We start from the raw sequence: 143,699 nt of genomic DNA on the forward strand, positions 1-143,699 counted from the left end.
TGCGTTTAGACTTTACAGAGATGAAGTCATGCCCTCAAAGCCCCTCTGTTAAAAGCACTCTTCTGTCCCAGCTAACGCTCCCAGTCCTGTACCTGCTGAGGACTCAGCTGGTCTGGAGTCTAAAGGGAGCAACAGTCCAGTTCTGGAGCTCTGGCTCAAGGCTGCGCGTGAGAACTGCATGCTGGACTTGGCATAGAACTGGGTGACAGCATGCCCTGTGCACGTGGCGTGAACTGTGACTGTTGGCTCTGGAAACAGAATAAAGGCTCCTGGGTTCACCAAGAAAACCTTTCGGCTTCTAACGGAGGGTCTGCAGCTAGTCAGACTTCGCTGTGAAACATAGGTGTGAAGACATTGATTTCTAAATATCCTGGTCCATGTGGATTTTTTTTTTTTTTTTGGATAAGGTCTCTAACATTAGTTGGCCTTGAACTTGAACTTTTTTCTTTGTGTGTGTGTGTGTGTGTGTGTGTGATTTTTGTGTTTTAAAGACAAGATTTCTCTATGTAACCTTGGCTGTTCTGAAACTCACTCTATAGACCAGGCTGGCCTCAGAACTCAGGGAGATCCTCCTGCCTCTGCCTCTGCCTCTGCCTCTTGAGTGCTGGGATTAAAGTCATGAGCCAACACCACCTGGCTGGCCATACATCCTTTCTTCATAGCCAAGGATAACTTTGAACTTCTGATCCTTCTGCCTCTACCTCCCAAGTGCCGGAACTATGGGGGTAAGACAACATGCCCAGTTTACATTATGCTGGAAATAAAATCTAGGGCTTCATGCATACTAATAAGAACTCTACAACAGCTGGGCGTGGTGGAGCACACCTTTAATCCCAGCACTCGGGAGGCAGAGGCAGGCAGATTTCTGAGTTCGAGGCCAGCCTGGTCTACAAAGTGAGTTCCAGGACAGCCAGGGCTATACAGAGAAACCCTGTCTCGAAAAACAAAAAAAAAAAAAAAAAAAAAAGAACTCTACAACAGACCTGCATCCCAGGGATGATTTTTAAGATTCTGCTATTCCAGGTGGTTGTGAACACACACACACACACACACACACACACACACACACACACACACCAGAAAGAGAAAGAGTGGACTTCAAGAAAAGCAAATAAAATAAAATAAAAAACAAGCACACACTTTTAATCACAGAGATTGGGAGGCAGAGGCAGGCAGATTCCTGTAAGTTTGCGGCCAGCCTGGTCTACACAGTATGTTCCAGGACAATCAGGGCTATAGAGAGAGACTCAGTCTCAAAAGTCTGGGAAAAAAACAAAAAATAAACCAAAACAAAAGATAAAACAAGGCCACAAGTCACTGTTGACTCTCCTGGCAGATCACCCAGCAAGACAAAGGGGGAATGTGTCTATGAACCAGGAAACACTGAAGGAACTCTGGTGCAAAGAGCAACTGACTCCAGCTTCCCAGACACAGCAGTGGGGGAGCCCCTGAAAAGTTCATTGCTCGGCTTGGATTCCCCATGATAGAGCAGGGCAAACAGGTGTTTTGTCTACAACTCAGTGTCCCAGGGCCAGGAAAGCCAGAGCCACAGGAAAACGCATGTAAACTGGATGCCAATAGCTGTTTGACCCAGAGCTCCCAGCATTCCTGAGCGCCACTTCCTCATTCATAAAACAGAGAGCCTGCTCCATACCTGCCGGGCAAAGATGGACTGGGATATGGGCCCAGGTCTCCAGCTCTACATTTATAGTAACAGCAGTTAATGCTGTGTTATTTTTTACTCCCTACACAGACTGACATCAGACCCAGTGCAGTGTCCTGTCCAAGTGTCTGTTTACACAAGAGGGTCATCTGTAAACATTGCTCATATTTTTGGAGCTCCTCACCCAGCTTTGTCCCCACCATAGTCCCCAGTGGGACTGAGCACCTCATTTTTTAGGGGGAATTGTACATTGTATAAGTATTGGGGAGAAAGAGCCTCTCCTCCCACACTGAGAGCTAGGTCTAGCCAATATGATGCTCCTGCCAGAATCAGGACCTCTTGGGTGCCATGGAGATCCAGGGACAGGTAAGACACTCTCTTGAGTGGGTCTCCTGCTATTGTTGCTCAGTTGTCCTCGGTCATTGGCGGTCTTCTGGTTAATTCTGTGAGCCACCAGATCTCCTGGAAACATCTTCCTTGTGGAGATGAGGCTGGCAGAGCTGGTTGCTATGCTTCCGACTGTGGCGGTTCTTCTGTGAAGTTAAGCTAACCTCTCATCATGCTGGGATGCCTGTGTCGGGAAGAGGAACGAGAGCCAAGAAAGCGGTGATGTGCAGAGCTACGAGTTCTCTAGGGGATCAGCACCACGCATGAGGGGGAGAAATCTGCTGCAGGTTCCCCGGGGTTCAAGAAGGTTCCCCTGCCCTTTGATGTGGCAGCAAACCCTCTAACAAGTCTTACACAACCTCAAACAGAGCAACTCAGGAAACAGGATAAAGCAGGAGGTCAGGAGGGCAAGTTCCTGGTTCAAAGTCATAAACACGTGCTATAAAACTGGAACCAAGATTTCCCTTGATAAACACAAAATCAAAGGTAAGAAAATGTGGACAGTGCTTGCTTTTTCCTATCTATCACTGCACCGAGGAGGATTAACTTAGACTCTGCTTTTTCTTCTTACACAAACATGAGCCAAGAGAATAGGCGAGGTGGGTCAGGTAGAGACCCGGAATGACAAACTTCCGTCCCAGAGCTGCCTGGCATGGCTGTGAGCCAAACTTCCTTTTTCCTTCCCTCTTCCACTGGCAAACGATGCTGGTAATGACCAATCCTGATGCTGAGTTGCATGACCCCAGCCAAGCGTCACCTCCTCAGTGGACTCTTTCTCAAGACCCCTAAGCAGGAGTCTTTGCTGTCTGCTTCACCTGACACCTCTATGGTTTAACTGTTTACTGCTCCCCCCAGGTCTGGGTATTTGAACACTCGCTCCAGTGTAGGGAATGTTGGGGAACTTGGGAATGGAGTCAGCTCGCTGGAGGAAGTGGGTCACCAGGACACCTCGGGAGGTTTTATAGCCCACTCTAACTTTCTGTTCTCTCTCTGATTCCTGGCTGGGAATGAATTGAGACCTACCACTTCCTGCTCCGGCCATCAGACCTTCTGGCCAGCACAGGATGTACCTCTGTGAACTTTGATGGAGAGCAAAGTCTTCCTCTCTGACATTGCTTTCGGCAGGCATTTTTAACACAGCAATAAGAAAGAAGCGATGAAGCCACACCAGGGACCAGGGGGTCATTCAGGTGTCTATCCTGTTAGAAAACACTCTGAAGGACAACAGACAGTCCTGGTAGTACCAGGCTTAGAAACGGTACCAGTGCTTGTCGAGTGAACATACCCCCGTGAGAAGGGCATCATTCTCTGAGTTCACAGTTGGTAACAACATCGCTTTGACCTCGAAGATGCTAAGATCAGTGTATGGGCACCCACTAGCATGTATCACAGGGAATATGGCGGGATTGGGGGTGGGGGAGTGTGGAAGACCTTGCAGACAGAGTTTCAGGCACCAAGGAGAAGTGAATGAATTGAATAATTGAACTATTTAACCGGCAAGCAGCTCTCAAGGGCCATGCGTGATAGTGAATGGGAGGGGCAGAAGTCATAGGTCATAACAGAAAACGTCAGCAACAGCATTGCTAGCAAGCTCTCTGCCCTGGCAGCAGCTACTCTGAAGAGACCAGTGGCTCTCCTCATCCCTCAAGGGGGAACATACTTTTGAGGGAAAAATTATAAATATATTTATATATAATAAATTTATTAGCATTATTACTGTTGTATTATTATTATTATTGAGCCTGGCTTGGAGGAACTCAACATGTAGACCAGAATAGCTTTGAAGTCAGAGATTCATTGGCTGCTACCTCCCAAGTACTGGGATTGAAGGCACACAACCATCATGGCTAGCTGGGAGCACATTTTTTATTATTTTATCATTATTATTTTTTTGAGACAGGGTCTCATTATATAGGTCTGGTTGTCCTAGAATTCACTATGTAGACCAGGCTGTCTCAAACTGACAAGAGAGCTACCCACGTCTGCTTCTCTTTATTTATTTATTTTTTTAAAGATTTATTTATTTATTATATGTAAGTACACTGTAGCTGTCTTCAGACACTCCAGAAGAGGACTCCAGATCTTTTTTTTTTTTTTTTTTTTTTTTTGGTTTTTCGAGGCAGGGTTTCTCTGTGTAGCCTTGGCTGTCCTGGAACTCACTTTGTAGACCAGGCTGGCCTCGGATGTGCCACCACGCCCGGCTAGGACTCCAGATCTTGTTACGGATGGTTGTGAGCCACCATGTGGTTGCTGGGATTTGAACTCTGGACCTTCGGAAGAGCAGTCGGGTGCTCTTACCCACTGAGCCATCTCACCAGCCCCCCACGTCTGCTTCTCATGTGCTGGCATTAAAGGTGTGCTCCAGAACACTCTGCTAAGACATTTTTTTTTTAAATTATTGTATGTGTCTGGGTGTTTTGCCTGCATGGATGTTTGTGCCACCTGTATGTGCCTGGAGCTCATGAAGGCCAGAAAAGGACATCAAATCCCTGGAACTCTGAGGTACCCCGTGGGTGCATGGAACTGAGCCCAGGTCCTCTGGGAAAGCAGCCAGTGCTCTGAATTGCTGAGCCATCCTTCCAGCCCTTGGAACAAACTTTCAACACAACATTTGACAATGGATTGGTTATTTACTTCAGGTCTCCACAATTGGTTTTTCACTTGGAGTTTTATTTGCTTGGATTCTTTTTCTTGGAGCACGCATATATGGTGTGCATGTGTGAGTGTGCACATACATGTGCACATACGTGTGAGGGCAGAGCCCAGAGGTCTTCAAGCATTCTCTATAGTACTTTTTAAAGGTGCATTGACTTCATCATATGTGCATGGGTCCTTTGCCTACATGATCGTATGAGCACTATATGCACGGCTATTGCCTACCAGAGTCAGAAGAGAGAACTGGATCCCCGCGCACTGGAGTTTCAGGTTGCCGAGAGCACCACGTGCGTGGTGAGAACCAAACCCGAAAGCTCTAAGCACGGAGCCATCTCCAGATTCCACTTTCCGTTTCAAAACAGAATGAACCGGGAGCTACTGATTTGCACTGCTGAACTGGCTAGCAAATCAGAGAGATCCTCCTGTCTCCACCTCTCCAGCACTAGGATTATAAACTCTCAGGTCACTTTGCAGGCCGAGCCGTCTCCCAGTCCACTGTTAGGTTTTATTTTATTTTATTTATTTATTTATTTTGGTTTTTTTCAAAACAGGGTTTCTCTGTGTAGCCCTGGCTGTCCTGGAACTCACTCTGTAGACCAGGCTGGCCTCAAACTCAGAAATCTGCCTGCCTCTGCCTCCCAAGTGCTGGGATTAAAGGCATGTACCACCACCGCCCGGCTCCAGGTTTTATTTTTTTAAACACTTTATTTATTTTTATTTTATGTTACATTAGTGTCTCGCTTGCGTGTATGTCTGTGTAAGGATGTTGGATCCCCTGGGGACAGGTGTTACAGACAGTAGTGAACTGCCACGTGGCGGCTGGGAATTGAATGTGGGTTCTCTGGAAGAACAGCAGGTGCTCTTAACCACTGAGCCATCTCTCCAGCCCTGACCGTTGTTTTTTGAGACAGGGCTTCACGATGTAGTACTGATTGGCCTGGTTCCATATTTATTCAATAAAGAAATAAAGAAAGTTACTACTCAGGGCTGGAGAGATGGTTCAGAGGTTAAGAACACTGACTGCTCTTCCAGAGGTTCTGAGTTCAATTCCCAGCAACCACATGGTGGCTCACAACCATTTGTAATGGGATCTGGCGCCCTCTTCAGGTAGCTACAGTGTACTCATATATATAAAATAAAGAAAGGAAAACTAGTACTTAAGATGAAGTGAGTGTACTGGGATAAAGCAAAGGTATACATTTTAGAAGGTGCTGTCAGCTCTACCATGGGGCCAGCGGGGTGGAATTTAGAGTGAAGTCATATGAAAAAGGGAGTGGTGGCGCACGCCTTTGATCCCAGCACTCCGGAGGCAGAGGCAGGCGGATTTCTGGGTTCGAGGCCAGCCTGGTCTACAGAGTGAGTTCCAGGACATCCAGGGGCTACACAGAGAACCACTGTCTTGAAACCCCCCCCCCAAAAAAAAAGAAAAAGAAAAGGGATAGTGTGTAGTTTAATGAAATATAACAGAGCTATAAATGTATATTTAAATTAATAGGCACATTTGAAAAAGTGAAGAGCCTAGTAGCGCAAGCACATGCCTTTAATCCCAGCACTTGAGAGTCAGAGGCAGGCATATCTCTATGAATTCAAGGCCTACAGAGTAGTTCCAGGTCAGCCAGGGATTCATAAGGAAAATCTGTCTCAACTACTCCCCCCCCCAAAAAAAAACCAGTAAAGAGCTGGAGATGTAGTTCAATGTTTGTCTATTGTATACAAGATCTTGGGTTTAGTTCATAGCAACAACACACTCATAAAAGAGGTAAAATTAATTTTATTATACCAGGAGCTAGAGCTATATCTCAGTTGGTAGAGTGTCGGATTAGCATGTCCTGTGTCCGATCCCCAGCATCACATAAAACTGGACATGATGGTGCATGCTAATAAGCCAGCACTTAAGAGACAGAGGCAGGAGCATCTCAAGTTCAAGGCCATCCTCAGCTTTGTAGAGAGTTTGAGGCCATATAGGAAATGTATCAACACGGTGTTAGCTTATTCTCACTGTTGGGATCAAATTCATGACAGAGTGCTGGAGAGACGCTCAACAGTTGGAAACAGAGCCTACTCTCCCGGAGAACCCAGACCCATTTCCTAGCATCCACACCTGTCAGCTCACTCACTGCCTGTAATCCCGCTCCATCCCTTCCCACTCTCTCTCCCTGCTTCTGTCCGGGAAGGCCTGCACTTCGACTTTGCAAACCAGGGCAGGGTTGCACAAACTGCCAGCACTGCCATGGGCTGTGTTTGCTCTGTGTTCATGACCTCTTGACCCAGCACCTGTGAAATATTCATAACGGCTGAAGCGAGGCTGAATACTCGCACGCACGTAGTACACATACAGGCAAGTGTCTCACCCATACGTACGTGTAAACAAAAATAAATAATAGTTTTAAATGGGCAGGACAAGGAGTTAAAAAGGGAAAAGGAAACAATAACTGTAAGACAAGGTCTTAATAAGTCAGCCAGGCAAGACATCCTCCTGACTCTGTCCTTGGGATTTAGAGGCTTGGGTGCTCTGAGTACTTTACATGTAAAAGTTCATTTAATCCTCGTGCAACCCCATGACACGGACATTAGCACCATCCCATCTAAGGGAAGGTAAAAGAATTCCAGAGAGGTTAATTCATTTGTTTCAAGTTCCAGCCAGGATGCCCAAAACTGGTGTGTTTAGCTCGACTCCTTCCTGGGACGCGTCCTCCTGCTGAGCTCATCCTGAGACAGAGAGCAAGCCTCACTCTGCTGGAATCCTTTTTGCTGATAACGTGGAGTCACGGGCGCTTCAGGCTCAGGAAATGCTCAACGTGCATTCCGTCAAACTGTAGGACACCGTCATCTTTGCCTCATCCAGCCCTTGACACATATTTCCCAGGCACAGGTCAAGGGCAGGGACACAGTGTAAACTCACGGTGCTGATGGGTCATGCAGTCCTGCACAGACTTCGCTGGAGTGTGCGGTCGGGAGGGACCTGGGCAGCATCCTTCCCTCTGACCCACCAGCTGTTAAACCTGCTTCTCGTTTTTGTTTATCTCTCTTTTCCACTTTTCATTTGTGTGTGCTTGTGTTCTTGCGTGTGTGCATGTGTGTGGGGGGGGGTTGGTTGGTTTTTTACATGTGTGTGGACACATGTGTCAAAGTGTATGAGATCTGGTGCATGTGCAGGCCTTAGGTTGATGTTAAGATCCACTCTCAGTCTCTCCTCACCTTATTCATTAAGGCAGGGTCCGTCCATTAAAACCAGAGCTTAAGTATTTGGCTAGTCTTACTAGCCAGCCAGCTTGCTCTGGGGTCCCTGGTCTCTCTGCCTTCTAAGGCTAGCGTTATAGCTGAGCTCCTGCTCACTCGGGATTTCATGTAGATTTCTGGGCATCCAAGCTCTGACTTCAACCTTGTAGGGCAAGCACTTTGACTACAGAGCCATCTCTACAGCCTATTTTATATTTTATTTTATTTTATTAAGGCAGAGTGTCTTTATTCAGCCCTGGATGTCCAGGTATTCACTATGTAAACCAGACTGGCCTTGAACTCACAGAGATTCACCAGCCACTGCCTCCCTAGTGCTGGAATTAACGCTGTGTGCCTCCACACTAGCAGGAGGACAACTTTTGGGAGTGAGCTCTCTTCTTCCTTTCTGTGCTTTCTAGGAACCCAATGCAGGCAAACACTTTTACCCACTGAGCCATCTTGCTGGCCCATAAATATAGTTTTCCCTGTTCTCACAGCATCTGTAAGAACATCATCTCACAGGTACTATTCACACTTTCAAGTCGGTTTTGCTTTTTTTTTCCCAAGGGGAGGGGTTTGGTTTTTTTCCCCAAGATATGGTTTCTCGGTGTGGCCCTGGTTGTCTTGGAACTGGCTCTGTAGACCAGGGTAACCTCAAATTCAGAGATCCACCTGTCTCTGCCTCCCAAGTGCTGGGATTAAAGGCAAGCACTGTCATATCTAGCTCAAGTTTTTATTTTTAAATTTTTAATTTTAATGGTTGAAAATCATATATATATATTTGTGGGTTAGTATTTGATTGCTTTTACGTTTATGTATTTGTGTGTGTTTGTGTGCCATGGCACATATGTGGCTATCATAGGGACCCAAGTGTGTCACTTCTGTCCTACTGCATGGGTTCTAGAGATTGAACTTAAGTTTTTGGGTTTGGTGGCAGGCTCTTTGACCCACTGAGCTACTTTGTCAGTCCTGCTAGTGGTGTTTTAATACATGAATGAACTGAATTGTATCCAAATCAGGTTAAACTTATGTCATCTTTTTATTTTTATTTTTTATTTTATTTTTATTTTTTTAAATATTTATTTATTTTCATTTTTTAAATATTTATTTATTTTATGTATGTGAGTATACTGTAGTTGGACAGATGGTTGTGAGCCTTCGTGTGGTTGTTGGGAACTGAATTTTAGGACCTCTGCTTGCTCCTGTCAGCCCCACACGCTCAGTCCCAGCTCGATCTGGCCCAAAGATGTATTTATTAGTATACATAAGGACACTGTAGCTGTCTTCAGATGCACCAGAAGAGGGCATCAGATCTCATTACGGTTGTGAGCCACTATGTGGTTGCTCAGGACCTTTGGAAGAGCAGTCAGTGCTCTAAACCACTGAACTGTCTCTCCAGCCCTAGGCTACCCATCTTTTTGAGACAGGGCCTATCACTGGTCAGGGACTCACCAAGGAGGCTGCCAGAGTCCACAGGTCTCCCAAATGAATACCACTATACTTGACATTTTTTTTAAAAGTATGCGTTCTGGGGATTAGACTCATGGTCTCTCTCTTTCTCTTCTTTTTCCTTTCTTTCTTTTTTTCTTTCCTTCCTCTCTCTTTTCCTTTCTCTCTCTCTTTCTCTCTTTCTTCCTTCCTTTCTTTGTTCTGGAACTCACTCTATAGATCAGGCTGGCTTTGAACGCAGAGATCTGCCTGCCTCTCCCTCCCGAGTGCTGGGATTAGGAGTGGTGCTTTAGTAGCCGAGTGTTCTCCCTGTCCCCTGCTTTCTGTGCAGGATGTTCTCGGAGGAACTGCACCAAGGATTCTGCGGGGACCTCTGCTTTATTTGCTTTCTGAGATGGAGTCTCAGAGGTCTGTCTACCTCTGCCTCCATAGCACTGGGATCCAAGGCATGCACTGTCAAGTTCGCTCTGTGTTCTCTCTCGCAATTACCAACAAACATGCATTGTCTTAAAGTTTAGGTTTTAGAAAGTCAAATCCAAGATGAGATCTGTTAGTCTTCTTTCTGCGCATGCAGGATCATCCTGAAGTGCATTCCTCGGCTGAAGGGACTTAGGGTGACAAAGGAAGGTGACATGGTTTTATTGGAGCTGAGGACATTGGAATCTGTTCTTCGTCTGTCAATAAACATTTATTTGGTGAGCTCATTATTTTTGAGAGAGCCAAGATGCCAGCCAGGCACAGGCTGTAAAGGACTGGTAACACTTCCTGTCACAGTGCTGGAAATGGAGACACCAGTACCAAAGGGTTTTATAAGCAGCTATGCAGTTAACAAAGCCCTCATTCTTAAAGCAACAGAGCATTAAACCCTCATGTCTATTTTATTCAATTGTTTTTACAAAAATTGCATTGAGTAAGACAAAAAAATTGCTATGCGAGGTCATTCATAAAAACCTTGCTCTTTTAGTGGCTGAAGAGATGGTTCAGTGGATAAGAGCACCTGCTGCTCTTCCATATGACCTGAGTTCAATTCCCAGCACCCATGTGGTGGCTTACAACCATTTGTATGTAACCCTAGGTTCCTACACCCTCTTCTGACCTCTGCAGGCATTCGACACACTTGGTGCAAAGGCATCCATGCAGGTCAAACTCCTGTAGCACAGAAATTTTAAATCTTGCTCTTCTGATAGACACTGAAATAGTCCTGGTCTTAACAAGCCAAGGTTCTTGCCAAAAACTGATGAATGCATTAATCCCTCTTCTTTAAAAGTATTTATTTTTATTTATGCATATGTTTGTACCTCTGTGTGGGATTGGCACATATCTGTGGGTGTCTTCAGAGGCCAGAAGACATTGGATCCCCCAGAGCTGGAGTAACAGGCAGTTGTAAGCCACCTAATACGATGCTATGAAGTCCTCTAAAAGAGTAGTCAGTGCCCCAACTGCTGAGCCATCTCTCCAGCCCCCCCCCCCATCTATCTATCTATCTATCTATCTATCTATCTATCTATCTATCTATCTATCTATCTAATGTATATGAGTACACTGTAGCTGTCTTCAGACACACCAGAAGAGGGCATAGGATCGCATTATAGATGGTTGTGAGTTACCGTGTGGTTGCTGGGAACTGAACTCAGGACCTCTGGAAGAGCAGTCAGTGCTCTTAACTACCGAGCTAACTCTCTAGCTCTCCTATTCCCTTTTTAAAATATCAGGTCTCTTATATTCCCAGTCCAGCCCTGACACCACCATGTAGTCAAAGATGACCATGTACTCCTGATCTTTTGCTTCCACCTCCCAAATGCTGAGATTACAGGTGTGGACCATCACATGTAGTTTATGTGGTGTAGACGACAGACCCCAAGGCCTTGTACACGCTGGGTCAGAATGCTGTCATCCTCTGTGGCTACAGTTTAGCTTTCTTCAGTTTCAATAACCTCTGGTCAGTAAGGTAGGGAAGTTGGCATCAATTAAAGGTTGGGAACACAACTGCAGTCCCAGGGGACACAGGGCAAGAGACCACTGAAAGGTAGAGGCCAGCCTGAGCTACATAGTGATTTCCAGGGGAGGCTAAACTTTAGAGTAAGACTGATCTCAAAATACAAACAAACAAACAAACAAACAAACAAAAACAGAAAACAAAGCAAAAAACAAACCCAGGAGTTGAGAAGATGGCCCAACTCCTGATTTGATTTGTAAGCTTGAGAAGCGTAAACACCCCCGCCTGTGTGGCACGTGCACAAACGCACACACGCATGCCTATGATCCCAGAGCTGGAGCAAGGGTGAAAACGGGGGATCCCTGGAGCTCCTGGGCAGCCAGTCCAGCTGAATCCGAAGCTCCAGGCTCAGTGGGAGACTTTGTCCCTACTTCAGATGGACTGAAGACAGCCAGCATAGGCCTCTGGCCTCCACACCTGCACCCACAAAACCCCCAAACAGAACATTAGTGTGAGCTTCTCCCTCCTTACAACTTCATAGATGGAAGAACTCTTTTCACCACAGGTCTTAGCAACCTCAGGGTGTGATTCTTTTCTTTCCTTACATCAAGAGCATCCCCTCTTACTCCATAGTTCTGCTAGGACCTGCCTACACTCCCAGCCTTTCCTACCTTTTGGAACTGTGACTAAGTAAGCATTCCCTATGTATAAGCAAGGGACAGCCACAGTTAACTGAGCTGGCACCTGAGACAGATGGACAGACAGACAGAGGGATTCACGTAGCGATTACAAATATAGTTATAATTCTATTTTTAAAACATTCTTTTGAGATTTATTTATATCTATATCTATATCATCTATATCTATATCTATATCTATATGTTTTGTCTGCATATATATTCATGTACCACATGTCCAGAATAGGGCACTGGATCCCCCGGAACTAGAATTACAGATGGTTTGAGATGCCATGTGGGTTCTGGGAATAGAACCTGGGTTCTCTGAAGAACAGTCAGGGCTCTTATCTGCTGAGTCATCTCTCCAGCCCAGTAATTATCCTGATTTACTACAAATTACTGCTCATCTCTTACCATGCCACTGTGCCTCATTTGCTTTTGTTTGTTTGTTTATTGTTTTGAGACAGGGTTTCTCTATGTAGCATTGGCTGTCCTAGAACTCACTCTGTAGACCACGCTGGCCTAGAACTCATACATATCTTCCTGTCTCTTCCTGAGAGTGCTGGGATTAAAGCATGTGCCACCATTGCCCAGCTATTGTGCCTCATTTGAATTGAATGTTAAATTCAGTTTTACCTGTCTGGAGACATGGCTCAGTCGTTAATGGTGCACACTACTCCAGGAAACCCAATAGCCTCTTCTGATCTCTCTTGGCACCTGCACTCATGTGCACATGCCCACACATGGGCACACACATACACATAAAAATAAGATAGATTTTAAAATGCATTAACATCACTGAGCCAGTGAGAAGGCTTAGGGGTTAAAGGTGCTCATTACAATACCCGATGGCTTGCGTTCAGTCCACAGAGCCCTCATGGTGGAAGGCGAGAACAGACTCCAGGAAGTCCAGCAAATTTCCTCTAAGGCCTACATGTGTACATGTAAGGCCTACATGTGTACATGTAAGGCCTACATGTGGAGGAGGCATATCTCTCTTCCACAAATAAATGTTAAGATAACTAAAAAACAAACAAACCTGAATACCACAAATAGGGGGAAACCACAGGTCACACTGGGTTCAGTGAGCTTCTACTGTGGGGCTCGGGACACACTTCCCAGGGCTGAGGGACAGGATCAAACTCTCAGCTGAGGAGGCTGGCCCCCAGGTGAAGAGACCCAGCTTGACTCTTCCACTCTGGTGAATGGTAAAGCAGCTATTGTCCTTAACTTCTTTCCCTTTAGCAAAACAACAACAACAACAACAAAACCGAAAACCAAAACCAGTTCCTGGGTAAAGCAGAATGTCTTGTTATCAGCTCCATTCAGCCAGTTTATATACCAAAGACACAGCTGAAGAACTGATACCTTCTAAAACAATATATAATGCTGAGTTTAAAACACAGATTATGGCCGGGCAGTGGTGGTGCATGCCTGTAATCCCAGCACTTGGGAGGCAGAGGCAGGTGGATTTCTGAGTTCGAGGCCAGCCTGGTCTACAGAGTGAGTTCCAGGACAGCCAGGGCTACACAGAGAAACCCTGTCTCGAAAAACAAATAAACAAACAAAAAACCCACCACCAACAAACAAAAAACTAAACCAAACAAACACACACAGATTATGTATCTGAAATCCTAGCATTTGGAAGGTGGAGGCAAGGGGATTAGAATTATAGGTCATTTTTGGCTATACAGTGACTTCCAGGGCAAGTCTGGGCTACATAAATCCCTGTCTCAAAAAACCCAACTAAATAAAAATATATTAATTTCACTTTGTCACTTCATATATGACTTTGCCTACAAAGTTAAAATGAAAATTGCCTACTGAAACATTTTCAGAAGCTAAGCTGCTTTTCCAAACTGGTTCCCCACTTGGGTTTGTGTAACTAAATACTCTCTCCTTTTCCCCCACAAAGAACAGCTCTGCTTTCCCTACACGCTGTCTGCACCGAGCCCTAACCGAAGAGAGGCTGCTGGCCTTCCAGCCGACACAAAACCTCCACGCAGAGATAAGAGCAGGAAACTGAAGGTAACAGCAGCTCAGTTCCCGAGCTTTGTTGGCTCTGCCTTCCGAGGCCCTCGGCACAGTGTGGTGGCCGCCTATCTCATCTGGACTAAATACCAACGCTCAAGGCGTCTATTTAAGGCAGTTGGGGCTTCCTCCTTGAATTTCAGATTTAAATCTCCACTGTCTGTTCTCATCTGCTTTCTAAAGTCGTGGCTTTTAGAAGAGTAACTGAAGTAGGGTTAGTACAGAGAGGGGAGGTAGGGGGCTGCCGTGCTCTCCCGGAATACATGAGAGACTTCGAAGTTTAAAGTTAGGAGCTGTAACAGCCCCCAAAGAATCATGCTGCCCTAGGATGTGAACAAAGCTACATTTACAAATGGATTCTAACTTTATTGTTTTGAGGCAAGGTCTTCATGAGGCAGGGTACACATATACATAAAATAAATCTTTAGTGATGATGATGAAGCTGGTTGGACAACGGTGTACATGTAGTTAATATTGGTGACCCATAAACACGCACAGTCCTATGTATTGTATCACAAAAACAGTGAAGGAAGAGGTTGTCGAGACAGCTTAGAAGGTCAAGGCAGTACCACTGAACCTGACAACCCCTCTTTTGAACACTAGGACCCACAAAGTGGAAGGAGAGAATCAATTCTTGAAAATTCCTGTTTGACCTTCACTCACACTGCGGCCTGTACGTGCCCACATGTACATATTTGCACACAATATAGTAAACTTTTTGAAATGGGATCTCATATCTCTGGCTGAGCTGGAACTCACCGGGTAACAAGGCTAGCCTCAAACACAGAGATTGGGGACTAGGGAATTAAGAGCACTAGTTAGTTCAGTTCCTAGCTTTTTTTTTTAAGATTTATTTTATGGATGTGAGTACACTGTAGCTGTACAGATGGTTGTGAGCCTTCATGTGGTTGTTGGGAATTGAATTTTAGGACCTCTGCTCACTCCTGCCAGCCACACTCACTCAGTCCCTACTTGCTCTGGCCCAAAGACACTGTAGCTGACTTCAGATGCCCCAGAAGAGGGCGTCAGATCTCATTAGATGGTTGTGAGCCACCATGTGGTTACTGGGATTTGAACTCAAGCCCTTCCAAAGAGCAGTCAGTGCTCTTACCCACTGAGCCATCTTGCCAGCCCAGTTCCTCGCTTTCAAGTGGTGTTAACTCTAGCCTAGAAAATCCATCGCTCTCTTCTCTCTGCTCTCTTGCTCAAGTATCCATCCATGTGCTACACAGACACACACACAGGCAAAACACCCTTAGAAGTAAAAATAAATAAAAATGAACCTTAAAGTGAAAAGACAGCCCATAGTGTTTGTGTGTGGGGGTGTAACCTATATTTGAATATATAAAGAATTCAACTCACGGGCTGGAGAGATGGCTCAGTGGTTAGGAGCACTGACTGCTCTCCCAGAGGTCCTGAGTTCAATTCCCAGAAACCACATGGTGGCTCACAACCATCTGTCATGGGATCCAATGCTTCTTCAGGTGTGTCTGAAGAAAGACTTCAGCTCATAAGACACAAATGATCCAATTAGAAAGCAGGTAAAGGACCTGAGCAGACATTTCTTTTTAAGAGTTTATTTTTAACCAGAGGTGTCTGTTGGATTCCTTGGACTTACAGGCTGTGGACCACCCAACATGGTTGCCAGAAGTTGAACCCAGGTCCTCTAAAAGAGCAGAAAGAGCTCTCAGCTGCTGAGTAGTCTCAGTCCCAGAGAAGATATACAAATGGCTGATGACAGCACACAGAGACACCCCAACATCATCTTTAGGAGGGTGCTAACCCAAACTGCACTGAGGCACTGTTTCACATGTTCCTGGATGACTGGAATTTTAAAAAACCTCAAAGTAAGAGGATACAGGGACAGAGGACCTTCCTACACTGTGGAGGTTGCTTGGGGGAAAGAGTGCAGTACATCCCCAGATGGCTGAAGAGACACTGTACAGCTGCGTAGCTGCTTAATCCTAGCATTGGGAATCCGAAGCAGGAAGATGATGAGGCCAGAGTGGTTTACTTGAGGTTTGGTGGCACCCACTTTTAATCCCAGTGCTGGGGAGGCAGAGGCAGGGGTATCTCCGAGTTTGAGGCCGGCCTGAGCTAAATAATGAGACCCTGTCTTCTCAAGAACAAAAGGCAAGAGATGGAAGACATAAGCCAGCGCTTCCCCTAGAGAGAGATCCAAGAGAAGTGAAGCAGACTACATTTGATTATTCACTGTGGCCAAAGTGGGGCTGGAACAATGGCCAGGGGTTAAGGGCACTGGCTGCTCCTCCAAAGGGCTCTGGCTGCTCCTCCAAAGGGCTTTGGTCCGGGCACTTGCATAGTGGATCACAATGTTCTGGGACTCCAGTTTGATGGAGCCCATGGCCCTCAGTGGGAACCAGGCACTCACATGGTGCACAGACATGCATTCAGACAAAGCACTCGCACACAGAAAATAAAACATAGTTAAAAGAAAACAAAACCCTGGGGCTGGAGAGAAAGCCCAGAGATTCAGAGCACTTGTTGCTGTTGCAGAGGTTCCCAGCTTCCACATGGTGGCTCATAACAAAATACATCTTGTTCTATGAGATTCAACAGCTTCTGAACTCCACATGCACCAAGCATGCACGCAGTGCATAGACACACATGCAGGCAAAGCACTCAGATACAGAAATAAAATGTAATTATTTTTGTTTAGGAAATCGGTACCTCTAAGTCTCTTTCCTAATGAAAACCAAAAAGCCCCTGGGTTCGAATCAGAGCAGTCACTGCTGCTTCCCTTAGAGCAGGGTTGCACCTACCGGGAAGGAAGTGCCACACAGACTGGGGAACGTGGCAAAGCGCAAGCCATCAGAGGCAAAAATAAACCACGAATAACCCAAAACGTGCTTGGTTTGCTTTCTATCAGGCTACAAGTTTTAAAGAGATACAGATGAAAGCACTTTACAATTATCACTCCAGGCCAGGTGAGAGGCTCAGAGGGCAAAGCCCTTGCTGTGCAAAGTGGTAGAACCATGTTGAAGCTCCAGGCCCCACGTGAAGTGGGAGAGGAAAAACCGAGTGTAAAGACTGCCCTCTGACCTCCACATGCACACTGTGGCACGTGCGTACCCTCCACACACACATTATAAAAAAAAAAAAAAACTTTACTGCACATGCCCGTGATCTCAACACTCGAAAGATGGAGACAGAAAGATCAGGAGTTTAAGGCAATCTAGGACTACATAGGGAGTTTGAGGTTAGCCTAAACTACATGAGATGCTACCTCAAACAACCAAAAAACAAGCAAACGACAAAACCAAAAAAAAAAAAAAAAAAAACCTACTCAAAGTAAAACCAAAGCGTAGGGCAATAAAAGTATACGTTATAGCTATGTATAAAATTCTGAAAGAACAAAACTAAGTTGTTTTTTTTTTAATTGAACATCGAGGTCTAGAGAAATGGCTCAGGGGTTAAGAGCACTGGCTGCTCATTCAGAGGACTGGGGTTCAATTCCCAGTATCCATGTAGCAGCTCACGAGTGCCTGTAACTCCAGTTACAGGGGCCGACACCCTCACACAGATACACTATTCAGGCAAAACACTAATACACATTTTAAAAAACTGAACATTGAAGCCAGGTATGGTAGAGCACACCTTTATCTTAGTGCTTGGGAGGCAGAGGCAGGCAGATTTCTGTGAGTTTGAGGCCAGCCTGGTCTACAAAGTGAGTTCCAGGACATCCAGGGCTACATTGGGAGACCCTCTCTCAAAATTTAACAAAAAGCTCTCAACATAGGTTTTCATGGAAAAACCAGAAAGCCAATTTCCCTTAAATAGATGGGACACAGGTTATACTATTTTATGTGACTCAACTGATTGCTGTGAGCTGGCCACAGGCAGAATGAACACTGTGGTCACCCAAGGCCCACTTAGTGGGCACTGTGCATCCACCCTAACTATAGTCCCACTGGCTCTCTCCCCAGCATTCAGCAACCAAGTTGACTTCCCTCTGGCTAAAGGCAAGCCAAGGCTGGCTACCAGGATGCCCCGTCCTCAGCCCATCCTATAGAAGTGGTCTTTCAATAGAACACACACAATTTATGCCATCAACAGTTTATTCTTCCGTCACATAAAACCACAGCACTCTGACGTGTTCACAGCTGCATTCTACTCGAGACTTATGCTAACAAATTTGTTCACTGAAAACCACACTCGTGGGAAGAAAGAGCTCTCCAAATGAGTTACATTTCACTTGGTTTACTGCAACGACCAGTGAGTGTGCCCTTTACACCTACGGATACTGCACTCAGTGTGCTCATCCACACACACACTTCCCCCGCTCACACAATGTGCACTGAGCAGCACGGAGAGACTGTTCACAGGAAGTTCTCTGCCCAGGCACTCTAAGACCCACAGCATCGCTCTGCCAGACAGGCTTGTTGTAGCGGCCCCCATGCTAACGACAGGTGCACCTCGTAGCTATCATATCTTCATACTCTTTGTAAGCGATGGAGCCGTCGGGTTCAATGGTCAACACACTCAGGGGGCTGTACTTGCCGGGCACACACGAAGGCCTTGGCACTGAAGGGTCCAGCTTCTCATAGATTATATTCTGGACCATGGTGTGCACAGGAGAGCCATACCGATGCCTGACCGCCCTGGGACAGTCCCCTTTACAGTACCTAGGGTTGTACCTGTGCGGGGCCACGATCCAGTTGTCCCATTTGAGCTGACTAAAACTCAGTCTGAAGTCATGGAGTTCACACTCGTTTTGAGGGAAAAGAAACTGTTTGAAGTACTCGCTGAGGTTGAAGGATGCTGTAAGAAGTGGCCCCTTCGCTTCGGAGCGGATGGCTTTCTGCCCTCGACGGCGCCGGGGAGATCTTTCCACCTCAGTAGCCTCCTCTTTCACGGGACGGGCAGCCACACTGGCCTGGCCGGGATGTTGTAAAGGCCTCCAGGTGGACTGAAGGGACTGCCAAGAGTGGTAGGCCTGGGTGCTTGTGTCGTTGAGATACAAGATGAGGGAAGGAGGCACTGAGAGAGGCATGCTAAACACTCCGTCCTCTGGCACCTGGTCTTTTGTGCATGTAAAGTTGACAGACAGGTGAATGCTCCTCTCGCTGGAGGTCACCAGGGGCTGAAGGAGGGAGGTCACATCAATCTCGATCCATCTGTGTTTCTTCAGGGTGAACGAGTACGGTGCTCTTGGGGGGGCCTTGCCAGAAGACATGGCCTCCTTTACCACAAGGTCACACATACAGGTCACAGTGGAGGAGGAAGCAGCCGAGTTGTTCAGAGTGTATAGCAAGACCGATTTGAGCAAGTGTTCCATGGCAGTCACCCGGTCCAGGTTAAACAGCAGGTCCACCATTGGCAGCGGTCCTGAAAGAGAAGAGAGCAAGCAGTAAGTCACGCTTGCAAACCAACTGGAGAAAGCAGGAAGTGAGACGGAGGAATTAGTACTTGGCCTAGGCAGTTTCCCTTCTCCTCTACTTAAGCCTCAAAAACAAAGGGAAGGAGGAAGCTAACGGAGGAGATTTAGAGGCTCTGGGGTATAACTCAGTGGCAGAGCACTGGCACTGCACAAGGGCCTAGAGTCATGCTTTAGGTTGGGCAGGGAGGTCTTGTTTTTGTAATCCCATCACTTTGGAGGCTAAGGTAGACGGACTGCCACCAGCCTCCACTACATAATGAGACTGCTTCAAACACACTGGCGCATGCACACAGCTGGGCCTGGTAACCCAACCCTATAAAGCCAGTTCTTGGGAGGAAAAGGCCAGCTTTGACTATACAGCAAGTTTGAGGTCAGCCTGAGTTGGTTACATGAGATCTACCCCCTACCTTCAAATATCACACACACACACCCCAAACCTACACAGGGTGGGTCAAGTCTTGGAAGGTAGAGGCAAGAGGACCAGGAGTTCAACGGCCCCTTTGGCTATGGATTGAGAGAATGGGCCATGGGTAGAGCTCAGTGAGTAAGGAGACAATTGCATCTAAGCTTGAGGACTTGAGTTTGAACCCTAGGGTCCCCACGGTGGAAGACGAGAACCAACTTCTGAAAACTTTTCTCTGACCTCTCCACACATGACCCTCATCCCCAATTCACACATGCAAATACATTTCATATCAAAAAAAGGGAGAACAGGTTTGCTGGGGAAGTGAAGCCAGAGACAATCATTAGACCATCTGGTTTCAGACCCAGCAGCTTGCTCCAAACACAGACAGCTGAGGAGAGGCTCTCCCTGTGGCTGCATCCTTACAGACACAGCCAGGAGACCACAGAAAGCAACACTCCTGCCGGGCGGGTGTGGTGGTGCATGCCTTTAGTCCCAGCATGTGGGAGGCAGAGGCAGGCAGATTTCTGAGTCTACGGAGTGAGTTCCAGGACAGCCAGGGCTACACAAAGAAACCCTGTCTTAAAAAAAAAAAAAAAAAGAAAGAAAGAAAGAAAGAAAGCAACAAGCCAATTGAGAACATTTGTCTGCCATGGTAATCACACACTCTGAGATTGGGGACACATGGAGGCTATAAGGCTGCTGCAGTAAAGTGGGCTGGGGGCGGGGAGAGTGGCTTTAAACAGCCACAACTGTCCTAGACAGTTACGATGGCTTGTATGAACTGGTGGCCAGCATATATGTGTGTCTGTGTTGGGGAGTTGGGGGGAGGCTGTTAATGGACACACTCTCTCAATGGAGCACAAATAGAGGTCGAAAGACAGCTTGTAGGAGCTGGCTCTTGTCAGACTCGGTGGAAGAAGCCTTCATTCACCGAGTTATCTCCAAAGCCCTGAGTGTTTTGTTTTCTTGTTTTGTTTTTTTTAAATACAACTCTTCTTACTAAACAGCCCCCCCCCCATTGTTGGCAAACGCTTGGAGGTCTGGGATTTTGTTTGCTCGTTTGTTATAGAGACAGAGACAGGGTCTTACTGTGTAGCCCTTGCTATCCTGGAACTCTGTAGACCCAGCTGGCCCTGAACTCAAAGAGCAAAGCCTGCTCCTGCCTCCTGAGGGTTGGAATTAAAGTCATGTGTCACCACAACCCCACGTGAGTTTTGTTTTGTCTTGTTGGTACTGGAGGTCAAACTCCAGGCACCTGGTATATAGAACATAAATGGTACCACGTCTCAGCCATATAGTTTTGGGTTTTTGCCTTTAAAAAAAAAAAAAAAGATGTACTGTGCAGGTGGAGACAAACTTTCTTCTTCCAGGAAAGCAAACGAGGGGAAATGTCCCGGATCACACCCAATACTAAATCAAAGGCAGGCTTTAGGCACCATGCTAGGCCAACAATGTGGTAGAATAAAAGAGATGCTAACTGCCTCCAGAAGTTTCTTTGCCCTTTCAGGACATTAGTCTCTTTTAGCCTTAACATATTGAGATGGCGATGGCATGGTGCTGTGTGCCTGGAATCCTAGCACTAGAGTGACTGAGCAGGAGAGTCACTGCAAGTTTGAGACAGTCTCAAAAAATAAAAAAAAAAAAATTTAAAAAGGAAACTCGGACAAGATAAAATCTATTAGTTTCTTAACTAAAGATGGTGTAGGAAACAAATAAAACAGTGTAATAAGTGCTATTGGCCAGGGATGTAGTAGCAGAGGGCGTAGCTAGCATATGTGAGCCCCCCCCCCGCCCCCAATTTAATCCTTAGTACCACCACACCAAAAAAAAAAAAACAAAAAAAAACCTAAACTTTTTAAAAAGTGCTAACTTTAAAAGAAAAAGGTTGTTTCAGTTGGACACTGAGAATCATGCAAGATAAAATTCACAGGATGGTGAAAACCTGTGTGATTCCAGTACTTAAGGAGCCGAGGCAGGAGGATGCAGAGTTTTGAGTACAGACTGGGTAACAGGGGTAGATCCTGCCTCAAAACAAACCAAGGGACCCAAATCAAAGTGTGGCTCCTTCTGGTAACAGATTCGGTAAAGCCCCTGTCTTTTCTCCCAGCCCAGTTGAGCAACCTCCTCTTACCCACCTGTCACCTGGTTGCTGGGAGCCTGCTCTTGCTGGGCACAGGGACTGAAGAGGCGGACGGTATTGTAGAGGTGACTTCTGCTGGGTTTGGGAACCCCCTCTTTGGTAGCATACGTCTTATAGAGCTTTTTCATGTAGTAGAGTGCTCTGGAGTCAGGCTGCAGCTTAGGGGTCTCACCTCGCCTATCAGATAGAACCTTAAAGAGGGGGGGCAAGAGGCCAGACCTGTCAGTCCCATCTACAGGCAGCAGCAAGGACCAGGGGTCTGCCTCAGACTCCAAATTTTCACTGGCTCCAGTCTGGGATTCTTCAGTAGAAGCCTGAGAGCTAAGGCTACTAAGAAAACACAGCCAGGCAAAGCAGCAAACCCCCAACAGGAAGTTGCTGGGAAGTGCCATGACTTGGGAGAACTAAGAAGGAACGCATCTCCTCGTGCCAGTCTTCTTTCTAAAGGTCGGGCAGGCTCCGGCGTGGTCCTTAAATAAAATCTAGGTGTGGAAGACTAACTTCACTTCTGTAATCAGACCTCAAGCATGCCTAGCTGTACACTGTTTCTTATCAGCTCTACAGCAGTCAGCTGACAACACGGTTTTATCCAATTTGTCCTCATTAGATACAGATTTATCTACTTATTTGGCTTTCTTTCCCTGTTTCTCCTGGACATTTACTTCAAACCCACCAAGTATCGTCACCCTAACGGACTACTTATATAGGCGAGAGCCCAACAGAAACCCAAGGAATTATAAAACAAAGCCTCTTAGGGATGGAGGTATAACTGCAGAAATATTAGGTTTACTTTTTCCTCTTGATTCATCGTCTATCACCACAGCTCCCACTTCCAGGTGGTTAGAATAATTGATGGCTTACTGCACAGTGATTCAGAGAAACAAAGTCACAATGGGTTCCGAAATTCCAGTGATGTTAGGCTGTTCAGCCTGTCCAGGTGGCTTAGTAGGGGGGTTGTAAAGTTGGCACAAGACAACAGCTACTTGCAATGTGCTTTGAAAAAGGACATCAGGGCCCAGGTGTAGAGGTTTAATCCCAGCATTCAGGAGACACAGGCAGGTGGATCTCTGTGGATTCAAGCCAGCCTGGTCTATATAGAGAGTTCTAGGACAGCCAGAGCTACATAATGTGGAGACCCCATCTCAAAATAAAAAGAGGACGTCACCTTTAACTTTGAGCAATTAAAAGATACAATATCTTGGGGCCAGAGAGATGATGACCTGGCAGTTAAGGCCACTGGTTGTTCTTCCTAGAACAACTATTTGTAGCTCCACTTCCAAGGGGATCCAATGCCTTTCTCGGGCATCCTTAGGAATGCAAAACACCCATTATAAAATGAAAATAAGCAATTAAGAAAAAAGCCACAATATCTAGCTGGAATGGCAAGATAGCAACTTGCCACCAAGCCTAATGACTAAAAGCTATCCAGTCCTAAAGGCCTGACTTCAACCCCTGTGATCCACAGGGAAAAAGGGAGAAGAGACTCCTACAGCTCTCTTCTTCTGACCTACACCCCTAGCCCTTGCATACCAAATACATATTTTGAAATGTAATGACAGTACAATATCCTGATGCCCTTGTTTTGGTCTACAATTCACTTGACCATACTTTGGTTGAAAAATTTTGAGACATCAGCAAATGCAATTAAATAGACATCTTATTTATTCTTTAACCAACCACCCAGATGGCAGAAATCACGACAGTGTTTTAGTCCTTGATTAAAGTATTTGTGTCCCGGCCTTGGAGGTGAGATCAAGCTAGATAATGTTTAAGGAAAATGGGGGCGGGGTGGAGGTGGGGGGAGAATGTGCAGGTGCACCATGAAAGTCTATCTAGCACCCCTTGGAAGGAGACTATCTCTTGGGAGAAAGTCAAAACACACTAATGACACAGGATAAAAAAAATCAGTTTGCCCAGCACCAGATAGATAAGGCTGAAGTACTCTTACAAAACTGAAGCTCAATGCCAAACCGCCCCAGTTTGATTGCCAGATTATTTATGGCCAGTTAACCCATTTACAGCCACTGAGAGGAGGAAAAAGGGCGGTGAGTCCCACAGGATAATATTAGTTAGAAGAATGAATCACTTTAGAGAAAACATAACAGCTCCTTAGAGTGGGGTCTGGGTTTGATGACACACTCAGCCCAAACCCACCACTTTCTCCTTGGCTCCCATCACCACTTTGTGCGTCTGACAGCTGCCACACTCGTTCGTGGCTGAACTGGGAGAAACGTTTATGTCACATCTTGGACAAGTCTACAGCCTGCCAGTGGCTTGCTAGGCAGTGTGTACCAAAGCTCTAGATCCGAGTCCTTAATTTTGTACTGTGGTCAGTGAAGGTCCTTTTGGTTACGGGGACCACATATACCTGGCGGAGGCTAAGGGACAGCAGAAGAACGAGGAGAACAAGTCTTTTTTTTTTTTTTTTTTTTAATTTTTGAGCAGCTGCCAGCTGTTAAGCAAAGGCCTGGTACTGAGCGGAAAGGACTGCCTCTTGGAACGCCCCTAAGCCACGCCCATCGCCCTAATCCGCGCCCCATGCACCTATAGGCCCCGCCCCATGCACCTCTCGACCAGGGACCTTACGGACGTATCCACCTCAGATCCCCAGGGTGGCTTATAAGCCCCGCCCACTTGCTTGGCACCCCTCCCCAAGCCACCATTCCTCTTCAAGCCCCGCCCCTTGGCAACATCAACCTCTCCCGTGCGTTCACTACACACCGTAAGCCCACTAGCACCTCTATAAGCCCCACCCACGTGTCGCTAGAAGCGCCTCTAAGCCCCGCCCAGCCCTCTTGGTACTGGTCCTTTCCGGCTACACGGAAGGTCAGGCCACGCCCCTCCCAGGTCAACTGCCAATTTTTTTTTTTTTTTTTTTTTGCGTCTCCCCTTTGAGATCGAAGGAAAATGGTAGTTGCCGGAAATGACTTCACGCTCTCCAGGCTTCGCTTCCGCTCCTCCCGGAAGTGACGGGCGAAAGCCGGCTCAGCGCTCTGGAGGTAGAGGTGACCGATCCCGGGGGTCGGTGTGAGGCCGTGGGAGGTTTTTCGCGAGACTGAGCCACGTGTCTATCTTCTGTCCCAGGGCCACCGTCACCATGGGCCGCGAGTTTGGGAACCTGGCGCGGATACGGCACGTGATCTCCTACAGCTTGTCGCCCTTTGAGCAGCGCGCCTTCCCAAGCTATTTCAGCAAAGGCATCCCCAACGTGCTGCGCCGCACTCGCGAGCGCATCCTGCGCGTGGCGCCGCGTGAGTGCGGGGCGGGCGGGGGTACAGCCGCGCACCTCTCCTTCCGACGCCCTCGCCGGGCAGACGTGGAGGAGTTCTTATCATATCGAAATGACTGGCCTAAGGTCACTTGGGTGACTCTGACGGCTCCCTCTGAGGTCATCGCTGGCCACTATCAGTGATGAAAGGCTGATGCAATCAGTGTCTTGTGTTAGAAGTGCGGCCGATTTTGCTGATGGTTTCATGGCATTGTGAATATCCGTGAGGGTGCACTTAAATTTGATGGAGAGGTTGAGGCCCGATCTTGCTGTAGAAGCCAGGCTAGCCTTAAACTTGAGATTTTACTGCCCTGGCCTCCGGACTGTTGGCTGGAATTGTAGGCATGCGCCAGCACAACAGTACTTTTTAAAATGGTGAAGATTATGTTAGGTAAATTCCGTGAATTTTTTTTTTTTAATTTGGTGTTAACTAGGAAAGCGAAGGCCGCATCTTCCTGGGTTGCTATCTCTGTTTTGGTTGCTTATAAAATGGTTGTGTAATATAACCATTTTGAACCTCTTATTAAAAGTAGTTTCTGGTCATAATGGTGTCTGCACTTAATCCCCAGCAATCCTGAGACAGAAGCAGGTGGATCTATGTAGTTTTGAGGGAGTTCCAGGCCAGCAAGGGCCTTATATTGTGAGCTTGAACAGAAACTTAGGGCTGGGGATGGCTCAACATCTTTCCTGCTCTTTCAGAAGATCCAGATTCCATTCCCAGCACCCATCTGGTGGCTTACAATCATCTGTGACTTAAGTCCTGAGGGATTTGCCATTCTCTTACTCCCTTAGTCACCTCGGTATGCCCTGAGCCACAGCATGCATGCACGCACGCCTTTAATCCCAGTGCTCAGGAGGCAGAGGCAGGCAGATCCCTGAGTTCATGGACAGCCAGGCTTACACAGAGAAAGAAACCCTTTCTCCAAAACCAACCAAACAGTTGAAGCTAGGGACAGTAGAAGGACAGGCAGAATTGGTTGAAAGTCAGAAAGGAGGACATGGACTGACAAAGGTGGGTGGATCTCTTGTTTGAGGCCTGTCTGTCGCAAGGAGGCCATATCAAAAAAGAAAAAAAAAAAAAGGAGCCGGAGAGCTGGGCACTGGTGGTTGTGGTACAGGTGCCTGTTCATGTAGATGACCCAGTGTGGCTCCCAGCTCCCACATGGTGGCTCACAGCCACCTATATAACTCCAGTTCCAGAGCACCTAACATCTTCTTGTCCCCAGGGAGCTACATGCATATGTACGATCAGACATGCACATAACCCCCCCCCCCCACACACACACACACACACACACTAATAATAAAATAGAATATTTTTTAAATGTCTGTACTCACGGCTTCCTCTCTTGATCCCTACAGCGTTTGTAGTGGTCTACCTGATCTACACATGGGGCAACCAGGAGTTTGAGCAGTCGAAAAGGAAGAATCCAGCCATGTATGAAAATGACAAGTAAACGGCCTGCACCTGGGTGACAGTCCCCTGCCTCTGAAAGACCCTTCTCTGGGAGAGGAGTCCACACTGTAGTCTTGAAGACAATAAACTACTTATGGACTTCCCTTTGTGACTTTGTGTGCTTAGTTTGAGACAAGGTCTCACTGTGTGTCCCTGACTGGTCTGGGTCTCCTGAGAAATCTGCCTGCCTCTGCCTGCTATGTCATGGCGGTCACCACCATGCCCAGCACAAGGTTGTTTTGGCAATATGCAAGTTCATGACAATCCCTTTCTCAGCACAAGCTGCAGGGGCTGGGGGAGCTGTGCATAGTGTGGAAGCTGGAGTGCAGGGTCCCAACCCTCTGCTCCCATCACATCCTTAAGGTCTAGGGACAACACTGTAATCAGGGTGTCAGGTGGACTTGCTAGACACAAATGAACTTTTAACTCGGCAACCTTTGAAGTAAGCATTCTAATCCCTTTACTGATGAGGAATCAGAGTTTAAGTACTTTGCCCAGAATCATATGACTGAGTTGGTAGAGCCAGGTACCAGTGTGTGATCTTAAAACCAAGCCATGCTGCCTTCCTTAGGCAGGGAAGGCCTTCCTTAGCCTAAGGGATTTCATCTCTGAAAGGAGAGCATGAGGCATTCCCTTGGCTGCTACAGCCAAGGTCAGGCAACCATGGTTGGTTATCTGTCATGGAGCCAATCCAACAGTGGCTTTTAGTCACATGTGGACCACAGAGGCTGAAAAGATCTATCACTTTGTGGAAAAGATATACCAGCTGCTCTAGATCTACATCTTTGGGTGTCTTTAGTTTCACCTCACCTAGAGATGATAGGATGGGTGTGGTTGGCAATCCTGAGCTGGCCCTGTCATTTGGTTAAGGACTGTAGCAACTTACAGTCCAGTCGGACTCTCAGACTTTTTTGCCTGATGATCGCTAGCTAGTACTAAAAGTTCTCAGAAGAGAGCAAATGACTTCCAACAATAGATGCTTAGACTGTGAGGCAGGATGGGAAATGGCTGTGTCTGACAGTCTTACACCCATACCATTAAAACACTGGTTCTCAACCTCCATAATGCAAGCCTTTTAATACAGTTCTTCATGTTGTGGTGACCCCAACCATAAAATTATTTTTGTTGCTACTTCATAACTAATTTTGCTAGTGTTATAATGTAAAAGTATTTTCCCATAGTCTTTGGTGATCCTTGTGAAAGGGTTGTTTGATCCCCAAAGTGGTTGTGACCCACAGGATGAGAACCACTGCCTTAAATTGTCATTTCTGCAGCCTTAAGTGTCTTATCTGTAAAACGTATCAACAAAAGTGCTGAGGTTGTCTGTATTGGAGATGGTGAAATGAGTGACCCCAAGAGCTGACACCATATCCAGTCCAGTGTCCCTGTTTGGCTCTGTCCAGATTTATTCTGAATGGTCTAAACAAATGAATCAGAGACTTAAGAATCTGAAATAGTTACTAGGCTTGGTGGTATATGCCTTTAATCCCAGCACTCCGGAGGCAGAGACAGGTGAGCAGGTGGAACCCTTTCTCAAGCCAAAAACAAAAGAACCATTCTGAAATAAGATGCAAAGCCCCAAGGAGGTGGAGGTATAGCTATATCCATCTTGTCTTTGGACACAACAGCTCAGAAAACTAACTTTTTGCTGGGCAGTGGTAGCGCATGCCTTTGTTTGTTTGTTTTTGTTTTTTTGAGACAGGGTTTCTCTGTGTAGCCCTGGCTGTCCTGGAACTCACTTTGTAGACCAGGCTGGCCTCGAACTCAGAAATCCGCCTGCCTCTGCCTCCCGAGTGCTGGGATTAAAGGCGTGCGCCACCATGCCCGGCATGCGCATGCCTTTAAACCCATCACTTAGGAGGCAGAGGCAAGAGGATTTCTGAGTTTGAGGCCAGCCTGGTCTACAGAGTGAGTTCCAGGATAGCCAGGGCTACACAGAAAAACCCTGTCTTGAAAAACCAAAAAAAAAAAAAAAGAAAGAAAGAAAACTAACTTCTCTTAGCCGAGAGCAGATGAGTCTCTTGGGCTGACCCTTTAAAAATATATATTACTGTATGTGTGTGCATGTGTCATGGGGTGCGTGTGGAGGTTGGAGGACAGCTTTGTGAGGTCACTTCTCTCCTTCAACCTTTATCTGAATTCCAGGGATCAGACTTGGGTGGCCAGCACCATTACTGCAGTGCCATCCCTCTGAGCATTGTGAATCTGCTCTGATGTTCAGGGTTCTGCTCATGGCTGACAGTATTAAAGCTATTTTCTGCCTGTTCCTCACAGACTCTTCCCCTCTGAGCTGTGTGAGTGTTCAGTGGCACTGACTTTATGTGACAGAGGACCTGCAGGGGTCTGAGCTGTGTGACAGTGTCCAGTGGCACTGACTTTGTGTGACAGAGGACCTGCAGGGGTCTGAGCTGTGTGACAGTGTCCAGTGGAGCTGACTTTGTGTTATAGAGGACCTGCAGGGGTCTGAGCTGTGTGACAGTGTCCAGTGGAGCTGGCTTTGTGTGACAGAGAATCTGCAGGAGTCTGAGCTGTGTGACAGTGTCCAGTGGCGCTGACTTTGTGTGACAGAGGAATTGCTGTGGTCTGAGCTGTGTGACAGTGTCCAGTGGAGCTGACTTTGTGTGACAGAGGACCTGCAGGGGTCTGAGCTGTGTGACAGTGTCCAGCGGCTTTGACTTTACGTGCTATAGGACCTGCAGGGGTCTGAGCTGTGTGACAGTGTCCAGTGGCACTGACTTTGTGTGACAGAGGAATTGCAGGGGTCTGAGCTGTGTGACAGTGTCCAGTGGAGCTGACTTTGTGTTATAGAGGACCTGCAGGGGTCTGAGCTGTGTGACAGTGTCCAGTGGCACTGACTTTGTGTGACAGAGGAATTGCAGGGGTCTGAGCTGTGTGACAGTGTCAAGTGGCACTGACTTTGTGTTATAGAGGACCTGCAGGGGTCTGAGCTGTGTGACAGTGTCCAGTGGAGCTGACTTTGTGTGACAGAGGACCTGCAGGGGTCTGAGCTGTGTGACAGTGTCCAGCGGCTTTGACTTTACGTGCTATAGGACCTGCAGGGGTCTGAGCTGTGTGACAGTGTCCAGTGGCACTGACTTTGTGTGACAGAGGAATTGCAGGGGTCTGAGCTGTGTGACAGTGTCCAGTGGCACTGACTTTGTGTGACAGAGGAATTGCAGGGGTCTGAGCTGTGTGACAGTGTCAAGTGGCACTGACTTTGTGTTATAGAGGACCTGCAGGGGTCTGAGCTGTGTGACAGTGTCCAGTGGAGCTGACTTTACGTGCTAGAGGACCTGCAGGGGTCTGAGCTGTGTGACAGTGTCCAGTGGTGCTGACTTTGTTTGACAGAGAACCTGCAGGGTCTGATCTGTGTCAAGTGTCCATGGAGCTGACTTTGTGTGACAGAGGACTTGAACTGCTTTACCTGTTTTATTTATGTAAAGGCTACATTTATTAAAAACTTCCTTATTGTTTTAGACTGTTGGTGTTTTGCATGCATGTATGTCTATATGAGGGTGTCAGAATCACTAGAACTGGAGCTACAGACAGCTGTGAGCTGCCTTGTGGGTACTGGGAATTGAACATGGGTCCTCTGGAAGAAGAGCCAGTGCTCTTAACTGCTGAGTCATCTTTCCAGCCCAATATAAATAAATCAACGTCCCCCTCCATCCCCCCCCCCCCCGGCCCCCATACACACACACAGCAAGCCCTAGGATTGCAGACATGCTGCCACTACTGGCTTGTTACATGGGTGCCAGCATGGGTGTTGGTGATCTGAACTTAGGTCCTCCTGTTTATGTGGCAAGTACTCGACCAACTAAGCCATTTCCCTATCTCCTTGAGTCAAGCCTTTTAAGGAATGAAAGGCCGCTGCTATGGTCCCATGTCTCAGATGCCTACAGCTCCCAGCCCTAAGATATGGCTCTTTCTTTTGCTGTGATGCAACCACTTGTTCCATTTAACTCTTGGCAAGGCCTATGCTCCTGTCCCCAGATGGCTCTCCGCTATGGGCTGCAATCTGGGAAAGAGAGTTCTCTCCATCCTGCCAGTACTGTAGTCAGGACATAGGCAGACCTACATAGGCAGGCCCAGACACCTGCCAGTTCCAGCCAGAAAGCAAATGCACTTTGACCCTTTGTTGAAACGTTACCTAGAAGCATTTTTCCATTTCAAAGTCTTCCACCTTTTATAGGCCCCTCTTGCTCAGGGATGACACTAAAGTGTCCCACTACTGCTGAGACTTAATGATCTCCTCCCTGGCCGGAAGGCAGCTCCCCTTTCTCCTTTTTTCCAGAACTCTTCTCTGAACAGTCCCTGGGGTTGTGTCTTGAGTGAGCAGGTCCTCACCAGCAAACCTGTTAGTCGTCTCTCTTCTTGTAACTTAATCATTTGAATCCCCAAATGTGTCCACGAAGCCTGAGGCCTATTCTCATCTCATGTCAGAGCAAAAGACTAAAGCTAAAGACAGGAAGGGCTGGCCTATGGTCAGATGGTCAGATCCACTCTGCAGCATGCAGCTCCTGCCTCCCAGTCTAGAGTTCTTGTGTTATGGCTGAAATTAGCACAGCCGAGGCCTATGAGGGAGGAGCTCATAGCTCTTCATTTAGCAACATACTTGACAGGAGAGAGCAGATGGATTGTTTAACAATTTTGGGCAGAGTGTAGCTCCACATTCCCTTTAAATTCGAGAGGCCCATTGGACACACAAACTTTATATGCCCCAGTACAGGGGAACGCCAGGGCCAAAAAGTGGGAATGGGTCGGTAGGGGAGTGGGGGGGAGGGTATGGGGGACTTTTGGGATAGCATTGGAAATGTAATTGAGGAAAATACGTAATAAAAAATATATAATAAAAACAAAACAAAAAACAAAAAAATGCAGGCTTTGTCGAGCTGTTGAATAACTTGTCCGACACCCCATTCCTTGGGCAGGAAGGCTGGCCTGCAGATGGTTTAATCTGGAGGCCTTGGGCAGTGTTGCACCCATGAGAATGAATGATCTTCGTGTGAAAAGGACACAGGGCTTCAGGCTCTTTCCCTTGACTGGGCTATGATGAATTTAAGGAACGACACCAAAGGCTGTTTTGATTTTGCTCAGGGCAAAGGAAGAGACACATAGAAGAGTGGAAGAACTCGTCTTTTGCATGAATTGCATGTCTGAGCACTGGTGAAGGAGAGAGAAGCTGGCACTGAGCCCAGGGACCTGATTCTAGGACATCACGTTGTTTACCTAATCACATCTGTGTTCTTACTCAATGCTCACTGGGTCACCACACAACCTCTCCCCAACTCTACACAAGTTCCCATTTAGTCTTCTAGTTCTGAACTGGTAGGATTTACTGGTTATGTTTGGTAGGCGGGGTCTACTCAGAGTTTTGGTTTTTATTCTTTTCTTTCTTCCTTTTTCTTTCTTTTTTTTCTTTTTTTTTTTTTTTAAAGACAGTGTTTCTCTATGTAGCCATCAGGGAACTCACTATGTAGACCAGGCTGTCCTTGAACCTGGAGATCCACCTGCCTCCGCCTCCCAAGGGCTGGGATTAAAGGTGCATTGCCACCACAACCTGGCTTTACTCAGTGACTCTTTATGCTGAGGAGTTCCTCAGATCTTTGCCATTAAATCCCACCCCATCCCAGCTCTGACATTCACCACACTTCTCCCTTGGCAATTAGTGACATTAGCTTTGCTTAGATTGGTGACCAACTGCTACCTTCAGCACTTCGGCAGTTCCTCCATTTTTGCCTTGACAAAAAAACAAAAAACAAAAGCCGGGCGTGGTGGCGCACGCCTTTAATCCCAGCACTCGGGAGGCAGAGGCAGGCGGATTTCTGAGTTCGAGGCCAGCCTGGTCTACAAAGTGCGCCAGGACAGCCAGGGCTACACAGAGAAACCCTGTCTCGAAAAACCAAAAAAAAAAAAAAAAAAAAAAGAAAGAAACAAAAAACAGATTTTTGTCCAAATGCTCAATCATGAAGATGAAAAGAGCCTTTGGAAAGATTACCTGAGATATCAGACCAGGAAGAGAGAAATATATTTGTAATTTTTTTTTGTGTGTGGTTTCTTATGGTCATACGGAGATCTAAGCTCCTTTCCACATCCTGATTTCAATCTTAGCTTTCCCTCTCAAAAAATTTAAAACTACCATGGCTGAGTATAGTGGTCCACTTCAAAGACTGCAGCAGGACTATAAAATTGGGCTAGCCTGGGCTATGTGCTAAGATGTTCCCAACATCAAAGGTCTTGCCATTTAGTACCCATAACCACTCACATTCAGTACACTTAAGTGTTGGTCTAGGAACCTACAGGGATTCTTGCCTACTGTTTGGGCTTCAGACTCAGTTTACCATCTGCTGCCCTGAGGCTGCTGAAAGTGCTTTGCCAAAGCCCGAACTACATGATTCATTTGGTGTTGTCAATACCTAAGCTGTAATGACACCAATTTAAGAGTTTCTGCAGCCGGGCGTGGTAGCACATGCCTTTAATCCCAGCACTTGGGAGATACAGACAGGTTTCTGAGTTCGAGACCAGCCTGGTCTACAGAGTGAGTTCCAGGACAGCCAGGGCTACACAGAGAAACCCTGTCTCGAAAACCAAAAAAAAAAAAAAAAAAAAAAAGAGTTTCTGCTACCTCCTCCCTCATGTGTTTTTAAAAACGAAGACCTAAGGATGGGTACAGTTTGAGCTCCTTATAGCCAGGTCTCTACTAAGATGGCAGTGCAGACTGATGGGGGAACTGGAGCACCATAGACAGTCTGTTTACGTCTCCTCCCTAAGCCTGTACACAACAGGTCAGTGGGTTTTGCCTAGAAAAGCTCAGAGGTCAACATTACTCCTGAAGACTTTATTAGAATCCGATTTTGATTATAACCATCTCACTGAGCTATTTTAAGAATTTTTTCCTTGGTTCTGGGAATTGAACCAGGGCATCACACACGTCCCCACTGTTACATTCCCAGCCTGCTGAGTTATCTTAAAAGTATGGCAAGGTTCCTGGTCTCCCTCATGGATTCACATGGCTTTCAGAGGCAAGGTAGGACAATGCTGATTTCTGATAAGATGGGTGTAAGGGTCCAGACCAGCAACACCATCAAAGTCCACGAGCAGTAAGCACAGTGTGTCTGGAGAGTAGTCCTTGAGTACATTCTCTGGGTACACATTAACTGATTACATCGATCCTGATTACAAACAAACTTTGCCCCATCTCAGCTAGCAACCATGAGAAAGGCAGATAGATGTCGGTCTATAAAAGGAAACGGGAACTGCTCCCTGGCTTTCAGGCTCCAACATCATTCTTTTGCCAAGATGCTACAGCTAAAACTCTTTGCAGTGCTCCTGACTTGTCTGCTGCTGCTGGGTCAGGTAAGGAAGGAAACATAGTAGTGGTGTGGAATTCCAAGTCAGACTCAGTCCTTAGAAATGCAGTTCAATCTCCTGCAACCTGCAAGGGGCCCTTCTTCTGAGGCTGTGCAGCAGAGGGTGGGTGCTTCCTCAGCTAAAGTGAATATGCCTTTGCTCTACAGGTCAATAGTTCGCCAGTACCAGAAGTGAGTGCAGCAAAGAGGTCCCGGAGAATGACCCCATTTTGGAGAGGGGTTTCCCTCAGGCCCATTGGTGCCTCATGCCGGGATGACTCTGAGTGTATCACAAGACTATGCAGGTATTTGATGATCCCAGGTGCAGGGTGGACCAGAGAGCACTGGGAAAGCTGGGAGAGATGAGATCAGAAAACAGAGACCCAAGAGTAAAGCTGAGATTAGTTGGGGGGGGGGAGAGGGGGGGGGATATATGAAGCTGTGAACTCCATGGAGGGGATTCCTTGACAGTGAAGAACCATTCAGATTCCTAACACTAGACAGATGAAACAAGGAATAATGGAGGCAGCAGAGGTGTCCCAGGGCTCCTTAGGTCTACATCCAATCTTAATCACTTCTTTTCTTCCCCCCAATAGAAAAAGACGCTGTTCCCTAAGTGTGGCCCAGGAGTGATGTCCATACTGGGGAAGAGTCACCTCCAACAGTGCTCCGTTCTGGGGAATATTGTTAACGACATTTTGGTTGGAGATAGATAAGTGAAGTAATCTTTGTTTTTAATATTTAAAAACAGATACTTGCTTTAAACTGGTCTCCATTTCTTATTAGAATGTTGTTGTTGATTTGTATATAGACATAACTTTGTCAGAGTTTATTTTTCTATAAATACTATTAAATGTCTCAAATCTAAGTTCTGGCAGTCTGGAATTGACACTTCACTGAGTCACTTCATCCATTATAGGGAGCAGTAGTGGCTCCCTAACCAGTGGTGCTGCTCCACCTGGGAGTGTGGTTGAGCACCCATTCCTCAAAGAATCTCATGACAGAGGCGATGCAGAAGCTAACAATAGTGAGTCTTGGCAGAGCAGAAGTCGTGGCTCTTTACAAAGAACTCTTTAGGCTGGTGTGTACCACCTGAAGATGTGTAAGTTTATCTATAACTTTATGAACATGAAATAGAACCCCCCCATGCCCCAAAGCCAGGCATGGTAGCACATGCCTTTAATCCCAGTACCAGGGAGGTGGAGGCAGAGGCAGGCCAACCTCTGTAAGTTCAAGGACAACCAGATATATACAGTGAGTTCCAGGCTAGCCAGGGCTACATAATGAAACCCTGTCTCAGAAAAACAAAACCAAAAAGAACCAAAAATTAATAGTAAAAATAAATAATAGTGTACGTTCTTTTTTTTTTTTTTCTTTAATAGTGTATGTCTTAAGAGCATCAAGAAAAGATTAAAGATGTCTGTTGGTGCAGGATAACTGAGACTCACAGACACGGACCCATGGCCATGCACCCAAAATTTTAAAAAAAAATTTACTTTATGTGCATTGGTTTTTTTGTCTGTATTCATGTCTGTGTAAGGGTGTTAGAACCCGGGCAACTGTAGTCACAGACAGCTATGAGCCACCATATGGTTGCTGAGACTTGAACCTGGGTCCTCTGGAAGAGCAGGCAGTGGCCCTTAACTTCTAAGTCATCTATTCAGTCCAGAATCCAAAATTTCTGTAACCAAAAACTGAGATCTGTGCTGGCGGGGCCAGACCTTTGCAGAGTCAGACTGGACCCTAAGACACAAAGAGCAACTACACAAAAGATCACAGCAGGAGCTGAAGAAGCGAGGGCACAGTGCATGTAAACGTAATACAGAAAAGCTAGCTGATATTTATTAAACTTAGTTTCTCCAGCTATGGTTTGGCATTATACAAAGCATTGTAATGACACAGTAGAGTTAAAAAGAGTTTTACAAATTGAAATGTGATACCCTTGTCTCCAAATATTTTAATTGCCATAAATTTGTTTAAAAATACACATTAAACGCATGTTTGACACTCTAAACTTTCTATAATCTCAATACCACAAAATACATATAATATACTATACAGATGTGGAAAATCTAGTTAGTATATAATACTTTGCTCACCATTAACAGCTTATTATGTGAAATGCACATACTGACTTAGAAATCCTAGCTCTTGAGCCCCAAAGTACCTCTGAAATTTAACATATTGCAACAAATAAAAATCACAGTATATAATTGAAATTTTGGTTGAAAGTGTCAGATGCCTAGATATTTTGGATAAAAGAAACCTAAGACAAAGATTGGATCATGTACAAGATAAAGGCCTCTCTCCATCAGCAACAGCGCCCTTCAAGGGAGTCATCAGGCCTGTACTTTATCAACCATGTTACTTCCCTCCAAAACCCTCCCCAAATATCAAACCATTATTTACCAAATGATTTTAATTTCAAATAAAAAGATCTTCAATAAATATATAAGCATTTCCATCCTCCATATATAAAATTTCTCAGAATCATTCAAAACGGAGGTTAGGTAGAAATTTCCCTAACTGTGCTTACCAACCTAGTGTCTGGCCCTCAAGTGGGGCCTTTGCAGGCCCTGCCAATTGAGCCAGGGCTGTTGGCTAGCCCCACCTCTACCCTCACCCATGTACTGTCGAACGCTCATGTCAGTGATGTGCCAGGTGTGAGCATAAAGGGGACACCTCTGGATCAGCAACAAGCTCAACTATATGGACACCATGGCACTGGTGTGAAAGGCAGCACTTCCAAATCGACATCTTCCAGAGAGGTACAGAACAGGCAGAAAACCCCAGTGACTAAAAGCTGAGAAGAAACCTAACACAGAAGCAGCACAGTCAAAACCAAGTATCATTAGGACTTCTGGGTGGGAGCTTGTCCACGCTCATCTGAGAGCTTTCTCCATGTTTAAGGATGATGATTCCTGCTGAGCTGATCAATGGCAGCAAGGAGAGAGGCACATGCAGACATTCCTGAAAATCAACTTCTTAAATATTAGCAATTTAAGCTGCTGAAACCTCTGACTAGTTGAGACTTCACCCGAACACCTTGTTCTAAATACCATTTACAAGAGAAGTGTAGCTTCTTTTCTATCCCCTGGCTCTGGGAACAGTAAGTTCTTTTTAGTTAACCATGAGGTTCATGTAATTAACAGGAGTTCTGCAGACCGGCATCCTCTTAGTCCACTTTGCTTTCTCCCAGGGTCTCTCTGTATAGAGCATGCTGGTCTCAAACTGACAGTCCAAGTGCTAGGATTAAAGCATGCACTACCACACTGTTCACCAATGGGTCTCAGCATCTCAGGCTCTCTATCTAGTAAAGGATGACCTTTGCCTCAGGGTATGCACCCGCACTCCTGGCCTTCTCTAACCTTAAACACGTGTTCCTCGCTGGCTTGGTTTTAGGGTCTGAAAAGTCGCAGCTGAATGCCTCCACTGGAAGGCATGGGAAAGGTACATTTACGAATGTGACAGCTGGCCTAGTCAGTGCGTCTTCCCAGACCTTCTCAGTATTTTTTCTACTGATTTTACTCATAGCAACACTAGGTGTACAATATTACTGGAAAAGAAGTCTGCCTCTCTAATTGAAATGTGAAGCTGGATGGGATTTGTGTTCCACATCCTAGAGGAATGAGTTACAGGAGTCTGGATTTGAACTAGGTGATCTGGCTTTCCAAGTCACTAAGGTATAGTCTAAACACCATTCCACCCACCTAAAACAGTCATCCTCATTAGATGTCCTTGGGACCCAGACACCTCACAGACTCCTATAAATCAAAATATACAATGAAGCCATTTTGTTCAATTAGCTATTGGAAAATTAAAATCTTTCCCACCCTGTAAGAGCCCTATTATACTACAGAAGGGCTCAAATATATTTCAAAAGTTAATTTACTACAAATCATAGTAATTAAGCTTTAACAATCTAAAGGAATACACATTGCATCCTTGAATGTTAATTATCAAGGTGCCAAGAACAAAGTGTCTTAGATCAATTTAATAAATAATGTGGAAATAGTTGCACTAAGCTAAAATACTAAACACACACATTTTTGACAAACTAATTCCATGTTTTCATACATACATACGTACATATATATAAAGTGTGTATGTGTACATAATTTTAAGATCCAAAGTCACATACCCTCATACCTAGAAGAGTGTACAGCATCCCCCTTCTCAACTGAGCTAGGCATCACCCCACGGAGCTATTCCTGGTTGCACTAGAAGCTCCTCTGAGCACCAGCTCCAGGCAGTGCTTGTATTCCTGACAAGAGCCTCTGTAGGCCCTGGCTACACAATGCAAGCTCACTTGATAACCGTCAACGTACCAAAGTTTCAGCTGTTAAATACAAATGATGCTTTCTAATCTAGCTGATTAAACCATTAATGAAAAGAAACGAAGAACAATTTTAAAACAAAATAACAACAGCTACTCTGAAGTCACAAGTGTGTCATTCAAAGTGCAGCCCAGATGCCTATAAATCCCTAGTGTAAGAGCTTCCCAGAAAAACCAGCAACTGTGGACGCATGCACACATTACTCTGAATTGCTTTGACAGTGGAGAATTAAATCAGTAGTGGTCAACCTTCTCCCTTCAGCAGCTCTGTGACTTTATTTGAAGCACTTACTGATAATAAAGTGACTTCATAACTTCTTGCCCAGAAAAAGGTGTCACTGAGCAAGGAAAGGGCTGGGTGTTCTCCAGCCAGAATGGGACATGGGCTAGGCTGTGTAATTTTGAATGCATGGAGGGGAGTGCTCCCACAGCCCAGCCTCTCCCAGGCAGGACTACTGTGACAGCTGCATCACTGTGATCCTGTGACCGCCTGTCCAGAGTCCAATGGTGCATGCTGCTGCCTCCTGGCATAGAAATGTGATCTTAAGAGCAGTGAACTGAGCATTAACGATAGTTGCTATTTCTATTACTAACTATAGAGTGAATACAAGTTTCAGACTAAGTTTGTAGCCACTTGTCAAATTAGCTTTAAATGGCTAAAAAACACTGAGGGCACCTACTGAGAGGGAGGGATGGTCACTTGTAAAGGAGTCCAAGGTATGTGCTGGACATGACTGAGACAAAACATCTAGGAAGAGACACAGAGTGTATTCTCACACACTATGACATCAAAAATGCAATCGCTTAGGATCAGATTTTGATCCATTGCCCATTTCTATGTGGCGAGGAAAATCCTCCACAATGAAAGGTTTAACCATTTCATTCTCCAAGAACTGACAGTTTTAAAGGGAAAACATCTTAAAGCAGCACCATAAACATGTAGGAAACTCTGCTTTAGCATGACGTCAAAGGCGCTCTAGAATGTGCTGTACACAGCCCAGAACTGGAAAGCAAAGCCCCGAACTGCAGCGGCGGGGCTAGAAGCACAGGGAGAGAGTGCTTGCTCTACTTCTAAGGCCTCCCTGAAATGGAGGAGCCAGAGTGAGAGAGAAGAGGCAAGGACAGGACACACAGCTGTTAGACCATGGAGGTTACTAGCACAAGAGAGGAACCGATGGCCTCTGAAGAAGTATTCCGTAAATACACTACGATTAAAGTAGAAAGGTACAGAGGCAATTTCTCCAAGGGAAAAGTGTTCAATTCAGCATAAGCTATAGGTATCAACCCTCAACACTATGTAAAAGTAATGAGACACAAAGCAGTTAAGCTCTGTAGATAAGAGACTGCAGGACAAAGTTCACTATCTTCAGAAACAGGTGGCGAAGGAGTCAGAGGATTTGCGACACCGCTGCGTGAAGATTTCTATCCCTCTTCCCCCTTTCCATTCAAGTCTCAACAATCATCTGCTAACAGGGGATTTTTCTCTCTAATTGGATGGATTTTTGGAATGAGAAGGAAAAGCCATTTTTTGAAGCAGCATTATACCCAATTGATTACACTAAATCAGGTACCAAAGTACTAGCTTTTCTGAAGGAATCTATCTTAATGTGACTCTAAAAGAAGATTTAAAATCAAAGAGGATTTGAAATTATTATTGTAGAGGACCAACCATGCATGGCTAATCTGGTCCCAGCATAAAACTTTATCTGTAAACAATCCATAGAGTTATCATTTAAAGTTAAGATTTAAGGCACACCAGACATGACGGGGTCACTAAAAAGAAGTATAGAGGAAGAGAGACATCCTCGCCCTTCACTGCTATACGCACCTTGCGGGAACAGTAGTTTGATAAGGAATTGTTACAGAGCTGGCTTCCTAAGCACTATCTCTATTGTTTTCCCCTTTCCAAGAAAGCTCACACTGAGCCAAGTTTGGTACTTTCCTAGTATAAATTTTCTTTCTTTAATGTGACAAGGGATTGTGTAGCTCAGGCTAGCCCCAAACTCACTGTCTAGCTTTCTGTAGCTTGAGGATGATTCTGACCTCCTGACCCTCCTGATATCCCTCCCCAGTGTTGGGATTACAGATATATACAACCATGCTCAGCTGCTACTGTGAGTTTTCTGATCCTGTCAAAAGCATACATCATTGATGAGGATCTTTGGAAAGAGAAATTCATTATCTCCACATTAGACATTGGGACACCTCCTTTCAAGCTCCAGTTCCTGAACTGTCAGATCTGAGCATCACAATCTCTCCACCATAGGGGAAATCCACAGACTTTAACCTTCAAACATTAGCAATGAATACAGGCTGCAGTCTTCAGAAACTGGATCACTGTTTTTAGGAGTAACTTACTCTGTTTCAATCAAGTGTCAAATGAGTAAAACAAAAAAGAATATAAGGTTTTAATAAACTCATAGTTTAAGATTGTCCTTTATGAAGCCATTCAGTGCTTCCCCAGCAAATCTATCTGCTTTTTTGTAATGCATTAGATGCAATGTAGTCACCTTGTGATTGCTAGTGTTACTAACACACATTCACAGTTTTGAAATAATGCATACTAACCCAGACCCACTCCATTTCTGCACCCGTGCAGAATGCCATCTCCTCAGGTTTAAATGACTTTTCACATGGGGACGAGCATCCTTAATACCAAGCATAAATCCTACAATAATAAAACTGCAGTAAGACTTGAAAGAACATAGGTGAGTAGCTGTAGAGAGAACAAGTCGTCTTGGACAAGCCAACTCTTATCTTAGAAGACATTAAGTAACACAGCTCCCAAAATATATAAATAAAATGCCTACATTAAATTTATGCTAAATATTAACAGAATAAATTTATAGGCAGAAATAATAAGCTTTAAACAAGCTCCAATCTGGGAACTTGAAAAAAAATGAAAATAAATAGAATTTTACTTGATTATTTATGAATTGCAACTGGAATTCCAATTACTAAAACCATCTTGCTGATGTACTGAAGGTTTAGAAGCATTTAAATACTTGTCACATTGGGACTCTTCAAAGGGTCAATTGATATGATAGCTTTGGGTTATAGAAACAACAACATAAACCAAAGAGGAGAAAACCATTCCTCATTCTTAGTGTCGACTAGGTGGTGTGTTATGGCAGTTTTCCTTTGTGATGTGACACAGTGTTGTGGAAAAAAATCAGAGGCAACGAGAGTATGTTCAGTTCAAGATATCAGCTTGGCATCCTGCCGAAGCCAATGCAGTCCCTGCCGGGTGTAACGAGCCAGATCTGTCATGATGCTTGCATTAAAGATGAGAGGGCCCATCACTTTGTCCAGTTCAGCAAAGAATTCTAGAAAATTAAAAACATTCATTAAGTATCACACATTCTTCACTGATTTATTGTAAAATAGCAGTCTCCCACACTAAACACCGCTACAAAGTCTCAGGTTCAGGAAGTAATACATTTTAAACAGAATGCATGATAATGAATTCCAGGTGAATACCACTGATGAAAATGGTCAACTGCTACTACACATTAAAAATGGAGTCACATTGGCACATGTGCAGCACCCCACTGGATTACTCAAAAGCACTCTCTACGTGTTATTTCTGTGCAAGAAGTAGTAAGGCTGGAGAAGGCTCAGGGGTTAAGAGCACTGGCTGCTCTTCCAGGGGACCTGGGTTCAATTCCCAGCACCCACATGGCTGCTCACAGTTGAATGTAACTAACTCCAGTACCAGGAGATATGACACCCTCAGACAAGACATGCAGGCAAAAATAAATGCACATAAAACAGAATTAAAAAATAAAGTAGTAAACAGAAAATAGTGTTTGTGTGTTCCCACACTAGCCCCAGTGTAACTCCATGAAAGTCTGTAACAAACCATTCTGCTACTATCAGATTCCCTGAACCACCAACAAATCCCTTCTGTTTAGCCAGAAGTTTAAAATCTGAAAGGAAAGAAACAAAAAGCCTCTTCCTCGGTGAGCAAGAGGCTCTACATTAGGATGGCATAAATGGGGAGAGTGAACAATGCCCTAGGATTTGACTCCAATGTAGTTTTGGGAGCAGACAGGGATGGAGTGGATATTTCTCTGAAAAGAAAGCTTTTAGACATGCAGAGAAAAAAGAACTGTTAAAGACTACCTAATAATCAAATAAGGCAAGAAATGATGAGACACTTAAGGTTAAATGTCTGTACAGAAAATCCAACTAATAAATGTAAAAGGAATGCCAGAACACAATATTGCTTCTGATTTTTTTTTTTTTTTTTGCTCACTCCGTTTCCATTATTTGCTTACTCTCCCTGAATAGGAATTCACATAGCTCAGGCTGCCCTGAACTCCCAATGATAACCTCAAACAATTCATCCTTACAGCTTCTGCTCCCAATTCCTAGAATTACAGGTAGATGAAGTGCAAGTTTCTGGTTGTGTCATGTGATGCAGATTCACATGATGTTTGGAGACTCAACAGACAATGATGGGGGAGCTTGCATACACAGTTAGCTGTGTAACTCTTTGTTGGTCTCTCATCTTTGCTGATCTTCACTTTAATTAGAGAGACATGGCAGAGAACTCCTGGTATTCCAGTGGGTCCGGGTCACTCCAGCTGACGCGTGCTGATCTGGCAAAGACCTGGTGGGTTCTGCTGGATCGTGCCAACACTGCTGTTTGGTGACACTTTTGAACTGGACTGTTGGTATCCTGACACTACCGAACTGACAACGAAGATTGGAATCACCCCAAAGAATCACTTCCAAACAGGCTCCCATCCCCTTGTCCTATTTACCATCCTTTCTCCCCTACCTTTAGACGGTGGGCTAGAAGAGGGATCAAAATGTTTGAGAACCCCTATTAAAGAAGGTTTTGAAAAATCTAAGCCTACAGGCAGGCACCACTGTGCCTGGCACATAATGAATTTTTTCTTTCCTAATAATGGACACAGGCAGTAGTCATAATGGATGTCAAAAGTGTAAGTTAAAGTTTAAAAGGAAATGTTATATCATGCTCATCAAAGTGACACCACATAATAACCTATTGATTTAAAAAAAATTTTTTTTTAAAGACAGGGTCTTGCATTATAGTTCAGACTGGTTTCCAACTTGCAGTCCTCTGAGACAATAGGCCTACTTCACCATGCTCAGTCTGATGATTATTTATTTGTGTATTTATTTACTTACTTACATACTTATTTACTTGGGTTTTTTGAGATAGGGTTTCTCTATGTAATGGCCTTGGCTATTCTGGAACTTGCTCTTAGACCAGGATGGCCCTGAATTCAGAGACCCACCTGCCTTTGGCCTCCCAAGTGCTGGGACTAAAGACATGTACTACCACCAACTGGCTTAGGTCTGATAAATCTTAATATCAATATTGAGTATTAATTTCAAACCTGTGGGGGTTTGAAAAAAATGGGTCCCAAAGGCTATAATGAGTGAGTTAGGAGGTGTGGCCTTGTTGGAGGAAGTTGTTTCTGTGGCCAGGCTTGGAGGTCTCAAAAGGTCAAGTCAGGCCTAGTGGCATCACTGCTTCTTTCTGTTGCCTACAGAGCCAGATGTAGAACTCTCAGCTACTTCTCCAACACCATGTCTGCTTGTGTGCCACCATGCTTCCTGTCATGATAAATGACTGAACCTCTGAATTATAAGCCAGCCCCAATCAAGTGGTCTCATTAGTAAGAGTTGCAGTGGGCATGGTGTCTGTTTACAGCAACAGAACCCTAACACAATACCTTAGGTAACTAGGTATATCTTAATAAGAAGAACCACCTAGAGCATTATGTCTAATACTAAACTTCAATCTAATCAATAGAAAGGAACTAAGAAAGATAAAATAACAAGTGTAATGGCAGCATGAAGAAGAAATGGTCATATGCAGAATGACATTATCTATGATTCAGTTTCTTCACATCAATGGCATGGCCAAATAAGGGGGAGAGCTACTTACAAAATGCAGCATTTAGACCTTGCTTGAATACTATATAAAACAAATCCAACTCATCTATTTTCTTAATGGTTCTCTCTCTCTTACATTTATCTGTCTGTGGATGTGTCACAGTGTACGTGTGTTGAGTCAGAGGAAAACTGTGGAGTTTCTTCTCACCTTCCACCAAGTAGGTCCTGGGACTTGAACTCAGGCTTCGTGGTAAGCACCTTTAACTACTGAGTCATCTTGCAGATCCAACTACTATATTGTTTAAGGTGTATTCGAGACTACAGCAGAAAGTTGATGATAGACAAGGTACTACCCCCTGAGCTACTTCCGACATGCCAGAATAGAGAGGTGTCTGTCTTATATCAAGAACTACTTCTAGTTTAGTTTGTGTCAGCATCACCACAAAAGCCGCTTGTCTGTGTCCCTTCCCCCACATCAGTTCATCTGTTCCCCATCCTTCACGTTAGGGGTCAAACCAGGGTGTTATGCATGCTGGGAAAGTAATCTAAAAGGGAGTCATGCACAGTCCAAGGGTATTTTAACCACATCTAGTCATAGTTAGTATGCAGCTAAGCAAAGTATGTTATTAGCAAATTGATTATGATTGTCTTTAAACCACAAAATAAAGTAAGTGGTCTCCACATACTTAACTAAATTACAAATCAAATGTTTCTTTTTTTTTTTTTTTTTTTGGTTTTTGTTTTTTCGAGACAGGGTTTCTCTGTATAGCCCTGGCTGTCCTGGAACTCACTCTGTAGACCAGGCTGGCCTCGAACTCAGAAATCCGCCTGCCTCTGCCTCCCGAGTGCTGGGATTAAAGGCGTGCGCCACCACGCCCGGCACAAATGTTTCTTTTAATTATTCTATTATCGAAGTTTATCCAGTGCCCAACAAACCTTTTTGTTCTTTGGAAAGCTGTTCAGCTTGGTCCCAAATTTCTGTGGCATAGAGGAAGTTAGATGTAACCTGGACATAGCTTGCTGCCATCTGGTGGATTTTCTGTGGAATGGTCACTGAAGAACCACTTGCTGAAGCACTACTTCCCCCAGAAGAGTAACTTCCAGAATTGCCTGGGGACAGTTTTGGAGAAACAGGGGAGGGCATCCCAACAGCTTTGCTACACACAAAGAGAAACAGGATACTTAAGTCACACACACATAGTGAATACTGTGAAATCAGCAAACTGTAGAATGGAAGTCACCCTGGGCCCCCTGTCTCAAAAGAACAAATTTAAAAGGACACAGCTCAGTGAGAGAGCACTTGTTACCATGCAAAAGACTCTGGGTTTTACATCAGCCCTGGGGATGTAGACAAGGGAAAATAAGATGGAATGTCAACTCACATTAAAACAAAGACTTCATAGATAGACTGAGAAAATGAAAAAGAAAATGTAATTTTGCAGGATGTTTGTTCCCCTTTCAGGTGTAGGTAGAAGGGGTTAATGTGGAATGGAAGATATATCAAAACCAAGCCAGTATATTCTAGCAATGAAAGGTCTGAATGAAGTTAAAACCATTGTAACAAACCTAAATAACATGAAAATCAACCTGAGAAGACTCAAGGTACTGTTAAAAACTTATCTGGGGGCTAGTGAGATGGCTCAGGGGTAAGGGTGCTTGCCACCAAGCCTGACAACATAAGAACATTTATGAATATGGGAGGAGAGAAAAAAAACAAACCAAAAGCCAACTCAGATGTCTGAGCTGTTGACATATCTCATTTCTAACCTTTCTTAAAATTCTTTATAATTATTATAAAATTATTAAATTGGAAAGAATACTTTAAAAAGAAAATACTTTTCTAGAGGCAAAACGTAGTAGGAAAGCGCTCCAAAGGCCCTGGATTCAATTCCAAACATCAAAAAAAATAAAGTTTAAAACACCTTCCTAGAGATTGTAATACTTTAAAATTAGCAACCATTCTGCTCCATTTCTACTCTGATCCACACATAAGCTAATGAAAAATATTTCAGAGAACAGAACTGTACCTACCTCCCCAAGCCAGGTGAAGGTGCTTGAGAATTACTGTAAGAATTCTGCATGGAAAAAAAAAATTATTTAACAGCAATATATATAACTTTTAAGGCATTCAGCATCTTCCACAGTGTTTGGGCTAGGGTTGATCTTAAGAACATTACTAAAAAACCTGGCTCCATAGTGAGTTTGAGGTCAGCTTAGACTAGATGAGATAACTATCATAGAAAAGTAACATGAAGGTAGAAATGGCTCAGTGGTTAAGAGCAACTGTTGCTCTTCCAGAGGTCCTGCCTTTAGATCCCAGCACCCAAGCTGGGCAACTCACTCTACTCCAAGTGATCTGCATCTTCCTCTGGCCTCTGAGAACACGCACACATACACACACACACACACACACAGAGAGAGAGAGAGAGAGAGAGAGAGAGAGATCTTTATATGTTTTAGTATTTTTTTATTTACAGGTATTTTGCCTACATGTATATCTGTGTATCACATGCATTCATGATGCCATCAGAGGCCAGAGGATGTCAGATCCTGTGGAACACAGAGTTGTAAGTGGCCATGTGAAAACTGGGAATTGAATCTGGGTCTTTTGGAACAGCAGTCAGTGCTCTTAAAGCACAAAGCCATTTCTGCAGACCAATAAATCTTTAAAAACAACAACAAAGAATGTATGAATGCACAACAGAAAGAAGTTACTAAGTGGAAAACTAGATTGTTCTAGAAGACTTCAAAGACGAGTAGCCGGGTTTGGTGCACATCCTTAATCCCAGCACTTAATCCCAGGCAGGTGGGTCTCTGAGCTCTGGCTAGCCCAGTCTACAAAGAGAGTTCAGGATAGCCAGGGCTTTTACACAGAGAACCCTGTCTTGAAAAACTGAGGGGGTGGGGAAGGAAAAGGGGGGAAAAAAACCCAATGAATAACAGAGATAAATGAAAGGAAGAGGAAGAAAAAAAAAGACACATGGGAACAAGTCATATTATATACAAAACCAGACAGAAAAGAGAATACCCATAACCCAGGTAGGTTGTATAAAGAGGGGTTTAGACAAGAAATAAGAGACACTTAAGGACCTTATAGGCCAGACCTTGAGCTTATAGGCAACAATGAGTTATGGAAGAGTTTTAAAGTCCTAACTACAACAGAATTTAAGGAGAATTATATGGTACTAGCTTGAAATTTAAAAAAAAAAAAAAAAAAGGAAGCTATTTAGGGCACTACACTAATCCTGTCTGGGCGTATAGTTCAGTGGTTGGGCACTTGCTTAGAATGCCCTGAGTTCTAGCTCTAGTAGTGTAAGGAACAAAACAAAACAAGGTAACAGTTTGAAGACAGGTGGTATGAAAAATACAAAGACTATTTTCTAGGATAGATATGGCTACCATTTACGGCTATAAAAATGTAATCCAATATCCGTACTCGAAGGCTTTCCCAAGAAAGTACAAACACATCTAAGAACTTCTAAGCAGTAGTTTGTTCCTCTCTTGGTATGTTGTGCCTAAATATGAGAGTATCTCTGGGACAGGGAGGGACAGGTTTGCACATTTTGTCTCATAAGCAATGGACTGTGTTATGCATACTTACCTTCAGGTGCTCAGTCAGCGTCTTGGAGTACTTCAGAGCATTCTCCTTCTTCAGTTTGAACAGCCTCAGGTACAACAATGACTGGCATCTCAGGCTAGGCAATGGAAAAGGGCAGTGTATTTAGACATGGCTACATCTACAAGCAGTCTTTCCATTGTGTAGGGCTGGCTTCATTTGAGCAACCATGGCCCAGGGTCAATGTTACCTCTCAAACAAAACCAAGACGTCAGCTTAATATGGAACACACCATAGGGAAAGAAAAGTAGCTGAGAAACTCTTAATATCCCATTATTACTGACATTCAAAAATTCAAATATCTTTTAAAAGTTAAAAACTAAAAGTTGGAAACTGAACACTGAGTGAGATGGAATACAGCAACATTCACCCAGCTCACACAGTTCAGTCCACACAATTGTTATTCCTGCTCACAACCCCAGCAAAGGCCACTTTGCTTCCTGCCATGATGATAATGGACTGAACCTCTATAAGTTTAAGCCAGCCCCAACTAAATGTCTTCCTTTATAAGAGTTGTCTTGGTCATGGTGTCTCTTCACAGCAATGGAAACAACCCTAACTAAGACAAGGGGCATGTATAAAAAGAGCTTTAAAAACTGATCACTTAATTCAATGGAGGGGTCTAGCATTGGTCCTACTCGAGCACATTCATCAAGAGGGCACTGGATTAGAGACGGGAGCTAAAACCTTTCAGTAGGGGTTTGAGCTATTTCCTGTTTGATTGTTAAGGTTTGTGAAGAGGTTGTGGAAGACTGACTCATGGGTAATACTCATAAAAGCACACACAGCACAATTCATCAAGAAACTGCCTGTTTCCCAAGCAAAGGCTAAAAGACAAAACACTTACCAAAGTACTGTGAGTCTCTTGTCTGCAGCTGTAGCATCTGGTGCCAAATAATTCTTTAGTTTCATAGTGTACCTATGAGTTGAGATAAAAAAGAGCAGAATATTTCACCTTGATCTTAGAACTTATATTCTAAAAATATCAGAATCAACCCTAAATAAAACACCCACTAAAATCTTCCCTAAGAAAAGTGGAACACTAAGTATCTTCTCAGTTTATCATATTCAGTATATCAAATAACTAAGTAACAATAATAAATGATAAAAGTCCCCACTTACTTAATGAGCTCCACCGTGTCTGAGTACATAGGGAATGGGGACTTGGATTCCTGAGCGTTCTTCTCTAATGCATTCCCACACTCAATGAAAGAGACAACAGCATCAAGGTAGTACACGGCTTTCTCAAACCTGTCAGACTAAAGGAAACCAGTGCTGATTGATGACCCACTGCAGATACACACAACACAAGGGTGCACACGTCAAAACCTGAATATAAGTTTGATGAAGCACGTCAGGAATATTTACATACCAAAGCATCTGCATTGTGTTTGAGTTTTTTTGCTTCTTGTAAATAATGGTCTGCTGAATAATTTCTGCAAAATACAATATTTTTAATAAATTTTATTTATTTATTATTTTTATTATTTATTTATTTATTTTGGTTTTTCGAGACAGGGTTTCTCTGTATTGCCCTGGCTGTCCTGGAACTCACTTTGTAGATCAGGCTGGCCTCGAACTCAGAAATCCACCTACCTCTGCCTCCCGAGTGCTGAGATTAAAGGCGTGCGTCACCACGCCCAGCTTTTATTTTTATAAATAAAAAATGGTCGAAATTTCCTAAGAAAATTACAAAGTTGTTTGAGTGTCTAGTATCTTATAACTTTCACATTCTCAGGAAGTGAATGATTTTTTAAAATATTTTACAACAATAATAAACTATTAATAAACATTTCAATTTCCCAACAAATGTGTATAGATTAAGAACATAAATTATGGGCTACTATGGCAAATCTTCTACTCAAGTACACAGATCACATTCCCTAGTGTTAAACATTAGCTTAATCAAGTTTTTTGTTTTGTTTTGTTTTGTTTAAATAACCATGAATAAATGGGATACAGATAGAAGAAGTACCTTCTGACAGAAGGCAAGAGAAAGAAACACTGCTTCTCTGAGACCACTATTCTCAGCAGTGGTACTGACAGCAGGAATAGCTCTAGGATGAACATCTTTCCTGTCACTCTGGAGAACCACTGGTTGTTAAAAGAGTAGCAAGATTAAAGATGCCTTTCATGTTAAAAATCTGAATATTCTGTAGGTCAGATACAAGTATTAATCATATAGGATCTGACATACTTAAGTGAGTTTATTATACACTGACTAGAATTTCTAAAATGCATACATGGAAGTTTATTTACCTCTTTAAAGCTGGTATGGTGGCACATGCCTTTAATCCAGACACTTAGGAGGCTAAAGCTAGTCAACCTCTAAGAGTCTGAGACCAGCCTGGTCTACACAGTGTGCTCCAGGCCACTCAAGACAACATAGAAAATTCTGTCTCAAAAAAAAAAAAAAAAAAAAAAAAAAAAAAAAAAAAAAACAACAAAAAACAAAAAACAAAACCCACAAAATTTATCTTACCTGTCATCAAAGGCAAGCTTTGTTCTCCGAGGCTTCGAAGACTCAGGAGTTGGTGTAGACGGAGGACAATTAGAGGAACTATTTGGAGCCTTCTCCTGATCAAAAGAATAGATATAACTAAGTTGAAAAACTGTCAGAAGATTAAAAATGAAGCTAATTGCACTTCTTCAGCCACTGCTAAAGCAGAAGCAAAATTCCACTATCTTCAATTTTTTTTTTTTTTTTTGGATTTTATACTACTTCTACTCAACAGAAGATTGAGTTCATTTTAAATAACCAAAAAGAACCAAAAGGGTTCATTTTATATAACCAAAGTATTTATTTTTATACTTATTAAGAGTCTACTGCGTGCAAGGCATTTAGGGTAGATACTTGTTAAAACATAAGGAACTGAGTGTCAAAATGACAGTACTGATTGGGGAGATGGCTGAGTGGGTAAGCACACGTGCTTTGAAGCAAGAGAACCTGAGTTCAAATCTCCAGTATCTGCATAAGAGCTGGACATGGCTGCATGTTCTGACAACACTAGGGTTGTGAGGATGAAACACTCAGGGAGCAGCAGTGCTGAAATAGTGAGCTTCAGGTTCAAAGAAAGACTCTGTCTCAATAAGACAAACAGCTGGAGAGGGCTCAGCAAATAAGAGCACTGGTTGCTATTGCACAGTACCTGGGTTTGGTCCCAAGCACCCATATCATGTCTCATGACCACCTGTAACTCTAGTTCAAGGGATCCAATACCCTTTTTTGACCCCTGGCACCAGGCACACAAGTGGTACATATCACACATACACACATGCAAAGCACTCACACATACAAAACACTTAAAAACTAAAAAAAAAAAAAAAAAAATGAGACAAAGTTCAATAGAAAACAATACCAAAGGCCCTCCTTAGCCTCTGCATACATGCATGGCCACACAAGTGGGGGTGGTGCTGCATCATAAGTGCCTGCACGCATGCACTCACACACACACACACACTCACACACACACACACACACACACACACACACACTCACACACACCATGCACACACAGAGAAGTGAAGGGCTGTACCACAGTACCACTCAGGAAAATAGATGCTGGGTGTGGTGGCACATGCCCTTAATTCCAACACTCAGAAGGAGTTCTTTTTTTTTTTTTTTTTTTTTTTTTTGGTTTTTCGAGACAGGGTTTCTCTGTATAGCTCTGGCTGTCCTGGAACTCACTCTGTAGACCAGGCTGGCCTCAAACTCAGAAATCGGCCTGCCTCTGCCTCCCAAGTACTGGGATTAAAGGCGTGTGCCACCACGCCTGGCTTTTTTTTTTTTTTTTTTTTTTTTTTTTTGGTCAGAAGGATTTCTGTAAGTTCAAGAACAGCCTGGCCTACACAGTAAGTTCTGGCTACATAATGAGATCCTGTTTCAAAAAACAAATGAGGGGCTGGAGAGATGGCTCAGTGGTTAAGAGCATGAACTGCTCTTCCGAAGGTACTGAGTTCAAATCCCAGCAACCACATAGTGGCTCACAACCATCCGTAATGAGACCTGATGCCCTCTTCTGGTGCATCTGAAGACAGCTACAGTGTATAGTGTACTTACGTATAATAATGAATAAACCTTTAAAAAAAAAAAAAAACAAATGAACAAACAAAACCAAAAAAAAAAAAAAAAGGCTAAATTAACTATTTAGTATGGTTGTTAATTCTTCAATTACCTTCTGAAATAAGTATTAGTATTAGATAGGTTTTGTTGTGTTGTTTTAAGGTAGTCTAAGGGACTGGAAAGATGGTTCTGTGAGTAAGAGTACTTCTTGTTCATCTAGAAGACTCGAGTTTCATCCCAGAAGCTCATAACTGCTTGTAACTGCAGCTCCAGGGGTATCTGATACCTATGGCCTCCAAGAGCACTACACTACTACATAGAACATGCAGATGCACAAAATTTAAAATGAAAAAACAAATATCTTAAAAAAGAAAACAAAAGAGTCTGAGTCCAAGTACTGTTCCTTATGATACAAAAGCAATACTGTATCCTGCAGAATTAACAGAGTTCACAGCTGTGGCAATTCAGTGTGGCTCTGGTTTTCAGCTTCTTCCTTGGTTTGAGAAGATAATGCTCAAAATGTTGGTGCTGGATTTCTAGCCTCTAGAACTAGTCAGTTTCTGTTGTTTGAGTTTACCAGTATGTGGTAATACTTAGCTAACTAATAAAATCATGAGTTCACTAGATAGCTGAGGTGACCTTCCAATATGATTTGCAAGCTCTAAAGCTTTGTTCTTTCTATATCAGTGGCTGTCTGCTTTTTCTTAACCAACATCAATGAACTACTTGTATGCTTTTATACAGCAACAGAGGCTTACTGATATCATCCCCTAAACCCGTATATACTGAGTACTTAGAGGTTACTGTGTAAAGAAAGCATCAGGCACCTGCACTGGGAAGTAAGCAAAGGGCTGAGTACACAAGGCAGCAGTTCAAGTTCTACTCCTCACTCTAGGCTTGCTTTTTTTTTTTTTTTTTTTTTTTGGTGTTTTGAGACAGGGTTTCTCTGTGTAGCCCTGGCTGTCCTGGAACTCACTCTGTAGACCAGGCTGGCCTCAAACTCAGAAATCCACCTGCCTCTGCCTCCCAAGTGCTGGGATTAAAGGCACGCGCCACCACTGCCCAGCTTGAGATCCTGTCTCAAAAAAACAAAAGCAAAAACCAAAAGAACGATTGCCAGGCAGTGGTGGTGCATACCTTAAATCCCAGCACTCAGGAGACAGAGAGAGGTGGATCTCTGTGAATTCAAGGCTGGACTGATCTACAGAGCAGGTTCCAGGCCAGCCAAGACTACACAGAGAAACTCTGTCTCAAAAAACAAACAAACAATAAAACAGACCCTTGAAAAACATTCTTAGACTCAAATTTCAGTCTATAAACACCAAGACTATTCAACTGTATCATTACTATGTTAAGGGCAATTATTTGAAGCTGGGTTTTATATTTATAGCACACACTTTTGGTCCAAACACTCAAGAGGCAGAGACAAATGGATCTCTGTGAGTTCCAGGCCAGCCAAAGCTACATTGTAAGAGTCTACCTCAAAAATAAGTAAGTAAATAAATAAAATTAAAAAAGCCAGATGTGGTGGCACACTCTCCAGCCCAAGGTCTCCTATAGAGGAAAACTGCCCAGCTAACCCAGGGTGCACAGCACAGCAACAGTAGGGAGAACCTGCCCCAACAAGATGAAAGGTAAGAACTAACTCCTGAAAGTTGTCCTATCAGACAGACAGACAGACAGACAAGGTCAGTCAGTCTCTCCCTCATATATTCAGTTTAAACACTGCAGGTTTACATTTAAGGTCTACAATCTTAGTGAGCTGTTTACAAACAGCAGTGTCTGTCGGGAAGACACAAGGGTGACTTTCCAAGGCTCCAGCCCCAGCACATACCTTGGCTTCCTTGGAGCTGCTGGGACCCTTGCCTTCAGTCTTCTTCTGCTTCGCTGTGGAGGAGCCACTCTTGCTGCTGCTGCCACTGTTCTCTTTGCTGCTGGTCCCACTGGACTTCAAGGACGACGACTGACTGACAGTCCTCTTCCGAGAGCCATGCTCTGTTTTTGAATCTTTTGAAAGAACGGGCCCAGCAGGTGAAGGTAGCAAGTCCTTTTCTTTTGTACTACTCTGCTTAGAAGACCTGCCAAGAAAAAAAAAATCCCAGGTGCTCTCATTTCTGCATAGAGTGATACAGGAGTGAAGGACTTTTTCCATCTCTTTCACCTGCTTTAAGGACAAATTTGCAAAGACATTCTCCATATGCTGATTACAAAAAAAAGACTGTAAATCCCATCATGTAGGCATCTGTTGCTTTCTCTGCCTTCCCCATTTATCTGCTTTCTCTTTTCCACAATCATGCCCAGTGCCTAGAACAATCTGCCACAAAATAAATGCTTAATAAAATATTGGTTGAATCAATTGAGTAAATAGATAAATTGTGAAAAGAGTAATGCTTACAAGTTACTAGTCTCTTTCAAGTTGCAGATAAGCTACCCAGAAAATGGTGAAGTTTTACTGTAACTCTTTTTATTTTATTTTATTTTTTTTTGGTTTTTTGAGACAGGGTTTCTCTGTGTAGCCCTGGCTGTCCTGGCACTCACTTTGTAGACCAGGCTGGCCTCGAACTCAGAAATCCGCCTGCCTCTGCCTCCTGAGTGCTGGGATTAAAGGCGTGCGCCACCACGCCCGGCACTGTAACTCTTATCTCATATTCTGTGCTGGCTAGTTTTATAACAACTTGACACAGACTAGAATCATTTGAGGGATGGGAACCTCAAGTGAAAAAATGCTCCCATAAGATTGGGCTGCAGGAAAGCCTGCAGAGCATTTTCTTAGTTAGTGGTTGATACTGGAGGACCCAGCCCATTGTGGGTGGTTCCATCCCTGGGCTGGTGGCCCTGGGTTTTATAAGAAATCAGTCTGAAAGTCTGGAGCTAATATGAAAGGATGGACTATCCAGAGATTGGGGGATCCATCCCATAATCAGCCACCAAACCCAGACAAGACACTATTGCATATGCCAGAAAGATTTTGCTGACAGGATCCTAGATAGCTGTCTTGTATGAGGCTATGCCAGTGCCTGGCAAATACAGAAGTGGATGCTCACAGTCATCTATAAGATGTATCACAGGGTCCCCAATGGAGAAGCTAGAGAAAGTACCCAAGGAGCTGAAGGGGTCTGCAACCCTATAGGTGGAACAACAATATGAACTAACCAGTACCCCCAGAGCTCGTGTCTCTAGATGCATATGTAGCAGAAGATTGCCTAGTTGGCCATCACTGGAAAGAGAGGCCCCTTGGTATTGCAAATTTATATGCCCCAGTACAGGGGAATGCCAGGGCCAAGAAGTAGGAGTAGGTGGGTAGGGGAACAGGGCGGGGGGAGGGTATAGGGAACTTTCAGGATAGCATTTGAAATGTAAATAAAGAAAATATCTAATAAAAAAAAGTTTGACAGAAAAAAAAAAAGAAAAAAGAAAAAAAAAAAAAAGAAATCCGTCTGAGCAAGCCATGAGGAGCAAGCCAATAGGCAGCACTCCTCTGTGGCCTTTGCATCAGCTTCTACCTCCAGGTTCCTGCCTTGTTTGAGTCCCTATCCTGGCTTCCTTCAATGATGAACAGTTGAAGTGATATGGAAGAACAAGTCAAATAAACCCTTTCCTCTCCAAGTTGCTTTTGGTCCTGGTGCTTCATCACAGCAATAATAACCCTAACTAGGAGATATTCTTATCTCACAAAAAAAAAAGAGTAATGGCTTCCCATCTCTACTAGCTAAATGCACAGCTCTTACTGCTATCTACCTGATGCATACAGGTGTATGACATTCAATCAACTAAAAAGAAGACTCTGAAGCAATCGAAAAGTACCAAACAGCCAATGATAAACATAGCCAATGTGGACATGCAACATGACTCGGGAACATACTCTCTGCTGCTGGATGGCTTGTGGCCTGATGAGTTCTTGTCCTCTGTTTTGGGTTTTTTGCTCTCACTGGCTCGGGTATCATCATCATTCTGCACAAAAACAGAAACAGAAGGTCTTAAGCATGACAAGGGTGTCCTACGTTAGATCCACAATGTGAAAGGATGTGGCCGTGAGCACTGTAATAGTTTTGTGTAGACATGTATTTCTATTTCTTTCTTGGATATATACCTGGGACTATAATTGGTGGATCCTAAGGCAACTGTATATTCAGCTTTTTTGAGAAACTGCCAAACTATAATCCAAAGCAACTGCATCTCACAGTTCTGCTAGCACTGCATACAAGTTCCACCTCTGTAGTTTCATCAGCTCTTGAACAAACTGCTACTTGCTAACAGGTAAGCTCATTATCTCTGAAAAACTTCTTAGCTGAATTACAAGTGGCAAACCTATCTACTGTTGATGTTACTTCCATAGGTGAAGCTAAGTTTTCCTATTGCTTCAAGTAATAAGCAATAAGAATACAAACATATTCTACTTCTAATGTAACAGAAGAGTCCATTTGCCATTAAATGATTAAAATCAGATAAATGAAAACATGAGAAAAAGTCACCTACAGACTGCTAATCTTACCAGTGACTAAGTCCAGGAATTGCCCCTGATACTTTACCAAAATTATAATTCTAGGGGAGGGCTGGAAAGATATATTAATGGTTAAAAGCCACTGGCTGTTCTTGTAGAGAGAACATCTAGGAGTTCTAAGCACACACATGGTAGCTCAAAACCATCTGTAACTCAAATTCCAGGGCATCCAATACCTTTTTGTGATCTCTTGGCACAAGATGGTGCACACACATATATGCAGACCCTGTTTAAAGCTGATCTTATATACACATATGCCAGCTCTGTATAAAGCTGATCTTATACCAAGCTGTGTCTTTATCTTGGAAGTATTTAAGATGAGAGCAGGCTATGAACCCACAGACTTTTCCTCCATGTTGGAACTGTACCCAGGGTTTCACACATGCTCAGCAAGAGATCTACTATTAAGCTACACACTTAGCCCTGGGGAATTTTCTCAGTTCTGACCTGTGTTAATGGAAAAAAGCTAGGCACACAGTAAATGTTGGATGAGTGAAATTCTTATGGATATATCTGTCACAAAATTAGTCAGTCAGCTGGGCTCACATTAGGACAGTAATAAAAAGTATGACTTGACCTGAGGCTAAGACAAAAAAAGATGTATGGTTGACATTCAAACTCTACTTTTAACCTGGCCACCATACACTCTGCTCAGAGATCCTATTTAAGAAGAAACTATCCAGCTTTATTTAAGGAGACAGAACACAGAGAAACTGTTCCATATGTAGTCTCATTGAGGCCTTGTGCTCAGTCACTATTTTCCCTTACAGCTCATAATCCAAAAACTGTATTTCCATGGCATTTCAGATGCTAGTATCTAAACATGAACAACAAAAGGGGCTGGCAAGAAGTGTCAGTGGGTAAAGACTGGCAACTTGAGCTCAGTCCCTGGGATCCACATGGCAGAAGGAAAGAATCGACTCCCACAAGTTGTTCTCTGGTTTCCAGTTATGCACTATAGTGTACAAGTGTACATACACACACAAATCAATAAAATATAATTCAAAAGCAACAGTGACTATGTAAAGTCAAAATAGCAAGTATTTGGGGATAAGATGGCTCAGTTTACTGGAGCTGCTCTCACTCTCCGAGTCAGACCCAGAGCTGCTCTCAGATCCACTGTGGCTGCTCGAGGACACTTGCTATTCTTCAAGCAGGACCAAAGTTAAGATACTAGTAACAATGTCAGGCAGCTCACAACTGGCTGGAACTGGCTCCAGGGAATTTGATACCCTCCCCTGGCCTCCATAGGAGCATACAAAAGCCTGAGTGCATACACAGACACAGATACACACAGACACAGACAGGTAAACAGACAACAGAGAGAGACAGACAGACATATAGAACATATACTCATAGACATATAAGTAAAATTATTTTAAAAATTGCTAGTATTTTAATATTAAGATGCTTAAGGATATGGAAAGTGGAAAAAAAATATTTCTAAAAAAGTAAAAAAGCCACCAGCCTGTTACAGACCTTGTGTTTCCTCTTGCCTTTGTTGGAAGCCTTTTCTGAGGCTTGCTTCTGCACCTCTCTCGAGTGTTTCTCTGGAACATTTTTCTTTTCCCCCTTAGGTGGCTCTGTTTCTTTGTAAGGCTTCCCGGGTATTCGAGTCAGAAGATTGAGGTCAATCTTCACAATGAGTGGATACCTGTCATCAGGCTCACTGAGTGGGGAAAGGAGCTCCTTCTCTTCCATAGGAGAGAACATTCGTTGCCGAAAAAAGCTATCTTCTTCCTCCACTGAGGAGGGTTTGACAGGAGTCCTGTTGCTTTCCGGGTACTTAGGAGTCTGTGAGGAGGGAGGCAGGCTCTCGCTCCCGTCAGAGTCTGAGGACGAGGTGTCTGTCTCTATGATCTCCCGAGATTTCTGTGAAGGTTTACTTGCTGACTTGTACTTCTTCTTCTCTGCTGTAGGTCGAGGAGAAGATTTTGACTCCTTTTTGATGTTGGGTTTCCTCGAGCCCTTGGTGGCTGCTTTGTGCCTGCTGGAGGGCATGCTGGCAGCCATGTCCACAGGGGTCTCACTTTCTATCTTCAGGCCTCCGCGAGGCTCTTCAGCAGCTGACTTCTCAGGTTTTTTGGGTTGTTTTTTGCCGACAGTTCTCCTCTGTGTGGTACTGTCACTCTGTGCAGGAGACTTCTGCCTCCCACGGCCACTTTCTGATCCCTTTTGGATGGTTTTAGAGTCTCGTCCTGGGGTGGCAGAGCTCGTTTCTTTTGTCCCCCCTGGATCCGTGTAGTTACTGGCAGTGCCCTGCTCCCGGCCTTCTTTCTTGTAGGCTTGAGAAGATGGGATGTTGCTGTCTACAGAGGAAGCTGGGGATACTTTATGTGGGTTCACCTTGTTCAACCAATTATCAAGTTGCCACTTGTTTGTTGGTGGTGGTTCAGGCTGAAAAGAAAAACAGATAAAATATATAGATATAGGGTTTTCTCAATAGTGAAGCTTTCCCCCTCTTTATAAAGTCAAGCAAGAGAAAAAAGAAAAAATGCTTAAGGTGACAAGCATTTGTCATGTTTATGCCAGGATCAAAACACAGACAAAATATTATTAGCTCTAGTCACTTGGCTTCCTGAGTGCTGGAGTATACAGGTAGAACCAACAAGAAGAGCTTATTACAAATGGCCTTTAAGGCCGGGCAGTAGTGGCGCACGCCTTTAATCCCAGCACTGGGGAGGCAGAGGCAGGCGGATTTCTGAGTTCGAGGCCAGCCTGGTCTACAGAGTGAGTTCCAGGACAGCCAGGGCTACACAGAAAACCCTGTCTTAAAAAACCAAAAAAAAAAACAAAAAAAAACCCAAAAAATCATTATTCCAGTTAGGAGTTCAACTTGAAAGGCACTATTGCAAATTATTTAAAGCTAGAAAGTAAACATATCATTAGGAGAGATTTTCAGCTGCACTGTATCAATCTACAATACATTACACAACAGAAGACTCACTTTAGTCACAGTGACAATATAACATAAATCTTCTATTAAGTGGCAAATCCTAATTTTAGAAAAGAGTTTTTCAAATAATAAGTAAACCCAGTCTAGGTTTTCTATAAGACACGTGGTTCGTGTCTCTTTGATGACATCCACAGTGACGGCTGGAGCGGCTGTCAGGAGAGCTTGAGTGGCAGCAGCCCCCTCTCACCTCAGGAGATGCGCTCTGCGACGGCTCATTCGCCTCACTGTCACTGGAGCTGCTCTCACTCTCCGAGTCAGACCCAGAGCTGCTCTCAGATCCACTGTGGCTGCTCGAGTCATCCCTGGAGTTGTCTGCCCCCTCACTGTTATGGTGTGAAGGTTCAGAGTTACTGAAGGAGAGAAAACAGAAATGGCAAATGTTTCCTTTATGATGGCAACAAGACCCCCACGCAAATCTGACAACCAACTTTATTAATGATGTGAGATAAGGAACCCAAAACTTCCTTACAAATGAAGTAGACATCCCCCAAAGGTCTCTGGTGCACCATTCTGATAAAAATACTCACTTTTAACATATTTTAAAATTCACCCAGTTTGAATACATAATCAATTTGTGTTAATTTCCAGAATTATACAATCACCATCACAACTGACAACAAAACCACAAAATAAAAGGATTCCCCACCTTCCTGGTGTACTCCTTGGCATTGTCTTATCACAATCCTAAAAATAAAGCATAAGAAATTATGAATGAATAATACTCTATTTACAATAATACAAATGTCTGAACTAAAAAAACAAAACAAAACAAAAAACAAAGGTTGGTCCCTTTAGCATATAAATTAATAATTACTTAATAGAGTGATTAAAAACAAAAACAAAAACAAAACAAAAACCAAAAAAACAGTACAGTATACCACAGCACTCAGAAAGCGGAGGCAGCAGGATTATGAATCTGAGGCTACCTGGGCCTTAGTGAAACTGCCCCAAAACAAAACCAATAATCAAAACACCACAAACAATAACAAGCCAGGACCCTGTTTTCACTTAAAGAAGCAGAGTTTGCCTAGTTCAATGCTCAGTAGCACTACTAACAAGAAGAAAAAAAAAAGAATTTCTAAGATAATTCTTTAAAAAAAAAATTAAGGTAGGAGAGATGGCTTATCAGTTAAGAACAGAGGCTGCTCTAACAGAGAATACCCACATAGTGCTCACAACCATCTGTAATTCCAGTTCCAGGGCCATGCATATAAAAATATGCTTGTTCTTAAAAAAAAGAAAAAAAGAAGAACAGAGGAAGGAATGGGAAGTTAGGAAGGAAGGAAGGGAGGGAGGGAGGGAGGGAGGGAGGGAGAGAGAGAGAGAGAGAGAGAGAAATGGGGCTGGAGAGTGGGCTCAGCGGTTAAGAGCACTGACTGCTCTCCCAGAGGTCCTGAGTTCAATTCCCAGCAATCACATGGTGGCTCACAACCATTGGTACTGGGATCTCATGCCCTCTTCTGGTATATCTGAAGACAGCTACAATGTATTCACATACAATAAATAAATAACTTCGCAAGTATTTCTTGTAAGTAATCTCCTGCTTCAAAAATACATTTTGATCCTCAATAAGTGTTAGTGAAACATCAATTTAAGAGAAGCAGCAGCAGCAGCAGCTCACAGACATTATAGAAGGCAACAATCATCCAGTGTCAGAAAGCTTATAAAACAGAAAAGGTTCCAGGCAGTGGTGGCGCACGCCTTTAATCCCAGCACTTGGGAGGCAGAGGCAGGCAGGTTTCTGAGTTCAAGGCCAGCCTGCTCTACAGAGTGAGTTCCAGGACAGCCAGGGCTCCACAGAGAAACCCTGTCTCGAAAAAACCAACCCCCCACTCCAAAAAAAAAAAAAAAAAGGTACTAACTAAGACACAATAAAACTGTAACGTGAAGGACTGGCATACCTGTTCCCCATCACTGTCTTCACTGCTGCTTAGTTTTAAGTCATCTTTTAACATACTAGAGGGAAAACATAGAAAGTAGCATTAATTAGTCACAGCAGGCCAGAATACTAAATATTTATCAATAATTCTAGGAATAATCATTGTGTCAGCCAAAAATTTAATTGAAACACACATACACATACTCTCTAAGTTTGGAATTGTTCACATTATACCAATACATTTTAAAGGAAATCAGCCATTTTTGTAAGCCTTAAACTTTCTATGCATTAAAAAAAAATTTTTAGGTCAACCTAGTGTACAGAACTAGTTCTAGGACAGCCAAGCCTTACACAGGATTTATTTATTTATTTATTTATTTATTTATTTATTTATTTATTTATTTATTGGTTAAGACAGGATTTCTCGGGTAGCCCCGGCTGTGCTGTAATTCTTTACACCAGGCTGTCCTCAAATCTGCCTGGCCTCTGCCTCTGCCTCTGCCGCCTAAATGCTAGGGTAAAAGGCATGTGCCATGACTGCCTAGCCTAAAAAAAAAAAATTTTTTTGTTTGTTTTTGTTTTTTGGAGACAAGGTTTCTCTGTATAGCTCTGGCTGTCCTGGAACTCACTTTTGCAGACCAGGCTGGCCTCGAACTCAGAAATCCGCCTGCCTCTGCCTCCCGAGTGCTGGGATTAAAGGCGTGCGCCACCACGCCTGGCAAATTTTTTTTTTTTGAAAAAAGTATTTTTTATTTGTTATATGAATATGAATACACCACCACTGCTATCTTCAGACACACCAGAAAAGGGCACCAGACCCCATTACAAATGGTTGTGAGCCACCATGTGGTTGCTGGGAATTAACTTAGGGCGTCTGGAAGAGCAGTCGATGCTCTTAACTGCTGAGCCATCTCTCCAGCCCAAAAAAATACTTTTAAAGAAAATAGAATTTAGTGTTCTGTAAAGATAGCAGTGGGCATGTTAGGAACAGAAGAACTGCTGGCTCCACAAGTAAAACATTCGATTTTGTTTTCTAGTTAAACTCATATACATTCCTGTTACAAAATTGTACACATATATGTTAATAGAGCTTTGGTCTACTAGATAAGACTCCAAAAGAGAAGCAAGATAAAGTCAAAGCATCAAGCAATCTCTCCTTTGTTTCCAATAATCCACAAAGAGAGAGACCTGGGTAACTTCTAGCGGTTGGATAACTTTGAAAACCACAACACAATTTCCAGAGTCAAAGTTCTGGTTTATAATTGCCTGGCTAAGGATACAAGTAGACACCAGCAGGAGAGTTTGGGGTAATAAAGGACCATGTACAAATTTTCAAACTTCAACTTCTAAGTCTCCCTTTACCAAAATTCAAATTGAATTTAAAATGTATAAATAGAGTAAGCTGACAATTTCTGCAATTTGTTTTCAAAGTAATGTCAAAGAGTGAAGTTTTTTCTAAGTCTAAAATCAGAGTAACACAAACCAGTGTGGTTTTACAAGAGTAACTCTTTAACAAGAAGTCTGGGAGAGCTGTACTAGCCAGTGCTTCCGTTCTCATCAGCAGGCGCTCGCTCGGTGACCTTTCTTTTGAAAGGGTTTTGAGCCCCGGGCAGTTGGAAGAAGTCTTCTGTCACTGCAGTAACTACTTGCACTCTCAAAGACTAGTCTACATTTCTAAATCTGGCTATCAATTCAAAACATACACAAAAATTACCTGGAAATAAAGCAGTGAGATGACTATAGAATATGAGAAGTGTTTTAAAATCAGTTCAGTAAATGAGCATTTTAGAAAGTTTCCTTTGTACAAAGGCTTAAGTGTATCTCTATAACTGATTTTCTTTTTTTTTCTTTTTTTTTTTCTTTTTTTTTTTTTTTTTTTGGTTTTTCGAGACAGGGTTTCTCTGTGTAGCCCTGGCTGTCCTGGAACTCACTTTGTCGACCAGGCTGGCCCTGAACTCAGAAATCCGTCTACTTCTGCCTCCCGAGTGCTGGGATTAAAGGCGTACGCCACCACGCCTGGCATAACTCATTTTCAGTAAGGAAAATGTACTTACTTTGAATTCTCTCAGCCCTTATGATTTAATAATGGTGGCTCAATGAACCTGTTTACATATGTGAGTATGTCAAAGCCTTTACTATACTGTTCCAGGTCCAGCATATGTTCTAGTTTCCTCAGCAACTGAAGAGGTATGTCCATGGTATACATGGTATATACAGCAGACATGTATTATTGGTTTTTGCACACAGATATGATAAAAGGAATATGTGAGTTTCTCAGAGGTAGTGTATTTTTTTCTCCGTCCTCCTTTTGTTACATGAAGAGGCTATTAGACTGAGGTTAACTCTGTGGTCTGTGGCTATGGCACAGGGAGCCACAAAGTGGCTATTCCTTTGGAACTTGCTCTAACCACTGTGTTAACCTGTGTGTGATCTTAGGAAGTCAGGTGCTCACTCTCTAGATGTAATTTATTAACATCTAATAGCCTACCCGGACTGTGATACAGATTTCTGATTCTACCTACAAAATATAATAAAAATAGGAAAACTTAAAGATAGTATAAACAATGTTGTTTAGTGTACAGCACTCAGTAACTAAATGGAAGGATTACTAAGAAGAATACTATGTTTAACACAGTTTCTTTATTAAATGTAACCTGTGAACTCAGAAGGGTGGGTGAGCCTAGGCCACTAATGTTTTTTCTTTTCCTTTTGTTTTTTTGAGATGCTTGTAGTTTTGGAAAAAGAGTATTACTATACATCGTCCAGATTGGTCTGATTTGCTTTGTATGTAGCTCTGGTTGGCTTTAAACTAATGGTAATCCTCCTGACTCAGCCTTCTGAGTGCTAGGATTAAAGACATTTATTTCCATAGTCAGTATTCTTCTGCTGTTTTGTAAAGAAAAATTATCAGACTGGAGATACTGTTCAGTAGTATGGTACTTGCCTAACATGTGCAAGATCCTGTGTTCAATCTCTATTACCACCAAAAAGGAAAGAAAACTGAGGAATAACAACATGTGCCTATATATAATCTGAACACTTGGGAGGCAGAAGCAAGAGGATCAAGTTCAACTCATCTTTGACTATATGTGGTGAGTTTGGGGACAGCCCAGACTACATGAGACTCAGTCTCAAAAGAAAAAAACAATAAAATTAGTGTTTTTAATCTATACAGCGTTTATATTAAATTATAGAAGTGAGTATTTAGGACAGAGGCCATATGGTCTTTAAAATGTATAATCTCTAGCTCTTTATAGGCAAAGTTAGCTTATGTCTATCTTGAAACATTAGTGTTTCTGCATGGGAATGTATGTAGCTCAACAGTGAAATAGGAGTTCAGCATGCACAAGGCCTCTGGTTTCACAATGAAACCAGAGTCCAAAGAGATGGCTCAGAGGGTAAGGGGTCTTGCCACTACACCCACCAACCTGAACTTAACCTCTAGTACAAGAGAACTGACTCCCACAAGTTGTCCTATGGCTTCCACATACCTCTCCACACACACACACACACACACACACACACACACACACACACACACACAAAATTCATGGTAATTTAAAATTTAAAAAACAAAAGAGTAATGTTTCTAGCATAAATATCCAGCTATTACAGATACCTCCTAGGAAAAGAAGACATCCATGAAGCAATAAACTTACGATTTTGACTGGTGTCCATTTGATGTTTTAGCAGTACTGTATCTTTCTGAAACAAAAAAATATAGAAGTGAGCAACTGAGTTGTTTATTTAGATTATAAAATATCTATACAAAATGTCAATCTTCAAATATATATAATACATTGCACAAGATGGACAAAAGACACAGGCATCCTCCGGCAATGATCTTCCACAGCCATTTTAGAAGGCAATATGCTCACATTACCCTATCAATACTGTAACTATGCTGCTATTGATCTAGTTCAATGAAAGGAATCTACCCAGATTACTGGAGAAATACATACAGACATGATATTAATAATAATATGACTTTATGCATATTTTCTGGAGACAGGGTCTTACTACACAGTCCAGGTTGGCCCAAATTCACAATGCAGAGCCTGAACTGGCCCTGAACTTGCAATCTTTCTGGCTTGGCCGCCCCAGAGTCAGGGTTACAAGTATGTGTCACCACATCCAGCATTATAATTGCACAGCTTTAGCAACAAAAGCTAGGAAATAAAATATATGTCCACTAGTAGGAGGCTAATTAACTGTAATTATTTCATGTAACATGGTTTAATATTATAAAAGAGTGAGCCAGGCAGTGGTGGCATACGCCTTTAATCCTAGCACTTGGGAGGCAGAGGCAGGTGGATTTCTGAGTTCGAGGCCAGCCTGGTCTACAGAGTGAGTTCCAGGACAGCCAGGGCTATACAGAGAAACCCTGTCTCGAAAAACCAAAAAAAAAAAAAAAGTAAACTAGAATTACATATTGATAAACACTTAGAGTAGATCCAGTGAAAAGTACCAAGTTTTAACAAATGAGAAGAAATGTATGATCCCATTTGCCATAATTAAACACTGGGGAAGTAAATGAGGTCGGGGAAAAAGTAAGAAGGAGGCAATCTTAAGAGAAAATGAAAAGGTTAGGGTTTCTAGCCAGCTATTTTGGGGCATGTAAGCATCTCAAAACTGGGTGTGGTGATGCACTCCTATAACTCTAGAGGACAGAGACAGAGACAGGAGGATCTCTTGAGTACCAAGTCAGTTTAGGCTACATATTGAGAGCCTGCTTCAAAAACCACTGTCAGACCCAGGCAGTAGTGGTGAATGCCTTTAATCTCAGCATGAAGGAAACAAGGGCAGACAGATCTCTTGTGAGTTCAAGACCATCTTGGTCTATACCATAAGTTCCAGGACAGTCAGGGCTACACAGAGAAATCCAATTTCAAAACCAAAAAACAACCAAACCTTACTGTCATGTTCCTTTTATTTATCTGTAGCTACAGCTATAAGGTAGAACTAAATAGCCATACAGATGTAAGGTTTGACTGCTGTAAGTTGTCTTGTGACCTCCACATGTATACTATAGCTTTCCTATGCCTCCTATACACATGGTAAGTAAGTAAACATAGATAAATTCTTGTTTCATCTCTTGCATTAAGAACACACACACATGCTGGTAACACTCAGACATCTGCAATGGCTGACCTCACCAGTGTTAATCTACACACTTCTTAGTGCACACATTCTCTACAGCCATCTTCCCCAAGAGACTGAGAAGTGAAGAGTGGAGGTAACAAGGAGGCTGCAGAGAACCCCAGGCTTTCTCTTTATCCAGACCAGAAGACTCAGGAAGAATAAGTAAGAGCCGGGCATGGTGGCACACGCCTTTAATCCCAGCACTCTGGAGGCAGAGGCAGGCGGATTTCTGAGTTCGAGGCCAGCCTGGTCTACAAAGTGAGTTCCAGGACAGCCAGGGCTATACAGAGAAACCCTGTCTCGAAAAACCAAAAAAAAAAAAAAAAAAAAAAAAAAGATTTCTGAGTTCGAAACCAGCCTGGTCTACAAAGTGAGTTCCAGGACAGCCAGGACTATACAGAGAAACCCTGTCTCAAAAAACAAACACAGCCGGGCGTGGTGGCGCACGCCTTTAATCCCAGCTCTCGGGAGGCAGAGGCAGGTGGATTTCTGAGTTCGAGGCCAGCCTGGTCTACAAAGTGAGCTCCAGGACAGCCAGAGCTATAAAGAGAAACCCTGTCTCGAAAAACCAAAAAAAAAAAAAACCAAAAAAAAAAAAAAAAAAAAAACACAAAAACAAAAACAAACAAAAAAGTAAGGAATACATAGAAACCCTAGCTAACACGGCCATTCCTACCTACAGTTTTATCACCACAAAACCAATACCATAAACAAAGTGGGAAGGCAAAAGAATGGTTCTTACTTCATTTGGTACCCACCAAATTGATTTTATGAAATTCTAACTGTTAATTCAAACAAATAAATTAATTTTGTTCTTGAGACAGGGTCTTTCTACACAGCCCTGGCTAGCCTGGAGATAATTGCCTACCTCTGGCTCCTAAGTACAAGGAGGGATTAAAGGCAAGCACTACTATGCCCAGCTTATTTCCATTTTTAATGACCTACAGTTCTTAAGTTTTCTTAAGACTGAGCTGAGCTTAAGGGCTGGAGAGATGGCTCAGAGGTTAAAAGCACTGACTGCTCTTCCAGAGGTCCTGAGTTCAATTCCCAGCAACCACATGATGGCTCACAACCATATTTAATGGGATTTGATGCCCTCTTCTGGTATATCTGAAGACAGCAACAGTGTATTCACAATCAATCAATCAGTATAGGAAAAAAAAAAAAAGACTGAGCTCAGATTGTTATTTACCAGATCATAAAATCAGGGTAAAACACATATAAAAATTATTAGGAAGCACTATAAGGTATGGCTATATGAATAAAATACACAATAAATAGGTTAGTTTGAAAATCAACAAGAAAAGAAATACTTACTTTGTTCTCCAGGGCCAAAGTTAGACTGTTGCGACTCCTAAGAGAAAGGAACATGAAGTTATACAAAGTGATGGTACAAGAGAAAGATCTATTCATGAGGAAAGCTCCAAGTGATAAAAATGCTTCAACATATACGAAAGAGAAAATACTGAAGGAATGTGATGATCCCATCTACATAGACTATCAGAGCTTGCGGAAATAGTACAAGGCCACCCAAAAGTCTCCATTTCTTTTCAGCAGCATCCATGATACTCATAATCTAATACAGAGATCTAGCAAGTTCATATTAATTTGAAGATTTTTGGTCTTGGGGCTAGAAAGATGTTCCAGTGTTAAGCTCTTCTTCTTGAGGATTGAGTTCAGTACTTGGGTGGCATCCATGTTGGACAGGTCGTCACAACCCACTGTAATTTCAGCTTCAAAAGATAAGACATCCTCTCATAGCCCTCTTTGGTACCTGAGTCTTCTGGCATAGACCACATACACATACATACTTACAAAACTCTATCTAATTCTTGTTTTTGAGAAAGTGCTTGGACTACAAATGTGAATAAGTAGGAGACAGCATTTGCTTACTATACTCAAGGTCCTGGGCTCAATCCCAGATTAAAGATGTAATTAAAAAAAAGAGCTAGAGAATGGAGAATTTAACTCAGTTTATACATTACTTGTCTAGCATGCATGAACCCTGGGTTCAGTCCCCAAAGCCCTATAATCTAAGTGTTGTGGCTTATAACTATAATGCCAGTACTTGGTAGGTATAGGCAGAAAAACTTGGAACTGAAGTTTACTCTGAGCCACATTGTGAATTCAAGGATAGCCTGTGCTACCTACTAGCCTGTCTCAAAAAACAAAACAAAAGAAAACAAAACAAAAAAACTAAATAAACATAACTGCGTCATCTATAATACATTAAAAATATACTACATCTCTACAAAGAAAACATAGCTCCCACATGGGTATCCCATGCCATGCCACTCTATTCCCTTCATACTTTCTGACCCTGGTTTCTTATAATCCAATAGCATTGTAAAGAACATACATACTTCTTTTTATTATTTATTTGCTTTTCAGATAGGGTCTCAATATGAAGCTTCGGTTGGTCTGAAACTCTATATAGACCAGGATACCCTCAAATTCAGAGATCATCCTGCTTCTGCCTCCCCCACGATGAGCACATCCTTTTTTTTTTTTTTGGTTTTCCGAGACAGGGTTTCTCTGTGTAGCCCTGGCTGCCCTGGAACTTACTTTGTAGACCAGGCTAGCCTCGAACTCAGAAATCAGCCTGCCTCTGCCTCCCAAATGCTGCGATTAAAGGTATGTGCCACCACCGCCCGGTGAGCACATACTTTAAAAAAAAAAAAAAAGCTCTATGATAGTACAGAACCTGGTACTAGAGAAGCTTTAGTAAAACAGAAACATAACTTCATATACAAATTGTACGCTGTAAGATAAAATGCCAAACTTATAGACAGATCCATTTAAAAAGCCTACTTAAATATATTCTTTCAGCCGGGCAGTGGTGGCGCATGACTTAATCCCAGCACTTGGAAGGCAGAGGCAGGTGGATTTCTGAGTTCAAGGCCAGCCTGGTCTACAGAGTGAGTTCTGGGACAGCCAGGGCTACACAGAGAAACTCTGTTTCAAAAAACAAAACAAAACAAAACGAAGAGCAAACAAATTCTTTTTAACGACAGAATTTTCTGGGAAAGAGCAACCAAAATAATAAGAAAACTAAATATATATTTGCTGTTAAAAAGAAGTCAACTAATTTTCAAAAAGGATGCCAGGATCATTCAACGAAGAAATAACCTTTTCAACAAATTGTATCAAGATAACCAAAGAGACACAGCCAAAAGAATAAATTTAATGTAAAGGCTAAAGAAAATAGTGTCAAATCTTAATGACTTTGCATTTAGCAGAGAATTCTTGCCTTGGTCATGGTGGCTATCCACAGCAGGAAAACCCTAACTCAGACAGAAGTTCATACCAGAAGTGGGGTGTTGCTGTGATAGGCCCGACTATGCTTTTATTTGGAAATATAAGGATTGTGGGACTTTGGATTTGGACAGCAGTGGAACGCTTTAAATTGAACTTAATGGGCTATCCTAGTAGGAATATGGAAGACTTTGTTGCTAAGAATGATTTAAACAGTGTAGACTTGGCCCAAGAGGTTTTAGTGGAGAAGAATTTTAGTATGTGGCCACGAGACTCTTTTTGTGGCATTTTTATGAAGAATGTGGCTGCTTTTTCCCCTTGTCTGAAGATCTACATGAAGCTAAGGTAAAGAGATTTATATTAATTGCATTGACAAAGTAAGTCTCAAAAAAGCTCAGCAGAGATTTTTTTCCTCTGGTTGAGTCTTGTGAAGAGTGTTTTGAACAAGCATAGCAAGCTTAGAAAGGAAAAATATAAACTGTATCTTTTGAGTATTAAAGGGGCACCAGGAAATGAAATTGAACTAAATCCTGTGTTTAAGGATATTAAATTAATTAAGGGAATGGTGACCTTGGGACAAGATCCCACCAGCTAAATTCAGGTCCTGGCATAGTAGTACAAGCCTTTAATCTTAGGAGGCAAAGGCAAGCAGATTTCTAAGTTCATGGGGAGCCTGGTACAAAGCAAGTTCCAAGTAGAGAAAAACTTAAATCCAGTCATGGTGGACCTTTATTCCCAGAGCTTAGGAGATAGACATGTAGATCTCTAAGTTCAAAGTTAGTCTACAGAGCAAGTTTCAGGATAACCAAGCTTAGGCAGAGAATAAATGCCAGAAAGCTGATGATAATATAATAGAACAAGGGGGGCATGTTGCAACCCTATGAAGCAGCAGAACTCAGCAGCTTAATGCATTTGGCTCTGGTTTTATAGTCAAAAGGAAGAGACTACTGGGACAATTGATGCTAGTTAGCTGGAGCTAAGAAATTAGCAGAAGAGACCAGTATCACTGATGTGAAATCTGGGAAGTGTTTTCTGAGAACACAAAGAACGTATGTTCCAGAGATAGCCAAGGTTGTACCTCATGCTGCAGCTGTACTTGGTAATGTGTAAGAATCACCCAGGTGGTACTGGTTTTTAAAGGCATGAAGGAGTCAGAAAGAACAGTTGAGGAGTGACACTATGAGAGGCCATGGAAGGCCATTGGTGAAGGTGCAGCCTCAGTTGTAGTTGACGACCCAGGATTGCAGGGGTCATGTAAAGAAGTTGAGGCTTGGCACCATGAAGAGAGCCTATTAGAGACAATTGGTGGAGCCTAGTTGTAGTGGAAGACCCCAGAGTATTCAAGATGCCTATACCATGGGATGATCACCAAGAACAGCAGCAGCAATGGAGTGGAGTCAACCACTGCCTAGAATACTACAGAGGGCAGAGCTGGAGATGTGACCCAAGCCCTTTGAGGAGCCCAGAAGATCATGTATAGAGTCCATATATTGGAACAGGAAGCTGTGAAATTGAAGTTGCCTTGGAGACTCAAAGATGTTAAAAGTGCCAGAACCATGGGATACTTGCCTAGGAAAGCTGCTAGCAGGGAGTGGAACTAGCCCAGAAGAAAGAACTTTATTACAGTCATCAAAGATGAAAAAGGAGTGGAGATCTGAAAACCACTTTGACATCAGAACATGAAGATGCAGAGTTGGAAGTTTGCCCAACTGATATCCTGTCTTGCTTTGGGGGATTGCAGTTAAGTGATAGGATCAATCTCAGAAGAGACTTTGAATTTTAGACTTTTAACACTGTTGAGACTGCTATAGACTATGGGGACTTTTGCAGTTAAACTAAAGGTACTTTTATTATGCTATGGCTAAGTATGGCCCCCATAGACTCATGTGTTTGAGCAAATTTATAAGAGCCAGGGAGTGGCACTATTAGGAAGTGTGGCCTTTTTGGAGTAGGTGTGTCACTGTGGGTATGGGCTTTAATACCCTCATCCTAGTTGCCTGGAAGTCAGTATTCTTGCTAGCAGCCTTCAGATGAAGATGTAGAACTCTCAGCTCCTCCTGCACCATGCCTGCCCAGACACTGCCATGCTCCCACCTTGATGATAATGGACTGAACCTCTAAACGTGTAAGCCAATCCCAATTAAATGTCTTTTATAAGAGTTGCCTTGGTCATGGTGTCTGTTCACAGCAATAAACCCTAACTAAGACAGTTGCCATGATAAAACATTGACCAAAAGCAACCAGGAAAGAAAGTTAATATTTTTGTGTTTATAAGTGTTTTGCCTGCATTATATTTATAGACCATTTGAATGCCTAGGAGCCATGGAGGCCAGAAAAGGATGTAAGATTCCCCCAGATCTAGAATTATTATAGGAAGCTGTTATCTAGTCCTCTGGGATAACAAGCCAGTGCTCTTAAACAGAGTCATCTCTCCAACCCTTTCCTTTGTATTTAAATATCTCTTTTAGTTAGAGAGAAACAGTATCTAAACCATGTAGTGTTTTGCCTACAGCACTCAGAAAACTGCCCAGAGGCTACTGCCAAAAAGCAAGTTTCTATGGCCTCTGGACTAAAATGAGAAAACCTAACATTTTATCCCAACTGCACTCAAGTATTCTGCCTCTTTCATGTGACAAAGGATGATAGTTGTGCTCAGATTCAAAGGCCACTGTCTAATTCTGACCAAATCTTATTTTTTAAAAATGTAAAACTTTCCAAGGTTGCCATCTCCTTTTCATGTATCAGTTGATTTCTCTTTTTCAACACATCATTATGCTCATCATATAAATATGACAATATTTTATCTTGTAAAATCACTCTCTATGTAACATGTTGCTTCTACCACATTTGTCTAGTACCGTTTATAGAAATGTGCTTCAAAAGGCAATCATCTTTTATATACCCACCACCTCCCAGTGGCTCTGTCATCATTTTACTATAGCTCTCTATTAAAAAGGTTTGTGGATAGGTGTGGTGTCATCTCTAATCCTAGCACTTGGGACGCAGATGCAGGTGTATTTCTTACTTAGTAAGAAGACCCTGTCTAAAACGCAAGCAAACAAACTAAAAACTTTTTGAAAAAGGTTGTCATCAACAAGAATGGCTGTCAAATTCAATGCTTGGAATAGAACTTAACTATGTTAAACAAATAAAAACAGAAATTTAGAAGTGCGAACCATATCTGAGTGTGGGGAGCGGGTGTGGCGGCAGTTCCAAAGGCGCCAGGGACTGCAGCTAAGTCGTATGACTTGCACCTGACTTCCTCATACATCTGAATATAAGCCACAAACATCATGAGAGCTGCGCAGGTGTACCAGGTTACTGGCGAAGCCATTTTGGTGGAGATATGCCCCTGCTGCCCTGATTAGCTGAAGCTGCGTACCTGGTGAGGTGATGTGGCCTGCTGTGAGTGGATGGGAACTGATAGTATATACGAGTGAGAGGCCCAGGGCTCGGGGTCTCTTGCCTACACAGTCAATGCGCAGCCCAATAAACGTGTGCAGAAGGATCCTATTGTGGTGTCTTTTTTGCTGGCGAGTCAAGCGTCCCACATCTGAGATCATATTACATTAACTGAGACCAACAACATATAAGACACTGCAGTACCTTACAGTATAGCAATAAAACAATATAAAATGGGGCAACAAAAGAAAAGACTGCATTATGTAATACCAGTCCTTGAAGCAGGAAGAAGGAAGAAAACAGAAAAGAATGAGAGCTGCAAATAACTGCAAAGGTTTTACTAACTTGGTAGAAATTATAAATCAAATTCCAAGCTCAATAAATGTCAAGTACAAGAAAAGAATAACATACATATAGATTATTCAAGCCAAAACATCTATAAGTTAAGAGTTCTATAACAGGGGGTGGGGAGGGGATGCATGGTAATACTTGAATCCCAGAGGTAGCAGAAGCAGGAGGACATTGTGGTCCAGGTCAACCTGGGCTCTGTAGTGAGGCCCTACTTAAACAAACAAAACAGCCAAGCACTGTGGTGTTTGCCAGTAGTCTCAGATAGCTTGAGAAGTTGGGGGGCAGCATGCAGTTGGGGATAACTTGATACCCCAGGAATTCTGGGGCCAGGCTAGATAACAAAGCAAGATAATATCTCCCACTACACTCACTCACTCTCACTCTCTCTCTCTCTCTCTCTCTCTCTCTCTCTCTCTCTCTCACACACACACACACACACACACACACACAAATTGTTTTAGGTATACAGCAAAAAAGTACTGAAGGAAACAGGTAACATAGAAAGAACTGGCACCAGATAGAAAGCTCAAGGAAAAGAAAGGAATGACAAGCAAATGAATGCTAACTGCATAGGAGGGGGATTTTTATCTTCTTTATTTAATACTGATTAAAGGTAATAAGCCAGGCATAGTGGGACACACAGTCTAACACCTGGATGACTGTGGCAAGAGGATCAGACATTCCTGGCTACATAGAGAGTCTGAGGCCAGTCTAGGACATAAAAGCTGAGTTGGGTAGGGTTGGGGGAAGAGGAGTACAGAGAAAACTAAAGGGACATGGGAAGGAGAAAGAGACCCCATTCCAGTTTCTCATCAGAAACAGTAATTCCAGCACCACTAACAACATTTATTGGGAGGCTGTTTACATGAGATAATACTCCTTTATATAAAGCTATTTTCAAATAAAAATGTTAAAACAGCAAAGAACCTTTTGGGAGTGGGAGACATTCTCCATGTAGCCTTGGCTGTCCTGGAACTCACTCTGTAGACCAGGATGGCCTCAAATTCAGGGACCCACCTGCCTCTGCTTCCCAAGTGCAGGGATTAAAGGCATGCATTGCTGCCACCGCTGCCACCACCACCACCACCACAACCACAGCCACCATTACCACCACCCAGCACAATGAACCAATTTTCAGAGCTGAGCATACATGACCTATAAGTATGGTCCTATTGTTTACACAGATATAAACTTGAAATTTTCTAGAAACAAATCTATAAACCTTAGTTTCTAGACTTTCTGACCCAAACTGAACTAATCCACAAATCAGTAACATGTGGAAAAAAATCTCTCAAGTACTTGAGAAATATAGAACATTAAAAAAAAAACCATGAAAACAAACAATAAAAAGGTAATTAAAGTATAAAATATTAAAATTTGTGATCTTTGTTTAAAAGAATATTAACATAAAAAAGTAAGGAAAACCACACTTTAATGATGCTACTTTCCACTTCATGAAAAAAAAGTTATTAAAATGAAGGCAGAAGAAAAAGCATAAAAAATTATGGTAGAAATGATAAAAGAAAAACTAGGGGAAAAACTGATGAGATTAGTAAAACAAACTCTAGAAAGCTATCAGAAAAGAACAAATTGTCAATATTAAAAAGAGAAATGTAAGATACTAAATAAATGAGGATATTATGAAGAACTTACATCAAATTTGTTATCATCATTGGCAATTAATATACAAATGGAAGTCCGGGAATCCAGCTCAGTTAGTAGAGAGCCTGTCTAACATTCAGGAGGTCCTAGGTTCTACACTAGCTTCACACAAACCAGGCACGGTGCTACATGCTAGTAATGACAAGACCCAGTTCTCAAAGGTTGAGGCACAAGGAGCAGGAGTTCCATGTTATTTCAGCTACATACCAAGTTGGAGACAGCCTGGGATTTCAGAAACCATATCTTAATAAAGGAGAGAAAGGGGAGGATAAAGAGAATAAAAAGAAAAAAACTGGAAAAACACTTTGAAAGATACAAACTATCAAAACTTATTAAAAAAGAAATAATGTGGTGGCATGCACCTTTAATCTCAGCACTCTAGAAGCAAAGGCAAGCAGATCTCTTTTGAGTTCCAGGCCAGCTAGTCTACATAGAAAGTTCCAGACTAGCTACAGCTGCATTGAGACCCTGCCTCAATAAATGATTGATAGATAGATAGATAGATAGATAGATAGATATAGAAAGACAAACAGATTACCTCTGACCTACATAATAAATCAAACAAAAAGCTTACTTTGTACTTGCTTTTGCAAAGCTGAAGTTGGGGCCTAGACACAGTCAATGCACAAAATGAGCAACAATAAACAGGAACCTTAGACATGGGCCTGAGGTAAAGGGAAAGCTTACACTATGGCAGTGGAAATGAGAATACAGAGAAATGAAAAGCTATAGGGTGGATACCCTGCCAGCAAGGGAAGAAATGGAAGCTTTTTAGTAAAAACAAAGGATAAATCCTCACAGTCCTTTTTAAAAATTATCTTTTTAATTTTATTTATTTATTTGTGCAGATGGACACACAAACCATGTTGCACATGTGGAGATAAGAGGATGATTTGTGGGGGCTGGAGAGATGGCTCAGTGGTTAAGAGCACTAACTGTTCAGATGAAGGTCCTGAGTTCAAATCCCAGCAACCACATGGTGGCTTACAACCATCTGTAATGAAATCTGACACCCTCTACTGGTGTCTGAAGACAGCTACAGTGTACTTACATATAAATAATAAATAAATCTTAAAAAAAAAAAGAGGATGATTTGTGAGCCAGGCAGTGGTGGCGCACACCTTTAATCCCAGTGCTTGGGAGGCAGAAGCAAGCAGATCTCTGAGTTCAAAGCCAGACTACATCATGAGATCCAGGACAGGCAGGGCTAAAAAGAGGACAACCTTTGGGAGTCAGTTTTCTTCTTCCACCATATAGGTCCCAGGAATCAAACTCAGGTTATCAAACTTGGTAGCAAACACCTTAACCTAATAAGCCATTTCGTTGGCCTCAGTCCTTGTTTTCATATTCTCATGTTTGTTAATCACATTGGTGACTTTTTTTTTCTTTTTTCTTTTTGTTTTGTTTTTATGTTTTTCTAGACAGGATTTCTCTGTGTAGCTCTCCCTGACTGTCCTGGAACTCACTCTGTAGACTAAACTGGCCTGAAACTCACAGGAATCCACCTGTCTCTGTATCCCAAGTGCTGAAATTAAAGCCATGTGCTGCCACGACCCGGCATTGGTGATTTTTTTTTTTTGCTGTGTCAAAATCTCTGACCAAAGCAACTTAAGGAAAATTACATACCTATATATGATGGATAGAGTTACCTAACCTTATATGATGTATACAGTTACCTGACCTTATATGATGGATAGTTACCTAACCTTATATGATATATATAGTTACCTAACCTTATATGATTTATACAGTTACCTAACCTTATATGATTTATACAGTTACCTGGCCTTATATGATAGATACAGTCAAAATGGCAGTAAAATAAAGATGCACAAAATTACCTTCAAGATGTATATATAAGGTCTATATAAAACATTAATCAATGTTGTGTTCATACTTCAGTTCAAGAAGCACATATCCAATATGGAAGTCTTTCAAAAATTTTAAAGCACCTTTAAAATTTAAAGTCTGAAACACTTCTGACTCCAACATATGGAATTATGTAACCCATAGAGGAATGCCCAATAAACACAAGAAAAAAGATAGTTCAATATGACCAGTCTTAAAGGAAGTATAAATTAAGATTAGAATAACATACCTCTAATATACCTGCTAAAATGAGTAAAAACAAATAGATCAACAATTCTAAGCTGGAGGCACAGACAGAACAAGTGGACTGACTACCACACACTGTTGAGTGGTAGGGAGGGGTAAAGCAAGAGTGTTACAACTACTCTAAAGAACAGTGCTTAGTATCTTCCAAGTGTAATATATATTTACCACACAATTCAGCAATTCTTTTCACCATATCACTAGCATTTACCCGTGAGAAAAATAAATAAGTCTGCAATATATACAATAATGTTTATAGATATTTAACAGCTTAAAAGTGGAGATAAGTTACATAATCATCAACAACTAAATAAAGAAAGTTTGGCATTTTCATTAAAAGCTTCCTAGGAGGAAAAAAAAAAAAACTTACTGATATACTCAAGAACAGAGAAGACAGCTTGTTTTCATGGGCCTGAATTCTGTCTCCATTGCGCGTGTGCGCGCGCGCACGCACACACACGCACACACACACACACACACAGGAGGATGGCTGTGATGACAACAGATCACTGAGGCTTGCTGCCTAGTAGCCTCTCAGAAAAAGAGTGAGCTTGAGATTCCGAGAAAGCATACATCCGGGAGTAAGTCAGAAAGCCATAGAGGAAGAAGACATTAGCTGTCTCTCTCTACTCTCTACACACATGAATGGGTGTGTATACCTACCCATAAATTTGTATACACATAAGCATACATTTAAAAAAAAGAGTTCAAGATCATCATAAGCTATACAGAGTTCATAGACAGTCTGGACTACATGAAATTCTGTGTCAAAAAGTAAACAGCAGCTGGGCAGTGATGGCACACACCCCAGCACTTGAGAGGCAGAGGCAGTTATATCTGAATTTAAGACCAGCCAGGTCTACAGAGCAAGTTCCAGGAGAGCTGAGCCTACACAGAGAAACTCAATCAGGGGGGTGTGGGGGTGGGGGGGAAGGACAATAGAGAAAGACACTGATGTAGACCCCAGTTTCCACACCCAAAAGTACAGGATGTGCACCCTTCACATACACACATATACACATGCTCAAAACTAGTTTTTGCCCCTTTTTGAAAAAAAAAAAAATGAGGGCTTGTGAGATGGCTCAATGGAAAAGGTGCTTGTTGCCAAGCCTGACAATCTAAGTTCCATCCCTGACACCAGATGGTGAAAGAAACCAGTTCATAGCACGTACCACACTTGTTTCACTCACACACACACACACTAAAAAATGTTTATAGTACTGAAAACTGATGGTAACTTACACACTAAAGAGAAATGGCTAAGTAGAGTCAGATAATTTATACTTTAGATGAATTCAAAAGGTATTAAATCCTTCTAAGGAAACACCATGGCAAGGGCTCCAAGAGCACTGCTCACAGACCACTGCTACAGAACAGTTTATCTGAATAGGAATAACATATTGCTATGGAGTGAGCACATACATGCATGCAAATGGTGTGAAAAGGTTTTCAAAGACACAGGACATTGGATGACCTCGCAAACAAGAACGGGAGGAGGAGTTGCTATTAGGAGTCCTGAACAAACTTTTACATAAGAATGTAGTTTTGTCTGGTTGTTTTGGGGAAGGGGGATTTTGAATTCTGAAAATGTAGCCAGGTTGGCTTTAAACTCCTGATTCTCATGTCTTTGCTTCCATTGTTCTGGGGATCCAAACCCAGCGTTTTATATTGTATTTTTATATTGTTTACATATTAATTCATGTTTTAAAAATTAATCAGCAAAGTTTAGATAGGCTGAAAATGGTTGTGTGAGGGCTCTTTCTCATAAGATGGAACTATGTTTGTGGCTAGGTTCTGAGGCTCCTCAGAAAACAACCTGAGCCACCTTCAGTCTAGACTACTATGAATTTGTAATAACAACAATGCCTTTTTTCTAACTTTCTCCCCATAGTGCCTTCCAAATTTTCTTAAGTAACTCTCAGTCAAAGATGCTCTCAATTCTATTATTATTTTAAAATATCTTCATAGAAATCATTACTACTTAAAATTACTCCTTTATTTGTTTGTTTATTGTGTTTCCCAGAGGGAATGGCAAGACAATTTTGAACTCATGTAATTGTAGTTGAGTCATTTAGAGTTTTTTTACATCAAAGACATATCTTATTTACTTACCTTAGTTGGAAAAGGGAATTTGGAAGGTTCTGTTTTGCATGGTGTATGAATAGCCGTTAGAGGGGGAGGCCATGAATGCGTCATCTCCTGAAATGTAATTATTACAGTTTGTTTTCAACCAGGACAAGGTTACAAATCTATACGCTAAAAACCAGATTTTACTTACAAATACTGGTTTTATGATCAATTTTCCAAAACTATGCATAGTGAGTCAGTGGATATTAATAAAGCACAAATGTGCGCAAGTGGTACGGCTGGCAATGGGGCAGGAAATAACAAATCCTCTCTGACTTTAAGGGGTCTATGGGTAGAATGATAAAAATCTGTGGACAGTTGTAGAAATCAGCCTATAATGAAATACAAGGTCTGAGAGGTTTGTTTGTTTTTTGAAACAGGGTCTTATTCTGTAGTCTTATTCTCCCTCAGCTTGCTATGTACACCAAAGAAGCCTTGAATTTGTGCTGATCCTCTTGCCTCTGCCTCCTAAGTACTAGATCAGAGGCATGAGCCACCATGCCTAACAAACCCGTATTATGCAATGCTACTCAAAACAGATCTTACTATGGAATGGAAGATGATGACAATAAGGAAAGCAGCTAATATTAATCTTTACTATTAACAGATCAGAAACTATGATAAATGTTTTGCTTGTCAATCATTTCTTCAAATCTTGAGGTAGCTTAGTAAATAATGGATAGAGAATTTCTTTATAGGAAGTCTGACCTCAGAGTTCACATGCTGATCAAAAATTTTGGTCATGTGAAGACATAAAACAGAGATTTCAAAAGTATATTAGGAAGAAAACAGGTAAGAAAGACCCTGGGTCTAGTGTTATTCAATGCCTTCTATCCATTTAATCATGTTATAAACAGCTGAGCATGGTGGCATGTGCCTCTAATCTTAACTCTTAAGAGGAAGAATTCAAGACAGCCTGCACTAATGGCACCCAGTCTAAGGGGGGGGGGGGGGGTGGCTCAAATAAATCTAGATAACAATGTGTATATCAGAGGATCAAAGTGTATATCAGAGGTATCAATTAGAATAAGGGTGTATTTTATTTCCATCATTTTCTTCAAACTTAGCCAATTAGGTAAATTAAAGGTGACTTGTGATACTTAGAAATTTATACTGTGGTATAACCACATTTATATAAAGATACATTAAGAGATTCCAAGGACTCATAGATTTAAAAAAATGTTAAAAACTTTGATATCCAACAATACAGTATTGATTAAACAAATTAGCAGACATACATAAAATGGAACACCAGACAGACATTAAAATGAGAAATTCAACTATGATATGAAATGATATCCATAGCATATTAGTGTCAAACACAAATCACAATCTACAACCTAGTAAATATTTATATATGAAAAGTCAAGCATCTGAAAGGATGTGCAACAGTGGCTACCTTTGAGCAACAGAATGACAGCAGGGGGAAGAAACAGTGTCTACTACAACCTCTTATAAGCAGCCTTTTACATGGGCAGAGAGGGAGGGAGGCACAAAGCCCCATCCCATGCTGAGGAGCTACTGATAACAGATAGCTAGTTGATGGGAGAGAGTCAGTTTTCTTTAAGGGTGTGGCCCTTGGTAAGTCAGCCAAATCCCAGTGGTTGGCCACATAGCTAAGAGTATATGAGCAGCACAAACTGGAATTGCTGGGAAAAAGAAAAAAGACCTAAAGCTGAGTGGGTAGGAAAGGGGGAGTTCGGAAGTGAGCATGATCAAAAAACATTATACAAAATATACAAAGAAATAATAAAAAAGGCAGAAAAACAAAAACCAACAACAACAATAACAATAAAGCACAAGCCACTTGCATGTAATTGCTCTCTATTCTCTTAAAATTCCTGTATTAATTCCTATACCAAACTCTAGAAACTCTCAGCTTAAATAGTATAACTAGTATCACTGCCACACTGCTAACACTTGACACATAATAGGGAATTTTCAATAAGCATATATTCTTTTTAGATAGATTTCTTCCTTATGTTCTCAACAGAGTTGCTAGAAACAGTGTGATTGCAAATTGAATGGAAACAAAACCTATGAAAGGAACATGGAACCTTCTGCACCACAGGTTTCTAGTATTGGCATTTCACAAATCAAATATCAAAATATGTGCAACTGCTAATTGTTTCAATAATCAAGCTGGTTGGGCACTAAAACACTCAAGGCCATGTGTCAAGGTCATACATAAAAATGTAGGCTAAATATTTACTAAGAACAAAGAGATGAAGAAAGTCTTCCAGGTACTAAAGTTCCATATACTACTAAACCTTCAGGGGGAATCATGTATGTTCCCTTAGAATACACACACACACACACACACACCACCCTAGCAACTAGCCAAACAAACAAACAAACAAAAAATAACAAAACACATACACATTAGCATTTCTTATGCACAAGACTGTGTGTGTGTGTGTGTGTGTGTGTGTGTGTTTGGGACTGAAGAGATGGCTCAGAGGTTAAGTGCACTGGCTGTTCTTCCAAAGTACCTAGGTAAAATTCTCAGCACTTATGTGGCAACTGTAACTCCAACTGCAGTGGACTTGACAGCTCCTTCTGACCTATTTGGGCAATACACACACACAGTGCACAAACATATATGCAGGCAAGACATCAATTAAATAAATAAGTTTGAGGGGGAGAAGGGAGTTAAAGGAGAAAATGGTAGCCTGACACAGGAAGAAGTTAAATTTCCCTAGGATTTGATAGAAGACAACTAAGGAGGTACTATTATACAGAGAAAGGAGAGTAGTACAGTGTTCCAAGGAATTTTACTTTAAGGAAGTGATAAAATCTACTGTGAAATTGCAAGCCTCTACTACCAGTGCAAGGTGAGGCAAGAGGGCAGAAGTTCAAAGCCAGAACCCACTATAAGAAAAGACTATTTTTTAAAAAGAAAAGGTATGGCTTAGGAAAACTAGTTTGGCAAAGTGGTCAGTCAGCAAGAGGAGAGCTGAGGACTGGCTATGGGATGTCTGAGATATTACATTCTTCCTCTGAATAGTGGTCTTAGCCATCTCAATCTCAAGAGAGAGATGAGCCACTGATAACCTCTAGCAAAAAAGTCAAGCTATGAAGGCCAGGGACTGAGGGAAGACTTGAGGCAATATAAAAAGACAGTTGGGAGATTTTAAAGGTAGAAACAAAAATAATTAAGATTGTTGTAATGTTTGTTATTATTAGTACTAGTACTACTACTACTTTGTGAGCTGGGCAGTGGTGACACACACCTTTAATCCCAGCACTCAGGAGGCAGAGGCAGGTGGGTCTCTGTGAGTTCGAGGCCAGCCTGATCTACAGAGCAAGTTCCAGGACAGCCAGGGCTACACAGAAACCTTGTCTTCAAGTACTACAAAACAAAACAAAACAAGAAAACGACTGTGTGTGGGCATGTGGCTATGGCATACACTTGATGTCAGAGAGTGCCATGTAGAGGTAGGTAAGAGTGGACGATTTTTCCACTGTGGACTCTGGAGGGTTGAATGCAGATTATCAGGCTGGTGTGGAAAAATACTTTTTCTTGATGAGCCATCTTACTGGCCCAAGTGAGGATTTTTAAAACTACTGAAGTTTCAGTTGGAAGAAATGGAAAAAAATAAAGGTTTTCAAAGAAATTTAAAGTCTAAGCCCACTTTAACAGACAGAATATGTGGAAGACATTAGAGATAATGAGGATTCTACATTTATAAGTATGGACAAACATACTAAAAGGAAAGACCTAAGAGACATAAACCGAAGTCTTTAGGAGACCAAGGAGGAGAGAAGGACTGAATAGCAAGTCATCCGATAAAGCTAAGGATGATAGACAAGGGGAGGAAGAGTGTAAATAGACAAAGAAACCACAGCCATACCAAAGGAAGTGGGAAAGGCAGACAGGAAACCAAACAATGAAGCACAGTGACAAGGAAGGAACAAAGTTTCCCAAAGGAAAAACTCAAACAGCAGAGACAAGAAAGAAAATAAGAACATGACTTCTTATATGCATTATACCCCAGGCAGAGGACAAAAGGAGGACATGAGAAAAACAGGTTGAGCAAAATGGTAAAGGGAGATTATAGCAGCTAAAGAAAGGCGTGGGAGATTCAATGGTGAGAACAGATCATAGGAAACAGGCCAAGATAGGCAGTCTCGGGGGAAAATGCCATAAAATCCAAGTACAGACAATAATTCAGCAGCTTCTAAAAAGCAGTACAGTTATGTGGATGCTTTTCTCTTAGGAGCAAAAAAGTAGTCAGTCACTCCCTACTCCCTAACTTTTCTTTCCGTCTTTCCAGCAGCGGAATGCACTTTTCTGGTTATCATAAATTTTTTAAGCGTGTCTAGTAACAACTCCAGAGCAACACTCAGAGGATAGCTTTACTGTAGCATCTGACCAGAATGCACAGGTCAATTACAAACCAAACTACTGTCACCAATGACTTGGTAACTACTGAGTTTTTTTTTTTTAGGCCTTTAAATTACTAGCTGATAAGTCTAAAGAAATGTAGTTGTAATTTGTTTCTTCCTCTTTTCAAGAGTAAAACTAGGATTTATTTATTTACATACAGTCAACAAATCATGTGACTAGAACCTCAGAAGAGTCAGTTATTTATGATGGACATGACATAATCAAATTACACATATAAGCAATCTGTGTTACAAAGGAATTAGGAACATGAAACAGAGTTGGTAATATAGGCATCATAATTAAATTATTATCATTATTAAACATTATCAAAATAATTAAAAAGAAACTTACTTTAAGTATTTCATCTACACAGCTTACATCACCAGAAACTGATGCCTTAAGCAGAGAAAAAGAAACAGACATTAGATTTGAAATAATTTGTCATTAGATTTTTAGTATTTACTAGACATATTAAAAGCAGTATTAGAAATTACATAAAATTTAAGGAATTATTATGATCTCATTATTTTAAATCAGAACACTAGTTAGAATTTTTGAAATAGCTTTCCTATATAAAACCTTTAAAAATTTTTATTTTTATTTTATGTATGTAACAGTTTTGGCTGAATGTGTGTCTCTCCATCTCTCCAACTCCTACAATTTTTTTTTAATGTAATTTTGTTTTAGGTAATCAGACTTCCTTAAATTTTCTAAAGTTATTCATATACAAAATATAATATGACATAGAGACATAGTTCCTCACAAACTTAGTAAAATTAACTTTGAAAGATTAGTGATATGGACTACTTACCTAGCATCTCATAAACTGTAGAAGGCCCTTGAGTGTGTATGTTTTATGTGTTTGTGTGTGTGTGTGTGCGCATGTCTAGTCCTGCAGAGGCCAGAGGAGGGTACTGAATTCCCCGGAACTGGAGTTGTAGACAGCTATGAACCAAGGTGCTTATGCTAGGAATAGAAGATGGGCCCTCTCCCTCTATAAGGGCAGCGAGTGCTCTGAACCACTGAGCCTCTGTCTAGGCCCTAGGTTTATTCACTTTTATTTTATGTGTAGAGTGCTTTGTATATGTGTAGGTCTGTGCACTGTATGTGTACCTGGTGCCTGTGGAAGCCAGAAGACGGAGTATGATCCCCTGAAACTAGATAGAGTTAGAGACAGCTGTGAGCCACCATGTGGGTGCTCAGAAGTGAAGTCAGATCCTCTAGAACAACAGCCACTGTTCTTGGCCCTTGAACCATCTCTCCAACTCCTACAATTTTTTTTTAATGTAATTTTGTTTTAGGTAATCAGACTTCCTTAAATTTTCTAAAGTTATACATATACAAAATATAATATGACATAGAGACATAGTTCCTCACAAACTTAGTAAAATTAACTTTGAAAGATTAGTGATATGGACTACTTACCTAGCATCTCATAAACTGTAGAAGGCAGATGATAACTTTTTTTTTTTTTTTTTTTTGGTTTTCTAAGACAATGTTTCTCTGTAGCCCTGGCTGTCCTGGAATTCACTTTGTAGACCAGGCTGGCCTCAAACTCAAAAATCCGCCTGCCTCTGCCTCCCAAGTGCTGGGATTAAAGGTGTGCGCCACCACGCCCGGCTCAGACTAATAATTTTAAGGCATAAATAAAAATCAAAAAACTAAACTCAAATTTAGTCCCAAAATTCATATGTTTGAAGAAAGAACAAATTACTACTTCTCTGTGGCTGGAAAGTAACACAAGTCCTCTGTAAGAGTAGAAAATGTCCTTAACCAGTAAGCAATCTCTTCGGGCCCCAAAATTCTTTCTATTTAATTTTATTACTGTATATGTGTGCGGTGTATGTGTGTATCTGTAAGGGTAGGCCATGTGGGGCAGAGGCTCAGAGAACAACTCTGAGGAGTTGGTTGTCTCCTTCCACTGAGGAATCCAGGCACTGAACAAGTCATCAAATTTATACTTGATCCACTGAGCTATCTTACTGACTCAAGATTCCTAAATGTTAGCAAACATTTTTTATAACTTTGAGTCCTTCTTCTGCCATTCTGACCTCTGAGCTATGCCTTTGGTCTTTTCAACTTTTTTATTGTATAAACTACATTAAAAGATAAACTTTGAAGTGCTGGGGAAATGCCTCAGTGGTTAAGAGTACTGCCTATTCTTCCAGAGGACCCAGGTTTAACTCCAAGCAGTCACATGGCAGCTTACAACATCTATAACTCCTGGGGATCTGAGGCCCTTTTCTGTCCTCTATGGACACTAGGATACACAAAGGTGAATCAATATACATGCAGGGGAGATATTCATACACATAAAATAATAAAATAAAATAAATGTTGCCTATATGGCAATGTTTTACTGAAACCTGTTATTCTGACAATTTGGTATATGTTAATAAAGAAGAACAATTTCAGCTTAGTTCTCTGGTCATTTTGAATGTCAACTTTTATACACAGTTACAGTGGCTGTCTCAGCTTTTTAGCTGTAAGCCAGGGAAAGCAACATAAGAGCTACACAGTATCATTTCTGTAGATTCAAAAGTTCCAACATTTGTCACCATAAACTATGAACTGCATTTATCTGTAATGCTATAATAACAAAGGTAATTTTCTTTTTAAGTAAAAAGAAACAAGCTATACTATCCCATAGAACTAAAAGGAGGAAGCGTAAGCTATTGATAAATCTTACTTTTAGTCTATAATTTGACTTTTAATTTTAATACTTAAAAAATTATGAATGGGACTGGAAAGATGGCTCAGTGGTTAAGAGCACTGACTGCTCTTCCAGAGGTCCTGAGTTCAATTCTCAGCAACCACATGGTGGCTCATATCCATCTGAAATGGGGTCTGATGGCCTCCTCTGGTGTGTCTGAAGAGAGTATAACAGTGTACATTAAATAAATAAATAAATAAATCTTTTTTTAAAAAGGGAGAGAGAAACTGAATATTTTCTTTATTATGCAAGAAGGAAAGTGCACAGCAATATGGATTCATGGTCAATTCCCAAGTTGTTATTTAAACCTTTTCTTCTTAAGCTTTTAAAATTCTTATACTTCTTACTATTAAAGCAAAAAGACAGGTGCAACTCACTGAAATTTCTGTGAATTACTTTTTTTCAGACACAATGCTGAACACTGTAAGTGTGAGACTTACATCCAAAGGCCGGGAAGGTATTTTCAGCTTGGTGAGATGTGCTTTGCTGCTGGGCTTCAGCTCAGTCATGTGATTACTATGAGGCTGGCTGCTGTAGTGCTCAGAGGACAGCTTTGGTTCCACAGACTCCTGACCATCCATGGGCCGTACATAGGCAGTGGGTTTCTGTAACATTGAACTAGACTTTGACATCAAAGAAGGTGGGAAAGACTGACTTGAATGTTGCCCACTTGAAAAAGGTCCGCGGGAAGGAGAATCCCAGTTGGCATCAGGGTCCCGAGGTGATTTGGAGCGCTGATGTTCCTTGCTATGGTGATCATTCCCATGAGACCTGGAATGACTAGAACTTAATGAAGAAACAGCCTGGGGTTTTCCAGGGCTTGAGGATCGAGATTTGGAGTGCTCTGAGCCGTGCTGGCCTTTTTTCCTGCTACTGCTGTAGGAGTCACGGTCATGCCTCTGGCCACTGCTGCTGGCGCCACTCCCTCCTGCACCACTCCGTTGGCTGCTGTGTCCACTCTGCAGGGCAGAGGAGCGTTTCTGAGACTGAGAGGTGCTGGGGGCGGGGCCTACAGGAGTCCATTTGCTACTCTGATGAGATCCTCCATGTCTCTGCTCAAAAAAATTTGGGTTTGCTTTCTCATCTGTGGTCGTTGGTACTGCAGACTTGGGAATTGCAACAAGCTTTGGTATCGATCTGTCTCCTATGTAATCCTTCATTTCATCGTAGTTTCCAAGCATGCTCTGAATCCGACTTGATAACTTATCTTCTTTGCTAGTCTACAAACAAAAAACAAAAAGGAAAGGAAAAAGTAAAATATAAAATTAGTATAATGTGAAACAAAATATCTTCCAAACTCACTTTATAATCTTCAGACAGAAGAGGTATTTTTAAAGATAAGTCTACTTTTTATATTAAAGTTAACATCCACAAATAATCATAAATATACATACACACACACCAACAAAAAACTAGAACCGTTTACACACTGGGTGAGCACTATCTCTCACACACTGGGTGAATACTCTACCACATATACTCTCAGTCCACATATACATTTCTCATAGTAAAAAAAAATTATTAAAAATATCTGAAAATTTAAAAACCCACAAAAATGTATATGAAAATAACATTCTAAAACACAAAAGAAAGTCTAAGGATTGCATTAAAACAAAATCAAGACTAAATAACCAGGACTGGGGATGAAGCCCAGATGCTAGAGTGCTTGAATGGCATGCATGTAGCCCTGGATTGAGTTCAACCCCCATCAACAAATAAATTGACATGTAACATATTCTCTGCACTAGGAAGGATCACAAGTTCAAGGTCATCCCTGGCCACATAGTGAGTTTTAGGCCTGGAAAATGGGTGATGTTATCTTAAAAAAGGAAAACAAAACAAAAAATCCTACCTAACTGAACTACCACTATTTGTTTGATTGTTTGAAAATCTGTAGAGCTGAAAGAATCAAGATACATATACAGCTATTTGCTGAAAACATCAACATTAAAAAAACAAGTCCAGCCGGGCGTGGTGGTACACGCCTTTAATCTCAGCACTTGGGAGACAGAGGCAGGCAGATTTCTGAGTTCCGAGGCCAGCCTGGTCTACAAAGTGAGTTCCAGGATAGCCAGGGCTATACAGAGAAACCCTGTCTCGAAAAAACATACAAACAAACAAAAAAACCAAGCCCAATTTATTATTTTTATAATTATGAAGTGAATAGTAGCTCTTGATTTGTTTCAAATACATGTTTTAGCTGGGTGGTGGTTGTGCACACTGTTAGTTGTGGTGATCTGAAGATAGGGGTAAAAGAATATTTGAGGTCAAGGCCAGCCTGGTCTACAGATTGAGTTCTAGGATACCCAAGGCTACATAGAGAAATCCTGTCTCAAAAAACCCAAAAAACCAAAAAAACAAACAAACAAAAAAAACCAAACCAACAAAAAACTTTTTATCTCTGATTTAATCCATAATCGCAAATTACTATAGGCTTTGTGTTATACTCAAATAAGTGATGTCAATATGACAATTTTTAAATTGGAATATCCTTTTAAAGCTGTAGATATATGGCTTTATATAGTATATAAAGGTTTTTATATATACCAAACATGTAGGAGTAAAAAGGGTATGTTATACTGTCGATATTTCTTTTTTTTTTAATTTTAGGTATGAATATATTTCCTGAATTTATGTGCATCATGTATGTACAGAAGTCAGAAAAGGGGGGGGGGTCATAAGAGGAAATCAGATCCCTTGAAACTAACATTACTGAAGGTTGTTAGCTGTCGTGTGGATATTAGGAATTGAACCTATGTTTTCTACAAGAGCAATAACTGTTCTTAACCCCTGAGACATCTCTCCAGCCTGTCAATATTTCATCAGAAAAAATAAAATCAGCCAGGCAGTAGTGGCGCATGTCTTTAATCGCAACACTTGGGAGGCAGAGACAGGAGGACTTCTGAGTTTAAGGCCAACCTAGTCTACAGAGTGAGTTCCAGGACAGCCAGGGCTATACAGAGAAACCCTGTCTCGAAAAACCAAAAAAAAGCTGGGCGTGGTGGCGCACGCCTTTAATCCCAGCACTTGGGAGGCAGAGGCAGGCGGATTTCTGAGTTCGAGGCCAGCCTGGTCTACAAAGTGAGTTCCAGGACAGCCAGGGCTATACAGAGAAACCCTGTCTCGGAAGAAAAAAAAAAGCGAAAAACCAAAAAAGAAAGGAAGAGTTCAAAGCCAGCCTGGTCTAGAGAGTAAGTTCCAGAATAGCCAGGGCTACACAGAAATATACAATCTTGAAAAAAAACAGACAGACAGACAGACAGATGAACAGACAGGAAGGAAAGGAGGGAAGGAGGAAGGGGAGAAATCGAAATACTCTCTTATTATAAACCAGCAATGGCCATTACTTTCATAATGTATAAAGTACTAAAGTTATCATGCATAGCATAAGACTTTAAAGTTTTAACAACTGTTGAAATGAAACCCAAAGGCAAATGAAATGCTAGAAAGATGTCACCACTAAAGCTACATCAGAGACACAGGAATTATTACTACTTAGTGTTCTTTTTTTAGCAATTTCTAATTATGGGTAATGATAGGAATTAAAAATAGCAATCAGGGGCTAGCTAGATGGCTCAGCAGTTAGGAGCACAGACTGCCCTTCCAGAGGTCCAGAGCTCAATTCCCAGCAACCATGGGGTGGGTCACAACCATCAGTAATGGGATTGGATGGCCTCTTCTGGTGTGTCTGAAGACAGCTACACTGTATTCATACGCATAAAATAAATAAATAAATTTAAGAAAAAATAGCTATTGGGTCTGAAGAGATGGCTCAGTGATTAAGGGCACTTGGCTCTTCCAAAGGACCAGAGTTCAAATTTCAGCACCCACATGGCAGCTTACAATTGTCTCTAACTCCAGTCCCAGATGTGATACCCTCTTCTGGCTTCTTCCAGCATAAGACACATGTAGTGCACAGACAAACTGGGATTAGAAACACTCAAATACATAAAATAAAACAAACAAGGGCTGGAGAGATGGCTCATTGGTTATTTGATCCTGAGTTCAAATCCCAGCAACCACATGGTGGCTCACAGCCATCCGTAATGAGACGCCCTTTTCTGGTGCGTCTGAAGACAGCTACAGTATACTTAGATATAATAATAAATAAATATTTTTTTAAAAAATTTAAATTAAAATTGATCCAACTTATTTTTCTTAATTTTAAGATTTATTCTACATAGTGAGTTCCAGGACAATCAGAGCTGCATAAAGAGACCCTGCTTTAAAAAAAGATATATTAATTTATTTCATTTATTCATTTTTTCTGTGAGTGTTTTGAACATGTATGCATGTGCACCACATGTGTGCCTGGTGTCTGCAGAGATCAGAAGAAGAGTGCATCAGATCCACTGAAATGGAGGTACAGATGGTTATGAACCTCCGTATGGGTCCCACACAAAATGAACAAATGAAATGCTCTTAACTGCTGAGCCATCCCTTCAGTCCCTTTTCAATTTATTGAACACCTCTAACGACATGCTTCAATGCAACTGATGATTAAATAAATACATTAGAAGAAAATATCAGAGAATTTAATCTATGATAACCCAGATGAACATATATAAGAAACATCCCAACATACTAACAGTCAATGGAACCTACTAAATAAGCACAGGCAAGAAACAGGAGGAAACACAGCATCTGTGACTGTCGATACTATAGATGGATGGTATAACCAAAGGATACAGAACACATAGTCAACAGTAGATACTGTAGGTTCACTAACCAAAAAAAAAAAAAATTCTTTTGAGACAGTGTTGCTCTGTGTAGTCTGCCTTGCCTTGACCTCAGAGATCCAGCCTGTATCCACCTCACAGAATGCTTCAATTAAAGGCATGCATTGGGCTAAAGAGATGGCCCAATGGTTAAGAGCATGCACTGCTCTTCCAGAAGACCTGAGTTTGGTTCCCAGCACCCATGTAGGATGGCTCAAAGCTGCTTGTAACTCCAGATTCAGGGCACCTGATTATCACCTTCTGTCCTCTGAAGACACCTGAGAATATGCCTGAAAGAGACACACTCACACCAAACAAACAAACAAACAAACAAACACATAAGAACCCTAGAAGCACAAATGTCATGTAAGTAGGGTAAAAAAATATTCAAAGAAAGATAACTTACAACTTTGTATGGCTCAGCAAAGAGAGGAGAACTAGGTGGGAAGGCGTCTTCACCCTGCTGAATTTCCTGATTCCGCCTTTCCCTTTCTTTCATGCGCAGCACATTCCGGTCTTCACGGTTCATGTTGCTATGAGGAGAAGCACAATTTTTACATCACAAAAATAAAAATTGAACATTCTGTACTGACTGTCAATTTAACACTCCAAATGGACATTTCAATTTCTGTCAACTTCTAGGTAGTTAACAGGCGTTAGTTAGTGCTGAAACGGGATTCTGGCACTAGGCATTATCATCTTCCACAGTCACCCAGAAAGAAAACATTAGCTACAATATGAAAAACCTGCTTCTCAAAACAACCTCATTTTTTTTTCCAGTGTTAGGAACAGAACCCAGGCAAGCATCTTCAATTCCTCTACCCAAATCATGACAATTTTTCAAATACTCTGCTATCTGAAAGTGAGCCAAAACCTGCACATTAAGAGGGAAAAGATTTTCTTAATCCCACCTGTCAGTCCTTCCTCTTCACGGTGCTTACTGGCCATACTTTTGGTGGCACATAACCCACTCCCATCTACCACCCACACCCCTATGTCCAGCTTTTTTCTCTACTTTGCATCTACCTTATCTTGATTTCTTTTTGTCCCAAACACAGCTTCTTTGATGTCCATCCTTATGGCAGTTTGACCTCAGCTTTGCTGTTCTAGATTCCCTAGAAAACGACATTTCTACTCTAAATATATTAATATTTCAATTAATGCCTTAATAAATGGCAAACCAAGGCTTTCAGTAATAGAATCTAAAATTAGCATGTGTTGGTAAGTATAACTAAAAGTGTATTAAAAGGAAAACTTCTAAACGCATGAAACTCAAGAAGAACAAAGACCAAAGTGTGGACACTTTGCCCCTTCTTAGAATTGGGAACAAAACACCCATGGAAGGAGTTACAGAGACAAAGTTTGGAGCTGTGTCAAAAAGATGGACCATCTAGAGCCTGCCATATCCAGGGATCCATCCCATAATCAGCTTCCAAACGCTGACAACATTGCATATACTAGCAAGATTTTGCTGAAAGGACCCAGATATAGCTGTCTCTTGTGAGACTATGCCGGGGCCTAGCAAACACAGAAGTGGATGCTCACAGTCAGCTAGTGGATGGATCACAGGGCCCCCAATGGAGGAGCTAGAGAAAGTACCCAAGGAGCTAAAGGGATCTGCAACCCTATAGGTAGAACAACATTATGAACTAACCAGTACCCCGGAGCTCTTGACTCTAGCTGCATATATATCAAAAGATGGCCTAGTTGGCCATCACTGGAAAGAGAGGCCCATTGGACTTGCAAACTTTATATGCCCCAGTACAGGGGAACGCCAGGGCCAAAAAGTGGGAGTGGGTGGGTAGGGGAGTGGGGGGGAGGGTATGGGGGACTTTTGGGATAGCATTGGAAATGTAAATGAGGAAAATACCTAATAAAAAGTATAAAAAAAATAAAATAATAAAATAAAAAAAGGAAAACTTATTTGTGGTCAAAGGAAAAAATAGGACTGTCATTTCTGAAATCATGATAATACTATATTGTCACTAGAATAAACCGAGAGGAATGGCTTATTTATTTATGAACAGCAGAGATCTTTGTCTTAATAGACAATAATGAAAGAAATTACAAAATGCTAATTAAGTAAGTGACATCAGGACCTCTGCTGCTCCTGTCCCTGAAGTTGAAATAGGGATTAAACCTCTATCTTGATTTTGTTTTAAAAGAGGAAAAAAGAGAGGCACAAAGAAACAGATCAACCAAAGGGGAAAATCAGTATATATCTGTGGAAACTATTTTAAACCAAATAAGAAAACAGAAGTCAAGTCTGGCAAACTTTTTTAATCCCGACACTCGGGGGACAGAGACAGGTGGATCTTTGAGTTGAAGGCCAGCCTGGTCTACTGAATAGCCAAGGCTACACAGAGAAGCCCTGTCTCAAAAACCAAAAACAAACAAACAAAAAAAACCAACCACCACTGCCAACAATAACAAAACAACAAAGAAGAGGTGGAGAGAGGGAGAGGATGAGAGAGAGGAAAAAGAAAACAGAAGTCAATCAGACCAGGAAAACACTTCTCACTTATTTAGGATGATCAGTAAAACCAGTATATTCTTGGGACTGAAGAGAAGGCTCTGTGATTACAAGCACCACATTACAGAGGTCCAAGGTTCAGTTCCCAGAATCCACACAGTATTTCACAAATGTCCTTAACTTCATTCAGCTCAGGGAATCTGACACCCTCTTTTGGCCTCATAAGACACCAAACATGCACAGAGTGTACATACATACACACAACATTTCTCAACAATAATGCATGGAGAGAGAGATTTCAAATTGTGTTCAAGTTGTTTCTTTTTATTTTCTTCAGACTAGATGTGAGATTTCTTACAGAACATGATTTGGTAGAGTACAGGAGAGCACTGTGGAAGCCCTAGGAAATACAGGGGCTGCCACTTGTCTAGGGGACCTCAACTGGGGATATATCTGACTCCACATGCATCAGGAATGAGCCACTTCTCAGTGACCATGTCTTCAAATTCATTGCATTAAACTTAGTAAAGCCTACTTCTTTGAGATGTGGATCTTCTGGTGATCTGGGGTCCTGAACTTGGTTTTACTCAGAGCCTCAATCACAGATTCCTCACTCTGCAGCTTGGTGCATGCAGAAGGACCTGGCCAATGTGAACCCTGGCCACTGTGCTTCTGGGGGCTTCCCAAAGGCACATAATTGTCTGGAGCCTGTCAGCCCAGCACAGGATACCTTCTTTTGGGTGGTATAAAAAGGTTGGAGTCTCACTCGAATATGAAAGTCATCTTTGCAATAACTTTTTATCATGTATTTGTTGGCACAAATATGGGCAACCTCCAGGGCTTCAGAAAAGAATTGCTCTAATCATCTGACATCCTGTAGCTACAAAGTAGAAATTCATCAACTTTTGCCTTCTTCTGTCCCAGGTTAAAGATGCAGATCTTAGCATCAGGAGCCCCTCATCAGAAGGGAAACTTTGGGTATGGCCTGTTCTTACAATACCAGTTAACACTGGGCAGGGCAGCTGTCCATGATGACAATAGGATCTTCAGTGGCTCACTGGAGGAAAAGAAACAAGTTGTTTCTTTTTAAATACAGATTTTTTACATTCTGGGGTGTGTATGTGTGTACTCCTACTGGGTAAGTTCCAGAGATTAACCTTAAAAGTGTCAGGTTTGGGAATAAGTGCTTTTACCCACTGAGCCATTCCCCTGGCCTTCAGGTTGTTTCTTATATTTGTGTATAATATTCTAGTGTAGCTAATATATAACCTATTGAAGTACATAAAAATACTGTTATAGAGGATAAATACTGTTGTCAGAGGATAAAAAAACAGAAAATATCCTTTAGCATATTTTGACAAATTGATGTTACTTGCATTAACAATCAAGTTTCAGTTAGGACTCTTGAATTAAGGCCCTGCCCCAATACAAAGTTATTTAGAATCTAAAGGGCAGACTAGAGCTGGAGAGATTGGCTCAGCAGTTAAAAGCACTGACTGCTCTTCGGGGGTCCTGAGTTCAAATCCCAGAAACCATACGGTGGCTTAAACCACCCGTGGTGAAATCTGATGCCCTCTTCTGGTGCATCTGAGGACAGCTACAGTGTTCTTATTTATAATAATGAATAAATCTTTGGGCCTGAGGGGGCGGGGTTGACTGTTCCCAACAACCACATGAAGGCTCACAACCATCTGTACAGCTACAGTGTACTCATATAAATAAATAAATAAATCTCTAAAAAAATAAAATAAAATAAAAGGGAGATTAACTACTGATTTCCTAAATTCAAATCCTGAAAAATGAGACTGGGGTGGAAATCACCAGAAGTGCATGGTCATTATGCTTATTAAGCTTGGAGTTTCATCCTCATCACCAGAAACAAAGGTCAGAATTTTGAAAAAACAAAATACCTAATATTAAATATCAAACAGCATTAAAATTTTTTTCACAAGAGCCAGGTAGAGTATGCCTTTAATCCCAGCACTTGGGAGGCACAGGCAAATGGACTTCTATGAGACTGAGGTAAGCCTAATCTACAAAGGTAGTTCCAAGACAGCAAAGCTATTTGAAGAAATCCTGTCGAAAGAAAGAAAGAAAGAAAGAAAGAAAGAAAGAAAGAAAGAAAGAAAGAAAGAAAGAACGAACGAACAGAAAAGAAGGAAGGAAGAGAAAAGAAAAAATTACCTTTGTATTTTGTGATTTTTGTTTGTTATTTTTTGTTTTTTCAGTGTAGCCTTGGATGTGCTGGAACTTGCTCAGACCAGGCTGGCCTCAAACTAAGACATTTGCCTGCCTCTGCTTCCCAAGTGTTGGAATTAAAAGTGTGCACCACCACTGCCTGACTTTGTTAGTTTTATGTATATGAATGTTCTGCCTGCATGGTCATGTCTTAGATCCCCTGTATCTGGACTTACAGCTGTGAGCTGCCATTGGGATGCTGAGAACTGAACCCAGGTCTTTTGGCAAAACAGCCAATGTTCTTAACCACTGACATATCCAGTCCCCCTGTTTTTCTTTTTAAAGAAAGGGTATTATCATCTTAAAGGAGACTCCTTACTGTCATTTCTCTTTCTACATCTTCATGACCTTACTGGTAGGTTTTTTTTTTGTTTGTTTTGGTTGTTTGTTTTGGTTTTTTTTGAGACAGGGTTTCTCTGTGTAGCCCTGGCTGTCCTGGAACTCACTCTGTAGACTAGGTTGGCCTCAAACTCAGAAATCCACCTGCCTCTGCCTCCCAAGTGCTGGGACTAAACTAAAGGCGTGCGCCACCACTGCCCGGCAGAGAACAAATCTTACTACCTCCCAATTGATATATTGAACTAACATTACATAAGCCAAATAGATCTAATAATTACTAAACAACACTTCAACAAGAGAAGACATATTCTCACATAAACATAGAACATTTTCCAGTACAGAATTGCATGTTAAGACAATAAAGCAAGTCTCAGTAAACCTAAAAGGCATGTGAGGTTATTCCCTAAGCACACTGGAATGAAGGTAAAAGTCAATAGCTGGGCTGGAGAGATGGCTTAGTGGTTAAGACTGATTGCTCTTCCAGAGGTCCTGAGTTCAAATCCCAGAAACCACATGGTGGCTCACAACCATCTGTAATGAGATCTGTCGCCCTCTTCTGGAGTGTCTGAAGACAGCTATAATGTAGTCACATATAATAAATAAATAAATAAATAAATAAAAGAAAATTTGATTTATTTAATTGCCACAAATATGTGGCAATTAAAGAACAAATGGGTTAAAAACAAAGTTCAGGTGAAATAAGGACTCCTGTAGACTATAAAAACAAACAGCAAAATGTGTGAGATGCATTAAACATCAAGTTCATGAAAGAAAAAGACTGTGGCTGGCAAGAGGGTTCAGTGGCTAAGAGTAATTACTACTCTTGCGGAGGAACAGAGTTCAGTCAGTTCCCAGCACCCAGGCCAGGTCTGCAATTAACAATCTCCCATAACTCCAGTTCCAAAGGCTATGATGTCCTCTTCTGGCTCTGTGGGCACTGAATATGCATAGTACACTGAGATACACACAGGCATGTACACACATAAAATAAACCAAAAAATTAAGAAAAAAAAAAAAAGAACTGTGCATGATGCAATCCAGCTCAGGATTTAAAAAAAAAAAATTAAAGCAGAAAGGGGACTGAGAGATGACTCAGCACCACTGGCTGTTCTTCCAGAGGTCCTAAATTCAGTTCCTAGCAACCACATGGTGGCTCACAACCATCTATACTGTGATCTGATGCCCTCTTCTGTCATGAAGGCATACATGAAAGCAAATTTATATAATATATATAAATTTATATGTACATATAAATTAAAAAAAAAAAAGAAAGCAGTTAAGTGTCTTTGTCACTTTTTTCTAATGCTATAAAGAGACACCATGACCAAGACAACTTATAAAAGAAGGGTTTCATTTGGGGCTCGTGCTTCCATTAGGCAGGAAGCATGGCAACAGAAAGGTAGGCATGGGACTTAGGCAGTAACTAAAAGCTTATATCTATCTCTCTCTATCTGCAATTAGGAGGAAGAGTACTAATTAGAAAATGCTTGGGCATTTGAAACCTCAAAAACCAACCTAGTGACAAACCTCTTTCAATAAGGCCATAGATCCTGATTCTTCCCACACAGTTCCACCAACTAAGGACCAAGCATTCAAATATATGAGCCTATGGAAGCCATTCTCATTCAAACACCACATTGCTGATGAGATATAGAGGAACTGGTGTTCCTTATGCACTGCCGTGAAATATACAAGTAGAGCAGCCACTATGGAAAATATGTCTAGAGATCCCTCAAAACCTTTAGCATAGGGATTGGAGAGATGGCTCAGTCATTAAGAACACTAGCTGCTCTTCCAGAGGACCCACATGGCAGCTAACATGTCTGTAACTCCAGTCCCAGGGAATCCAATATCCTTTTTTTTGCCTCTGCAGGTACTGCACACACATGATGCACAGACAAACATTTTGGTCAACACATAAAAGTAAATAAGACCTAAAAATCAAAAACAAAGAAAACAAAACTTTAATATGAACGCAAGAGAGATATAGCTCAGTGGTGAAGAGCACTTGCTGTTCTTGCAGAGGATCCAGGTTTAGTTCCCAGAACCCACATAATAGATCCATGACCATTTATAACTCCAAGTTCAGGGGTTCCAATCCCTCTTCTGACCTCCATAGACCTGAGGCACATATTGTGGTACATATACATACATGCAAGCAAACTGCTCATATAGATAAAATAAAAAATAATATTTTTAAAGATTTATTTATTATATGTAAATACACTGTAGTTGTCTCCAGACACTCAATAAAGGGCATCAGATCTCATTATGGATGGTTGTGAGCCACCATGTGGTTGCTGGGATTTGAACTCAGGACCTACGGAAGAGCATCTGGTGCTCTTCATCGCTGAGCCATCTCACCAGCCCCAAAATAATATTTTTTAAATATTTAAAAACCCTTAACAGAATTACCAAATGGTGTAGTAATTTTACTTCTAGGTATATACTCTTATGAAACAGAAAGTAGACACTGAGATCCTTGTACACAAACATTCACAGAAGCATCATTCACAATAGTCAAAAGATGGAAGCAAGGTAAGTGTTTATCAACATAAGCAAACTGTGACATATACATATAATACAATATCTTCAGCCATGAAAGTGAATGAAACTCTACTACAATAATAATGATTCCTGAAAACATTAGGCTATGTGAAATAAAGCAGAATCTGACAGACATATATCATATAATTCCGATTATATGATATATTCAGGATATCCAGAATGGACAAACTCATAAAAACCAGAAGAATAGAGGTAAGAATGATGGAGAAATACCATTTTATAGTATGCCAGCCAGAATGTCTGTTTAGGATGATGGAAAACTTCTAGAAAAGGACAGTGCTGATGGTTGTACAATACTGTGAATATACCATGAATTTTATACATGACTAAAATAGTAAAATTTTGTACTATGTGTGTTTTCCCATAGTTAATCCAACAGGGGTGAATACATTATGTGTAGAAACACATTGTGTGTATGTATGAAACTACCAAAGAATAAATTATTTCTCTTTTTATGTGTTTTTTTTAAAGATTTTATTATAAGTAAGTACACTGTAGCTGTATTCAGACACACCAGAAGGTGTCAGATCTCATTGCAGATGGTTGCCAGCCACCATGTGGTTGCTGGGATTTGTACTCAGGACCTCTGGAAAAGCAGTCAGTGCTCTTACCTGCTGAGCCAACTCTCCAGCCCTTTTTATGTGTTTATGTGTGTGGCTGTGTAACCTTAACTGCTCACATACAAGAAGGATCCTATGAAGCAGATGAGGGTATTTGATCCCCTAGACTAGAATTAAAGACTGTTGTGAAGCTGCCATGTGGGTACTGGGAATTGAACCTGGGTCCTCTAGAAGAGCAGACCGTGCTCTTAAACCCTGAGCACTCTAACCACCAAAATAAGCTTTTTGAATTGAAAAGAATCCAAGAAGCAATGGTAAAAATAAAAATCTAAATATGCATTCCCAATTAATCAGAAATAATCTACTTTTTATAAATGTCATTAATTATATATATATATATTTTTTTATAAATTTTAAGTTAAAAATTGTAAATAGTTTAAAATTATGTTGGGCCAGTCATGGCAATGCAAGCCTTTAATCTTAGCACTTGGAAAGAAAGCTGAGGCAGGTGGATGTCTGTGAGTTCAGCTGGCATGGCAAACATAGTTTCCGGACAGCTGGGGCTATATAGAAAGACCCTGTCTCTAAGCAAACAAACAAACAAACAAACAAGTAAAGTATTGCTTTAACATAGCCCTTTCAAGTGAAGCTCAGAATCTGTTGTTATGTCTCCACCTCCATTACTATCTTCTAACAATTATCCTACTAAAAAAGGGGGCCATTCACCTACCAGATTATTGATGGTTTAAACTCCAAATGTCAAAATGAGAATTGAGCTGATATTTCAATTAGTTTCAACAACTGCTACTTGACTTTAGCTTTACCACAACATACTATGTTAAAGCACAGAGCCTCATGGACCCAAAACCCCTCTTGGCCTCATTTGCAGGATTTCTCTACCCATGAGAACTTGTGAAGAGATCACTTCCTGCCAGGTAAGGAAACAAAGAGTGCACACCTGGAGATGGAAGCCAAACTAACAAAACATCAGGTCCCGAGACACAGAAGGGCTCTGGCCCAAGAGTCAGTGCTAAGAGCTGTACAGCTTTTAGTCTCTATTGTCTTCTCAGTGCTGGACAATTAAAAAGTGCTTCAGTAATGCTAAGCAAAAACAAACAAACAAAACCCAGTAAGCTTACCATTCCTCTCTGAACTTCAGATGTAAAATACAGTAAAAAATTATTAAAACAAAGATAATGATTCTATAGCATTTTGCTGTTTTTTGTGCTGTACTTGTATGGATACATGCATGTGTACCTATGGAGGTCAGAGGTCAACTCTGGGTGACTTTCTTTTTTTTTCTCTTTTTTTTTTTTTTTTTTTTTTTTTTTGGTTTTTCGAGACAGGGTTTCTCTGTGTAGCCCTGGCTGTCCTGGAACTCACTTTGTAGACCAGGCTGTCCTCGAACTCAGAAATCCGCCTGCCTCTGCCTCCCAAGTGCTGGGATTAAAGGCGTGCACCACTACCACCCAGCTTTCTGGGTGACTTTCTCAATCACTTTTTACAGTTTTTTTTTGTTGTTGTTTTTGTTTTTTTGAGCCAGGATGTCTCACTTAACAGAGGAGCTATAGATATCTGCCTGTCCTCTTCCTTCCCCAGTCCTGGGAGACTTTCCCACTGAGTTATCTCCTTAGCATGTCATTTCTATTTTCTTAATTAAAACTAACTTTCTTTTTCTTTTCCTTCTTTTTTAAGTTGGAGTGTCATGTAGCCCAGGCTGTTCTCAAAATGGCTATTGAACTCAGGATAACCATGACCTCCTGATCTTCTTGCTTCCACTTCTCAACTGCTGGGAAAACAGATTTGTAGTAGCACACCCAGCTCTTAGTCAAATGTCTATGTGTTACCTCAACTTTCTATTAGCCTGTCTCATAAATCATTCCCAACCAGGTTCAAGGCTTCCTCAAAGTTGCACAGTCTTTCTCCTTTCTATTTCAAAAAGTATCCCATTGAGTCCTGTGATTTCCCCTGGTCCTAACTTATTCCACAAGTAACTTTCTCTTATGAGACAAAGATCAAGAAACAGAATATTAAAATTAAAAGACAGGGGTCAGGTGCGTGGTGCACACCTTTAATCTCAGTGTTCAGAAGGCAAAGGCAGGTGGAGCTCTAAATTCAATGTTAGCCTGGTCTACAGAGCCAGCTCCATGACAGTTAGGGCTACAGGAGAAACCCTGCCTTGAAAAAAACAACAGAATTTGAAATAATACCTTATCTCCTATCAGTTCTCAAAATGTCATCATCTGAGCTTATTCTCTTCGTTCCTCCTGGTTATAAAAAACTACAAAGAAATAGTTCTTCTTATCAAAAACTATCTCCTGCAACTTGCTATTTTCTGGATCTTCAATAGTTCCTGCCATCTCTGAAACAACTTCACCTTCTTTCCTTCTATTGAATCCTTTTAATCCTATCTATCAGCATTTAAATATATTTTTCTTCTTTATGGTAGTACATATCTTTAATCTGAGCACTAGGGAGGCAGAAGCAGGCAGATCTCAGTGAGTTCAACGCCAACCTGGTTTATACAGAGAACTCCAGACTACATTGAAAGATCTAGTCTCAAAAGGACAAAAGTAAAAACAAAACAAAAGTTGTCTCATTTGGGACTTTTATGTAGTTACTTGGGAGGTAGAAACAAAAAGATGAAGTTCTTAGCCAGTTAGGGCTAATATATAGTGAGGCCCTGTCTCAAAAGAAAGTTATTCTGCTCTAAAATTCTCATTATTCAACTTTACCTATTTTACTTATTGTATAAGCCCTTTATGAAGAACAGGGAGAAAAGACATACCCAGGGAGCAGAGATTCAAAACAAAAGACATATGAATGTGAACATTCAGGGCCTGAACTGACCAGTAAGTTTGCCTCTCAAATCTTACAGCAAAGGATACTATCTCAGTAAAAATGAAATATCCCAGAGTCTAAGTGCTGACTTCAAAGATTAAAGATAGTATACATATTGAAATAGCCATGAATTCATCATTATAGCTTATATGACTAAACCTCAAACCCAAGTTTAAAATAAGAGTGTAACAAATGACTTTTGCAAAAACTAGAGCAACATTTAAGTATGAAAATATGTAGCATTAGGACTTATATTTTTAAAATATTACATACTATATATTATATTTAAATACATATTAATATTCATATATCATGTATACACATACATATGCACACACACATATATGGAACATAATCTATCACTGAGTCTTGGGTTCCATTTTTTTTTTTTTTTTTTTTTGGTTTTTCGAGACAGGGTTTCTCTGTGTAGCCCTGGCTGTCCTGGAACTCACTCTGTAGACCAGGCTGGCCTCGAACTCATAAATCCGCCTGCTTCAGCCTTCCGAATGCTGGGATTAAAGGCATGCGCCACCACGCCCGGCCATAATTTTTAACTTGATTTCAATAATACTAATATTTAACATGCATAAATGTTGCATTAAACAAGTTTAGTAACTACAAGCCTTAGGCAGGCAGGTAAGCCTGGTGATGTATAACTCCAGCACTCAGGAGGCAGAGGCAAGTGGATCTCTTTGAGTTTGAGGCCAGCCTAGTCTACAATGTGAGTTCCAGGACAGCCAGGACTGTTACACAGAGAAACCCTATCTCAACAATAATAACTGTAAGCCTTTATATACTAGTTCATGGAACTCTAATCTGACAATACCATATCAGCTTCTAAGGTTTCTTACTGTGGTGTTGTGACAGCCTTGCTAGTCTAGGCTGACCTCAACCTCCCATGGTACTGGAACCCTAGGTTTCACCTTCACATCCAGCGTTAGTGGTAATTCTTAGTTTTTGTTCTTTTGAGACAGTTTCACATAGCTCAAGCTAGCCTTGAACTGCTAATCTCTTGACTTCATCCTCTGGGATTATAAGGCTTGCACCACGTGTCAGGATAGCTGGCAGTTCTTAAACACTAATTTATAAAGAGGCTGTGTCTTGGGGCACTCCACTTTTTCACTTATGGAGTAAGAGCCAGACAGTTTCTAATATACTGCTAGTTTGTTAGCAAACACTCTATGGAAACAAATTATTTCAAAGTTTATTAACTATAAAAATGACCAATACCACATACTTCAAAAACATGTCACTAACTGCTATGCCAGGGTTTCTTTGGACTTGTTTTACCTGTAATAACTAACATATTCCATGTCATAATCCAATCTTATCCAATACCCTTCCCAGGAGAAGTCACTACAAAATCATTAGTTCAATGTACTAAGACATCACAAACACAATAAATAACAAAATCTAAACATGGTATTAAAAAAAAAAGCTGCGAGGGAGTATGAAGCTATAAAGTCTTTCTTCAGAAGTTTCATAAAACTCATTCATGCTAAGTCTTAGATAATATGCTAATAAAGACATACAAAAATAACTTTTAAGCCGGGCGTGGAGGCCTTTAATCCCAGCACTCAGGAGGCAGAGGCAGGTGGATTTCTGAGTTCGAGGCCAGCCTGGTCTACAAAGTGAGTTCCAGGACAGCCAGGGCTACACAGAAAAACCCTGTCTCGAAAAACAAACAAACAAACAAACAAACAAACAACTTTTGTTTTCAAGACAGGGTTTCTCTGTGTAGCCCTGCCTGTCCTAGAACTAACTATATAAACTAGGCTGGCCTCAACTCAGAGATCTTCCTGCCTCTGCCTCCCAAATACTGGGATTAAAGGCATGAGCCAAAACTGCTAGGCAAAAATAAACTTTTAAAAACAGAAAGTAATGCTAAGAAATGAAAACTTAATTTAATCTTGAAAAGAGGTTGAGGAAGAGTACAGGGAACTTTCGGGATAGCATTTGAAATGTATAAAAAGAAAATATCTAATAAAAATAAATAAATATAAAAAAATACAAAAAAAAAAGAAAAGAGGTTGAATTCAAGTGTGTTAAGGAAGTAGAATCTTGGATTTCTGTCAGATGTGATAAGTAAGACAGAAGAGGGACAAGTTATAGGAAAAAATTAGGACAATGGTGGCATTCACCAAAGCAAAGAAAAGAGAAGAATTTAAAGGTGAAGGCATAAAGAGATGGAATAGCTATATATACATAGTGATCTGACCACTTCTAGCTTTATCTCAACTTCTGTATTTCTGGACTGCACCCAATTCACAGAGCTGTACTAAAACAGACATGTGTACTATGACCTTACCCTAAGAATACAGCAGACAGCTAAGACAATGCTCAGCCTCTACCTGTTTTATATGGTATATGGTATAGTAATACCTATTATGCTACATAATTATAAATGTTATATATATATATATATATTATTCAATATAAAATATTATATTTAGCTGGGTGTGGTGGCGCACGCCTTTAGTTCCAGGCGGATTTCTGAGTTCGAGGCCAGCCTGGTCTACAAAGTGAGTTCCAGGACAGCCAGGGCTATACAGAGAAACCCTGTCTCGAAAACCAAAAAAAAAAAAAATATATATATATATATATATATATATATATATATATTCAATATTACATATTATGTAAGATACCTACATTTACCTACATTATGTGATGCATATTATGTGTGCAAATAGTGCATGTGTATATATGTGTGTATATATCCTATAAACAAAACCCCCAACAGCCATCACAGTAAACTAGATACCTTGTAATTTACATCAGAGCCATTCCCATATATCCATTATAACCTATTTGATCTGCTAAGGCAAGAATCTCCAAACCTTTTTAAGGACAGGTAGTACATTAGGCTTGGCAGTTCACAGAGTCAGTTACTCAACTCTGTCCTCAGAGCAGCAAAATTCAGCCACAGACAATACATAAACACATGGGTTGACTAGGTTCCAATACAATCTTATTTATGGACACTGAAATTTGAACGCCCTATAATATTCTCTCCCCAAATAACATTCTTTTGACTCTGCTACTATTTAAAAATACAAAACAAAATAAAAATATAAAAGCCATTCTTACTTCAAAGGCTGCACAAAAACAGGCAGCAGGTTACGTTCGGTCTGTTGGCCATGGTTAGCTGACCCTTGTCAGCTAACTACTGAAACAACACAGAACTGTAGTCCCCAAACCTTCCCAAATATCCCTCCAGTGTTGATTCTAATGTAAGGCAGAACAGAAACAAACAAACAAACAAACAAACAACAAGGAAAGCCTTTCAGTTGACAAAAAACATAAAATCTTTACTTGACTAACCAAAGAAGTCACTCTATCCTCTGGGCGTGGCGCACGCCTTTAATCCCAGCCCTTGGGAGGCAGAGGCAGGCCGATTTCTGAGATCGAGGCCAGCCTGGTCTACAGAGTGAGTTCCAGGACAGCAGGGCTACACACAGAAACCCTGTCTCGAAAAACCAAAAAAAAAAAAAAAAAAAAAAAAAAAGAAGAAGAAGAAGTCACTCTATTTCTCTGTTTGCAATTAAGTCAATACAGTTGCTGCTTAGATCACATGGCTTTCTTACCATGTATCCAGTAACATCAAGATCAGTGTAAGCTTGAGAATAATACCTAACACCTTCCCTAAAAGAGATATTTCAGAAATGTGGAGTTAGCTCAGTAGAAGAGGACCTACCTACCATACATAAATCCTGAGTGCAGTTTTAATACTGTAAAACCAAACCCAATCCAACCTAACAAGCTTTTCCCCCTCTACTGCTTATCAGCTATATCAGAAATAATTACACTTAGCATTTTAGCTCAGTTTTCAGAGCTGTAACTAAGAGGCTATCAGGGACTGGGGAGATGGTTACCTGCTCTTCCAGAGGACCAGAGTTTGGGTCTTAGCACCTATGTTGGGTAGCTCAGATTGCCTCTAACTCCAGTTCCAGGGGACAGACACAACACACAAATCATTAAAAAAATAATAATTAAAATAAACTCTTAGAATATTAATATCTATCAGTATCTAAGAGAACAGTAACCTTTAAATGTGTTTGTGAAGATAAATTTGCGAAATAGCCTACAAAAGAATGAAATGGTTTGCTGATGCATGTAGTTAGAATATGTTAAAGATGTATTCTGTATCAGAAAAAGGATGGTATATGTGTATTAGACAGACAAGAAATAAATGGTATAGATGCCTTTTACTCCATTCCTTTCATTTAATGTAGCTGTACGTTAATACAAGACAGATCACTAAAGCAGACAGTGTGAGAATGGATTTGGGACTAAGAGCCAGGCCTACTCTCACTATGATAACAGGAAACTTAACATTTTAAATTCAGATGATAAATTCAAGTTGCAGCAATAGAGAACTGAAGACATGTCAAATGATAAAGAACTACTCCTGAACCCATCTTAAACCCCTTGGATGCAACCATTCTTGACTTCTTGATAAGATAATATGGTTTAGATCTAGGCAGTCCCCAAAGGCTCTTGTGCTAAAAGCCTAATCCCCAGTCTGTATCACTGGGGACGGCAGAGGCTTTAGAAGGCAGGGCCTAGTGAAAGCAAACTGGGTCATTAGGGAAATCTTTGTGGGTCTCCCTCCCTTCCTTCATTTCTTTCCCTTCCTTTCTCTTCCTCACGGCTGCCATAAGGTGAATTGGTTTCTGATACTCTGACCCTCTACTATGATATAATTCCTCACCACAGTCCCAAAAATAACAGTCAAAAAATAAGCACTGAAACTTCTGGATCCCTGAACCAAAATAAATCTTCCATTTCTTTCTTTCTTCCTTCCTTCCTTCCTTCCTTCCTTTCTTCTTCTCTTCTCTTCTCTTCTCTTCTCTTCTCTTCTCTTCTCTTCTCTTCTCTTCTCTTTTTTCTTTTTTTCCTGAGACAAAGTCATACCATATAGCCTTAGCTGGCCTGGAACTCATGTAGACCAGGCAGGCCTCAAACTCACAGAGATCCATTTGTCACTATCTCCAGAATTGCTAGTATTAAAGATGTTACAACATGGGCTGGAGAGATGGCTCAGCGGTTAAGAGCACTGACTGTTCTTCCAGAGGTCCTGAGTTCAATTCCCAGCACCCACATAGTGGCTCACAACCATCTGTACTGGGATCTGATGCCCTCTTCTGGTGTTTGTCTGAAGACAGCTACAGTGTACCCACATACATAAAATAAATAAACAGGTTGCACACTTCCAACATACAATGACACAGAATAAACATTAAAAAAAAAGAAAAAAAGATGTTACAACATGCACCAAAACATTTTCTATTTTAAGTTGTTTAACTCAGACATTTTGTCACAGCAATGGAAAGCAAGCAACAACTAAAGAAAAATTTTTTTAAACAGTGATCAAATCAGAAGAATAAATAGAGAAGTCCAAGATTATACCAGGGCTGGAGAAAAAGACTCTGTGGTTAAGAGAACTGGCTGGGGCCGGGCGTGGTGCCGCACGCCTTTAATCCCAGCACTCGGGAGGCAGAGGCAGGCGGATTTCTGAGTTTGAGGCCAGTCTGGTCTACAAAGTGAGCTCCAGGACAGCCAGGGCTATACAGAGAAACCCTGTCTCGAAAAACAAAACAAAAAAAAAAATAAAAAAAAAAAAAAAGAGAGAGAGAGAGAGAACTGGCTGGGGCTGGAGAGATGGCTCAGTGGTTAAGAGCACTGACTGCGCTTTCAGAGGTTTTGAGTTCAATTACCTGCAACCATATGGTGGCTCACAACCATCTGTAATGGAATCAGATGCCCTCTTCTGGTGTGTCTGAAGAAAGCTACAGTGAACTCACATACATTAAAAATAATAATAATAATAATACATCTTTAAAGAAAAAAAAGCACTGGCTATTCTTCTAAGGGACCCAAGTTCAAATCCCAACACTCATATGGCAGTTTACAACTGTCTATAATTCCAGTTTTAGGGGATCTGACACCCTCACACAGCCATACATGGAATCAGAACACCAGAGTTAAAATAAATTAAAAAAAAAAATTCCAGACCTACCAAAATCAAAGAGTTAGTCAGAGAATGAAGAGTCTGCGAAGGAGTAGGCATAGTGGTGCATATCTTTATATCAGAAGGCAGAGGCAGGCAGATTTCCAAGTTTGAGGCCAGCCTGATCTACATAAAGATTTAGGACAGCCAGGGATACATAGAGAGATCCTGTCTCTAAATAAATAATTTTCTTTAAAAATAGGAGAGTGACTGCTAAGAACAGCAGCAGTCTCAGAAGTTAAGGAAGAAAACAACAGTATAGAGGAAATAAGATAATAGCAAGTATGGTAAGAAGTAAGGGAGGAAGCAATGACCACATAGTTTGGCCACACAGGATTACAGGACTTGATAATCAACTGGCAGATGAATGAGAAACCAGGTTGAAGGTTCAGGAGTGAAGAAGTGCACAACACTACCTCTTCTGCCCATTAAAAGTACGGAGACATATGTAGGAAGATTAGGGTTCAAAGTCATCCTCAGCTACAAAATGAGTTCAAGTCAGCCTGGGTTATACAAGAGACCCAGTCTCAAAAAGCCTCCAGAAAAAACACTTCTAATGTGAGCTAAAATCTAGCTTACTCATATAATTATAACATATAGAAAATATAAGGACCAGAAGTACTGTATAAAACCAAAGAGATACATACATTCAGCACAACCCAGGCTGTGGAATTTCAAAAGCGTGGCTTCATAGTGAATATCTTTAATCCCAGCACTAGAGAGGTAGACAGATCTCCATGAGTTCTAGGACAGCCCTGTCTAAATAAACCAATAAAAAAAAATTTAAAAAAAAAAAAAAAATCCACAAATCTTAAACCATGGCGGTTCACAGTAATCCCACCATTTAAGAGATGGATGCAAGAGGTTCAGAAATTCAAGGTCAGTCCAATCAGTCCTTCCACATCTTGCTAAACCATGAGTTACCAAAAACAAGGGCCACCCTCCCAAACTGAAGAAATTTATAGACAAGAAGTTATCATTGAAGCTAATCCTGGCAGACATGTTCAAGAAATACTACTGGGCCCTTCCATGAATCTTGTGATTGAGTGTGTGGAAATGACAATTAGTAGACAACAGGATAACATCAGAATGGTGGCCATACAAGGAGACAGCAACATCATGTCAGACACCTTGGAAAGAGTCTAAGCAATGGCTGTTTAGCAGAGGAGTCCAAAAGGGCCCCAAGAAACTCCCCAAGGGCCCATCAGGCTGTGGTGTAGAACTGGCTCATGGACATTTTCATATGAAACTTTTTGCTAAATATATTTTTGTGATACTCAGAGGAGGTAAAAGGCAAAAAAAAACAAAAACAAAATTATATATATATATATATATATATATATATATATATAGAGAGAGAGAGAGAGAGAGAGAGAGAGAGAGAGAAATTCAAGGCCAGCACCAGCTACACATTCAGTTTGAGGACAGCCTGGGCTATATAAACCCTGTCTAAAAAAATTTTTTTTAATTTAAAAATAAGATTAAAAGCTAATTCCAACACCTAAATAAAACTAAATTTAACCAGAACTAAATTGACTTGGCTCTCCTTCTCTCTGTGTGTCAGTATCACTAAAATTCTCAAGGTGTGGTCAGGCATGGTAGTAAGTCTATAATCCTAGAACTCAAGAAAGAGGCTGAGACAGGAAGAGAGCTGAAAGTTTGAAGTCAAAATGACAAAGAAGACTTGTAATCAAACAAAACAAACAAAATAAAAACTGCCAGTGAAAATGAACATCAAGCTAAATGGATCAGGTGGTAAGGCAAGAGTTAATTAGAGGGATATTTTCAACGCCAGCATGGTCTACAGAGTGAGTTCCAGGACAGCCAGGGTTACACAGAGAAACCCTGTCTCAAAAACCAAACAAGGAAAAGAAAAAAAAAAAAAAAGGATATTTATTATTGTTATCCCATGTGTGTCATTCCAAATGTAACAAGATGGCTAATAAGAATAACAAAGTAACAAGTGTATCTACTCAGATTTGAACCTTTAACTACAATGTATTCACAGTAACAGACTAGCAAACACTCTCCCAGAAATGAATTCATTGTTTCAATTTTTCAGAGGAACTAAAAAAAGTAAAAGTATGAGGATTACAGAAAGCTGCAAAGTCTTATTTATAACATGTAGCAAAGATTTTTATCTAGAATGTTTGTGGAATCTAGACTGTATGCTTGTAATTTGGGAGGCCAAATTAAAAGCTGGGTATAGTAGTTAAAACCTTTAATCTCAGCACTTGAAAGGTAGAGGCAGGTGGATCTCTATGAGTTCAACGCCAGCCTGGTCTACATATAGCAAGTTTAAATCCAGTTGTGGATACAAAATGAGATCCTGTCTCAAAAACAAACAAAACAAAAACCTTTGATTTTTATGAAAGGCACTACAAAAAAGGGGGAAGTTTCCATACATTTTGAACTCCATTTTAGGCCAATAAGTAGTCAAGAAGAAGAAATACCTGTTAAACACCTGTTTTCTTTGTTCTTTTCAGGTACAAATAAAACCATGACTTCTACCTTACTACCTCAAAAATAAATAAATAAGTCGAGCCATAGCTTTTAGCAGTCTTCATCTTGCACAGCACTTTCTGAAGCTAATCCCCATTTCCCCCTTTCAGATACTGATCACTTACTTGTTCATCTAAATGTAGGTTAAATCTGTAAAATCTTAGATCGGGTAGATAAACTATTCCAACCTCAAAATGCTATCAAATTCGATCTAACTACATAAATACTGGAGAGGATAGAGTTAGAATAAACTCACTCTGAAGACACTACAGTAGATCTTTAAGAAAATCACAACATGCAAGTGGAATCATTGTTCCAAAAGGGATGCAGTAACCTGAAGACAGAAGAGACCACATGAATCCGAATGTAAAACTATGACATACAGAACATTAACTAAAATAAAAACATTCTCTTTATAGGAATTAATCACACAACTTCACCAAGCACTGTATGTCACCTTACACCCCCAAACTGTCCAGCTTGATCCAAATCACAGACCTCTAAGCCCACCCCACCCCAACCAAATAGTAGAGATTTGACTTTTGGCTCTTCTCAAGACACCCTACCTTGTCTCCACCTGAAGCAAAATTTTACTTAAAATGTGCCTACTGTTCCTACAGAGCCAACAAAACTTAGCCTGCAGATAGCCACAAACTGAATGACAACTGCTGGTATTCATTTAAAAAGAAAAGAAAGACTGCGTCTGGGTTTTCAGAAAGTTCATCATGAAAGGCAACTTTTTGAAAATAACTTTTTAAAAAACAACTTTTTGAGACTTTTTGTTTGGAGACTGAGGGCTGCGAAAGGTAGTGACAATAAGGAACATAAACCTGAAGAAGTTGAAGAAGCCAGCTTTGTTAAAAACCAAGTGGCCATTTGCCAACACTTCTTTACGCATATGTGACCAAAAACGACGGAGTCTAGGCTTCCTCTTGGTCCACATCAGCTTCTCATCAAATCTCGAATTAAAAAGGATCTCATAAACATTCCAATATTGATAAAAGGACCGTCCAAACAAAAGAGTTTATAAAGCTTCGGAGAATCAACATGGAAACAAAGCTTTAAGCTTTGAACCTCCCCACCCCCACCCCCCCCCACCTCGGCTCCACAAAAAGCACACATTTTAAATGTCACACAAACAGCCTATTCACGGGCACCTAGGGCTTAGATTCCGGCACTGGAAAGGAGGCTAGCTTCAGTTTAAAACCTCAGCGGGGAAGAAAAACCAGAATTCTGACTTGCAACTGACGAAACTCGGAGAACCCTGAATCGAACTCTTGGTTCGAACTTCACTCACAACCATTTTCAGATCAGGGCTCGCGACTCCCCATTAAGGTGTCATCTGTGAATGAAAAGCCTAATAAGGAGACCCCACAAACACCCGGGGCTCCTGTACCCCATGATCCGTTTTCAGAGAGTGGGAAGCAACAGCAAAGTGGAAGGAACAAAGCACTGACGTCAATTACGAGATTAACCCTGCGCACAGGCAGCTGGGGAGGCCTAAACATCAATACCCAAAGCCCGGCCATGGCGATCGCCAGGTACCAGGCCGGTTCCGAGCGGGAAGGAGGGTTTCTCCTATTCCAACCCAGGTTCCCATTTTTCCACTCAAACCCCATCGACCATCAAGGACGGAAATTACTCCCCCCCACCAGCCTCCCCCCCTTTTTTTTCTTTCGGTGGAGGGGAGGTGGGAGAGTGGGGGGTGGGGGGAGGTGCGCAGGATCGCGAGAAGGAAGGCGAGAACTAGTTGAGAAATGATAGCCAGAATCTGGGCCTATTTTCTCTTTAACTAGGAATGACTTGAGTCAGACGAAGGAGAAATTTTTCAAAGGATAAATCCGCCGACCGAATCAAAGGGAGGAATGGAGGAAGGCACAACAGGGAAGGGGGGGGGGGGGGAAAGAAAAGAAAAAAAGAAGAAACGGCCAGATGATGGGCGTCCGGAATGTCGGATGGGAACGGCTTGGCCTTTAAAGAAAAAAAAAAAAAAAAGATTTTTCTTGTTTGAAATTGATTTCGGAGAGAAAGTGGGACGAGAAAACGGAGGGCGAAGCCGGATCCAGCGGCCCCCGGCCCCGCGGGTCTCCGCCAGCGTCAGCGGCCCGAGCCTCGCCTTCCCCGCGGCGCGGCCGCGCCTCAGTCAGACGTCAGTCAGTCAGCCAGGCAGGCAGTCAGTCAGGCAGTCAGGCGGCTTCTCACCTCCAGTCCCCGCTCCGCTAGGCCCGAACCATTTCCCGACCGCGGCTGCGGCGGCGGCGGCGCCCGGCCTGCACCTTCACCGGACGCGCATTCGGGCCCGCCCAGGAGGCGGCGACCGGCTGCCTGGGGAGAGGGGCAGCGGCCGATCCGGAGGCCACGGGGAGCCGAGGCGGCGCACCTCACACCGCGGACGCCAGGGTTCCGCCCCGCTCCATGACGGCCCGGCCGAGCCCCGGACGGGTGACTGAGGCGGGGGCGGGCTGACGGGGCCCTGGCACCAAGATCCCCGCCCCGTCCGCTGGGGGCGGCGGTGGCGGCGGCGGCGACGACTCGACTCCAGCAGCCGGGACTGGGACTGACGCAGTGGCCGCGGCCCATGTGACCAGGGCCGGGCTGCTGCGAGCGTCACGTGACCAGGCCGCGCCCCTCCCGCTGGCAGCGCGGGGGCTGCGGCCCTGCTGCTGCTCTGGAGGCGGCGTCGGCGGGGCTGACGTGCGGGCTGACGTGCGGGGGCGCCTGGGCCCGGGGCTGGGGAGCGGGGATGCGAAGCGCGGGCCGCAGGAGGTTCCGCGGGGCCGCACCAGCGTCAGACCCGGGAACAGAACCCGGCCCGGGGCACACGCCCTCCTGAGCAGCCCGCTAGGGAGGCGCCGCGGGGAGGGGCGGGGCGCAGCCCGGCCGACCGGTTTTGGGGTGCTGGTGAAGGCCGTGTCCCGCAGCGCACCGCAGGAGTAGAGAGGGAAGGATGACGTGGAGGTCCGCAGCGACGTCGTCCACTGCTGCGTGTGACTTACTGTGGGAGGATAAACCGGCCCTGCATGGTCTTTAAAAATATATAAATAAAAACCCTGGAGAAGCCGGGCGCCATGGCAGGACTGTAATCCCAGCTCTTGGGCAGCCGAGGCCACCAATTCAGCCTCTGTGGGCTACTTAGTGGATTCAAGGCCAATCTAAGCTACTAACAAAACCCTGTCAAAACAACACACTGCGACAAACACACACACACCATCGCTCTTAACATCCTGCTAGTCCAGACAAGCCATAATTTAATTGGAATCAGTAATTAGACAAGGTTTTTAGGTTTCCTAGAATCCAGTAATAGTAGCGCAAGAAAGGTGTCCTCTTCCTCTACATCTGAAAAACATACAATCCTGTCATTGGTGTCCCATGTCTCTTATCTGCTTTCTTTATTTGATGGTACCTCATGCAGATTCTCCACCTCTAACATCTTGAAACACTTCACTTGTTATTTTTAAACCAAGTTTGTAGTTTGTAATTTCACATTTTGGAAATCCACTCAACTACACACTTGAGTTCTAAGCCATGTCTCAAAACCACTAGCTAGGTATGGCCTGGCAGTGCACACTTTTAATCCCACCACTCTGGAGGCGGAGGGAGGAAGATTGCTGTGAGCCTGATATACATATCCAACTCTGGGCAGGTCAAGGATATATAGTGAGAGCCTGTCTCAAAAAGAAAGAAAAACACTAAATAAATCTTAAGTTTTACATAGGATTTCCTCTGTGTAGCCCTGGTTGTCCTGGATCTCACTTTGTAAGCCAGGCAGGCTTGGCGCTCAGAGATCTGCCTGCCTCTACCTCTGCTTCCAGTGTGCCTAGCCATCTTTTCTACTTCCTTCTGAAAAATACTGGTGGTGCTGAGATAGTTCAGTGGCTTAAAGGCACTTGCCCACAATCTTGTCGACCTAAATTCAATCCCTGTAGCACACATACATATCTTTCCTCAACAGGTGCATTTACACGGCACACTCACGCATAGCCACTTGAATGCTACAACAGGAGCTCATACTGAGGATGGAGACACATGGATGTAATCTCAGCTACTCTGCAGCTTGGGGCAGGAGGATTGCAAATTCAGCAAATATTCCTAAACTGTATAGCAAGTTTGAAGCCAACTTAAGTAATTTAACAAAGTCCTGTTTCAAACTAAAAAAGTGGGGGGAGGAAGGCATGGGAAAGGGCTAGTTATTACTTTGGGGGGGGCAGAGTTCTATGTTCATCTGGCTGGCCTCCAATTTGGAGATCTGCCTGCCTCTGCCTCCCTAGTGCTGGGATTAAAGTCGTGCACCACCACTGCCTTTCCATGGTTACTTCTCTTGTTGCTGTGACGAAGCAACTTGATGAGGGATGACTGGCTTGCTATTTGAGACAGTACCGTCTTCTGTGTTGGCCAGGGACGATATGGTAGCTAGAGCCTAATGCAGTTGTTCACATCTGGGCAGACCAGGAGGGAGAGAGATAAAAGCTGGGACTCAGCTACTGTCTCACTTTCCTCGTTTTATTCACTATGGTACCCAAGCCCTTGAGATGGTGCCGGCTACATTCAGGATGGTTCTTGTTCCTCAGTTAATCATCTCTGGAAACACAAGGCAGAAACACACCCAAAATACCTCAAAAAAATGTCCCAGGCATTTATTTATTAATCTAATCAAGTTAACAATAAAAATTAACACAGCATGGTGTGATGGTACCCTCCTCTAGTCCCAACACTTGGGAGACAGCCTCAGGAGAGCCTAGAACTCACTACATAGCAGACTTGAATTTCTGGTCCTCCTGCCTTTGCATTCCTGTGCTGGGATTACAGATATGCACCCTTATGCTTGACTTAACAGTTCTAACATTGTTCAAAGATCTGAGACTTGGGCCAGTCTTCCTAGATGCTCCTGTAAAATGAAAAACAAGTTATGTTCTTCCATTAAACAATGGTGTGGAGAAAGCATTCACATTCCAGAAGTGGGGAACAGGAAAACAGCCAGAAAAGATCAGACCAAAGCAAAACCACATTGCAGCAGGGCTAATGTCCACTCTTGCAGCTCCATGTTCAGTATGCAGGGCTTGTAATGGCTCCTCTCAATTCCCATAGGCTTGTGGAGTCTGGAGGAGGCATAGTGGGAAAGCTGGGAGAAGAGTGCTTGCCTTTTATCAAAGTCATGTATTCCATCCCAACGTGGCAAAAACAAGTGTGACATTGCATGCTATAGTCTTAGCACTCAGATGTGGAAGCAAAGGGTCAGGAGTTTAAGGTCATCTTCAGGGGCAGAGTAAATTCAAGGCCAATTTAGGGCACTAGAGACACCTTAACCTCCTCCCCCAGAAAAGAGGTTTTCAAGATATCAGTTCAGTCAAGTTAGTGATTCATTAAAAACGGTTTTTGTTTGTTTGAAATAGTCACATGTAGTCTTGAGTCCAGGTATTACCACACCTAACCTTTCGGTCTCTACCTCCTGACTGCTGAGATTGAATTCGCACCCCACTATGCCCAGCTTTAAACGATTTGTCAACGGCATGTATAATGGCAACAGTTTCTAGAGATACATTGTTTAAAATGTTTCTAAGGAACTTTGTTTCATTTAGTTAATCAGATCTTAGATTGGTTCCTGAGATGCCCCAGATATGGGTAGAGGCTGATGAGCTAAAACTATAGACCTGAGCTGCAGAAATGACTCAGCCAACCATTAAGATCACTAGGTGCTCTTTTTAGAGGATTCAGGTTTGGTTTTAAACACCCACATGGCCCCTCACTACTGTCACTCTAGTACTTTTCCCCCCTATCATTACTTCTTTTCTTTGAGACTCAGTAGTAGTGTCTCTTTCTTCTACATTTTTTTTCTAAAAAACAAACAAAACAAATCAAAAACCACTTTTTTTTTTTTTTTTTTTTTTTTTTTTTTTTTTTTTTTATGAGACCCACCAACGTGAGACACGTTTACACAAAGACTGTGAAGAGGGCAGCTGGGGTTATCAACAGGAACAAGCCTGGGTAATGACTTCCCTACTATCAGGGGCCTGTGTGAGGAGATTGCCTTTAAACTATGTTCCATGTCCTGCTCCCTCCCCCCAGCCGCCTCCCCACAACAAGATAGCAGGCTGTCACACATCTGATGAAACAGACTCAGAGAGGTCCTGCCAGAGCTCTATCAAGATGCAGGAGGAAGAGAGAGATGGCAGATAAGCATGTTCTGCAGGTTTCCAGTCCTAGATCAGGAGATAACTGAGGTAAATCCCGACGCCAAGGAACGGGTCTCTCCAACCTGCAGGTCACTCAGCCTACAGTTGGGATGAGTTTCAAAATGCCTGGTGAAGCTGTTTGAATCTAGTCTGTAATTAATATTTTCAATAAATCCGGGGCAACTTTAAAAAGCACATTTATGTGTTTGTCTGTAGAGATAGAAGAAAACCTTGCAGGTGCCAGTCCTCTCTACCATCTGGGTCCCAGGGTTGAACCCAGGTTGCCAGACTTCCTAACAAGTGCCACTAAGCCATCTTGGAGGCCCAAATTTGTTTGTTTGTTTGTTTGTTTGTTTGTTTGTTTTTTTCAAGACAGGGTTTCCCTGTGTAGCCCTGGCTGTCCTGGAACTCACTTTGTAGACCAGGCTGGCCTCGAACTCAGAAATCCGCCTGTCTCTGCCTCCCGAGTGCTGGGATTAAAGGCGTGCGCCACCACGCCCGGCTATTTATTTTTTATAACTTCTTTATTCATTTACTTATTTTGTATGTGCGCTGGTGAATTGTATAGCCTGCCCTATTTTTTATCTTTCTGAGACAGGGTTTCGTCCTGTATGTAGCTCAGGAAGGTGTGAGATTTATTACGTACCCCATGCTTTCATCAAACTTGTTGCAATCCTCATGACTGAATCTGGCCAGTGGCGGAGTTACAGTGTGTATCACCGTGCACTTCGGGCCTCCAATGTTTTATGGGAGCTGGAGAGAGAGCTCAGGAGCACGGGAGGCACAGTCGGAAGATGGACGGACGTTCAGATCCCAGCGCTCCTGGAAAAAGCCAAGTATGGTCCCTCCAAAGTCTGCCATCCTAGCACTGAGACAGGAGGAGGTGAGAGGTTTCCGCGCGCACAGGCTGCCAGCCTAGTTAACAAACAGGAGCTCCAACACGGGAGAGATGGCTTAGCTGCTAAAGGCTTGGGCTCACAAGCAGAACAAGAACTCTGCTTCCACAAGAGGCTGATAATGATGCCAGCGCCCTCTTTGACCACACAGGTGTGTGAACACATCACAAACACAGCACATAGGAAACTACTTTGAAATATTTTAAACTTTTAAAGCCAAGTGGGGAAAAAAAACAAAACAAAGATTTTATGCAGCTAATTATATATAGTGTGAATAGTTCCATAAGATCTGTATTGGTAAATACAAAATATGATAGCTGATTAAATTTGGTAATCCAGTATTACCACTGAGTAAAATGAAGTTGTTTTATCAGGTGAAAACATGCCACTAGTTATAATCCTAAGAAAATGTTTCCTGTCAGCGAAAGTGAAAGATCAAGGAGGTGGTTCATTTGTACCTATCATGCCAGTACTCAAGAGACAGAGACTGAGAAAATCCTGGAGAACTTCCTGGGTAAATGATGAACCAGGGTCACCTGTCAAGATCCTGTCTCAAAATAGAAACTAACAAACAAAAGAACCAACAACAAAAAGGAAGGACAACAAAATGGCTCAGTGGGTAAAGGAGCTTGCCAAGAAAGCAGGGCAAATTTAATCCCTAGATCCCATCATGTGAACACAGAAAGAACTCCCCCACATTGACCTCTGACCTCTCTCATGTGCTGTTGCACATGTACCTACACACACACACCATCACCACCACCAACAACAACAACAACATCAAAAGCTCAGTGGATAAAGAACTTGCTACAAGTGTAAGAATTAGTTTTTGGATCCCAGAACACTCCTAGAGCAGGTGAGCATGGTGGCTTGGCGGATCAAGAGATTCCAGAGCAGACTGGCTGGAATTGGTGAGCTCTGGATTTGGTGAGCAATTCTGTCTCTGTAAATAAAGTGGAGAAGGCATCGAAGGAAACATGCAACATCAACTTCTCCCTCCACATGGACCTGCACATGTGTGTCTACATACAAAGGAACATGCGTACACATACACACACACGATTTTCCGGCAAGATTGTTCTTTTTTTTTTAAGATTTATTTATTTATTATATGTAAGTACACTTTAACTGTCTTCAGACACACCAGAAGAGGGCATCACATCTCATTATGGATGGTTGTGAGCTACCATGTGGTTGCTGGGATTTGAACTCAGGACCTTGGGAAGAGCGGTCAGTGCTCTTAACCGCTGAGCCATCTCTCCAGCCCCCAAGATTGTTCTTTTAAGACAGGCTCAAACTCCTGCTGTAGCTGGAGATGGATCTTGAACTTCTCCTCCATCTCCAGAGTACTAGGGTTACAACTGAGTATCACACATCCCTATCTCCTCTTGACACAATGGGCTGTAACCCAGGGCTTTCTGCATACTAAGCTAGCATTCTACCAACTAAGCTGCATGTAAAGCATTATAGTTTTTATAAGCATGTATTAATTAGGCACTCTATCTAATTAATTATATCTAATGACATTTCACTCCTGGGTATATTCTGACCATATTCATCTATATCCCCTCTTTTGTGACCCTCCCCCTCTCACTAATTGTCTTTCTCCTCCCAACCAGGCCTCCCTCTTATTTTCATGGCCTTTTCTGGGGGAGGAGTGGGGCTGTGAGGTTTAATTTAGTATTGCTTACAGAAGCATGGGTGAGTGGTTATTCACAGGAGCGTAGACAACTTCTGCATTTCACTTTTGAAATAGGTTTTCATACAAAAACAAACCACCAGATATCCACTATTAAGCCACTGGCATACAATACCAAGAATGTCTCTTGCTGGAAAGAAAAATGTCCAACACTTAGATTCTTCTTATCAGGACATAGTACGTGACAAAGTGATCAACTCCAAATACAAACTGGTGGGGAGATCAAGAGATGACTCAGAGGTTAGTAGTAATCTGGAAGCAGTGAAAGGTTCTTGACCTTGTGCATGAACAGTAGGCTAGACACAAAACAAACAGGAAACCTCTTAACTACCAAAGTAATGAGACATAAGCCAGCCAGCCAATCATGGGCATGAAATAATTGGTTAAGGGGCTCATCAGTACATATAACCACCTTTGACCTATTTCCATTTGATATATTTCCACTTAGAAATATCATTCCATTTTATAGTCTTCTTTGCAATCACATCATTATGTTCAGTACCAGAATCAAAAAGAAAAGGAGTAGGGGCTCAGTTAAAAGCACTGTCTGGGGGCTGGAGAGATGGCTCAGTGGTTAAGAGCACCGACTGCTCTTCCGAAGATCCTGAGTTCAAATCCCAGCAACCACATGGTGGCTCACAACCATCCGTAGTGAGATCTGATGCCCTCTTCGGGTGCATCTGAAGACAGCTACAGTGTATTTACATATAATAAATTAATTAATTAAAAAAAAAAGCACTGTCTGTTCTTCAAGAAGACACAGGTTGAGTTCTGAGCACTCACACCAGGCAGTGCATTCTCAGCTGTAGCTCGAGCTCTGGGGCAGAAAGCTAGAGCTCTACATGAAAGGTATCTGCATGTATGTAGCTCTACACACCTGTGCATAATTAAGAATAATAAAAAGAAAAATCTTGGACTGGAGAGATGGCTCAGCAGTTAAGATCACCACCTGCACTTCCAGAGGTCCTGAGTTCAATTCCCACAACCACCTGTAATGGGCATCCGCCAGCACTCAGAAGGCAGAGGCAGGTGGATTTCTGAGTGTAATGGGCATCCAATGCCGTCTTCTGCTTGTCTGAAGACAGTAACAGTATACCCACATATATGCAATAAATATGGCCTGAGCAGGACCAGAGCGAGCAGGGCTGGGAAAAATAAATAAATAACAATCTTATGTAGCTAAATGGATTTTTTCCTGGTTCTGTGAGAGGTCTTACATAGTTCGAGTTGGCCTCCAATTTGTTATGTTGCTCCCACTAGCCTTGGATTCCTAATTCCCTAGTCACCACCTTCTTTATGCCTAAAACAGGCTATGTGCTCCATAGTGTAGGCTCTGAAAGCATGCCTGTAGTGACTGTGTGGCATGGACATAATCTTGTGACTGTGACAAGAAGCTTAGACAACAACTCAACAGAGGAATATTCTGATTCATAGATGGAAGTCCTTAGAAAAAAGTTTCGTATCTTCAGCAAAAGCTAATTTCCACAGTTATTTAGGATCCAGTAACAGTGGTGGGGTAGTTCTCCTAAGAATTTCAGATCTCACATTATTTATTATAGCCAAAGAGCAGCAGTTTCAAAACAAATATATTAACATCTCTGCCAGGACACTTTTAGATTTGGCCTGCCTTTAATAAGAATATCATGCTCAACATGTATTTTCTGACTGTTGCAATCAAGTATGATTTAATGATTAACTCTGCGTCAGTAAATGGCTGTCTTTATTTGACTACCAAGTGAGTCATTCAAAAACTGTGAGTAGGGCGTGGTGGCACACGCTTTTAATCCCAGCACCTGGGAGGCAGAGGCAGGTGGATTTCTGAGTTTGAGGCCAGCCTGGTCTACGGAGTGAGTTCCAGGACAACCAGGGCTATATAGAGAACCCCTGTCTCGAAAAAAAAAAAAAAAAAAAAACCACCACCACCACCAACAAAAACCCAACAACAACAACAACAACAACAACAACAAAACAAAAAACCAGAAACTTACTGTGGTGTACACCCGTCATTCCAGGACTTGGTAGGCTGAGGTACGAAGATGGAGAGTTTGAAGGCAACCTGGACTACATAATAAGTTAGGGTAGCCTGGGCTATATCCAAAAAAAAAAAAAAGGAGGATAGAAAGAAAGCAGCCTTCTCTTTTTTACTTTTTGTAAAGAAATTCAGTTATGATGGGATATCCTATGAGAATTCTCAAGATCGTATGATTCAGTCACATTTCATTCTGTAATATCCTATTGGTTGCATAAGTCAGCCATATTTGGTATGGGAGAGGATGGAAAGTGCTGGGGGCAGGGATCACCAAAGGCCAGGTTATAGGCTATCTACCACAGTATTCTAGGAAGGAAGGGGAGTCAACAGAAGACGCGCTTGTAAACACTGCTGTTGTTTTGAGACGGTCTCACTTGTACCCTTGAGTCCCTGATCCTTTGTCTCTATCACTGAATGTTATACTCTGTTTATGAGATGCTAGGGATCAAAACCAGGTCCTTGTGAGTACCGGGCAATCATTCTAGCCACAGAGTCACATCCATAGTCTCATTTGTCATTTTTTTTTTTCTTTTTTCCTCCCAGACAGGGTTCCTTTGGGTAGCCCTGGCTGTCCTGGAACTCACTCTGTAGACGAGGGTGGCCTCGAACTCAGCGATTTGCTTGCCTCTGCCTCTCAGCACTCAGATTAAAGGTGCCAGGATCTATTTCCCATCTCTTGAAAAAGAAAATGGGGTGAGGAGGACTGGAAAAATGGCTCCGTGGTTAAGAGCACTGGCTGCTCTTCCAAAGGACCTGGGTTCAATTCCCAGCACCTACAAAGAGGCCCACAAACCATCTGTGAGTCTAGTTCTAGGAGGATGTGATACTCTGGCCTGGCCTCCAGAGCTACCAGGCGCATCAATAGTGTATAGATATTCGTGCAAGCCAAACACCCATACCCATAAATACTTAAAAGATAATTAGAATACAAAAATAAAAGTAAAATTTTGTTATAAGGATTTAATGTCAACATTTAATGCCAGTTCGCACAGGCTCACAGCCTAAATGCTTCACTCCTTTAACTAAGAATCTAATTAACACTAAGGCAAATATGTATGCTGATGATTTTATCCTAATCTGTTTGTTTATTCTGCCTACCGTTGTCTTACTGAGTTCCTTTTATATGCAAGGTAACAGTCCCAGCCCCAGAGGCAGGAGTGAGCCAAGTTAAAGCCTTATCTTCATAAAATGGAATCGCCATATTAATGGAGAAAACACACTTGTGAAACCACACACACACACACTCAGTCACATAACAAATGGTCAAGGATAAATAAGAGAAAATCAAAGCAAAGAATTGATCCAAAGGAGGGGCAAATTTGGGTAAGTTGGCAGAGTGAACCCTTCCACAGACAAATTTTGAATGGAAATCCTGAATGTAGCTTTTCAATAACCATGAGCTTCAAATATAAAAACAGTAGGTCTTTAAAATATTATTATTGCATAACAAATTACTCAAAGTGTAGTGGCTTAAAATAACAGTATTTACCCAGTGGTAGTGCGACACACTTGAGAAGCAGAGGTAGGTAAGTCTCCAAGTTGGAAGCTAGCCTGGTCTACAGAGTGAGTTCTAGGACAGCCAGGGCTACACGGAGAAACTCTGTCTCAAAAATAAATAAATAAACAAACAACTAAAAAACAAACAACTAAACAAAACAGTGTTGTTCATCATGTCACAATTTCTGTGGGTCAGGCATTCAGGTCTGGTTTGTGGGTCTTAGATTCCAGTTATTATAAGGCTTCACTGGGAATGGAAGGCATGGCTCCCAAATGTTTTCTGATATTTCTGACCAGTCAGTGCTGGTTACTGGGCCAGAGGGCTCAGTACCTCCTGAGGAGGCATCTCCACATGGTTGCCTTAGACATCCTTCTCTTAAGAGACTAGTTTATCCTAGATTGTTTGAAAAGACCTTTGTTCCAGTCTGTCCACATAGATTAGCCCTGATTCAATTATGAGAAGGGATTACACAAGATAATGTCTGCCTGGAAAAGAGTCACCTTGGCAGCATTTTCTTTCATATCTATAGAATAATTTCAACCAGTTACACAGGACTAGGGAACCTATTTATGAACAACAGTCAAACTTTTACATTGCTTCAGTAGCTAGTTAAATGTAAAGTCACATAGTCTCTGACACTTTGTTCTAAAAGAAAAAAAGATGTTTTTTAATTTTAAATTGTGGTGTGTGTGTGAGTGTGTGTGTGTGTGCTCTCGAGCACGCTCACATGCATGCTCAAGTGTGTACGTGCACATGCATGCATGTGAGCACAAACGTCTGCAAAGGCAGGTCACAACTACTTGAATGTTGAGTACCTGTAGAATACAAAGTTAAAGAAAATCTTGTGGGGGGTGGTAGCGCACGCCTTTAATCCCAGCACTCCGGAAGCAGAGGCAGGCAGATGTCTGAGTTCGAGGCCAGCCTGGTCTACAGAGTGAGTGAAGGAAATGTTAGATTATATGACATGGTGGTTATTGACTTCCATATGCATGGGTCCAACAAAGAGGTTGATTTAAAGGCAAATTATTTCCTTATCTACCTGTATCTGCTTATTCTGTGTTCATTATTATTCCCAGGCCAAAGTTTGTTTCCTCTTAGTATATATACATATACATACATACATATATATATATATATATATATATATATATATATATATACCTTTAATTCCAAAACCATACTTAATAAATGGAGCTCTTGGTGGCTAAGGTTTTAAACTGTAGATTGAGTTTAATCTAGGTCCCTACCCATTTGCTTTTTAGTGAATCTCAGGAGACTGTCTTTCGAGGAACTTTTCCAGGGCCAGGCACAGCAGTGTGCATATGGGAGCTCCAGCTACTTGGGAGAGAGAGGAATGAGAAGCATCTGATAGGATCAGTTCACCATCACAGCAGGTAATCTGAGAGTCACTTAGCCGATGGGTTCATGATAGGGTAGGAATATCACTGGCCTCTTGTAAGAAAAACAATTTTCAGGCATGGTGTCCCAAGCCTTTGGTCCCAGCACTTGCTAAGCAGAGGCAGGCAGATCTGAGTTAGAGGCCAGTCTGGTTTACAAAGCGAGTTCCAGGACAGCTGGAACTGCACAGAGAAACTCAGTCTTGAGAAACCAAAACTAAAAAAAAAAAAAAAAAAACCAATTATTTAGTACCACCATCTAACAACCAGGAAAGCTATTCACAGTATTAGTACCCCAGCTTCCTTTTAACATGTGGTATCTGCAATAATGTTATCTGTTATTCCTGTATTCCTCATATTGGTAATTTGTTTCATTTTTACTGAGCAGTTTGGTTATGGTTCATCAGTTTTATTAAATTAATCTCATAAAAACATTTTAAATTGTATTGACTTTTTCCACTTTTCCTTTCTTCTTCTTCTTCTTCTTCTTCTTCTTCTTCTTCTTCTTCTTCTTCTTCTTCTTCTTCTTCTTCTTCTTCTTCTTCTCCTCCTCCTCCTCCTCCTCCTCCTCCTCCTTTTCCTCCTCCTCCTCCTCCTCTTCCTCCTTCTCTCTCTCTCTCTCTCTCTCTCTCTCACTTTTTTTTTTTTTAGACAAAGTCTCATGTAGCCCAGGCTGGTCTCAGATTCACAGAGACCCCCATCCTGGGTGCTGGGATTAAGGGCTGGAGCCACCACTACCTGGCTGAGGCTGGGCTTGAGAGCCAAGAAGAACCTTGAACTTCTGACCCTCCTCTTTCAGGGTGCTGGGATAACAGGTTTGCTTCACAGTTGATGAATGTAATGGTAGAACTTGAACCCAGGGCCTCGTGCATGCTAGACACACTCTGCCAAGTACATCCCTGCTGTGTGTGTACAGAGACCAGAGAGTCCCCCTCCATCTCTCCAACTGTTCCTCTGAGGCAGGCTTTCTTCCTGAACCCAAGGCAGAGTCTTAGCTAGGCTGGAACCAGCAGGCCCTGGTGAGTCCCCTATACCTGCACCCTCCTCCAAGCCAGGTTTTTGGGCGGTAACAGTTACAGGAACACAGGAGGTTTGTAATGTAGGTGCCAGGACCAGAACCCCTAGTCCTCATGTCTGCTGAGAGCAGTCTTAACTGCTGAGCTATCTCTCCAGTTCCTCTATTTAACTGATTTTTAATATAATAAAATTTTTTGAGACACAATCTTGAATTTAGAGACCCACCTGCTTCTGCCTCCTGAGTGCTGGGATTAAAGGTGTGGCCACCACTGTCTGCCTTAATTTAATGTTTATTGTTTCCTTCCTTTTGCTTATTAAGTGATTAATTTTTATTTTCCTGATTTCTAAAGATACAAACTAAAGAAGTCATTTATTTTAACCTTCCCCCTCTCCTCCCCTCCCCTAGAATTTAGAGTCACAGCCAGATAGCTCACATCCCTCATCCTGACACCAGGGAGGGTGAGTCCATGTGTCAAAAAGAACAAAAGCAAAAAAAAAAAAAAAAAGATTCAGGGTTATACAGTTCACCTACTTTACTAACATCCCACGAATATGGAGGTAGTGAGTTTTCAAATTCATTAGTTAACATAACTTTCTAAGCTAGGTGTGGTGTTGAATGTTAATCCTAGCACTCAAAGGCTAGGTGGGCTACCTGGTGAGACCTTGCCTCAAAAAACCTGACCACTTTATTAAACAAATGACCTTGCTTATTCCTCATTCTATTGGTGGTTTTGTCATTTTATTGGGTTCTCATACTTCTTCCTCCCCTCCCAATTAATTTCTTCCATCCCCCAACACTAGGTAGGAGAGAAAGAAGGTCAGAGGGGAAAGGGGCGTAGATCTCTGCGGCTGCTACTTCCTGATGATTAGGGCTGTCTGTTCCTGATGATTAGGGCTGTCTGGTTCCTAGGGGCCAGTTCCATCTCTGTTGTCAGGAGGCTAGTAAACCAGCAATGAAAAACACAAGGAACCAGCAGCAGGGGAGTCGGGGTGGGGATGGGAGTAGCAGTGGTGGGTGGGGTGGGAGCAAAAGAGGGGCAGCAGTGGGAACAGGGGAAGCAGGGCAGGAACCAGCAGTTGGAGCAGCACCCAGGGGAAAAGCGGCTGCCACAGGCCCATCCATTCAGGTCTTCTCCAGAGTCCCCAGAATTAAACTATCTGCAGCTGGTAAGTCACCCCCCACCCCACCCTCAGCCCCCAGAGCAGGAGACAATCATAGTTAATGGCTGTGGACAAACTGAAAGCATCCTTTTAAGATATTTAAACAAAAACATTCATAACTGAGATTTAAAAGAAAACAAAACTCTCACTACGTTGTCATATACTGTATACATCTAATTTGATGATATATTGTGAATTCGTGGTCTTCTTGCCTCCATCTCCAGAGTGCTGGACTATCCCAGCCTGGTAGCAGAAGGATGAGATGGTGCACATCTGTAATCCAGCACTCAGGAGGCAGAGGTAGGAGGATCTTTATGAGATGGAGGTCAGCCTGGTCTATAGAGAGATCCTGTCTCAAAAAAACAAAACAAAAGCAAGCATACGCCACCAAGCCTGGTATATTACTGCTAAGAATTGAACCCAAACCTTCCTGCATGTTAGGCAATCACTACACCCACTGAGCTACATCTTCTGTCCCCAAATCAAGATTGTTGAACAATCTTTTCTAAAAAGCTTTAAGGCCACAGAATAATGGGGTTAAACTTGACATTATTGTACATTATAGTTTACTTTTTAAAATATTGTACAGTATTTCCCGATCATTGCTAGAACACCATCTTCTCCCTGGTTATTTATATTTATAAAGTCATATAGGATCAGTTACCCATATAAAGTGTCATACAGGAACTATTAAGAGGCAAGCCTGGAGCCGGGCGTGGTGGCACACGCCTTTAATCCCAGCACTCGGGAGGCAGAGGCAGGCGGATTTCTGAGTTCGAGGCCAGCCTGGTCTACAAAGTGAGTTCCAGGACAGCCAGGGCTATACAGAGAAACCCTGTCTCAAAAAACAAAAAGAAAAAAAAAAAAGAGGCAAGCCTGGGGATGTGGCTTAGTGGTAAAAGGCTTGCTAGCATTCAACAGGCCTCAGGTTCTAATCCTAACACTGGAGAAAAAAAAGTCATAAGACTTGATGTTTATGGATGCGTATTTGTAATGTACATGTTCACGTGTGTGTGTGTGTGTGGGGGGCAGGTGTCAATGTCACATGCTGACAATTGCTCTGCTCTCCACCTCGTTTAGGGCAGTGTCTCAGAGTCTGGAGCTCACTGACTGACTAGGTTGACTGGCCAATGAGCACCAGGGATTGGTCTACCTCAGTCCCTCCTGGTGCTAGACATCTACCTCAGACCCTCTTGGTGCTAGACAAGGTGACCATACCTTGCTCTTCTGTGGGTGCTGGGGACCAAACTCAGATCTTCAGGCTTGTGCAGCAAGCATTTTACTTGACTGAGCCATTGCTCTTGCCCTTAAAAAGCTATATTTTAGCCGGGCGTGGTGGTGCACGCCTGTAATCCCAGCACTTGGGAGGCAGAGGCAGGTGGATTTCTGAGTTCGAGGCCAGCCTGGTCTACAAAGTGAGTTCCAGGACAGCTAGAGAAACCCTGTCTCAAAAAAAAAAAAAAAAAAAAAAACCACCAAAAATAATAAAGAAAGAAAAAGCTATCTTTTAAATATAAAGTAACCCTGGCTGAGACAGTTCAGCAGTTAAGTACCCTCATTTGCAGAGGATTGGTGTTCAGTTCCAAGCATGCACATTCATGGCTCACAACTTCCTGTAACTCCAGCTGTAGTTCCCATATCCTCGCTTGACCTCCATGGGCAATGAAACACACACACACACAAATAAATGTTAAAGAATAAAGAAAAAAAAAACAACAACAAAGAAAAAACTTGAAACTTACATCATTCCAATGTTCTGTATGGGGTTCTTCGATTTTATAGATTCAGAATAGAAAATTCAGAATTTTCTGATACAAACATAAAAATAGAGCACATTTATTAACAGTAGGAAAACCATCTATAATAACAATGCATTAAATCTTCACATAATAAACACAGCCAAAAGAGAACAAGAAACTTCTTGATATTCTGATACTGTACAGTCAAAGACTGTCCCATACACACCGTAACATATACCCACATAAAGCATTCATTTCAAAGGCAGGAAAAAAATGACTTTTGCCTGTCAATGAAACAGATTTCCTGGTTTTCAATTTCGATTATGTATTACAGATAGACTTCAAATATTTAAAAAAAAAGTTAAAAACAAAAGCTGAGCGTGGTGGCACATATCTTTAGTCCCAACATTAGAAGATCTCTCTGAAATCAAGGCCAGCCAGACCTACAAAATGAGACCCAGTCTTTACAAAAAGAAAAGCAACAGCAAAAAACCCATATTCATTCCTAAAATAAACATCTTTATATATGGAACATCTTTTTTTTTTTTTTTAAATATTCTATACAATAGTAAATACTTGGAAAGTTCTGGATTTTATTTAACACTTCTGTCCGGCTGGCTTGCTTGCTTGAGCAGGTTTTCAGTTCCCCTGGGAGTCACCGGTGCTTTGGGTCCACCGTCCCGGTGTACAGAGCTCTATTTCTTCTTCTTTTTCTTCTTCTGTGGCTCATCATCAGAGCTGCTCTCAGAACTGCTGCTACTGCTGCTGCTGCTGGAGGAGCTGGAGTCCGAGTCCGAGGAGGAGGAGGAGGACGAGGAGGACGAGGAAGACGAATAGGCCGAGGAGGAGGAGGAGCTAGAGAGGCTTTCATCTGAGTCACTGTCTTCTGAAGAGGATGAGGCGGATGTCTCACTCTCTGATGAAGACTCACTGGCCGAACTGTCACTGCTAGAGGTACTGGAACTCGTGACACTCTTAGACCTATGAAGTCACACAAAGTGCACACATGGGAAACTGACATTTAATTCAGAGCTCAGAGATGCTCAGGCTGAGCCCCTGCAGCCAGCCAGCCCTAGGTCTGATGTTTGGGGATTGCCTAACTCTGAAACCCTTTACAAGCTCTGTCATTTCAGCAACTCTCATAAGCTCATAAGGTGTACCTCCCATACTAAGTCACACTGAGCATGCTGGCACAAGCCTGGGATCCTAGGAGGTGGAGGCATGAAGGTCAGAAGATCAAGATCGCCCTCAGCAACACAGTAAGGTCAAGGCTAGTCTGTCTGTCTGTCTGACTGTCTCTCTCTCTCTCTCACACACACACAAAGAGAGAGAGAGAGAGAGAGAGAGAGAGAGAGAGAGAGAAACAAGCAGGGCATGGTGGCTGTAACCCTAGCACTTAAGAAGCTGAAGTATGAGGATCACCATGAGTTTGAGACCTGCCTGGGCTACAAAGTGAGATCTAGTCTCCAGAAAATAAAACAAGAGCCAAAGAAAGGGAAGGCGCAGCATTTAGGGGCCTTACTGTTCTGTCAGAGGTCTGTCAAGGAATTCGGATCCCAGCACCCATATCTGGCAGCTCAAAAATACCAGTAATTTCAGCTCCAAGGGATCCAATGTCTACTTCTGTCATCTAGAGGTATCCCTATACACACATACACATAAAATACATGTAAAAACAAAACAAAAGCAAAACCAAACGATGAAAGAACCCAAATATGCCAGGCAGATCTCTGAGACTGAAGCCTGGCTGGTCTATACAGCCAGTTCCAGGCCAGCCAGGGCAACCGTGCCTTGACTAAAAAACCATTTTATTTTCATTTAAGTCTTTATGTGGTATGTGTTGACATGTACTTGTATGCATACATGTATGTTTGTATACGAAGAGTGCAGTCATCAGGTGTTCTCCTCAGTCGCTCTACACTTTGGAACGTAGAGCTCACTGACTCAGCTGGGCTGGGTGCTCAGTGAGTCACTGGAGCCACCCATCTCTACCTCCCCAGCACTGTGCTGCACAAACCCTGCTGCTGCTGCTCCCAGCTATTTGCTTAGGTGCATGGCAAGCACTTTTCTTTTTTTTTTTTTTTTTTTGGTTTTTCGAGACAGGGTTTCTCTGTGTAGCCTTGGCTGTCCTGGCACTCACTTTGTAGACCAGGCTGGCCTCGAACTCAGAAATCCGCCTGCCTCTGCCTCCCAAGTGCTGGGATTAAAGGCGTGCGCCACCACGCCCGGCTGGCAAGCACTTTTCTAACTGGGCCATTTTTCCAGTCCCCTTTAGCAAAGTCTTGTAGGGACAAGGATTTTAGAATGTTATAGAAAAGGAAAAACGAAGCCAATAAATTCCACATAAGAGGAAAATATTTGAAAACACAATGAAAATCAAAATTTGCAAACAGGGATTGAAGAGATGGCTCAGTGGTTAAGAGCAATGACTGCTCTTCCAGAGGTTCAATTCCCAGCAACCACGTGGTGGCTCACAACCATCTGTAATAGGATCCGCTGCCCTCTTCTGGTGTGTCTGAAGACAGTGACAATGTCCTTACATATATAAAACAAATGAATCTTTCTTTTTTTTTTTTTCGAGACAGGGTTTCACTTTGTAGCCCTGGCTGTCCTGGAACTCATTTTGTAGACCAGGCTGGCTTCTACAAATAAATCTTTAAAAAAAAAAAATTGCAAACAAAGACTTCAGACCAGCCTTTCTCCCCCAGATAGTGTCATCAAGGCAAACATACATGTATGCATACAAGTACAAGGGATTCAATGTCCACTTCTGTCATCTAGAGGCATCCCTATACACACATACACATAAAATACATGTAAAAACAAAACAAAAGCAAAACCAAACCTCTTCTTCTTCTTGATCTTTTTCTCTGTGTTGGTCTCTGCCATGCTAAGGGACAAAGGGAAACAAAAGCTCTGATTAATAAAGTGACCACACTCTGTGACACCTCTGCCAGCCTCAGACCTGTTTTGCTCTTCATTACATTTGCTCAAGGGCACAGGGTTTCCTGCTCTAATCAAGTCAAAAGTTTTCCTCCCGGGACAGGATATACACAGTGCATATGGCCAACTCTGTGATAAAACACACTTTATCTCTTGTACCATCAAAGTCTGTTAGTAGTTAAGGTGACGGAACGCACAGACTTGTTTCTTTTTTTGTTTAGACCTTTAGTTATGTATTGAACAAGCAAGGCCAACAACAGCACAACAGCTGTAATCTGGCTTCCTAGAATTACACATGGCCATTTCACACTTTTACAAAGAACAATTTCTGCAGAGCTTCCAAAATTTTAGTTATTGTTTTAAAACAAAGACATGGGAACTCAACACTGCAAGACTGTTCCCTGAGCCCACAGAGAGCAGTGGAGCATGAGCTGCGTTCCCGCCATCAGCATGCACACAGCTCAGCTTTCAGACTACAGACTGCTCCGATCACTACAATACTCGGTGCAGGTTCAAGTCCAGGGCTGGTACATGCAGGGCAAGCACTCTATACCTTATACAATTTCACTTTTTTTCTTTTTCAAATCAACTCTAAGTAGTGAAATTTCTTCTTTGTCTTCTTTGAGACAAGGTCTCACGTAGCCTAGGCTAGGCCTGAAGATGCTGGACTCTTGACCCCTCCGCTTCCCTTACACAGCGTTACAGATGGAACTCAGAACATTGTGCATGCTAGGCAAGCACTCTGCAAACTGAGCTACATCTCAGCCCAACTTCTACCCTGTGCTTGTACCTTAAAGGTTTCCAAAATGAGTTTCTGCTCCTTGATGAGGAGAGTAGGCTTGATCCTGCCACAGACATAGTCACCACACAGAACCACCACGGGTTTCATTCTAACCAATCTCATGAGAGAATTTTCGTTCAAAGCTTGCGGAGCTGTGTCCATTTCCACTTTCTGAGGTATAACAAAAGGTGACTCTATTAGCTGGGGCAGGCACTGCCTTGTTTTGTGAGACCACATTACAGAAAAGCTTTCAGCGGTAGGGTCAAACATTAGACCATCCTCAGTGTCTAGACTCCAGCCCTGGCAGAACTGAATAATGAGTTAATTCCAGACAGGGTCTGACCACACAGCTCCGGGTAACATGGGTTTAGTTATGTAAGCCAGTTAGACCTTGGAATCATAGAAATCTACCTTCTTCTGCCTCCTGCATGCTGAGATTAAAGGTGTGAGCTACCATATTGGCTGAGTAGATATTTATCGTTAGAATCTGGCAAAGTTTAGTATTAACTCAGTTTCTAACTAATTTTTACATTCATTCTTGAGAAACATGCTTTGTTCAAAGAGATGAAGTTTTGATACAGAATTTATCAAAGCCACACAATGTATTTACACACACACACACAGAGGAGGGCGGGGGTGGGGGTGGGGGGGGAGAACATGTGTGGTACTGGAGGGCTCATGCAGGCTAAGCAGGGCCCTGACCACTTAGCTGCATCCTTAGCCTAAGGTGAGAATACTTGTTCTCTGTCTTTCTTCCTGCTGCTCTGCTTCTTATTTTCCCTTTACACTCCCATCCCCATATGGCCCTTTCGACTTTCAAGTCTCATGAGCTCCATACCTGCCCTGTTTCTCTCTCTTAAAGCCCCCCCCCCTTTTCCCCCCACTGGTGATTCTATTTGCTTGCTATGGAGCAGCAATAAACATGGCGGTTAAAGCATCTCTGTGGTAGGATTAGGGCCATTTGGGTACATGCCCAGAATACTATAACTGGGTCACATGGAGACTATTTAGGGTTTGTTTTGTTTTGTTTTTTACTTCCAGAGCCCACACTGATGTCCACAGTAGCCACAGTGCCAGTTTACACTCCCATCAACAATGAGTAAGGCTGCCCTTTACCACAGTCCTTGCCCTTTTGTCTTCCTGACGGGTGGCCATTCTGTACTGGGTGAGACTGAAGATAAACCTAGTTTTAACTTGCCACCCCTGTGGCTAAGGATGTTGGACACCTTTAAAAAAATATTCAGCAGCCATTTGTATTTTTTGTAACTATTAAATGCCTTCATCCAAGTTTTAAAATATTTTCTTGTACTGTGATTTTAGTTTTTTGCACACTGTAAATATCAGTTCTTAGTAGGCAGAGATCCTGGCCCAATTGGTAGGCTAGCTTTTGTTTCTCACTCATTTAGTGATTTTCTTTACTATCCAAAAGATTTTTTAATTTTATAATGTCTTTTTTGTCAATTTGAGAAAGGGGTGTTTTTGAAGATAGGATGTCACTATAGAACACTGGCTGGCCTCAAATTAAGAGACCCACCTGCCTCTGCCTTCCAAGTGCTATTAAAGATCGGACCACCATACCTGGCCCTATTTGTCAACTTTGGAGACAGAGTCTTCTATAGTCCGGGCCTGTTTTGACTTACTATATAGCCAAGGATGACGCTGATACCTGACACTCCTACACCATAAATGCTAGCCCGGCTCACTGGCCATGTGAGGATTTCCCTGTCGTGCCTACAGGATATCATCTCTCACCGTTCTCAACAGGACCTTTGGGTGGGACTAAGGGCCTCTCCAGAGTGTTAATGTGTAAGGTGTAGGGGAGGAAGTCAAAAAAAAAAAAGAAAACCAAGAAATAAGTTCTTACAGATTTCTTTTTGGAAAAAGCATGCATTAATTCAGTGATCTATTATTTTTTAAAATTTAATTTGTGTGTGTACATGCTCACATACATATATGTACATATATGTGAGCATACAAAGAGGTTAATAATACCTACCTTACTAGTAGAGGTTTGAGGTTTAAATATGCTAAGACTTATAAAAAGCACACACAGGGCCTGGACACAGAATGGCCATTCATTAAAAATCAGCCAATAGCATGGTAAACTGGATATGGCGGAGCACACCTGTAATCCCAGCACTCAGGAGACTGAGACAGGAAGACAGCAAACTTGAGGTCAGCTGATTCTGTAAATATTTTTATGAGTTCCCCTGGATATTACATGTAAACATACCTTTGCAGCAATAATCTATTTTCTTTTTCCTTTAAAGCTTTCTTCAGCTCTGCTGTTCTCGAAGGTCTGTGTAGGTACTTTCTTTTCCCTTTGCATTCATAAGTCCAATGTCCAAATTCCAAGCATTTCTGACATCTTACATGTTGCTTATTGGCTTCACTACAAAGAAAATAACAGAATACAAGCCTTAAGTTTTGTCTTGGGACACTTTCTGACCAGAAAGAGCATAAAGCATCACGTGATGTCGACTCTAGCAGGCACGCAAACGGTGCTCAAAGCATGCAACCTAGAGCGGGACAGGAACCGAGTCTCGCTCTTCTAAGCCCAGTCCTGTATTTCATGCTTAGAGTCTTTCACTTTGCAGGCCAACATGGGAGGATGGCTCTGAGTTCAAAGTTAGCCTGAGCTGCAGAGCAAGAGATCCTGTCTCAACAAAGCAAAACAATAAAAACAAAAATTTTAAGTTTTCCCGTTCCAGTAATGATGTATTCAGACCAACATTTTTAGCTCAGGATAATGAAGATCTTTATTTTATTTGTTGTAATGCTAGATATTAAACTCGGAGCCTCCTTCACAAATGCTCTACTACTGAGCCAGACCCCTAACCCATTAAAACACTTTTAAGGCTGGGAAAAGGGTGGGTGGATAAGGTGTTTGCTGTAAGCCCAAAGATCTGACCCCAACGACTTGTCCTCTGACCTTTACTCCTATTCACACATAAATGAAAAAGCTTGTTCATTTGGTTGGTTGATTCTGCTTTTGATTTTTTCCCCTGGAACTCCAGGGGACCAGACTGGCCTTGAACTCATAGATCTACCTCTGCCTCCCAAGTGCTGGCATGTGCCACTGTGCCTGGCTATCATTTTTTTTTTACTTGCTAATGAAAAATGGTGGTGGTGAGATAGCTTAGTGGGTTAAAGACACTTGTCACACAATACTAGGACTAAAAGTGTGAGCCACCTTACCCAGCTTGTACTTTAATAAAATAGTCCTTGAGCTTCAAAAGAAAAATTGCCGACTGTTAAGTTTTATGGGTGAGACCCCTCTGCAATATAGATTGGACATTCCCAATACAAACATTTAAAACCCAAATACTTCAAAATGTAACATTTGTTGAGCACCAAAACACCACAAATGGAAAATTTTATACCTGACATATAACAAGCTATACCTGACAAAACCAAGCACGTTCAGAGCTGAAGATAAGGTTTAACAGTTAAGAACACTTGCTGCTACTGCAAAGGACCAATGGTTTGGTTCCCAGATCTCATATGGTGGCTCATAATCATTTATCTCTCCAGTTCCAAGGGACCTGACACCCTCTTCTGACTTCCAAGGGTACCAGGCATGCACAAGCTGTAGAGATAACAAGCAGCCAAAACACTCATATACATAAAGTATCTTTAAAAAATTTTTTTTTTTTTAGCCAGGCGTGGTGGCGCACGCCTTTTATCCCAGCACTCAGGAGGCAGAGGCAGGCGGATTTCTGAGTTCGAGGCCAGCCTGGTCTACAGAGTGAGTTCCAGGACAGCCAGTGATACACAGAGAAACCATGTCTCGAAAAACAAAACAAAACAAAAGAGAAAAATATTATGTAGGGCTGGTGAGATGGCTCAGTGGGTAAGAGCACCCGACTGCTCTTCCGAAGGTCCAGAGTTCAAATCCCAGCAACCACATGGTGGCTCACAACCATTCGTAATGAGATCTGATGCCCTCTTCTGGAGTGTCTGAAGACAGCTACAGTATACTTACATATAATAAATAAATCTTTATATAAAAAAATTATGTAAAGAAAGTTAAGCTATTTTAAAGCTGGACATGGTACACTCCTTTGATCCCAGGATCCTGAGGGGTGAGGTAGGACTGGGAACACAGTGACAGGGAGATCTATTGCAAACAAAACAGTTGGGACAGGGAATATGATGGATGACCAGCCAAAAAATCAAAAGGCCTGGACAATGGAACTGCATATTAAATCTAACAAGATAATATTTAGCAAAGATGAAGATAAGCCTGTTAAGAAAAGCAATACAAGTGCACGCCTTTAATCCAGGAGGCAGAGGCAGATGAGTCTCTGTCAGTTTGAGGTCTTGGAAAAACAAAAAGAGAAACAATATGAAACAAGGAAAGACTCATGACTTTTAACTGGAAAACACTCCTTGGTTTTTGTTTTTGAGACATGGTCTCTTTCTTTGGTAGCCTTGGATAGCCTAGCCTTGAACTCACAGACCCACTTGCTTCTGCCTCCTGAGTGCTTAGATTAAAAGCATAATCCACCAACATCAGGCCCAACACTGGGGTTTTAAACTAATAAACCACAGCTTAGGTCAAAAGCAAAGTGCGAAGCATGCAGGTTATTAGATGTATAAACTGTTTCCTTTCAGTTTCGTATCATGACTTTTGATGGGTCTGAGAAATACAACAGGACATGCATGTCACACGGCCATACAGAGTGGGTATGACATTGCTGGAGGGTTTTAAGATGAAGTTTTATTATGTTGCCCAGGCTGGACTCAAATTCATGTTCAAGTAACTGGTCTCAGCCCCTTACATAGCTTACACCAACCACTGAATGGGTTATTGAGTTGGTTTGTTTTTCTTTTTGCAGACAAGGTCTCCCTACACAGCTGAGGCTGGCCTGCAGTTTGCTCTGTAGACCAGGCTGGCTTTGACTCAGTGCTGCTCCACCTGCTTTTGCTTCTCCAGTGCTTGGATTAAAGGCATCTGCCACCAGGACTGATAGTTACTGAGATTCAAAAATAAAAATTAAAAAAACTTTTTTTAATTTAGACTGGGCATGGTGGCACATGCTTTTAATCCCAGCACACAGAAGGCAGTCAGATATCTTGAGTTCGAGGCCAGCCTGGTCTACAGAGTGAGTTTCAGGACAGCCAGGGCTACACAGACAAACCCTGTCTCTAAATCTGCCCACCCCACCCCCAAATTCTAACAGACTCAAAGCAAATATACCATTTTCTATCTTTCCCCAAATCCTCTGGTGACTCGGTCCTTTCTATGGCTTTTAGTCTGCTTTCAAATGTCACCCATCGCAGACGAATTTCTAGAACTGACTTGAACTGGGCCTTTTGCCTTTCCTCACCACAGCCTCTTATTTCCTATAAAGCTTAACTTTGTTTTGTATTTAGAGACGGGGTTTCTCTGTATAGCCCTGGCTGTCCTGGAATTCACTCTGTAGACCAGGCTGGCCCCGAATTCTGAAATCTGCTTACCTCTGCCTCCTGAATGCTTGGATGTACCACCACCGTCCGGCTCCTACAAAGCTATTTAAACCACTAGCTGTACTTGTTTAGAGTATCAACAGGTTCCACAATAAAACTGTTAAGCTGCATAGCTTGAATACATTTTTCTTCAGAGAAACTGTCTGTGAGTGATTGTACTAAAATAATTATTTACAGTGAGAGCTGCAGAAAGTGAAACGGTCGATGGGGAATGAATAGGCATTGCAGGCAGGCTTGTTTCTAGGAAGGGCGATAGGAAGGAGGCAGGTACGCTGAAGAGGGAAAAGTTTGGGCTCTTGAGAGGGAAGATGTGGGATCAAGCATCCAGGCTACCCTTGACATGTGGACCGAAGAGAGGAACACAGACCACCCAGCGACCAATTCTTGGATTCATTTCGAACTCTCTTCAAATCCCGCTCAGTCCAGCAGCCTGCGCCCGCTCACTAGCTAGCGGACAGGCGTCTGTACGCCCCCAGCCCTCCTGCACACCCCACAAGCATCTCACTTACGCTTTCCTTCGAGCTATGAGCCGATGCATGGGAGTCGCCATCTTGGAGCGGCTGGAGTCTGCCGCAGGGGTTTTTGGGAAACTAGCACCGGTGGGCGGGTCCTTAGAAACCTCTTCGGTCCTGGGCGGGGCCAGACGGGCTCAATCCAGAAGAAGCTAATGGTGACCACTACTGGTTTGTCTTTTCTAATGTGGGCTTGTGTGTTCAGTATGAATAGGGTCTTGAAGGGTGATCTCAAACCAGGGGTCTGTAATATATATGCAGTGTAATTTTGTAGTATTCAAAAAATCCTGTAATCCAGGATTTTGGAGGCTGAGGCAAGAGGATTGCTATGTGTTTGAGGCCAACCTGGGAAAATTTATGGCCCTAGCTCAAAACCAAACCAAACAAAACCAAAACAAAACCAAAAAGGCCAGGAAGTAATGGCCCGCATCTTTAATTCCAACGCTTGCTGGGATTCGCGGCCAGCCTCATCTACACAGGGAGTTCCAGGAAAACCAAGGCTGCACACAGAAACTGTCTCAAAAAATTAAACACCAAAAACCCCAAGAAATTACAGGTGTCATCATGATGACTGGATCATTCTGATTTTGTTGTTGTTTGGTTGTTTTTTTTTTTTGGATTTTTCCTTCAAAGATCTGTGTAGAGGATTTTTTGGTCTTTTTTTGAGACAGGGTTTCTCTGTGTAGCCCTGGCTGTCCTGGAACTCACTCTGTAGACCAGGCTGGCCTCGAACTCGTAAATCTGCCTGCCTCTGCCTCACAAGTGCTGGGATTAAAGGCATGCGCCACCACTGCCCGGCTGTGTAGAGGAATTTTAATCCAGCAACATGGCTGCTCTGGAAAGGAATCAATCATAAGTGATGGGAGTACAGACATGAGTTCCAGGCCAGCATGGTACAGAGCAAGTTTCAGGTAAAGAAATTTAGTTCCAGGTGTGGTAGCACATTCCTTTAATCCTAGCACTCAGGAGACACAGGCATGCAGATCTCTGAATTCTACTCAGTTTGGCTGAGTCTTAAGAGAGGAGGAGGGGGTGGGGGTGGGGGGTGGAGAGGGAGACAGAGACCAGACAGAAACACCATGTGTTTCCTTGGAATTGAACTCAGGACCTCTGGAAGAGTAGTCAGTGCTCTTAACCTCTGAGCCATCTCTCCAGGCCCCTCTTTTTTTTTTTTTTTTAATTGTTAAAGATAACATCTTTAATTTTTCAGGCTGGCCAGAAACTTAGCTCAGGCTAGTCTAATTCCCAAGTTATGACACAAGTTTCTAAAATCAGGATTCAGGATGTAGAGAAAGGAGGACAAGGAGGTTAAGGCCAACCTGGGCTATATAGCAAATATGAGGCCAGCCTGGTCTACAGAGTGAGTTCCAGGACAGCCAGGGCTATACAGAGAAACCCTGTCTTGAAAAAAAATTTTTTTATATATACAAAACCAAAACCAAATCACTCTTCATTAGTCCTCCACCACCCCATACCTGATTTATTGCGTTCAGGCATTTGTTTTCCCAGATAAAATCTTTTTAAAACTTCTAATTGATTCTTTGTGGATTTCACATCATGCATCCCAGGCCTGCTCGTCTTCCCATCCCCTCTTATCTGCCTGTCTTCCAACCTTCCCCCCTCCAGATGAATTTCCTGAGTGAAAGTTTGGGGCCTTGAGATGTAGCTCTGTGGTAGAGTTTTTACCCAGTATGTGTGTATTAGTCAGGGTTCTCTAGAGTCACAGAACTCAAGGGTAGTCTCTATATAGTAAGAGAATTTGATGGCTTACAGTCTATAGTCCAACTCCCCAACATTGGTCCAAGGATCTAGCAGTAGCTCAGTCCCACGAGGCAAGAAGGTGAAGAAGAGAGAATCTTCCTTCTTCCAGTGTTCTTATATAGTCTCCAGCAGAAGGCGTGGCCCAAATTAAAGGTGTGTGCCATCATGCCTGGATCTGGGACTTGCTTTGTCCCAGATGACCTTGAACTAAGAGATCTCCCTGACTTAATCTTCTGGGAATCATAGCCACTATGCCTCAAGATCTCCATGCCAAGTCAGAAACTTGTATCTCCCAGTCTCCAGATTAGGATCACAGGTGAGCCTTCCAGTTCTGGATTGTAGTTCATTCCAGATATAGTCAAGTTGACAACCATGAATAGCCACTAATGAAAAGATCAGCTCAGGAACTTTGGGAAGGTCATGAAACTCTCGGCCCTCCGGAAAGGAAGAGGTTAATTAACGTTTCTCAGACTACAGGGCAGGAATAAACCTGCCTGTGGGGACATATTCTGCAGGACTGACGTTGCTCACCTTCAGACAAGGGAAGTCCTTGTCACCTCATTCCCTAAAGACCAATCAGTTTAAAGGGTGCACTATCCTGCCAATCATATTGTACCTAGTTGCTGATGCTCTATTCAGCCCCTGGAAACCATATAAAAACTCGCCTGAAAGGGTACTGGTGGTCGCAACCTCTCCTTTGAGTCTGGGACGACCCTAGTGCACGGAAACAATAAATTCCTCTTGCTTTTTGCATCTATCCTGGCTCCACATGGTTCACTCAGGGGGTTCCCAGTAAGCTAAGGCTCCCAGGAGTATTACACTACCATGTGAAAAGCCCTGGCTTCATCTCCCTAGCAACACACACACACACACATACACACACACACACACACACACACACACACACACACACACACACTACAGTATAAAACTTTCAAGGTTCCTACCAAATAATCGTGATGGTTTGAAAAGTAACGGCCCCCAAAGACCCATGTGTATGAATGCTGGCCCATAGGGAGTAGAACTATTAGGAGGTGTGCCCTTGCTGGAGCAGGTTGGCCTTTTTGGAGGAAATGTGTCACTGTGGAGGCAGGCTTTGAGGTCTCTTTGTTTAAGGTAAGCCTAGTGTGGCAGTTGCCTGCTGCTGCTTGTGGATTAAGTTGCACCTCCTAGATGGGGGGATCTGCAACCCTATAGGTGGAAATGAAAGAAAGACGAAATTTCAAGACCTGTAAGTCATATAAAGTACTCAGAAATTGCTGGTTGTTTGTGAGCCTAGAGGCTGCCTGGGGCTGAGAATAAAGAAAAACAAACCTGGGTATGCCCCATAGTTAAAACATTCCTGGGAATAGCTTAACCTTAAAGATAAAGAGGAATGTGAAGACATAACAGGGCTATCTAAATTGAGTCAACAACTCACAGAACTCTGACACCCTGCATGTACATGTAATTTTTCTGCTGATGTTTGAATAAGCCAATAGTGTGTCACTATGCTGAACTCCACACCCCTAAGCCCCTTACCCCATAAAAACCCCTAGCTTTCGAGCCTCGTGGCCGACATCCTTTATCTCCTGTGTGGGATGCATGTCGGTCCGGAGCTCCGTCATTAAACGACCTCATGTAATTACATCAAAATGGTCCTTCGTGATTTTTTGGGTGCATGCTGAATCAGGAATTGAGTGGGGATTTCCCCACTAGGTTCTATCATTTGGAGGCCCCAGCGAGATCTGCGTGACACCTAGGAACCCTGAAGGACCTCTTGGAGGTACGTTTGTTTGTGTGAGTCTTGTATGTTGTCTGTTGTCTAAGTGTCTAAGTGTGGCACTGCTGAATTTGTGTCTTGTTTTTTCAGTTCTGAGATTGTGGGTTTGAGTCCTACCTTGTGTCTTGGTTTTTCAGTTCTGGTATTCTGTATTCTGGCAGCTGCCACTGTGGACCGTGAGGACCTAGTGGCTGCGGGACGAAGACATTCTAAGGTCCTGCCAGCTGCGACCTTGGAAGATGTTCCAAGGGTGACCCTGGAGGAAGTGCCCAGGGTGAGGGGCAGTCAGAGAGATCTGACTGTCATCTGGCAGAGTGAGAAAAATAAGGTGCTTTTTCTGCCAGAAAGGGAGTTGATGTGGAATCCAACCTGTCAGGAAGTAGCGTTTGGCTGGTTGTACTCCAACTCCATGGAGCAGCCAGTGGGTCACAGTGGTCCCGCCCATGGACCTGGAGCCTAGGGAGAAATGAGCTTGAAACCAGAGCAAAAGAGGGGTGGTCCCTGAGAAGTCAGTGGCCCTGGGATGTTGTGGCTGCTGAAGAGAAAAGAAGAGGAGGCTGTGGGAGTGGCCGGCCAAGAGTGCTGCAGGTTCCCTGGCAGCTTTTCATTCCCCTGTCCCTTGCACCCAGTCTCTTGTTAACAGAAAAACTGCTTTCACTTTAAGATATCAGTGGTCCTGTGCAGACGAGTGTACTTAGATATACTGGTATTCTTTTTTCTCTGTTGCTATCTTGTTTTTGTTTGTGGTTTTCGTCATGGGACACAGACACTGTACATCGGAGGTAAAGTGGAATCCCTCCCTGCCTGTCTGTCTGTATGTCTGTGTGTCTGTCTGTCTTGTTCACTTGTGTGTCCTCCATTAGACCACCTTCTGATTCTGTTTTGCTTTGGTTTGTCTGGTTTCAAGTCTGGTTTTGGTCCCAAGGAGTTGGCTGATTATCTTGGTTTGGTTTTAGGCCAGTCTCAGGTTCTGAGGGCTTTCCCATGGAGAGAAGTCCATTTGGGTTGGTCGCAGTGACAGTGAGACGTGCCAAAACATTGCAGGTCACAACGCTGGAGGATGCTCTGGTGTCAAGCTGGGAAGTTGGATCTGAAACAGTCCTTCTCAACCCAGCAGCAGATAGGGTTCAGTATATGCCTGGAACAGATAGTGTCAGGGTCAGGCTTCTCTGGAAATCGCATGTAAGATGTATTGGTCTTGCTTGTGTTTGTCATTTCTGTGGTACTGTGATTCTGTGGTGGTTGCCTGAAAACGGTTTCTGTGTGTGTCTCATGTGTCTCTTTGTGTTCGGACTTGGACTAAGGACTGACGACTGTTTTTGAGTTATGCCCTCTGGAATAAGCCTAAGAATCCTGTCAGATCCTTATGCTGACCACTTCCTTTCAGATCCTCAGCTGCCCTGCCTCCTACTCCAACTCCATGGAGCAGCCAGCGGGTCACAGTGGTCCCGCCCATGGACCTGGAGCCTAGGGAGAAATGAGCTTGAAACCAGAGCAAAAGAGGGGTGGTCCCTGAGAAGTCAGTGGCCCTGGGATGTTGTGGCTGCTGAAGAGAAAAGAAGAGGAGGCTGTGGGAGTGGCCGGCCAAGAGTGCTGCAGGTTCCCTGGCAGCTTTTCATTCCCCTGTCCCTTGCACCCAGTCTCTTGTTAACAGAAAAACTGCTTTCACTTTAAGATATCAGTGGTCCTGTGCAGCCAGCTGTGAGAGCTGCACTCTCTTCCCTGCCCCACCTGTTTTCTCTTCTAGGGCAGCTCTGCCCTGAGCTGCTGGCAGTGAGTCTGTTCCAAGCTCCAGTGAGGGAGGCATCTGCCCACTTGGGGCTTCTGTCCAAGGTAAGGAGCACCTGTGAGTCTAAATGCCAGGTCCTGATGGGGGTCTTGTCTCTGTGGGACTAGAAAGTGCCCCAACAATCTGACCGAGGTGATAAGAAATTACAGAAGGTAAGAGAAGGACAGGGTAAGTCAGTAAGAAAGTTAGCGTAAGTCGGTAAGAAAGTGCAGAAGAGGAGAAACAAAGGAAGGATAGAGGTCTGCAAAGAAGAGAGCTAAGAGCAAAGCTTCAGCAGACTCAGGGGAGATGGATGACAGTGGCAAATAGGGAGGTTAACAGTGAGGAGAAGTAAAAATAGAGATGAAGGAGATTAGAGAGGTCTGAGATGAGAGAGATACTCTGAATGAGAAATATTTAGAAGAG

The 143,699-nt window shown here is 42.3% G+C and overlaps 5 protein-coding genes, 1 long non-coding RNA gene and 1 pseudogene across 9 annotated transcripts; 3 read left to right on the top strand and 4 right to left on the bottom strand.

Annotated features, from left to right (window-relative positions):
* Positions 1 to 18,437: 18,437 nt before the first annotated feature.
* Positions 18,438 to 22,356, bottom strand: Gdf9 (growth differentiation factor 9). Its single transcript, XM_021178363.2, has 2 exons — positions 21,960 to 22,356; positions 18,438 to 19,366 (listed from the first exon to the last, which is right to left on the bottom strand). Exons 1-2 carry the CDS (start codon positions 22,354 to 22,356, stop codon positions 18,438 to 18,440), a joined length of 1,326 nt encoding a protein of 441 aa, XP_021034022.1.
* A 2,504-nt stretch (positions 22,357 to 24,860) lies between these two features.
* Uqcrq (ubiquinol-cytochrome c reductase complex III subunit VII) lies at positions 24,861 to 26,792 on the top strand. 2 transcript variants are annotated; one of them, XM_021177249.3, is made up of 3 exons: positions 24,861 to 24,963; positions 25,049 to 25,215; positions 26,595 to 26,792. In XM_021177249.3, the coding sequence occupies exons 2-3, from the start codon at positions 25,062 to 25,064 to the stop codon at positions 26,687 to 26,689; spliced, it is 249 nt and encodes an 82-aa protein (XP_021032908.1). In that variant the 5' UTR covers positions 24,861 to 24,963; positions 25,049 to 25,061; the 3' UTR covers positions 26,690 to 26,792. The 2 variants fall into 2 exon arrangements, with proteins under 2 accessions (XP_021032908.1, XP_021032909.1); XM_021177250.3 differs by having other exon boundaries at positions 24,905 to 24,969.
* Positions 26,793 to 33,940: 7,148 nt separating this feature from the next.
* On the top strand, positions 33,941 to 34,802 carry Leap2 (liver enriched antimicrobial peptide 2). The gene is made up of 3 exons (XM_021178053.3): positions 33,941 to 34,044; positions 34,206 to 34,342; positions 34,634 to 34,802. The coding sequence occupies exons 1-3, from the start codon at positions 33,988 to 33,990 to the stop codon at positions 34,668 to 34,670; spliced, it is 231 nt and encodes a 76-aa protein (XP_021033712.3). The 5' UTR covers positions 33,941 to 33,987; the 3' UTR covers positions 34,671 to 34,802.
* A 1,055-nt stretch (positions 34,803 to 35,857) lies between these two features.
* Aff4 (ALF transcription elongation factor 4) lies at positions 35,858 to 113,238 on the bottom strand. 3 transcript variants are annotated; one of them, XM_085830026.1, is made up of 22 exons: positions 112,871 to 113,238; positions 92,161 to 92,249; positions 91,541 to 91,667; positions 86,857 to 87,636; positions 84,055 to 84,099; positions 79,299 to 79,385; positions 67,722 to 67,758; positions 64,922 to 64,967; positions 61,285 to 61,339; positions 60,030 to 60,067; positions 59,571 to 59,733; positions 57,907 to 58,824; positions 55,789 to 55,877; positions 53,761 to 54,004; positions 50,346 to 50,440; positions 49,236 to 49,299; positions 48,986 to 49,122; positions 48,711 to 48,782; positions 47,849 to 47,942; positions 46,279 to 46,322; positions 45,184 to 45,404; positions 35,858 to 41,699 (listed from the first exon to the last, which is right to left on the bottom strand). In XM_085830026.1, exons 3-22 carry the CDS (start codon positions 91,661 to 91,663, stop codon positions 41,572 to 41,574), a joined length of 3,480 nt encoding a protein of 1,159 aa, XP_085686152.1. In that variant the 5' UTR covers positions 91,664 to 91,667; positions 92,161 to 92,249; positions 112,871 to 113,238; the 3' UTR covers positions 35,858 to 41,571. The 3 variants fall into 3 exon arrangements, with proteins under 3 accessions (XP_085686152.1, XP_021033710.1, XP_029338919.1); XM_021178051.3 differs by lacking the exon at positions 92,161 to 92,249; XM_029483059.2 differs by lacking the exons at positions 79,299 to 79,385; positions 92,161 to 92,249.
* On the bottom strand, positions 93,580 to 94,693 carry LOC110304482 (large ribosomal subunit protein uL16-like; annotated as a pseudogene).
* Positions 112,150 to 112,557, top strand: LOC147001521 (uncharacterized). The gene is made up of 2 exons (XR_015045066.1): positions 112,150 to 112,209; positions 112,465 to 112,557. It is a non-coding gene; the product is annotated as an uncharacterized LOC147001521 (long non-coding RNA).
* Positions 113,239 to 128,118: 14,880 nt separating the features above from the next.
* Zcchc10 (zinc finger CCHC-type containing 10) lies at positions 128,119 to 138,037 on the bottom strand. The gene is made up of 4 exons (XM_021178266.3): positions 137,980 to 138,037; positions 134,232 to 134,390; positions 131,120 to 131,164; positions 128,119 to 129,255 (listed from the first exon to the last, which is right to left on the bottom strand). The coding sequence occupies exons 1-4, from the start codon at positions 138,018 to 138,020 to the stop codon at positions 128,970 to 128,972; spliced, it is 531 nt and encodes a 176-aa protein (XP_021033925.1). The 5' UTR covers positions 138,021 to 138,037; the 3' UTR covers positions 128,119 to 128,969.
* Between the last annotated feature and the right edge of the window lie 5,662 nt (positions 138,038 to 143,699).

Source organism: Mus caroli, unplaced genomic scaffold (assembly GCF_978045245.1).
Source record: "Mus caroli unplaced genomic scaffold, Mus_caroli_1 scaffold_13, whole genome shotgun sequence".
NCBI lineage: Eukaryota > Metazoa > Chordata > Mammalia > Rodentia > Muridae > Mus > Mus caroli.

Excerpts from the sequence above, each read along its gene's own strand:
- Gdf9 (XM_021178363.2), bottom strand. The coding sequence starts at position 22,356 with ATGGCACTTCCCAGCAACTTCCTGTTGGGGGTTTGCTGCTTTGCCTGG. Across the intron at positions 19,367-21,959 it reads TCCCAGCAACCAGGTGACAG|GACCGCTGCCAATGGTGGAC; the intron begins GTGGGTAAGAGG and ends CTTCTCTTTCAG.
- Uqcrq (XM_021177249.3), top strand. The coding sequence starts at position 25,062 with ATGGGCCGCGAGTTTGGGAACCTGGCGCGGATACGGCACGTGATCTCC. Across the intron at positions 25,216-26,594 it reads CATCCTGCGCGTGGCGCCGC|CGTTTGTAGTGGTCTACCTG; the intron begins GTGAGTGCGGGG and ends TGATCCCTACAG.
- Leap2 (XM_021178053.3), top strand. The coding sequence starts at position 33,988 with ATGCTACAGCTAAAACTCTTTGCAGTGCTCCTGACTTGTCTGCTGCTG. Across the intron at positions 34,045-34,205 it reads GTCTGCTGCTGCTGGGTCAG|GTCAATAGTTCGCCAGTACC; the intron begins GTAAGGAAGGAA and ends TTTGCTCTACAG. Across the intron at positions 34,343-34,633 it reads TGTATCACAAGACTATGCAG|AAAAAGACGCTGTTCCCTAA; the intron begins GTATTTGATGAT and ends TCCCCCCAATAG.
- Aff4 (XM_021178051.3), bottom strand. The coding sequence starts at position 91,663 with ATGAACCGTGAAGACCGGAATGTGCTGCGCATGAAAGAAAGGGAAAGG. Across the intron at positions 87,637-91,540 it reads TTGCTGAGCCATACAAAGTT|ACTAGCAAAGAAGATAAGTT; the intron begins GTAAGTTATCTT and ends TTTTGTTTGTAG. Across the intron at positions 84,100-86,856 it reads TACCTTCCCGGCCTTTGGAT|GCATCAGTTTCTGGTGATGT; the intron begins GTAAGTCTCACA and ends TCTCTGCTTAAG.
- Zcchc10 (XM_021178266.3), bottom strand. The coding sequence starts at position 138,020 with ATGGCGACTCCCATGCATCGGCTCATAGCTCGAAGGAAAGC. Across the intron at positions 131,165-134,231 it reads AATAGATTATTGCTGCAAAG|CATGGCAGAGACCAACACAG; the intron begins GTATGTTTACAT and ends TTTGTCCCTTAG. Across the intron at positions 129,256-131,119 it reads AAGATCAAGAAGAAGAAGAG|GTCTAAGAGTGTCACGAGTT; the intron begins GTTTGGTTTTGC and ends GTGACTTCATAG.